We start from the raw sequence: 144,179 nt of genomic DNA on the forward strand, positions 1-144,179 counted from the left end.
GAAGACTAAGGAGTTCCAGTGGCTGCCCGCACACCAGAAGGAATGGGAGGAGCTCAAGATGAAGCTCACCACAGCCCCAGTATTGGCGTTCTTCGACACTTCTCGAGATACGAAGACCTCGACTGATGCCAGCCAGTCCGGCATTGGGGCGGTACTCCTGCAACGGGACAACACTGCATCATGGGCCCCGGTCGCCTATGCCTCGCGGGCCATGACCCCCACAGAACAGCGCTATGCGCAGATTGAGAAGGAATGCCTGGGTTGTTAACCGGCATAGATAAGTTCCACGACTACGTGTATGATCTCCCTCAGTTCACCGTGGAAACCGACCATCGCCCCCTGGTCAGCATCATACAAAAGGATTTGAATGAGATGACCTCTCGCCTCCAGCGCATTCTGCTCAAGCTCCGGAGGTACGACTTCCAACTGGTCAACACCCCGGGAAAGGACCTCATCATCGCGGATGCCCTGTCCAGAGCAGTGAGCACACTGCCCAATTCGGAGGGGTTCGTCTGTCAGGTCGAAGCGCATGTGGCCTTCACATTGGCCAATCTGCCAGCTAATGATGCAAGTCTGGCCCGTATTCGCCTGGAGACTGCGGCTGACCCCCTTCTACAACGTGTGATGCGCCACATGACGGAAGGGTGGCTCAAAGGGCAGTGCCCACAATTCTACAATGTCCAGGACGACTTGGCCATCATTGACGGTGTCCTCCTAAAGCTGGACCGGATTGTGATTCCACACATCTTTGCACAGGTTGGTCCTCGAACAATTACACAAAGCCATCTCGGGGTTGAGAAGTGCAGGCGGAGGGCCCGAGAAGCTGTGTACTGGCCGGGCATCAGTGACGACATCGCCAACATGGTGCTCAACTGCCCCACCTGCCAAAGGTTTCAGCCGGCGCAACCCCCTGAGGCGCTTCAGCCCCATGAGTTGGTAACGTCCCCCTGGGCGAAGGTGGGTGTGGACCTTTTTCATGCGCTCGGCAGGGACTACGTCATCATAACTGATTATTTTTCAAATTATCCAGAGGTCGTACGCCATAATGATTTGACATCGTCAGCTGCCATCAGGGCATGCAAGGAAACCTTCGCTCGCCATGGCATTCCACTTACCGTCATGTCGGACAATGGGCCCTGTTTTGCGAGCCAAGAATGGTCTTCTTTTGCATGGCTTCACATACGTGACGTCCAGCCCTCTGCGTCCCCAGTCAAATGGCAAGGCGGAAAAGAGCGTCCATATCGTCAAGCGGCTCCTCTGCAAGGCTGCTGATGCCGGATCGGATTTCTGTTTAGCCCTGCTGGCCTATCGCTCGGCCCCACTGTCCACTGGCCTCTCACCAGCCCAGCTGTTGATGGGTCGCGCCCTCAGGACCACTGTACCGTCCATTCATGTTCCTAAACCCGGCCATGTTCCAGTACTGCAGAGGATGCGACAGCAGCCTGCTTAGCAGAAGGTGGCACATGACACTCGGGCAACTGATCTTCCTGCCTTGGCGCCTGGAGACAACGTCCGCATCCACCTACCAGAGGGTGGCTGGTCGGCAACTGCCGAAGTTCTCCGCTGCGTGGCCCTCCGCTCCTTCCTGGTGCGCATGCCTGATGGCTCCATTCGCCGGCATAATTGCCGGGCTCTTCGGCTGCTTCCGCACTCGCTACGTGATCATGCACCGGTGCCACGCCCTCCTGTTGTCCCTGATGTCGACTTTGTGGAGCTTCCTGCCACCATGCCTATTCCTCTATCGACTGTGGCCAGGCGCATTCCTCAGCCGGTGGATCCTAACCCACCCTTGAGGCGGTCAACCCGAATTAGTCACCCTCCTACTAGGCTGGACTTATGAGCCTGTTTGCACATTGGACTCACTAAAGTGTTATGCCACAATGTTAATGTGTTTCTCTTTTTGTCGTTGCAGGAGTTCGTTTTCGATGTTTGATGATTGCACTTGTTTTGTTTACGGTACAACTTTGTTGCTATGTTGCACCTGACACCTTCCTATGTATATAGTTTAGCCTCATGTACATGTTGTAGATATTGCACACACATATTCAGCTGCACTCAGTACACACCAATATTTATTACCACATAGGCACATATCCTTGTAAAAAAGGGGGGATGTCATGATATTCAGATGAACATATCATGGTGCAAACACACAGACACACTGATGGACAGATCAACGGACCAATCAACACACACGCAACATCACAGCCAATCACCAGTGAGAGCACACGCACTATAAAACGGGGAACACCGCTCATTCCAGCAGGAGACAGCTCAGTGCATAGAGCTCACAGCATGCCACTCAGACATACACCATGTGCTGAGTGCCTCTCTAAGATAGTGTTAGGGCTAGGTCCACAGGTTAACGGGTAAATTACAAACCACAGTCATACGTTTACAGATGTTGTTATCAAGAGTAATAAAACAGAGTTGTACCATCTACAACTGTGTTGGTTCGTCTGTATAGCGGAACACCCAACACGGCAGCAATCGACAAACTTTTGATTTCAATCGCAATTAAATCTAATTGCCCTTAAAAGTTACTTATACCACTTCTCTACAGGCTTTGAATAGTAGCTTGAAATCACCAGTCAGGTCAGTACATATAAGCTTCCAAATCCAGACTACCCATGAGGCTATGATATATCACCCAATATACATAAAATCAACAACTTAAGTCACAGCCATGCTGCAGCTGTTAAAATAATGTTGATCGTGGCTAATGTTAATGTTTAATGTAGTAACAGTTAAGTTACAGCAAAGATACTTATTTCAAACACAGGCCAACTATTCTCCCTGCTTACTTTTTCTGCCAAAATATATATTTCTCTTCCTGTCTGTTGCCATTTCAAAGTAAGCGCAGGATATCACAAATCTTACAGGAAGTGATAACAGAGCTGGTATAGATGTGAGCCTCTCATATACTGGCAGTGATAACTGGATTAACAGGGATAAATGTCCCTTCTGTGATAACAACGGTTGTCATTTGAGAAGACATTGAAGCTCGACATCAGGGGCGAAATTCTCCGGTATAGGCGCGATGTCAGCCGACCGGCACCCAAAACGGCGCTGAAAGACTGCCCTGCATGGCCGACGCAGTTCCGCGCATGGATGCGCCGGCCGTCTCCGGTACATTTGAATTAACAGATGAACTGGGGTCAGACAAGCACATGGTAACAAAAACAGATTCCATTGATTTCTCAACAAGTCATCCAGACATTAATCCCACTGTGAGTGAACAAATCTTACTGAAACTTTCTCACAGAAGTTCCCAGTCTGCATCTCTGAAGGTTTCTTGTGGAATTCTCTCCAAAGGGTGCTCCTAATCGGACAGTGATAACAGTGGCCCACCTCACAGGGTTTCAATCTTGCCCTCCAAGATCTCTTCTCCCTGGATTCCTGAGCTTACATTTCAGCCTCCACTGACTTGCTTAATTTTTGTTCTTTACGAAACAGCTGGCTTCACTAAGCTGGCACATCCCTGAGTTTCTTTTAACTCTTATCTCACGAAAGTGTCCAGCTCTATATAACTCTTCTAGGGCATCTTGCGAGCTCTGTGTGATTATCAGGACTTTGCTGAGTCCTCTGCTCTGTTCCTCAGAGCAAACAGCAGCACTTTGGCTACATAAAAATTGTCCTAACTCTTCCCAAACTGATTGATTGCAAGCTGCTGTTCACTGATCCTTGACCTGTCAAAACACAAGAAGGGCAAACCATTGTTACTAGGCGGATCCAATGTATCAACTATTGGAACATCTCTTACCTGGGGCGTCATTCTCCGACCTCCCGCCGGGTCGGAGAATGGCTGTTGGCCGCCGTGAATCCCGCCCCCGCCCCCGCCGAAGTCTCCGAAGGGAGAAAAGTCGGCGGGGCGTTAATGGCGCCGCTGCCGCGGAGAATGTCACGGGTTTGCGCAAGGCAGCCGATTTTCGGCCTGCCGATATTCTCCCTTCCGGATGGGCAGAAGTCCCATCGACGTGATGACCGTTCACGTCGACGTGAATTAAACCTCCTTTTCATCGGCGTGACCCGGTGCTCCAGGCTCACGCCGACCAGCGAGGAGGTGAGTGACGGCCTGGGGGGTTGGCTCTGGGCAGGAAATGGCGTTGCCGCAGACTGATTGCGTGAGGAGAGGTGTGTCTCGGCTTGTGTGTGTGTGTGTGCGGCGGGGGGGGGGGGTGGTTAGAGTAGGCTGGGCTCCGGGGGAGTGCCGGGAGGGGGTCCGTGCTGGGGTGGAGGTTGGGGGGGGGGTCCGTGCTGGGGTGGAGGTTGGGGGGAGGTCCGTGCTGGGGTGGAGGTTGGGGGTTGGGGGGGGTCCGTGCCGGGGTGGAGGTTGGGGGTGGGGTCCGTGCCGGGGTGGAGGTTGGGGGGGGGTCCGTGCTGGGGTGGAGGTTGGGGGGGGGGTCCGTGCTGGGGTGGAGGTTGGGGGTTGGGGGGGGTCCGTGCTGGGGTGGAGGTTGGGGGTTGGGGAGGGGGTCCGTGCCGGGGTGGAGGTTGGGGGGTGGAGGTTGGGGGGTGGGGTCCGTGCCGGGGTGGAGGTTGGGGGGGGGTCCGTGCTGGGGTGGAGGTTGGGGGGGGGTCCGTGCTGGGGTGGAGGTTGGGGGTTGGGGGGGGGTCCGTGCTGGGGTGGAGGTTGGGGGTTGGGGAGGGGGTCCGTGCCGGGGTGGAGGTTGGGGGGTGGAGGTTGGGGGGGGTCCGTGCTGGGGTGGAGGTTGGGGGGGGTCCGTGCTGGGGTGGAGGTTGGGGGGGGTCCGTGCTGGGGTGGAGGTTGGGGGGGGGTCCGTGCTGGGGTGGAGGTTGGGGGGGGTCCGTGCTGGGGTGGAGGTTGGGGGTTGGGGGGGGGTCCGTGCTGGGGTGGAGGTTGGGGGTTGGGGAGGGGGTCCGTGCCGGGGTGGAGGTTGGGGGGTGGAGGTTGGGGGGGGTCCGTGCTGGGGTGGAGGTTGGGGGGGGTCCGTGCTGGGGTGGAGGTTGGGGGGGGGTCCGTGCTGGGGTGGAGGTTGGGGGGGGGTCCGTGCTGGGGTGGAGGTTGGGGGTGGGGTCCGTGCCGGGGTGGAGGTTGGGGGGGGGGTCCGTGCTGGGGTGGAGGTTGGGGGGGGGGGTCCGTGCTGGGGTGGAGGTTGGGGGTTGGGGGGGGTCCGTGCTGGGGTGGAGGTTGGGGGTTGGGGAGGGGGTCCGTGCTGGGGTGGAGGTTGGGGGGGGGTCCGTGCCGGGGTGGAGGTTGGGGGGGGAGTCCGTGCCGGGGTGGGTGATGGGAGGGCAAATGAGTTGGTCCACCTGGCCAGGTGCCAGCCTCCAACAGTTGGACCCATGCGGTCCATGCCACCTGGCTGGGGGGAGGAGGGGATATGGGCAATGATGACATGTCGTCGTTCCCCTCCCCCCCCCCCCCACCAGGCCGTCATGTTTTCAGACCATCCAGCGATGTTGGCTGCCATGGTTCCAGCCGCTCATGTCTATGTTGCCCTGGATGAGGAGGAGGAGGAGCGTGCCAGAGAGGCGGCGCAGGCTGCCGCAGAGGGGCAGGCGGCAGCCGCCCAGGCTGGAGGGACACCTGACCGACAGGACGAGGAGGGGGAGGAGGACGTCGCGGCCCCACGGCAACGGAGGCACCCGAGGGCGCCCCGTGTGTACCGGCCCGTGCAGTCATACCAGGACCTCACGGACCGGGAATGCAGGAGGAGGCTCCGGATGAGCCGGGAAACCGTGGCACACATCTGCCACCTGCTGGCACATCTGTCACCGCGTGGCCCTGGCGGGGGACGCCCTCTCCCCGTGTCCGTCAAGGTTACGGTGGCCCTGAACATTTATGCAACGGGGTCATTCCAGGCACCGAGTGGGGACCTGTCCGGCATATCGCAGACATCGGTGCATCGGTGCATCCGGGCAGTGACAGATGCCCTTTATGCCATGGCGCACCGCTACATCCGCTTCCCCGTGGACCGGGCCAGCCAAGATGCCCGGGCCGTGGGCTTCTCTGCCGTTGCCGGGTTCCCCATGGTCCAGGGCGCGATCGATGGGATGCACGTCGCGGTGCGGCCACCTGCAGAGAACAGGGCCGTGTTCACTAATAGGAAGGGGACCTATTCGATGAACGTACAGGTGGTCTGCGACCACCGCATGATGATCCTGCACGTCTGCGCCCGTCACCCAGGCAGTGTACACGACTCATTTGTGTTGTCGCGGTCATCCATCCCCGGCATGTACGAGGGACGCCATCCCCGGCTGAGGGGCTGGTTGCTGGGCGACAGGGGCTACCCATTGCGATCGTGGCTGATGACGCCTATACGGAGGCCTCGCAATGAGGCGGAGAACCGCTACAATGATGCCCATGTAGCGACAAGGGGAGTGATCGAGAGGTGCTTTGGCGTGCTGAAGATGCGTTTCAGGTGCCTGGACCTCTCTGGGGGCGCCCTCCAGTATCGGTCAGATAGGGTCGGCCGCATCATTGTGGTGTGCTGCGTCCTGCACAACATAGCCCAGCAGAGGGGCGATGTGCCGCAGGCAGAGGAGGGCGGAGTGGAGGAGCAGCAGGAAGAGGCGCAGTCCTCCCCAGATGAGGGGATTGTGGCAATGGTCAGGGCAGACGGGGTAGACACAGGTGGGTGGCTGTCCACCGTTACCGGCTGGCCCAGCGGGCACGGGACAGACTGACGCCCGCTTCACTGACTAGATGGGCGTGGGAATCGGGTAGTATGGCCACAGACCGCACACCATGGCAACAGCCGACCACCCACACCCCCCACCCATCCACCCACCCAGCACCCTCACCCCCCTCCCCAACCCCACACACCCCACCCGCATGCACACCACCCCCCCCCCCCAATTGCCGATCCACCGGCGGCACAACGGGCCGGGCTCACCCAGTTGCGGGTGGACGCGTGTCTATCGCAGGCCATGGAGGATGATGACAACCCGCCTCCGCTGAGCTCCTGGCTCTACATCGTTGGACTATGTCTGACCCATGGCCACAGTACCACCATCCACCCGGACCATCCCTGCATGCGGCTGTGACACTGCAGCGCACGGTCCCGTCCTCTGCCCGGGGGATGTTGATGGCGGCCCAGGGGGAAGGGGGCAGACTCACCTGGGGCTGAGGTAAGACCACCCGTCACACACACACTTGCGCTCAACGTACATGACACGCCCGCACACTTTGGACAGAGCACAAAGGCAGCTTCGGTAGGTGTAACATTGACTTTAATAACCAAAGGAGTTCATGCACGTGCCCTAGCCCCTAAAACTCATCTGTGCCCTGCACCCGTGCCAACTTACTCAGTGTCTAATTGTTTGGCCTTACGGGCCCTTTGACTACGTCTACGTGGTTCCCCAGACGGTACAGCAGAACTGGAGGTGGACTCCTGTGATTCCTGCCCTCTGACACTGGATCCCATTGGCGGCCGTTTCCTGGGGCGTCCTGGCCTAGATGGGCCAGGCTGCGGCCCGGGCGACTTGGATGGCGAGCTGCCAGCCTGTCCTGCCCGTTGCCCACCCGATGCACCTGGGACGGAAGGGGGGGAGTCCGAGGTGTCGCGGTGTACCGGGACCTCCCCTACAGAGGGAGCCGAGACGGACCACACCACCTCCTCCTCCCTCGGGGTGCCCGATGGCCCCCAGGCCTCTCCATGGGTGGGGGATGCGAACGGACTGGCCATCCGACGCGCCCCCGACATCTGGCGCTGCCAGTCCTGGAGGCCCGTGCTGGTATCGACAGGGGTCTGCAGGTTTGCAGCCATGGAGCCCAGGGGGTTGTCAAACCCTGTCTGTGACAGTGCGACGCCGGCTCGCACATGGCCACTGGCGCCGATGCCCTCAGCGATGGCCTGCTGAGACTGGGCCATGGCCTGCAGAGACTGGGCCATGGCCTGCTGAGACTGGGCTATGGCCTGCTGAGACTGGGCCATGGCCTGCTGAGACTGGGCTATGGCGTTGAGCGTCTCTGCCATCTGGCGCTGGCACTGGCTCATGGCCTCCTGTGAGAGGGCAGCCATTTCCTGGGCCACAGACGCCGCCTGCACGGAAGGCCCCAGGCCTCGCAAACCGTTCCCCATGTCTGACACCGTCGCACCCATTGCCTCCACCGCGGACGCCACCCATGCGGTGTCAGCCTGGGTGGCACGCATGACCGGGACCACTCCCAGCTCCTGGACGCGGGTGGACTCCTCCACCTGCGACCGCAGCCGCCGCAAGCCACCCGTCACCCTATTCGCTCGTCTCCGTGTCGGTGGTTGCATCGGATCTATGTGTGGGTGTGGTAACTGCAGGAACCCGGGATCCATCTGGGCGGCAGATGTTCGCTTGGCCTGGGCTGCCCTCCGACCACCCGGTCCCTCTGCTGCTCCTACCTCCACCTGCTGTACCGGGACGGCTGTGTTGTGCTCACCAGTGAGTGTACCAGACGCCTCATCACTAAAGTGCCCAACCCTGGTGAGTGTTTCTGCGATGGTGGAGGGTGTTGGTGACAGCAGTGGCGTTGTGTCGTGCTCTTCGTCCCACTCTGACTCCATGGCACTTTGGGGTGGGGGTTCGTCTCCACCCATCCACTCTGAGTCACTGTCCGGTATTTCGTCTTCCCGGGTAGGGGTGTCCTGGGTAGTGGTGTCCCGGGTAGGGGTGTCCTGGATAGTGGTGTCCTGGGTAGTGGTGTCCTGGCTCGGATGTGACGGGGGCCTGTGGCTGCCCCCCTCATCGCTGGGTGGTCGCTCCCGCACGTGACGGGGGTGTCGTCTCCCTGTTGCTCCAGGTCTCTCCGTCTCCCGTGGTGTGCGAGGGGCATCCTGCGGGCGTCGCATGCTGGAGGGTGCGGGTCTCTCTGTCTCCTGTGGTCTCTGAGGGGCATCCTGCGGGCGTCGCATGCTGGAGGGTCCGGGTCTCTCCGTCTCCCGTGGTGTGCGAGGGGCATCCTGCGGGCGTCGCATGCTGGAGGGTGCGGGTCTCTCCGTCTCCTGTGGTCTCCGAGGGGCATCCTGCGGGCGTCACATGCTGGAGGGTCCGGGTCTCTCCGTCTCCCGTTGTGTGCGAGGGGCATCCTGCGGGCGTCGCATGCTGGAGGGTCCGGGTCTCTCCGTCTCCCGTGGTGTGCGAGGGGCATCCTGCGGGCGTCGCATGCTGGAGGGTGCGGGTCTCTCCGTCTCCTGTGGTCTCCGATGGGCATCCTGCGGGCGGTGTGCATTTGCGGGGATGGGTGCCTGGACGTTTGGTCCTGCGATACACAATGAAGATGCATGGTTAGACATCAGGCAGTGATCAGGTGATACGGGGGAGGGGGATATAGGGGAGGGGGGATATGGGGACGGGCTGTTGATGGCTCACTTGCTCGTGGGCCCCCGACCTCTGCATCAGCAACCTCCCGGTCCTCAGGTCCGCCAGCCAGTTCCAGGGCCCTTTCCTCGTGTACGGTCAGTGGCCTCTCATCAGCAGGCCCTCCTCCAGTCCTCACATGCTCCCTATTGTTGTGTGCGCGCTTCTCCTGTGGGGGGGGGGGGTGGTGGCAGGGGTAAAAGGCAACAGTGTTAGGCAGGTATATGAATGCACGCCATTGGTTGCGCGTGCATTGCAGAGGTTAAGGTTAGGGCTGGATTCACTTGGGGATATGGGGGATATGGGGGAGGGGGGGATATGGGGGAGGGGGGATATGGGGGAGGGGGGATATGGGGGGCGATATGGAGGGATATGGGGGAGGGGGGATATGGGGGAGGGGGGATATGGGGGAGGGGGGATATGGGGGAGGGGGGATATGGGGGAGGGGGGATATGGGGGAGGGAATATATGGTGGAGGGGGATATGGGGAGGGGGGATATGGGGGAGGGGGGATATGGGGGAGGGGGGATATGGGGAGGGGGGTATGGGGAGGGGGATATGGGGGAGGGGGATATGGGGGAGGGGGGATATGGGGGATATGGGGAGGGGGGATATGGGGGAGGGGGAATATGGGGGAGGGGCATATGGGGGAGGGGGATATGGGGAGGGGTGGGATATGGGGGAGGGGCGGGATATGGGGGAGGGGGGATATGGGGGAGGGGGGATATGGGGAGGGGGGATATGGGGGAGGGGGGATATGGGGGAGGGGGGATATGGGGGGATATGGGGGAGGGGGGATATGGGGGAGGGGGGATATGGGGGAGGGGGGGATATGGGGGAGGGGGGATATGGGGGGATATGGGGGAGGGGGGATATGGGGGGATATGGGGGGGATATGGAGGGGGGATATGGGGGAGGGGGGATATGGGGGAGGGGGGGATATGGGGGAGGGGGGATATGGGGGAGGGGGATATGGGGGAGGGGGGATATGGGGGAGGGGGGATATGGGGGAGGGGGGATATGGGGGAGGGGGGGATATGGGGGAGGGGGGGATATGGGGGAGGGGGGATATGGGGGAGGGGGGATATGGGGGAGGGGGGGATATGGGGGAGGGGGGGATATGGGGGAGGGGGGATATGGGGAGGGGGGATATGAGGTCGTTCACCTTCTTGTGGCACTGGGTGCCTGTCCGTGGTGTCAGGGCCACAGCGGTGACGGCCTCTGCCACTTCCCTCCACAGACGCCGGCTGTGGCGTGGGGCAACTCTGCGGCCGTGCCCGGGATACATGGCATCCCTCCTCTGCTCCACCGCGTCCAGGAGCGCCTCCACATCGCGTGACTCGAACCTCGGGGCTGAGCGACGGCCAGCCATCAAGTCGGGTGTTGCGGTCGGCTGTTCCGGTCGGGTGGGGGGGAGCTGCGCGGCCTTATGAGCCGTCACACTGTGCAGCGCGTATGACGCTGCACGGCGTGAACCACTGCGCAAGCGCGGATCCCGTTACGTCACTGCTAGCCCATTTCGGGCCGCAGACTATCGGCCCATTTTTATGACATGACGCAAGTTGGATTTGCGCCGTTTTTTGCGCCGATCGGCGGACTTTCCGCCGATAATGGAGAATTTCGCCCCTTTAATCTAACAATCTGTGCAGCTGGTTGATTTTTCACACTGAGACACAGTGTGACAGTGTCCCTCTTCTCGGAATGTGCAAATGACTGATGAATACAACTGTGAAGAGCACATGCAAAATCCTCCAAAGAACCCAACACATTTGGCTCTACATGTTTCAATTACAGCCATTGCATTAGTGCAAGGCTGAGCTTCAGTCTACTCCAAAGGAAGCAGCTGACAGTGTCCTGACTGAGGCTGATAACACCTGGTTGTACATCCAGATCCAAAACACTTTGTGAATGTGCTTTATTTGGTGTTGGGTTGGGGGGACTCAGTTTCTAGTGATCCTGAAGGATATGCCACAGCTGCAAGGGAGGATCTGAGGATGTAGTGTAGCTCCGGGGCTTTACAATGATTCAGTAGCTTGGCAATGGAAGGTGATCATTGCAGTGTAGTATTCACTCATATGCCTGGTCGATCTTTCCTCCGACAGGGGAGGAATGTAGAATGTAGGATGCAGGTAAAGCTGCCTTTTTAATGGATTTTATGCAACTGAGGAGGAGAAGGGTCCATCACCATCAGGCAGGGAAAAGGGAAGAGCCTCGACCTGAAATACATGGGACAGCATGGTTGCACAAAGGCCTAGAAGCTGAGGAGGAGAGACCACTTCCATGGAGGTGTTTGACATGATCCAGGGTGCACCAAAGATGCCTCTCATATTCGCAGATGAGCGAGAGGCATTTGCTGAAGGTGCCTTCGCTTGTCAAGACATGTGGTGGCTCACATCTGCCCATTCTTTAGGAGAATCTGAATCCGCAGGGCCCAGGAGCCCATCTACTGCCAGTGGCTCTAAAGGTGACCACAGCATTCACCTTTAATGCTCGTTCCAGTGCTCAATTGCAGACCCCTGCAGAATATCACAATCCCGCGCTCATTAAGGCACCTGGGAAGACACCAATTACACAAAATTAGATAAGAAAGTAAGTTGTGAAGAGGATATAAGGAGGCTACAAAAGTATCTAGATAGGTTAAGTGACTGGGCAAAGATCATTCTTTTTCTCATTAATTTACAGGCTGTGGGCTTCGCTGGCTAAGCCAGCATTTATTGTCCATCCCTAATTGCCCTTTAGAAGATGGTGGTGAGCTGCCCTTTTGAATCGCTGCAATCCGTGTGGTGTAGGTATACCCACACTGCTGTTCGAGAAGGAGTTCCAAGATTTTGTCTCAGCGACAGTAACAGAATGACAACATACTTCCAAGTCAGGAAGGTGAGTGGTTAGGAGTGGAAGGTCCGGGTGATGGTGTCCCATGTGTCTGCTGTCCTTCTAGATGTTAGTGGTCGTAATATGCATGATGTTGGAAAAATTAGGTTGTCCATTTTGGCAAGACAAATAAAAAAGGAGCATTTCATCTAAACAGTGAGAGCTTTCAGAGCTCTATGATGTGGAGGGATCTGGGTGTCCTCGTGAATGAATCAGGTGCAGCAAGTAATTAGTAAAGCAAACATAATGTTATATTGCATTGTGAGGGGAGTTGAATACATGACTAATGGAGGTAATGCTTCAGTTATACAGGGCTTTGGTAAGACCTGTTAGGATACTGGACCAGACCCCAATTTTTGTTAGGACACTGGACTAGAAACCCCAAGCAATTTGCAATTTGTAAAACTGTGAGGAAAGGATATTTCACCCCAGGAGTGATGATTCTAACCAATATGTATCTTTTATGTGAAAACCAACTTTAATTTAAACACATTTTTATTTAAACACATTAACATCAAATAAATAGGGTGGCACGGTGGTGCAATGGTTAGCTTTGCTGCCTACGGCGCTGAGGACCTGGGTTCTATCCTGTCTCTGGGTCACTGGCCGTGTGGAGTTTGCACATTCTCCCTGTGTCTGCGTGGGTTTCACCCCCACAACCCAAAGGTGTGCAGGTTAGGAGGATTGGCCAAGCTAAATTGCCCCTTAATTGGAAAAAAATAATTGGGTACTCTAAATTTTTAAAATAAAAAACTAACATCAAATAAAGAGTGTTATATTCTGCCCAGACCTTATTGGCTGGGGACAATTGGTAATCCAAAGGCTCTTAGGGAATAAGAACTCCCCCATTGAGTGGAGTGAGACATTTGTTAACTTTGCAACTGGAGTTGACGACTGTGCTACACAGCTAGAGAGAGAACCAGGGTTTTAACTTTCATTACTGCAACAAAAATAAAATATAATAGCATAGCAATTTCTTGCATTCATCATAGACCACATTTGGAGTACGGTATATACTAATGTTCTCTTTATTTGAGGACAGATGTAAATGCATTGAAGGAATTTTGTAGAAGTTATACCAGATTTGGTGAATTGTCTAATGAGGAAAACTGGGTGGGCAGGCTAGATTTGTTGTGGGAGAATCTAGAACTCAGGCTCACTGTTTCTTTGCCATGTTGTCTGTGATGATCTTGGCGGGTATTCTCTGAAGGCCTGGGGCCTGGAAGGCCTCAGCCTGCTTTGGGTCTCCTGCTTTGGACAGAGGCACCCTCCTCAGACTGAGCAGCTGGAGTTGCTGGGGTTACAGGCAGAGGGGACCTGGTGTAGCTGGATGGTCCTCGTTGGATTGTCCCGGGGTGATGCTCGTCCTGCCTGGGGGTGCCCGAGGGCCCCTCCGTAATTCCTTGAGAATAAGGGTCTGCTGGAGTGAGATCAAGACGCCATGAATACACTTGCATAATCACTGATGGACCACCCTCATGGTTATAGTGAGAGTGTGCACGTCCAAACGTGTATTTGGCAAAAACTACTGGACCAGGACCTCTACAGGTCTTACCAAAGCCCTGTATACCACCCTTCCAAAGGTGACCTCAATGACTACATGTTGATACCCACTACATTAAATAGAACATGGACAAAGTCCTCCATCCTCCGTTCGAATCAGGGCTGACAGGCTGACTGACCTCTCTTGCTGGTGAATTTAATAGAGAGGAGGTAAATAGTGATTGGCTGGAGATTCACCTATTAAATAGCACTCATTTCCAGTGGGTTGACAAAGACCACTGGATGTAGCCTCACCTGTTTGTTGGCAGAAACCAATCTCACCTTCTGCACAGGAATGGTCTATGTACTTGCCATGAAACCCTACTGCCTGCTCCTCAAAGGTGGTGAGTGGCCCCACTCCTGTCTGAGATCTCTCCCTTGTTGAGGGCAATCTTGCCCTGCATAAAGACAGATTGACAGACTTTGAGCAGGACGGATGCCAAAGTAGATGATAAATATGCCTATCTGCCATGAGTGTTGAGTGGACCTGTGTAAGGACTGAAGACATGACTTGTGCAGGATGTGACAAGAGATGAAGATGCAATTGTGCGCAAGAGAGATTCAGTGGTGATGTTCCTTTTACAAGTAGTGTGCAAGATCCTTGTGTACTGCAACCTTGTAAATGCCTGATCGTTTTATGAAAGAGTAAATTGAGAATGAGGAGAAGGCTGACTTAAACTGGCAGAGCAGGTGAGAGCATTCCTTCCCTTCCTTCATTAGCTGACTGTCCTGTTCGGTGGATTGCAGGCGCTGACCACCCTGGTGACTTCCTATCAGACTATGCTGGATCACTGGCTCCCAACACAGGAATAGAGGAGTTCCGTCGATCCTCCATCATTTGTCACTGGACCTCGGAGCACAGCGTTTGTCCCTTCTCAAGGTCATAATTTGCCACAATAATTCCTGGGCTACAGGGAGTGAATGTGTGTGTGTGGGTGCTGTAAATATGGCGTCTGGAACTGCGACCTGATGAGGTAACAGCGGGGTAGATGAATCCAGCCTTCCCCACCATGAGGTATGATATGCTGCTCATTCATGCACACACACTGAGGTGCAAAGCAGACAATCTGGTACGTCACTCACCCTGCTGACCAACGGGAGCTGCACCAAGATTTCCACCCAGCTACTGAACTGTATATTTCTGTGTTTCACAATTATAATAATAATACACTTTGTCAGCATCACGAGTAGACAAGTGCATGAATCTCTCATGCACACAATTGCAATGGAGTTACTGTGAAACCCGGAGGAAACCCGCGCAGAAACGGGGAGAACGTGGAGACTCCGCACAGACGATGACCCAAGCCAGGGATCGAACCCAGGACCCTGGCGTTATGAAGCAACAGAGCTAACCACTGTGCTACTGTTAGAGGCTCAGCCATTGAAATACTAATTGAAATACATCACTCTACAATGATTTTCAGTTCAATAATAAACTATGTGACAGATGAACCAGTGGTTGTTTTAAATGCTACAAACCCAGAAAATGACACTTCTGTTTCAATCAACTGAACACCACTTTAGATTTTTGGAGAGTCCAAAAAGAGAAGCTGGGCGGGTTTTCCATTGGCTGACGCCGAAATCGCGATTGGGCGGAGGATAGGTTCGAGGATAGGTTCCGACGCTAAAATTGCGGCTGGCATCGATTTGACACCAAATCGATGGGTTCCCTCCGGGTGCTCCGGTTTCCTCCCACAAGTCCAGAATGGCGTGCTGTTAGGTAATTTGGACATTCTGAATTCTCCCTCTGTGTACCCAAACAGGGTGTGGCGACTAGGGGATTTTCACAGTAACTTCATTGCAGTGTGGATATAGGCCTACTTGTGACAATAAAGATTGTTATATTATATTCTCCATCACCTCAGCAGCGGCATCAATGTGGTCCAGAACACATGTACAGTAAACACTGTTTACAAGTCACTGGTGGGCCTGACCCGGTATTCTCCGGGACCTCCGTGATGCTCCGCCTCCGATGGGCCGCGTTCCCGACGGAGCAGTTCACTTGTGCTTTTAAAAATCATGAAACTGGCATCATGGCTGCTGAGAAAGAGAGGGGGTATGAAAACTGTACAACGTCGCCATAGGGGCTTCTGCCAGGCCCAGGGGGAGTAGCGGGGGGTGGCCAGAAGGCGGGCTGTGGGGGCGGGTGGATGGGCATAGAACACCATTTCCGCAACTGGCAAGGCAGCATTGCAGCTGCGCATGCCATTGACAGACCACTGTGAACACGGGTCGTACAGGTGTCCCCCCATAGGCCACCCCCTCAGTGCCTTCTGGCCCCAGCCAACCCATCAGCTGTATGGGTGAGCCATAGCACAACCAGTGCCATCTTATTGGCTGGGGTGAGTGTGTGGGGATTGTAATGTGTCTGTGCAGCTGCAGCTTCTCAATCTCCCGAGTGTCAACCACGGACCCGGAGAATCCCGCACTGTTTTCCATTGGAATCGATTGTGGTCCACGTGGCACTGGTGTTAGCCCCTCCACAGTTGCTGAATCGACCCATGTTCGGTGCCAGTTTTGCTGTCGTGTAAGTCCACAAATTCTGCGTCAGCGTCAACACCACTTAATCTCAGAAACGGAGAATCCTGCCCGCTGTTTTTCTGGTTGAAGTAGCTCTGTTAGAATATTGTACTTTACTGCCCACACACAGACTGGCCAGCTCAATTAATGTGAAGCAGCATTTGTTAAGTGGAACAAAAAAGCATTCAAACCCCTGAAATGGCACAGAGGTGAAAGCAGCTGTAATTACAGTAATTCTGTAAAGATAGCAATTTCCAGGCAGTTTCATTAATTAAGCTAGAGAATAATTTCTTGATTGTGTAAAGAAGGATAAGGAGAGTGTCCAGTTCTTTCCACCCACATATGCCTCAGAAGTAGAAAAGCAAAATACTGTACAGATGCTGGAAATCTGAAACAAAAACAGAAAATGTTGGAAATACTCAGAAAGTCTGGCAGAATCACTGAGAGTTAACATTTCAGGTTGATGACCTTGCACCAGCATGGTTCTGTCCTACATGGCTGACTCAAATTCATATTAAAGATGCTGTACCTGTATTCTCCTCCCAAAAACTGCTAGTCCCATCTTAAACCTGCCAGAAGTGCTTACTGTCCATGACAGCGCATCTAAACCATTCTCCTACATACCGTCCCAAAACGTACAATAAATGATTGGTGCCAGTATAAATACATCAGTAGAGGCAGCTACAGGTATCTCTGCCACATATATAACTCAGACAAAGGCATTTTGTATGTGTGGTAGTATGCATTAGGGGTCATGTGGGACTGTGAAGCCGTGATGTCATTGGCTGACAGATCCCGGGTCCTGGTTGGCTGTTGATCTCTAGCTCAGCTCTGAAGGCGGAGTATAAGAACCAGGAGTTCTCCCCCGCAGGCCAGTCTGTTGCTGAACTGCGGGGAACAAGTCACGCTTAATAAAGCCTCATCGACTTCATCTCTATTCGTCTCTCGTGAGTCTTTGAGCGCTACAGTATGTTCATATTGAAGTGAGGGGGGGAGAGGTTGTTTGCCTGCGAAGTACTGCTTAAAGTACTTTGGTAACACTGAGGTCCCAGGTTCGAGCCCGGCTCAGGGTCACTGTCCGTGTGGAGTTTGCACATTCTCCCCGTGTTTGCGTGGGTTTCGCCCCCACAACCCAAAGATGTGCAGGCTAGGTGGATTGGCCACACTAAAATGCCCCTCAATTGGAAAAAAATGAATTGGATACTCTAAATTTAAAACAAAAGAAAGTACTTTGGTAAGGCGGGTAGGGGATTCAGTCAGTTTTGATGCTACTTTTCCTCAACTATGCACAAAGTATAACTTTAGACATTGGGCGGGATTTTGCAATTGTTCCCACCTCGCCAACAACGGCCACCACTGCTGTTGGTGCCCAGCGGCAGAGGGTGCGAACAAAGGGAAATGAGATGATCCCGCCACTGGTCAATGGCGAGCTGTCTCTGTTCCCGCAAAAGGTGAGCACTTTTACTTTTGTTTTATGAACAGGAGGAGAATGAGGACTTGCTAGAGATGAGATTAGAATGGTTTATTATCAGTCTGTATTGTTGCAAATGCATATGATTGTAATGTTTTGGAATTGTATCTGTAATTTAAAGTAAAATGGAGAAATGAAGTGGGTCATGTGACCAGTTTTCAATTTTGCTCCAAAGTCTCAGGAAGGTGTTAGGAATGAAAGGTTTTGTAAATGGTTGTACATTAAACTGTCTATTTAGTTTCAAGATAGATTTAGGTTGGAGTCTAAAGGATAGCTAATTAATAATTCTACCTGGATACAAGGTTCATGTGATTCAAGTTGCCATGAAGATGGGCTTTGAGAGGGGAGTCACAGGAAGCCATTGTAGGATCAACTTACAGTGATATTCCTTAAAATATCACTGAAATGTACGTTCAGTTTCAGTCAGTTTCACCATACAAGAATGTAGGTGGGAACTCATGCTTGGATTGATGAAACTGAGATTGTGAGGATGTAAATGAAGCTGAAAGTTTCACCCAGTTTGGTTCGAGGGAGGATAACCTTAACTATGAAAGCCAGCCCTGGGATTCTAAATTATCCAGCTGGAAGAGGAAAAGAAGGGAGGCAAGCACTCAGGGGCTAAGATTCATTTTGGACTGTGTAGCCATCTGGGATGGCCACGTCCCGATTACAAAATGGTCACCCGCAAAGAATGCAGGGAAAATTGGACAATGCTAAGAAACAAGCAGGTGCAAGCTCTGTCTGTTAATTAGAAACTTAAACTCTCAGACAGGACAGAAACCACCTAACAATCTACATACTAAAGAGCCATCTCCGGGGACAAAAGGGAAACATTCAGATAAACAATGTTAAGGCAGACTCCCCGGTGCCAGAAGAAGCTAAGACGAAGCAGACTGACAGTCACCAGGACACGCCCAGCGATCAGGGAACCACCCCTCTATTGGCGGAAAATCGATACAGATGATTGGGAAAGACCCAATTAGTTGAGGCCAAGTTTAAGACCCGCCCAAAAGCACGCGAAGCCCTTTTTAGTATAAAAGAAATCCCCCAAGGGAGAACGCCCCCCTTTGGCTTTGGCTCTCACCGAAGAGAGAGACCTGCCTAGCAGCAGCATCAGACCAAGTAAGTCCCAAGTCAACGCACGCTACGAGATAGACGCTCCTAGTTGCTACCCTGTAAACAGCTCAACCCAGCAGCCTCAGAACCGAGCAACGGCCATTGTTCCTCTGACTGAGTGGGCACCCGAAGCTAAGTATAGGCTTTAGTAATAGTGGTAGTTTAGTTTGTAGAATTTATGCATGAGTAGATTTGACTGTGTGTAAATAAATTAGCATTGCTTTTGAACTTACTAACTGGTGTATCGAGTCATTGATCAGTATTCGGTTCTGAACCTTGTGGCGGTGTCGAAAGATACCTGGCGACTCTTGAGCAAACGTGATTAAACAGAACCAACCAAAAGTTAGCAACATTTACTGGCGACATCTGACGGGACTCGACTTAGAAGTGGCCTAACCACTCCGAGAGAACCCAAAATTTGAATTGAGAATCCAATTGGGAACAGAAAAACCACAAGCGTCAAAACAGTACTGATCAAGCCTCTGAGATTCGGAAGTGTGCTCATGCATGCGTACTAACAGGGATATAAGGTAAACCTGAGAGATTTTGTTGCGTAAAATTGTCGGGAGTTTTGTAGGCCGGAAATTAGCGTAAGCCATACCCGTGTTCACATCACCACTTTATCACCCCCAGTTCTAAATTCAGTAGAGATCCTAGATAGAGAGAATGGCAATGAAGGCAATGGAATGCCTTGTGAACCCCCAGGAATTCGAGGTCGCAGCGAACAGTAGAGTAGGACAGTGTCCCGTTTGGGAAGATGAGATCAGGAAATATCTCAAAGGGAAAGGATGGCCCATTTGGAGTGAATTCAGTGATAATGAGGAAACAGGACCCGGGAATATAGGATATACTTGGTGGGAGAACCTGTCAGAGATCAACAGGAAGAGCTTGGGAAAAGCTCGCAAGCCGATGGCAATCGTGTCCTGTTTGGCACAATTACGAGGCATAGAGGAGGTCGTTAGGACACTGCGTAGAGAGATAGAGGAGAGAGACAGAAGTAGTGAGGTAGACGTGAGTGAGGTAGAGAAAGAGAATTGAGATCTGAAAGAGCAGTTAGCAGCAAGGGACAGAGAGGTGGATGATGCCAAGTGGGCACATCAGTCTTGTCTCGCGCATTTGAACAGTTTTCAGACACAATATGATAAGGCCTACCAGGACATGCACCGTGCGGTCTTGGTATGGCAAGAAACAGAACAGCAAGTTGAGAAATTGCAGAAACAGTGCAATGATTTAAAAGCAGCCCTACGAGCACTCCATAATTCCATGACGCAACAAAGGCAGAGCTCAGTAGACCATGCAAAGTGCCGGAAGAAAATTGCAGAATTGCAATTACTGCTTTCCATGCAAAATGGATTTCAGAGTATATTCGGACCCCAATTAGATCAAGAAAACGGGCCCGACTGGCAGGAATTGAACGAGACTGCCCATAGATACGTACATGGGACATGTACGCAGGAAAAACCCCAGAAAAGGAAAGAGCCCCAACCCCCAACCGAACAGGCAGAACACACCCCCATGAATCCTGTGACCACACACCGCAGGGCCACAGGAGAAGGAGAAGCAGACTTCCTTTACACAAGCCCGTTAACCATGACCCAATTACAAGACGCGTGTGGAAAAATTACACCGTTCCTTCCCACTTCAGACCCCCACCAATTTTTAGCGAAGGCCAAACAGCAGGCAACCATGTACGGCCTGGATGAAAAGGAGCAAGTGAAGCTCACAGTTTTGAGCCTCGACCCTTCAGTCGTAGCAGCCCTTCCCGACCCACAGAGTGTAGGAGGAAGCACACTCCAAGAGATGCACACAGCAATCCTTGATGCGATCGGCTTTAACAGAGGAGACCCCGTAGAAGGCCGAAATAAGTGTAGGCAAAAGAAGACAGAGCACCCCACAGCGTTTGCTGGACCTTTGTGGATTCACTTTATTGCAGTTTTTGGAGAGTTAGCCCGTGCCCATTTGTCCACAGATAATATGGCCAAAAGGACCCGAATTCTAGTCTCCCACGCCACAGAAGCAGGACGAAAAGCTTGCGCAAATTATGACCCCTCAGATGAGGCTCACAATGAAAAATGGGTTTTGAAGAGATTGTCCCGCGCTTGGGAGCAATCAATTGAAGGCAAAACCGCATTTATAACGTCCGTTGAAGAGCAGGCAGAAATGAACCCAGTTAAAGCACACCAGAACCCCGCATGGATAAATGAGGGCAGGAACAGCCAACCCCAGCCAAAACCTCACGAATGTTAGAATTGGAGACAGCTAGGACACTTTGCACGAGAGTGCAACGTGCCCCAGAAGCAGCAGAGAAACCAACAGACAGGCACCCCAAACAAGAATAAGGCAAAGCCGATCCATAGCCTTAGCGCCCATTCAGAGAATGCAGACATGAATGGCACCGACTGACGGTGTCGGGCTCCCCAACTTGGGTCTGCGACACCCTTTGGGACAAGTCCGGTAGACCGGTAGTAGCAGACAAAGTTCGGGGACAACCCGTAGAATCTCTTTGGGACACAGGAGGGTCCACACCACACTCAATTCCTCCATGATGTTCCAGCGAGACACGTGGCCCACAACAGACACCATTACACTCAGCGGTTTTACAGGCCATTTACAACAGGGACACATCACGGCCCCTATAGCAATACAGATAGGGAACATCGCAACCAAGCACCGCGTAGTTTTAGTTGATCTGCCCCAGACAGCAGAACATATCCTTGGGATCGATTTCATGAGCTCCCATAATCTTTCTTTCGACCCAGTGAACAAGTGTGTATGGAAAATGGCAAAGGCAGCACGAGCCCCCGCCACGCTCACAGTAGGAGAATACGTAAATAGGATTAGCTCAGTAGGAGACTTCTGGTTCGACTCTCGAGCCATTAGTGCAGACAAACAGGTTAGGGCAGTTCTGCAGGAACATAAAGCAGCATTTGCACAGCACAAGCACGACTGTGGCAGTTTGACTGGCTTTGTGAACCTTATAGGTCCCGAACCTAAACCCCAGAAGCAGTACGGATTTCCCCAGGAAGCAGAGGGAGAAATCTCCAAAGTAATAGAGAGTTTGTTGGATTAAGGCGTACTCAGATCAGTAGCCTCCACAAACAACGCACTGAATTGGCCCATCAGGAAACCGGATGGATCATGGTGACTGAACATTGATTACCGGGAACTGAACAAAGTAACTCCAGCAGCAGCCCCCACCGTAGGCACGAGTCCCGAGACCATGCTCAAACAGGGACTCCAGTCAAATTGTTTTTCAGCTTTGGACATTAGTAATGTCTTCTGGTCCATTCCATTGGCTAAAGCGTGCCAGTACAAATTCGCCTTTACATTCCAAGGGCAACAATACACGTGGATGTGCCTTCCACAAGGCTTCCACAACTCCCCCTTCATTTTCCACCGACAGCTGGCAAATGGATTAGCAAAATTTTCCCGCCCCGATTGTTTGGTCCAGTATGTAGACGACTTGTTACTACAGACAGACACAAAGGGAGAGCACATTTTGCTTCTCGCCGAACTCCTAGCACTCCTTAAATAAATTGGTTGTAAAGTCAACCCCAAGAAGGCCCAGATTGTGAAAGAAAAAGTGATTTACTTGGGAACAGTGATCACTCATGGTAAACGTGAGATCAAGCACAAGAGAATTGACTCGATCGTCAAATTGCCCCTTCCCCACAATGTCTCAGCCCTCCGGTCATTTTTAGGACTGTTGGCTACTGCCGAAACCATAGTGACGGTTTCGCCACTAAAGCAGCGCCCCTTTCCGAACTTCTCAAGAAGCAGGCACCTTGGGAATGGCTTCCACAGCATACAGATGCCGTGGACACATTAAAAAGAGCACTTAGCACAGCTCCTGCACTACAGGTCCCAGATCCACATTCCCCGTATGCTATTGAGGTAGCAAGCACCAACCGAACCCTTTCGGAAGTGCTCCTCCAGGAACGCCAAGACCGCGTAGCATACGCCTCACGCATGTTAGATCCCGTAGAGCAAGGATGTTCCGCCTGAGAAAGGCACCTGCTCGCAGTTTTTTGGACAGTACAATACTTCGCCTACATTACAGGACTCAACCCCATCACCATCCTCACAGAACACACACCGACACAGCTATTGTTAGACGGCCGACTTAAAGATGGTACAGTCAGCCAAATCCGCGCAGCCCGTTGGACCCTTCTGTTACAGGGACGGGACATCACGGTAAAGAGAACAAAACCCACACATTCCTTGCCGATAATTTGCAATATGCTGGCACCCCTCACGAATGTGAGATCATCACCACAAAACAGAACACAGGCCCATTTATTCCCAAAACACCCCCCAGGAAAACGGGTAGTACACCCCAGAGACCCCAGCCCACAGACACGTGCGCACCCCTGAAGATTTATGTGGATGGCTCCTCCACAGTGTTAAATGGAGAGAGAATTACCGGTTGCGGTATATCTGTCGAGAATGAGCAGGGACGTGCCCGAGATGAAATTTCCTTGAAGTTGCCAGGACACTTAGGCTCGCAGGCAGCAGAGCTGGCAGCGATTGCATATATTGTAGATCACCCAGACTCTTTCCCGACCCCAGCAGACATCTATTCGGACAGCTTGCATGTCTGTAATAGTTTGACAGAATTCCTACCACACTGGGAAACAAGAGGATTTATTTCCGCGGACAGTAAACCCCTACCCTCAGCCCCATTACTCCGCCATATCTTAGAGACAGTGAAGGATAGGACATACGGAATAATTAAGGTTCGCAGTCATCACCGTTCTTCTCCCCCGGTAACGTTAAAGCAGGCGCCCTCGTGAAGGCAGGCTCCAGGCATGGTTATTTTTGGAATCCCCCCCCCCACGAAAGCACCCCAGCACACGCCGTTCAGGTCTCACAGACCAACATTCAGGATTTAGCGAAGGCCCAGAAAGAGGAAGAGAAACTCAGGGAAGTTTTAAAAGGAACCTTCCCAGCCCCGTACGACAAGTTTAAAAACGCAATCACCACACACGACGGTGTGATTTTAAAGAATGGCCTTTATATAGTTCCCAGCCAGGACAGGAACCAGATCATTTGTCAGTTCCGTGACAATCATGGACACCATGGAATTGAACCCACCCTAGCCCACCTCAGGCCGCTTTGCTGGTGGCCTGATTTAAAAATCGATGTCACACACTACGTAGAAAATTGCTTAAACTGCGCCCAGAACAATCCGGACAGATATGCGAAAAAGGCTCAACTTAGCCATACCCACCTCGTTAATGGACCCTGGACAAATCTCCAGATAGATTATAGAGGACCCATACCCCTGTGCAGAAATGGTTACAAGTATGTGTTGGTGGTCATAGATACCTTCACAAAATGAGTGGAAGCATTTCCGTCAAGAACTAATACGGCCAAGACAACGGCTAAAATATTAACACACCACATCTTTACAAGATGGGGCCTCCCACGCAGTATAGAGTCCAATCAAGGCTCACATTTCACCGGACGTGTAATGAAAAACACCCTCACGATTTTCGGCATTAGACAAAAGTTCCATATCGCATACCACCCCCAGTCAAGTGGTATTGTAGAATGAATGATTAGGACATTGAAAGCCACCCTCAGGAAAATGGTACAGCAGAATAATAGCACCTGGGATTCAATTCTCCCATTACACCCCCCACACCCGCATGACCGGACGCCCCATGAAAGGCACTCAGTATTTATTAGGACTGGATTTGGCCAGCCCCGCAGTTACAGCCCTCACGCATGAGAATGCGGTTAAACAACTACTACAGAACATAAAGGCAGCCAAACTCGCCGCAGCAGTGAGACTTGAAACCAGGAAGAAACAGAGCAAGGACTGTTTCGACAAAACAGTACACGCCACTGAGTTTACAGTAGGGCAACAAGTTATGCTTTCCCTTTACAACCCTAGTTCATTCCTTTCCCCAAAAGTTTCCGCACCGTACTCCATTTCGGACAAAGTCAGCCCCTTAGTATACAAAATAACCTACCCCAATGGTATGTCTGCGTGGTTTCATATAAACCAGCTCAAGGCTTATGGCTCACATAATAACCACACACACCACATCCTGCTCGCAGCAGCAGACGATCACATATGACGTATTCCTACCCTCCCCCAACCACTCCAGCCCGCCCTCAGGCACGACTTCAACTCCGCCCCCAGAGGCACGACTCCGCCTCTCCCTTCCCTCAACCAGTAGTGACAGCGACAGTGATAGCGATCACAATGACGATAGCCACAGCACACCACGTTACGACTATACCCCTGCACCAGGCCCCAATCCCAGTGAATCTGAGCATGATTCTACCGACCCATTTGAGATCACTTATATCAAAGCCCCTGACCCAGACTCACCGCCCGACGATTACGGATTGAAGCATAGTAGCTCCAACCTCGACACACGATTCTGGCACCGAGGCAATTCGTTCAGGCTCATCCGGAATGATGAGATGGACCCCAATTCGCCCCAAGCAGCTTTAGCACGGTTACTACAGACAAGAGTTTGGCAGCCAGGAGAAGATGATGACTTAGAGTCTGACTCCCACCAAACAAATCCCTTTGCGACCCTGTTCGCTATTGAGCAGTGAGGTGTCCAGATGATGCAGAAAAAGGAACCGATGGAGAGATACGGTGTCCTTTCTGATGGAACCTGCACCATGTTTGTTGAATGTTTCTTCGTTAATGTTATCGTTAAATGTTGTGTGTTAACTCGGAAAGTTTTTCACGGCCCCACATCACCACTCCTTTAACACCCCCCGGCTGTTAATGGAACAAGTTTGTCCCAGACAATAGTTCAGAGAAACTAGTTTGTCACCAGAACCTTGTTAAAGGTACAAGTTTGTCCCAGACAATAGTTCAGAGAAACTAGTTTGTCTACAGAACACGACTCATAGTTGCTCTCCTAATTCGAGAGGCAGCCCCCCACGACAACCACATTCTTACCCGTTCTTGCCGGTTGCTCAGGCAGTGGAGAAACGGCATTGGTCCCGCCCTGCTTGAGGACCCCCCTCTGGTCAGCTACGCTCGGGTAGAGCACATACGGCATTGATCACCGTCCTACCCGGGGATTCCACCCATTTCTTACCCGCCGCGTCCCATGCGCACCCCATTTTGGCTCATTACGTTCGAAATTCTTTTGTTTGGTTTTGGCAACCCTGAGGTTGCTTCCCTATGCTATTTACATCCTCAAACACTGGGATGGTAAATCACACAGGCTGCGAGACGGCTCGCAGTATGACAGTATTTTTCTTCGATGTCTAGTCCAAATATTCGGTTGAAAAAAAAATGAGGAAGTCACAGATGGTGACCAATTATAAAGGGAAATTGTCAATAAAGGACAGACAGACCGTCATGCAAGATCTTAAGCAGGATAATAACAGAAATTATGCTTGTGTTCACAGAACTCAGAAACCCAGGAACCCCAGAGGAAGACAAGGAAGAAGTCCGACAAAGATGAAGACAGCCTTTGTGTTCACATGGATCTTAGCGAGATCCCTTCAGTTGCGCGTGGACGCTACCCCCTGACTCCTACCACACAAACCGTAAATGACTCTCACCCCTGTAATACACGGAACCCCGAGATAACTAGCCCAGCGACAGCTCGCAATACCCCGACCTGGTGTGATAAGTTTATCACCTGGTACTCACTCTCATATGTAGTCGAAGCACTCTTAGTGCTGGCGTTACTTTGCAGTGTCGTGCAAACGTTTAGAAATGGCAAAGGAGAGCATATCGCTCTCGCACCCCGGTATACAGATTTAGGTCCCCCATTTTCGGAATTCACCAGACCCCCGAACCCATTGGGACGGATTAAAGAGCATTCATTTGTTTAATGTATTCTATGGAATAAAGAGATGTAAACCTCTGTGTCTGACTGCCAGGTTTTTAATTTTTCTGTAATGCATGTATTAATGTCATAGCGCCCCGCAGAATGTTTTGATAATGAATATATTTAAAATGGTTTAGGTAAAATTGTGTTGCATAGGATAGGACAGTGTAGAGCCTAAGTATGGGTGCCCCGGGTGGTCAGAGGATGAAGATGCATAGTAATGTGATCCTTCACGCTTCGCGTTGCTGATCACAAGGAGGGTGTGTAGCCATCTGTTATGGCCACGTCCCGATTACAAAATGGACACCCGCAAAAAATGCAGGGAAAATTGGACAATGCTAAGAAACAAGAAGGTGCAAGCTCTGTCTGTTGATTAGAACATTAAACTCTCAGACATAACAGAAACCACCAAACAATCTACATACTAATGAGCCATCTCCGGGGACAAAAGGGAAACATTTAGATACACAATGTTAAGGCCGACTCCCCGGCACCAGAAGAAGCAAAGAGAAAGCAGACTGACAGTCACCAGGACACGCCCAGCGATTAGGGAACCACCCCTCTATTGGAGGAAAATCGATACAGATGATTGGGAAAGACCCAATTAGTTGAGGCCAAGTTCAAGGCCCGCCCAAAAGCACGCAAAGCCCTTTTTAGTATAAAAGGTATCCCCCAAGGGAGGACGCTCTCCTTTGGCTTTGGCTCTCACCAAAGTGAGAGACCTGCCTAGCAGCTACATCAGACCAAGTAAGTCCCAAGTCAACGCACGCTACGAGATAGACGCTCCTAGTTGCTACCCAAAGCTAAGTATAGGCTTTAGTAATAGTGGTTGTTTAGTTTGTACAGTTTATGCATGAGTAGATTTGACTGTGTGTAAATAAATGAGCATTGCTTTTGAACTTACTAGCTGGTGTATCGAGTCATTGATCAGTATTCGGTTCTGAACCTTGTGGCAGTGTCGAAAGATACCTGGCGACTCTTGAGCACACGTGATTAAACAGAGCCAAATTAAGAGCCAACCATAAGTTAGCAACAACTGGTTCCAGGAATATAAATAAAGCCTACTTATGGGACAAAATAAAGTATAACTGTGGAGGGAGATTTTCAGTCATGTTAAACCATTAGCCTTTCTGTACTTCTATTCCTTATCACCATGTCTATTCATTGTGCCTACCATCGTAGTTTAGAATATAACCTGCCTATGAAGTAGTGTTTCCACTTTATTGCTTTTAGTTTATTTGTTACAATAAAAATCTTAAAACTTGAAATCTTGGCATGTAATTCCTTTCAGTTAACCACTGGAAATTTGAATTGCTTTTTCTAGTTTATTGGTCTGAATGGGGATAATAACATATCGAAGTTGTCTCCTCCCGAAATGTGGAAAACAACTTGCATTTCTGTAACATCTTTTACATAATATGGAAATACCGGTGTTGGACCGGGGTGGGCACAGTAAGAAGTCTTACAACACCAGGTTAAAGTGTAACAGGTTTATTTGGAATCACGAGCTTTCAGAGAGTAGCTCCTTCTTCAGTAAGTGAAGAGGTAGTTTACACAATCAAGCATATATGGACAAAGCCAATGATACAAGATGATACTTTGAATGCGAGTCTTTGCAGATAATTAAGTCTTTACAGGTCCAGATGGTGCGACTGGGGAGAGGGATAATCACAGGTTAAAGAGGTGTGAATTGTCTCAAGCCAGGACAGTTGGTAGGATTTCGCAAGCCCAGACCAGTTGGTGGGGGGTTAAATGCAGTGAGACATGAATCTAAAATCTTGGTTGAGGCCGTATTCATGTGTGCGGAACTTGGCTGTCAAGTTTATGCTTAGCGATTCTGCATTGTTGTGCGTCCTGAAGGCCGCCTTGGAGAACGCTTACCCAAAGATTAAAGGCTGAATCCCCTTGACTGCTGAAGTGTTCCCCGACTGGAAGGGAACATTCCTGCCTGGTGATTGTCGTGCAATGTCCATTCATCCGTTGTCACAGTGTCTGCATGGTCTCGCCAATGTACCATGCCTCGGGACATCCTTTCCTGCAGCTTATGAGGTAGACAATGTTGTCCGAGTCGCACGAGTATGTACCGCGTAACTGGTGGTTGGTGTTCTCACATGTAATGGTGGGATCCATGTCGATGATCTGGCACGTCTTGCAGAGGTTGCCATGGCAGGGTTGTGTGGTGTCATGGTCGCTGTTCTGCTGAAGGCTGGGTAGTTTGCAACAAACCATGATCTGTTTGAGGTTGCACAATTGTTTGAAGGCAGCTAGTGGGGGTATGGGGATGGCCTTGGCAAGATATTCGTCTTCATTGATGACGTATTTAAGGTTCCAAACAAGATGTCATAGTGTCTCCGCTCTGGGGAAGTACTGGACATCGGAGGGTACTCTGTCGGTTGTGTCCCGTGTTTGTCTTCTGAGGAGGTCAGTGCGGATTTTTGCTCTGGCACATTGGAACTGTCGATCGATGAGTCGAGCGCCATATCTTATTCTTGTGAGGGCGAGTTTAAGCATCTGTAGATGTCTGTTACATTCTTCCTCGTCTGAGCAGATTCTGTGTATACGGAGGACTTGACCATAGGGGATGGCATCTTCAATGTTTTTAGGGTGAAAGCTGGAGAAGTGGAGCATTGTGAGTTTATCCATGGGCTTGCGGTAAAGCGAAGTGCTGAGGTGACCATCCTTGATGGAGATGCATGTGTCCAAGAATGCAACCAATTCTGGAGAGTAGTCCATGGTGTGTCTGATGGTGGGATGGAACTTATTGATGTCATCATGTAGTCTTTTCAGTGATTCTTCGCTGTGGGTCCAAAGGAAAAAATGTCACCGATGTATCTGGTGTATGATGTCGGTTGAAGGTCCTGTATGGTGAAGAGTTCTGGTTTGAACTTGTGCATGAAGATGTTGGCGTATTGAGGTGCGAATTTGGTCCCCATGGCTGTTCCTTGTGTCCGGATGAAGAACTGGTCATCGAAGGTGAAGACGTGTGACCCAAGATGAAGCAGATGAGTTGTAGAATTGCCTCTGGAGATTGGAAGTTGTCGTTCTTTTACATAGTTAAACATTCCATGATACGTCATCGGATAAAATTTGACCTTCCGGAGACAATGGCGATTAACAGGCTTACAATTGTCTGCACAAATGTTTTAATCACTATTTATAGGCAAGAACACCTTGTACCTTTTTCCCCAGTAAAGCAACCTGGGTGTTCCTTTAATCTTTGAAAACCATGCCATCCATGCTTCTTGTCAGCAAAATTGTGAACGGGTCACATGACCCACATATGGAGATATTAGAACAAGTGACCAGAAACCTGCTACGTTCCCAGCTGTTATTATTATTGGACAAGTCAGATCCCAGGATGGAACCTGGATTGATAAATCCTAACTTTTATCTTTTTGTTTAGATACATGAATGAACAGAGTCACAGGGCTGCCGATAAACTTTTCACAAAAGAATAAAAATTTGTAAAGAAAAATAGATGAACTATAATACAGTACCCCTTCGTCTCAGCTATACCTTTACAGATAAATAAAAATTTGTAAGGAGAACACAAGTTGCAAAATCGATCTTATACGCTAATGTTCTCAATAAGTACACCGTCCATGTAAACCAACAGGCAAATTGTGGCCATATACCCCACACTCTGAAACCAAGTAACAGAAGTTACCCAATGCAGCTGCTGTGGATTTCTATTTAATTCCTCCCAGACGTTATCACATTGTGAGCTGACCGGTCTCACTGGAACTCTGACTTAATACAGCCTGTGGAGCTTTCTCTTGAATGTCTGCATGGCATTGAGAATTTCAACCTCTCCTTTCGATATTCCTCTGCCCTGGATCATCAAGTGCATCAAGCTTCCACGCAATGTCTCAGGTACCCAGCCACCCCAGTAGAAGACCACTCTTTCACAGGCTGTATTCAAGTGTCACCAACCTTTTGACCACTAATCTTATGATTGGATATCTGTGTTCTCGCAAGTGAACATCACCAGTTCTGCACCTTGCAGCCCGATCTTTAGCTTGGAGCCTCTCTCCCTGCTCTTGACTTTACTGAGCAGAACTGTTTTTCCCGATTCTTGTTCTTTGATCCTTTGACTTCACAGTCTTTATGGACCTTTATTCTGTCCCATTCCTTGGATGCTGGGATTGCGCCTTTAGTTTCTGAACTGTCCTTTTGTATTTCCTTGCCTGTTCTCGCACTTTCTGGGAAAGCTGCTTACTCCTGGGTAGCTTTATTTCAATTGAACCAACAGCTTCTGCTTTTCTGTATGGGCCTCTGGTTACTAAGCAACAGCCTAGTTTTGTTTTAAACCCTATGGGTCAGAATCTTACAAAAAAATGGTTAAGTGTCAGTCCCGGCGAGAAAAATGGAGTGATGCCTTTTCTTGCAGAATCTTGAGCCTGTTCAAAAGTAAATGGGCGTAATTAATGCTGTCACTCTGGCGTAGCGTGGACCCTTGGAGCCAGGAACCAGGTTCAAAAAATTTGGGGTGCCATCTTTAATGGATGCCTTGACAGCGCTGCAGCCCAATGGCACCCAGGCCACATCTCGGAGGTCTCAGGGCTCTCCAGTCATCACCGGCAGATCTACACGCGTTACCCGCACCCCCCCCCCCCCCCCTCCCCCCCCCGCCTCACCCCCCATCCCCACAACCGTCAGCTCCGGCAGATCTTCCCCCTCTCAGTGTCTGCTCTCCCCTCCTACCCCACCACACATGTACGCATTCCCTCCCATGGGACTCCCACTGGGGTTCCTGCCCTGGCATTGCCCTCGAGCACAGGTTCCCACTGCCGCCTGCCACAGCCTGAGCCAGAGGGTAGTGCCAGCAATGCCCAGGCATTGCCCTGCTACCCACCTCCAAGGGCCGTACTTACTTCTATGCCCCGGGAGGGAACCCTCCCATTGCCTCATGCCTAGCCAGATATTGGCTCAAATGATTGCTGACACCAGGTCAAGATATCGTCCGGGGGGGGGGGGGGGGGGGGGGGGGGGGAGGTCTGGAGAGAGTGCTTGCTTATGACAATCTAATGTATTAAAATGAGCTTCCTGGGCTCCTGCCGTGCAAAATCTCATTACTTATTTGGCGGATTTGTGGGGGGAAGCGCTTTGGAACATAGAACATAACAGTGCAGAAGGAGGCCATTTGGCCCATTGAGTCCTGCACCGACCCACTTAAGCCCTCACTTCCACACTATCCCCGTACCCAATAACCCCTCCCTAACGTTTTTGGTCAATTGTAAAATTGATCCATATCTCAGACCAATGTAGATAGACTCTACCCTCCCTTCTCCCCTCCCCTTCTCCCCTCTTCACTCCCCTTCTCCCCTCAACGCTCCCCTTCTCCCCTCTTCCATCCCTTCTCTCCTCTTACCGCCCTTTCTCCCCTCTTCCCACCCCCTCTCCCCTCTTCCCTCCCCTTCTCCCCTCTACCCTCCCCTTCTCCCCTCTACCCTCCCCTTCTTCCCTCTTCCCTCCCCTTCTCCCTTCTACCCTCCCCTTCTCCCCTCCCCTTCTTCCCTCCCCTTCTCCCCTCTTCCCTCCGCTTCTCCCTCTACCCTCCCCTTCTCCCCTCTTCCCCCTTTCTCCCCTCTACCCCCTTCTCCCATCTACACTCCCCTTCTCCCATCTACCCTCCCCTTCTTTGCTCTTCCCTCCCCTTCTCCCCTCAACCCTCCCCTTCTCCCCTCTTCCCACCCGTTCTCCCCTCTTCCCACCCCTTCTCCACTCTTCCCTCCCCTTCTCCCCTCAACCCTCCCCTTCTCCCCTCCCCTTCTCCTCTCTACCCTCCCCTTCTTCTCTCTTCCCTCCCCTTCTCCCCTCTTCCCTCCACTTCTCCCCTCTTCCCTCCACCCTCCCCTTCTCCCCTCTTCCCCCTTTCTCCCCTCTACCCCCTTCTCACCTCTTCCCACCCCTTCTCCCCTCAACCCTCCCCTTCTCCCCTCTTCCCTCCCCTTCTACTTCTACCCTCCCCTTCCCCCTCTTCCCTCCCCTTCTCCCCTCTTCCCACTTTCTCCCCTGTACCCCCATCTCCCATCTTCTATCCCCTTTTCCCCTCTTTCCTCCCCTTCTCCCTCTACCCTCCCCTTCTCCCCTCTACCCCCTTCTCACCTCTCCTCTCCCCTTCTCCCCTCCCCTTCTCCCCTCTTCCCTCCCCTTCTCCCCTCTTCCCTCCCCTTCTCCCTCTTCCCTCCCCTTCTCCCCTCTTCCCTCCTCTTCTCCCCTCTTCCCTCCCCTTCTCCCCTCTTCCCCCTTTCTCGCCTCTACCCCCCTTCTCCCCTCTTCTATCCCCTTTTCCCCTCTTCCCTCCCTTTCTCCCTTCTACCCCCCTTCTGCCCTTTTCTATCCCCTTTTCCCCTCTTCCCTCCTCTTCTCCCCCTCTACCCACACCTTCTCCCCTCTACGCTCCACTTCTCCCCTCTACTCTCTCCTTTTCCCATCAACCTCCCCTTCACCACTCTACCCTCCCCTTCTCCCCTTCTCCCCCCTTCCCTCCCATTCTCCCCACTTCCCTCCCCTTCCCCCCCTCTTCCCTCCCCTTCTCCCCTCTTCCCTCCCCTTCTCCCCTCTACCCACCTCTTCGCCCCTCTTCCCTCCCCTTCTCCCCTCTTCCCTCCCCTTCACCCCTCTTCCCTCCCCTTCTCCCCTCCCATTTGCCCCTCACCCCTCCCCTTCTCCCTTGTACCCTCCCCTTCTCCTCTCTTCCCTCCCCTTCTCCCCTTGTTGATCTCCAAATTTCTTTCTCTGTCAGTCTGGCCTCAATAAAAGTTGAGACGGATTCGCACGTAAACAGAAGTTATTTATTTAGCTTGCAAGCTTAATCATCTTACAGAAATGTAAGAGACATCCAGCCTCTTTCATTCCAGAAAACGACTGAACTAACAGACAAAGGGATCTCTGCAAAATCAGTTCAAATGGTATCAAGTTTCACATACTCGACGGACATAGGTCAGCCTATGTCCCTCCTGACCTGTTCGATCTATTCTGATTGGCTCACTTCCAATCCCTTTCTCTGGCCCCTATCAATGAAGCATCACCCTCATAGACACACCTCTTCCTGCTTTTTCCATGCGGTCTCAAATTCCTTTGTCCCTAACTGCAAAATTCAAAGTGGCTTATTTCTACATTACATTAACTAGTAACTCTAAAGTAACTATTTTATATCACATTCGTCATTCCCTCCTTTTATCATTCCATGATAACCGAACTATCCAATCTATAGCTACGGTTCCTCATCTAAAAAGATTCGTCGCTGCATTTCCAATTCCTGTCTTAGCCCCCCTTCATCTGCTTCACCCTCATGGATTTTAACAGTTAAATTTTTTTCTCGGTGATTGGGGCGGTGATCTGATCCAGTGCACCCAGCATTCTACCCATCACACATTTAAGGATGGCCAGGCCCACAAAGATGCAGCCGATAGCTACCACTAGATACATGGCCATATTTATCAACCAGTCCTTCCATCCTCCAAATCCCCAGTTACCCCAAGAGTCAGGATCCTGCATCCCGTCCAAGTGATCCCGTATGCGATCCATAAATTCAGTAATGTTAGCAGTCAAGTCCTGAATCCCCATAATACACTTGCCCTGTACTATGGCGCATACCCCACCCTCACGGGCCAGAAGATAGTCAAGAGCATACCGGTTGCGTAAGGACCTCCCAGTAGCCCAGTTTATCCAATTTTGAAATGCCCATTCGGGCCGCCCAGCAATGCAGAAAGCCCTATTCCCAACAGTGATATGAGAGACATTCGCCCAGCCACAAAGGAGCTGGAGGCCAGCGTTCAATGGAACGCAAGTGGTGCTATAACAAACGCATTGGCCAGACGCCTGGGTGATATGGCACCTCCTGTCCGTACAGGTGGAAAACAGACATGTTATATTTGTGTCCACCTCTACCAGCAAACAGCCATATCCTTCACTGCTGAAGCAATTCTCGTACGACCGGGAATCCCTATTGGGAGTGAAGTGGCTAGGTATGTACGCCCTCCACCGTCGCAGCCTATCGTACTGTGAATGGGAATTATCCCGAGGGAGGGGAAGGCAAATAGCCGGTGGTGCTGAATCCGGATCGTAAGGAAGAGTGACTTGCTCGGGCAATGGCTCGGAACGCTGACAATGAACCACCGTTTGGGGAGTGCCCCAAAGCGGTGAAACAGAAAATAACCTAGACACCGCTGCGGGGTTTGGGTAGCAGACAACCCGTCCCTGGCCATACAGACGGTGGTAAATCTGGTAGAAGAGATTCATACTACCCGGGTTTTCCTCAGTTTGGCCTTTAATTAACTTAAGTGCATCTCCCGGTAACCTACGTTCTAGCTGTACTTCCCTTCTCACACGCCCCGTCCTCTCTCTAGTCCCTTTCTCTTTCTCATGGTCTCTTCCTACACTCTTCTGACAGCCTGATGTTACCTTTATTGTACCACTTTTAACACATCCAAAATCAAATTTACATGTATTCCAAAAACAAGGCAATGTCCATATAATGTTCCCTTCCCATCGCCGGGGCCGGTGCAGCTGCTTCATGACTCCCGCATTCTCCTTAACTTTGATGACCTTCCATGAGTCGATACCATGTCCTCGTATATGGGGGCAGTGAAGAACATCACCTGTGCATAGGTGATGTATCCTTGTAGATTGGTTGGGGCTACACAGATACATAATATTCCCCTTTTCCATGTCCATCGCCAATAACACGCCAAGCGAAGTGAGGCCAAATATCAGACAGACGATGCGTAGCCACTCCATCATGCTCCACACCTGTAAAATAGCACTGGAGAAGGGAGGCAGGTTAGTATCCGACCTTTTACAGTAGTGGAGATGGGCTCAATTTACAGTGATGTAGGTGGACCCAAGCACTTCGCCCCTCCACTTTAACTGCTGTGGCGGTGGTAAGGAGAACTTGGAAGGGCCCGTCCCATCGCGGCTCCGACCCCTTCCTAGTCCAATTTTTGACCATTACATAACTACCGGGCTGGACTGAAAGTGAGCTAGGTACTGGGCAATGGCTCGTGAGCCGCGCGGACTTGGCCATGGAGTTCCTTGAGCACTTGCGTAAGGGCTAGAACATAGGTGGTCATTTCCTCAGTCATCTGATGAAACTGAACCCGTCTGGGAACCTGCAGGCTCCAGGGAGTTCTAAGAGGCCTGCCATAGAGAATCTCGGCGGGAGAGAGCCGGGCCGGTCCCGCAGGTGTAACCCGCAGCTGGAAGAGGGCAACGGGGAGCAACTTAAGCCATGTCAGTCCCGTGTCTGCTCTTAATTTAGCCAATTTAGTTTTGAGGGTCTGATTGTGTCTTTCAACCACCCCGGCTGCCTGTGGTCTGTAAGCACAGTGTAACTGCTGGCGTATGCCCAACTGGGAGCAAAACTCCTTGTTAATTTGTCCAATAAAATGAGGCCCATTATCAGAACTTAACTGAGCTGGTATACCGTACCGGGGAATGATTTCCCTCATCAAGACTTTAACCACAGTAGCAGCTTTACTATAGATAGTCGGATACGCCTCAACCCATCTGCTGAACACATCCACAATGACCAAAACATATTTATAACATTGACACCTTTCCAACTCAATGTAATCCATTTGGAGCGTCTCAAAGGGACCACTGGGCAACGGGGTTTGCCCCTTCCCACAAGGGATACCTTTTCCGGTGTTATATTGCTGACAAATCAAACACCGATTACTGATACTTTGGGCCAACCCCTGCATTTTAGGGTGCCACCAAGTGTCCAGCAACAAATCACTAGTCCCCCGAGCCCCACAATGAGTTGCAAAGTGTACACATTCGATGACCCATAAAGCCAGTACATCAGACATACAAGTCTGATGTGCAGGCGTGGTCCATAAAGAGGAAACAGAATCATATGTACAACCTAACCGTTTCCACATTTGTTTATCACTCTCAGGAGCGTCCTCCTGTAACCTTATGACGTCTTGGATGGTTGGCATTGGCTTGTCAGAAGCAGACACATTCATAGTAGATCGTTTAGTCTGACTTAACATTTTAGGCACCATCACTTGCTGAATTTGTGCGGCTGTGCGCGCTGCACAATCTGCTCGTTCATTACCAACGTCAACTGGGGTTGTACCATTCGTGTGGGCAGCACATTTAATAACGGAAATCTGCGCTGGCAGAAGGAGGGCCTGCAGTAGGTCATTAACTAAACCCCGGTGGGATATTTGACCACACATAATCATGTCAGGTTGTTCTGACGAAATGTCACTCAAATCGCCCCTTATTGTGGTAGTTTCCTGAATCAAGGCTAAACAGTCGTGGCCAGGTGCGTCTTCATGGACAGGGGGACCACTAAGAAAACAGGCTGGATTGATAGTGGTACAGTATTTAAATGTCAGACGTGGATTGTTCAAAAGGTATATCTCATACCTATTCTGACGAGCTGCGGTAAGATGCTGACCATTCGCCCCATATCCCTGGCATGGTACTGGTCATGGACCTGACGTGTAATATGAGGGCTTACCGAAGCTGACTGTGGCCATAAATGTGGTGATATTGTAACAAAATCGGCTGTACCTTCTTTTCCCGTGACTGTGGCTGTAACCTTGACTGGCCATTCGGTCTCAAGTAATGGCCAGTATTTGTCCTCCAACTCCCTGTTTCGTCCAGTTCTGTCATAGGCCAGGGTAACGTGATGCAGTGATAGTGGCTGTTCAATGTCTAACATCCACCACTGGGGGGTGATAGAAATATAGCACTGTTGTCTCATCCTCCTCTTCGCTGATCCACCCACCCAAAGTCACTATATTGGAGCTCCTGCTGGTAAACTACCATTTCTGCCGCTTGTTGGGATCGCAGATCATCCTTTTTCATTACATACTCAGTCTTAACCTTTGTAACTGAGCCTCCTTCTTGGCCTACACCCTCCTTCCAGTAAAATCTGACTGCCCTTGCCATCTGGGAAGGGTCGTTCTCTGTCCAATTCATGTTATTACATTTCACAGCAGTAACCACAGAAGGTGGTAGGCAATGCATTAACATAGCACAGTATTGAGGGGAATTCTGACCATTTTGATACAGCAAATCGCCTGACTGCCCCCGGTAGATTTCATTAAAACGCCCCAGACATTCCTATGGCTCATCAATCTTCCTAGGTTTTAGGTCTAAGATAACAGAAAGATTTATGGGCCTTTGAAATGTGCTATTCAACGCATTCAAGATCTGTGTCCTTCTTTTCTCTATTTGCTCTCTTTTTTTTTTAAAACTTAAAAATGTTTGAAAATTCAAATTGAATTACTGCAACTTGCAAGCTTAGCTCTGACCTCAACTCAGAACTAAATTTACAATTTGCTTAACACAAACTTGTATAACATTTACAACTTAATTATTTCTTTATCTTAACAATTTTTTCTTTTAACAAGTTTTTTTTTCTGTTACATACACATAAGTATTAGCAAAATCAACTATCATAAGTATTAGCAAAATCAATTATCATCTTCAGATTGACACTTTTTAAAATGGTGTCCATGATCTTCTTTAAGTTTCTATTAATCTCCAGATAAAATGAGATAAACCTTATTTCAAGTAAGTAAAATTTAAGATTCTGGCAATTTCAATCAATTGCTTTCGAAAATAATAACTTTTATCAAAGAGGTGGAGAAACCCACTGGTTTCCTTTAATTAATTCAAAACGTAACTTTGCTGGTGTTCACTGACTCAAAGGAAAGGTATCCGATTACACTGCAGACTGTTATCTCAAGGCCTGAGTGAGAAGCACTGTCTGTTTTCAACTCCGCCTGCTGCTGTTAACCCTTTGAGAGACTTCTGCTTCAACCTCACAATCTCAACTAGACCTCGGAACTTTACAGTCCAAGGAGACAATTTTAGCTTAATCAACTATATATTTAAAACACTCACACATAGAGTTGAACCATCTTCAGATTTAAAAACAGTTATACTGGACTGAACCCCCATCTATTGAAGTCCCATCAGCCCCTGAACCCATATAATAGACTGAACCTTTATTATTTAAAGTCCCATCAGCCTCTGAACCCTAATAATAGACTGAACCTTTATTATTTAAGTCACATCAGCCTCTGAACCCCGGTAATAGACTGAACCTTTATTATTTAAAGTCACATCAGCCTCTGAACCCCGATAATAGACTGAACCTTTATTATTTAAAGTCCCATCAGCCCAAAACCCTAACCCAAGCCGAAACAACAATATGAAATCCCATCAATTAAAGTGCTAATCCCCAGACTGACCTGTGATTTCGTCGAGGCGGTCTTTCTGTGCCAACCGCGAGTGACCAGACTAATCAGACGATAAGAAGAGGGGAACAATCAATGCTGGTCGTTTTCCATTTCTACATTGAGGGCCCTTTGTTCCCGTCCTCCTGTTCATAATCAGTCTAATTCTGATTTCGCAGTTGGAACAGGATCGCCCAGAGAAATCCCGGGTTTCGGCACCAAATGTTGATCTCCAAATTTCTTTCTCTGTCAGTCTGGCCTCAATAAAAGTTGAGACGGATTCGCACGTAAACAGAAGTTATTTATTTAGCTTGCAAGCTTAATCATCTTACAGAAATGTAAGAGACATCCAGCCTCTTTCATTCCAGAAAACGACTGAACTAACAGACAAAGGGATCTCTGCAAAATCAGTTCAAATGGTATCAGGTTTCACATACTCGACGGACATAGGTCAGCCTATGTCCCTCCTGACCTGTTCGATCTATTCTGATTGGCTCACTTCCAATCCCTTTCTCTGGCCCCTATCAATGAAGCATCACCCTCATAGACACACCTCTTCCTGCTTTTTCCATGCGGTCTCAAATTCCTTTGTCCCTAACTGCAAAATTCAAAGTGGCTTATTTCTACATTACATTAACTAGTAACTCTAAAGTAACTATTTTATATCACATTCGTCACCCTCTAGCCTCCCCTTCTCCCCTCTTCCCTCCCTTCTCTGCTCTACCCTCCCCTTCTCCCCTCTTCCCATGCCTTCTCCCCTTATCCTCCTCTTCTCTCCTCTACTCTCCCCTTCTCCCCTCTTCCCTCCCCTTCTCCGCTCTACCCTCCCCTCCCCTTCTCCCCTCTCCCGTGCCTTCTCCCCTCTACCTGCCCCTTCTCTGTTCTACCCTCCCGTTCCCCCTCTACCCCCCCCCGTTCACCCCTCTACCCTCCCCTTCGCCCCTCTTCCCTCCCCATCGCCCCTCTTCCCTCCCCTTCTCCCCTCTTCCCTCCCCTTCGCACCTCTTCCCTCCCCTTCTCCCTTCTAACCTCTCCTTCTCCGCTCTACCCTCCCCTTCTCCCCTCTTCCCTCCCCTTCTCCGCTCTATCCTCCCCTTCTCCCCTCATCCGATGCCTTATCCCCTTTAACCTCCCCTTCTCCGCTCTACCCTCCCCTTCTCCCCTCTATCCTCCCATTCTCCCCTCTTCCCAACCCTTCTCCCCTCTACCCTCCCCTTCTCTCCTCTACCCTCACCTTATCCCCCTTCCCTCCTCCCCTCTTCCAACCCTTCTCCCCTCTACCCTCCCCTTCTCCCCTCCCCTTCTTTCTTCTAACCTCCCCTTCTCCCCTCCCTTTTTCCCCTCTTCCCTCCCCTTCGCCCCTCTTCCCTCCCCTTCTCCCCTCCTCTTCTCCCCTCTACCCTCCCCTTCTCCCATCTTCCCTCCCTTTCTCCCCTACCCTCCTTATCCCCCCTTTTCCCCTCTTCCCTCCCCTTCTCCCCTCTAACCACCCCTTCTCCCCTCTACACTCCCCTCTACTCTCCCCTTTTCCCATCTACCCTCCCCTTCTCCCCTCCCCTCTTCCCTCCCCTTCTCCCCTCCCCTTCGTCTCTCTTCCCTCCCCTACTTCCCTCTTCCCTCCCCTTCTCCCCTCTTCCCTCCCCTTCTCCCCTCCCCTTCTCCCCTCTTCCCCTTCTCCCCTGAACCCTCCCCTTCTCCCCTTTTCCCTCTCCTTCTCCCCTCTTCCCTCTCCTTCTCCCCTCTTCCCTCTCCTTCTCCCCTCCACCCTCCCCTTCTCCTCATCCCTCCCCTTCTCCCCTCTTCCCTCCCGTTCTCCCCTCTACCCCCTTCTCCCCTGAACCCTCCCCTTCTCCCTTCTAACCTCCCCTTCTCCCATCTTCCCTCCCCTTCTCCCCTCTACCCTCCCCTTCTCCCCTCTACCCTCCCCTTCTTCGTTCTACCCTCCCCTTCTCCCCATTACCCTCCCGTTTTCCCCTCTTCCCACCCCTTCTCCCCTCCCCTTCTCTCCTCTACCCTCAACTTTTCCCTTCCCTTCTCCCCTCTTCCAACTCTTCTCCCCTCTACCCTCCCCTTCTCCCCCCCTTCTCCCTTCTAAGCTCCCCTTCTCCCCTCTTCCCTCCCTTGTTCCCCTCTTCCCTCCCCTTCTCCGCTCTACCCTCCCCTTCTCCGCTCTACCTTCCCCTGAACCCCTCTACCCTCCCCTTCTCCCTTTCCTCGCCTTCTCCCCTCTACCCTCCCCTTCTCCCCTCTCCTTCTCCCCTCTGGCCTCCCCTTTTCCCTCCCCTTCCCTCCCCTCCCCCTCCCCTCCCTCCTCTTCCTTCCCCTCCCCTTCCCCCTGTTCTCCTTTACAAATAGACAGAACTGATGTGTTTATGTTGAAAAATAATATTTTATTGACTACTATAATGTTTATGTTGAAAAGCATATTTTATTGTTTAAGTGAGAAATATATTTATTGTAAGAAAATTGTACAAGTTTAGGTTTTTCCACAAAATGTCACTGTTCGACTGATAAAGTTAAGTTAAATGTTAACTGGTTTCAAAGTTTGGTATTTATAAAATTATTTTTGTCAACAAATGTTTTCCATTAAACATTACAAGCTTCTACAAATGTCGAACTGAAACATCAAAACACAACATATAATTATGAGATAATTATAAATGAATAAGAGAGGGCGGCAAGGTGGCTCGCACTCACGGCGCCGACAACCCGGATCACTGTCCCTATGTGTGCATCACCATGGTCAATCTGCTTATCCGCCTTGCTGTCCTTCTCCTAATATGCACAGCTGGCAAGCACTTCAAACCTGTTTGACATAGTCAGGGTCTGAAGCTCCTCTATTACCGCATGCTGGTTTCCCTTATCTGCCTGACTCACAGGCACATCAGAGACACCAAGCACAACCTCAGCATCTATTACCAGTTCTTTGGCCCACTGGTGGTGGGGACAAACTCACCTGAGCTAATGGATGGCGGGGAACCAGATTGAGTAGTGCCAGTTAATTCCTGGAAGCTCTGATGCTGTCAACCGAATCTTGCAAGGATGCTTTAGAAATTATCATACCCACTACTTCAAAAAATACAAATGTACTCAGAATCTCCTCACATTTTGTGGCTGCAGAAATCATCTGTTTTGCCATATTTTCCCAGCAAGCTATCTGCAAATTGTTTTATAAGTGCCTAAACTGCAGAAAGACTGTTTCAATCTAAGATGGTGACCAAGGAAGGGGATTAAATTGGTAGCAAGGCTACATAGTAGGTGTAGATCTGCTGAAGACAATGTTAAACTGGAAGAAATTATGGCTCTTTCAAGACTGGATGCCCGTGAGCAACAGAGTAGAGTGTTGGGCAGGGGGCATGGGCAGCTGAAGGGATGATCTCAATGCTACAGTCTTGAGCTTCAATAATATCATGGCTGATCTGATTGTAAACTCAATCCCACGTTCCTGCCCACCCCGAATAATCTTTCATCCCCTTGTTAATCAAGAATCTATCTAGCCTCACTTAAAATATGCACAGTCTCAACATCCACTACCTTTTGAGGAAAAGAATTCCAGAGAATCAAGACTCTCAGAGAGTAAACATTTCTTCTCATCTCTGTCTTAAATGAGCCACCCTTTATTTTTTAAAAATGACCCCTAGTTCTAAATTCTCTGAGAAGAGAAAACATCCTCCTCACTTCCAGCCTATCAGTACCCCTCAGAATCTAAAATGTTTCGATCAACCCTTACTCTTCTAAAGTTTAATCTCTCCAACCTTTCCTGATAAGACAACCCACCCATTCCTGTTATTAGTTTGGTAAACCTTCTCTGAACTGCTTCTAATGCATCTTTCCTTAAATAAGGAAACCAATACTCCAGATGTAGGAAAACAGAAGTATAACCTCGCTACTTTTCCAATCAATTCCCTTCATAATAAATGATACCTCATAATAAACAATAACATTCAATTTTCTTTCCTAATTACTTGCTGTACCTGCAGACTAGCTTGTTGTGATTCATGCACTAGGACACCCAGATCCCTCTTCACCTAAGAGTTTCGCAATCTTACCCCTCTGCACCTCGGAGTTTTGCAATCTATACAGTTAGTAAAGAATACGAAGAACTGACTTGGAGGTAGCCCTGTCAGTGACCAAGACCATGGGAGTCGTGGGCCATGGGAGATGTTAAGGTCGAAGGGTTGGTTGTGAATTTGGATAACAGAGTTAATCGCAGCAAGAGTCATAGAGTCATACAGCACAGAAAAGGCCCTTCGGCCAATCTCGTCTGCGTGGATCAAAAACAACCATCTAACTATTCCAATCCTATTTTCCAGAACTTGGCCAATAGCCTTGTATGCCCTGGGATCGCAAGTGCTCATCTAAATAGTTCTTTAATGTTTTGAGGGTCTCTGTCTCCACCACCCTTTCACGCAGCAAATTGCCATCTCCCACCACCCTCTTGGTAAAAATGATTGACTCACATTCCCTCTATACCTCCTGCCCTTTACCTTAAATCATAGAAATTACAGTGCGGAAGGAGGCCATTTGGCCCATCGAGTCTACACTGGACCTTGGAAAGAGCACCCCACTTAAGCCCATTACTCCACCCTATCCCCGTAATCCAGTAACTCCACCTAACCTTTTTGGACATGTAGGGCAATTTATCATGGCCGATCCACCTAAACTGCACATCTTTGGACTGTGGGAGGAAACCGGAGCACCTGGAAGAATAGCACGCAGACCCAGAGAGAACGTGCAGACTCCGCACAGACAGTGACCCAAGCCGGGAATCAAACTGGGAATCGACCCTGTGACTCTGGAGCTGTGAAGCAACTGTGCTAACCACTGGCCTACGTGCTGCCCCCTGGTCATTTACCCCTCCACCAAGGGGAAAAATTTGCTCATGTCTACTCTATCTATGCCCCGAATAATGTTACACATCTCAATCATGTCCCCCCCTCAGTCTCCTCTGCTCCAATGTAAACAATCCAAGTCTATCCAATCTCTCTTCATAACTAACACTCTCAAGACCAGGCAAAATCCTGGTAAATCTCCTCTGCACCCTTTCCAGTGCTATCTCATCTCTCCTGTAATGTAGATTCCAGAACTGCACACAATAATCTACCAGTGGCCTAACCAAAGTTTTGTGCAGTTCCACGATAACCTCCCTGCCCTTAAACTCTATGCCTCAGCGAATACAATATGCCTTCTTAACCACGATATAGACCAGGCAAAATCCTGGTACACCTCCTCTGAATCCTCTCCAAAGCCTCCACATGCTTCTGGTAGTGTGGCGACCAGAATTGTGCGCAATATTCCAAGTGCGGTCTTACCAAGGTTCGATACAACTGTAGCATGACATGCCAGTTTTTATACTCGTGCCCCGTCCAATGAAGGCAAGCATTCCGTATGCTTTCTTGACTAGCTTGTCCACTTATGTTGCCACTTTCAAAGATCTGTGGACCTGCACGCCCAGATCTCTCTGACTTTCTATATTCCTAAGAGTTCTGCCATTTATGGTATATTTCCATACCAAAATGCATTACCTCACATTTGACTGGGTTAAACTCCATTTGCCATTTCTCTGCCCAAGTCTCCAACCTATTTATGTTCTTACGGACCACACAGTCTTCCAAAAGCTACACACAAAAAGGAGACTGCAGGGCAGGTTGTTTAAAAACAGTTGTTCAAAATTCAGTTACCTGAGTAGCCATAAGGTAGAAATGAGCAAGCCCGAGATTGTGAAGCATAAAGTATGCAAGATGAGTGACAGCTTCAGGAATGGAATGAACGCAGCTAAAAAGAAAGATGGCCATTAAACCGAGTGAAGACTGAGACCAACAGAATAACTGAGATGGAACAAAATCAGGTCAGGGAAAAGAAAAAAATAGACAAGAATAAAACTAATAGAAAGAAGATGTCATGATAAAACAATAAGAGATAAATAATGGACTCGACTCTCCCAGTGCAGAATTTCACACAAGCACATATTAGGATTCCATGTGGACTTTAGATACACTGACCTCTATGCTCACATTCTAGACAAGCACTTCCTTCATGTGCAATTCTGAAACCTACATTTAAGAGGCAAGAATCATTAAAATCAACATCCTGGGGGTTACCATTGATCAGAAACTGAACTGGACTAACCACATTAATACTGTGGCTACCAGGGCAGGTCAAAGGCTAGGAATCCTACGGTGAGTAACTCACCTCCTGACCCCCCAAATCCTGTCCACCAGCTACAAGGCACAAGTCAGGAGTGTAATAGAATACCATCCTCTTGCCTGGATGAGTGCAACTCCAACAACACTCAAGAAACTCGACACCATCCAGAAGAAAACAGCCTGCTTGATTGTTCCCCCTTCCACAAACATTCAAACCCTCCACCACCGACCGACAGTGGCAGCCTTGTGTACCATCTACAAGATGTACTGCAGTGACACACCAAGGTTCCTCAGGCAGCATCTTCCAAACCCCTGACCACTACCATCCATAAGGACAAGAGCAGCAGGTACCTGGGAACCCCACCACCTGGAGGTTCCCCTCCATGTCACACCACCCTGACTTGGAAATATATCGCCGTTCCTTCACTGTCACTGGGGCAACATCCTGGAACTCCCTCCCTAACAACACAGTGGGTGCATCTACACCTCAAGGACTGCAGCGGTTCGAGGAGGCAACTCACCACCACCTTCTAAAGGGCAACTAGAGATGGCAATAAATGCTGACCTAACCAACGACGCCCAGATCCTGTAAATGAATTTTAAAGAAAGAACTAAAGCAGCAAGAGATAATAAAAGTAGTAAATTTTCGGAGTGAGCACTTCTGACACACAAGCATGTTCAACATGAGAGCAGAGCAGACAAACATGTGCTCAAGTAGCCATTTTTTATCACTAGAATTAGAATTGTGAAAACAAGGGCAAGAAAACAAGAATGGAGAGCAAGAGTAGGCCATTCAGCCCCTTAAGTCTGCTCCGCCATTCGATAAGATCATGGCTGATCTGAATGTGGCCTCAACTCCACATTCCTGTCTGTCCCCATGACCCTTGATTCCCTTGTCCATCAAAAATATACCTACCTCAATCTTAAATATATTCAATGACCGAGCCTTCACTGCTGTCTGTGAAGAGAAGGACACAGACTAATGGCCCACTGAAAGAAAAAAATTCTCCTTATCCCAATCTTAATGGGAGGCCACTATTTTTAAACTACACCCTCTCAATCCAGACTCTCCCACAAGAATAAACGTCCTATCAGCATCCATCCTGTCAAGTGTCCCCAGGATCCTATATGTTTCAATATGATCACCACTCATTCTTCTAAAATCTAATGAGTATCGACCCAGCCTGCTGATCCTTTCACATAAGATAACCCAATCATCTCAGGAATCAGTCAAGTGAACCTTCTCTGAACTGTTTCTAATGCAATCATATCTTTTCTTAAGTAAGGAGACCAAAACTGTCCATTGTACCCCAGATGCAGTCTAGCTAAGGCCCAGTAAAACTGTATCACAGAATTATAGAAAATACAGTGCAGAAGAGGCCCTTCGGCCCATCAAGCCTACACCGACACATGAAAAACACCTGACCTACTTACCTAATCCCATTTGCCTGCAGATGGCCCATCAATGTTATGACATTCCAAGTACATTTTAAAGGAAATGAGGCAACCCGCCTCTACCACCCTCCCCCCAGGCAGTGCATGCTAGACCGTAACCACCCTCTGGGTAAAAAGGTTCTTTCTCACGTCCCCCTTAAATATCCTACCCCTCACCTTGCATTTGTGTCCCCTCGTGACTGACCCTTCAACTAAGGGGAAGAGCTGCTCACTATCCACCCTGTCCCTGCCCCTCATAATTTTGTACACCTCGATCAGGTTGCCCCTCAGTCTTCTCTGCTCCAACGAAAACAATGCAAGCCTATCCAACCTCTCTTCACAACTTAAATGTTCCATCCCAGGCCAGTGCAATCACATTCTTCTTATAATGTGGTGACCAGAATTGCACAGTACTCCAGTTGTGGTCTCACCAAAGTTTTATACAACTCCAACATGACTTCCCTGCTTTTGGAATCTATGCCTCGATTGATAAAGGAAAGTGTCCTATATGCATTTCGACCACTTTATTAACCTGTCCTCCCACCTTCAGAGATCTATGGACAAACATGCCAAGGTCCCTTTGTTCCTCGGAACTTCCGAGTGTCATGCCGTTCAGTGAATACTTCTTGTCAAATTTTGTTTTTCAAAGTTTATCACCTCACACTTTTCAGGGTTGAATTCCATCTGCCACTTATCTGCCCATTTGATCATCCCGTCTTTATCTTCCTGTAACACAAAACACTCAACCTCACTATTAACCGCCCGGCCAGTCTCTGTGTCATCCACAAACCTACTGATCCTACCCCCCACATAGTCATCTGTGTCATTTATATAAATGATGAATAATAGGGGACCTAACATAGATCCCTGTGATACTCCAGTGTACAGTGGCTTCCAGCGACTAAAGCAGCTGCCTGTCATCACCTTCTGTCTCCTACAACTAAGCTAATTTTGAATACACCTTATCAAAGTGCCTTGTATCCCATGTGCATTTGCCTTGTTTATAAGTCTCCCGTGTGGGACCTTGTCAAAGACTTTGCTGAAATCCATATAAACTACATCAACTGCACTACCTTCTTTTACACATCTGGTCACTTCCAAAATAATTCAATCAAATTTGTTAGGCATGACCTCCCTCTGACAAAGCCATGCTGACTATCCCTGATCAAACCTTGCCTCTCCAAGTAGAGATAGATTCTCTCCTTCAGAATTTTCTCCAATAGTTTTTCTACCACTGATGTGAGACTTACTGGTCAGTAGTTCCCTGGCTGATCTCTACCCTTCTGAAATAGTGGAACCACATTAGCTATTCTCCAGTTCTCTGGCACTTCCCCATGGCCAGAGGGAAATTAAAAATTTGTGTCAGGGCTCTTGAAATCTCCTCGCTCGCCTTCCATAGTAGCCTTATGCAGCATAACTTTCCTACTTTTGTATTCATTCCCTTGCAATAAATGGCAACATTCAATTTGGCTTGTTTTATCTGCATACCAATTTTTGTGATTGATGTACCAAGTCAACCAGATCCCTCTGTAGTGTCATGTTGTGCAATATCTCTCCATTCAAATAATGTCTTGCTTGTCTATTCTTCCTGCCCAAGTGAACAGGTTCACATTTTTCCACATTGTACTCCCATCTGCCAAAGTTTTGCCCACTTACCTAACCTATCTAAACCGTCTGTAGACTTACGGCCTCTTGACAATTTACTTTCCGACCTACCTTTGTGTTATCATCAAATTTAGCTACCATACCTTTGGTCCCTTCGTCCAAGTCATTGATATAGATTGCAAATAGTTGAGTACACAACACTCTGTGGCACTCCACCAGTAGTAACAGCTTGTCAGCTTATGTCTTCATAGAATGCAGTTCACCAGAGAAGCATTATGGAACTGTGCTGCATTTTGGAACCTGACGCTCAATCAAACATTGTCACAGGCACCTCACTGACAGTAATTTCGCCAATAACATTTTGCACTTTCGATTCACTCCAAGGAGCGTTAGGACATCAATCAACAGGTCACTAAAGGAGGAATGGAATTTTTGCCATTTCTCAAAGATAAATGGCAACAACACAGGAAGACCCTGTGCATTTTTAAAAGAGCAGAATTTCTTGAATGTTTAATTAGTTACTGGTGCAACCATATGACCCCCAAGAGCTTCTGTAACTTGCAGCTGCAGATCCATGAATTGCAGGAGCTATTATTCCATAATATACTGCTCAGCTGTAACCATCAATGTATGATCATTCAGGTCAACAACAACTTGCCAAGCAGAAATAATGATGCATTTATTTTAAAATACTTTGGCCACGATTCTCCCAATCCGCGACTAAGTGCTCCTATCAGCGAGAAAACTAGAGTGATTCCCCCTGGTGTTAGGAGCGACCCCTGATGCCTTCCAATGATGGCACTTTGAAAGTTTCTACTCCTCATTCAGATTTTCAGTGCTGTGATGCACTGGTTTCTTGCTGGAACAGAGCGAGATGGGCCCTAATCTCTGACAGGTCCCATGCATTTTTGAAGGACACCCCGATCTCAAACCCCTGCTGCATCCTTTCCCTGGATCACTGGCAGAGTATCCCCACTCAATTCCATTGCCCTTTAAAGTACAGAAGCTTGCATATATACTTAGGTGAGCAGCTTTGAACTGCATTGTTTGCATTAATTGGAGCATCGCAAGGTGAGGTACCAATTAATACCAATTGAGAACAATCTCCATCTCATTAGCAAGATGGACACCTTTTCTAATGGCCTCCTGAGATCTAAACGGCTCCCCAGCGGGAGGTCACACAGGCATCCGTTAGTACACCTAATTAAAAACAGGAACCTAGTGCAATGGCTGCTCAGAGGCACTGGAGTTACTGCCCCAGTGCTTGGGGGATGGGGGTAGCCATGGGGGGAGGCTGAGCCTGGTCGGGGGGCTAGGTGCCATTAGTGGGGGTTCGCCCCTGGGCCGGATGGGTGCGGGGCCCATTGCCCTCGGGTTCTACAGATCATCCCGCAGATTGAGTGTACCCATACAGGGGCAACTACAGCTGCTGCCCGTGACCCACCAAACACTTCCAGGGAAGAGCCCTGTACATGGTAATGTGATGAAGGTCACTTTAACTCCTTCTGACTGTGAGCAGCCTCTGGCTGCACTGCTGAAGGCTATTGTTAATAAGGAATTGACAAGGTTAGTTATGTGAGCACTTCACAGCTCTCAAATGGTGCTGCAGGGTGTTTTTGTTGATTGCACCTGCTTGTGGTTCCAAGTGAATGAAGGCTGTGTGTTTGTTTGATGCTGCCTCTTCTGCTTCTGTGGCATGAAGTAAGGAAAAGTGAGGGTGTCAGATGACCTACTAGCAGTGCTGGAGAAGAGATGGGGCGCTGTTGCACTCTTCTGCTGTGCTCTATGTTGGTGTGACTTTCCGGTGTGATTATTCTCAACTTTGAGAGTCTACTGCTGCGATCTGCAGGAAGGGGAGAGAAAGGCAGATTGATCCGAATGCAGCTGGTGCTGCCTGGAGGCTGTGTGTCTGTTTGCCGGTGTCTCGTTTGCTTCTGTGGCCTGGAGCAAGGGAAGGGAGAGAGTAAGATGACCTACTGCCAGTGTTGGAGAAGGGGAAGGGGTGGCGGACCAATTGGCTGTTGAAGGTATTGAAGAACTACTTTTGCAGATTGCTGGTGACTTTATTGTACTGTTGACTATTCAATGTTTAATGTCTGGAAGCGTGTGTTTGCTTGCTGCCGCCTCTTTTGCTTATGTGACCTGGAGCAAAGAAAGGAAGGAAGATGACCTACTGCTCGTGCTGGAGAGGGGGAAGGGACGCTTTTTCACTCTTCTGGTGTGCTCTGATCATTGTGACTTTATGGTGTGATTCCACTAATGTGAGTCTAGTGCTGGGAGCTATTGGAGGAGGAGAGAATGGGGGGTTGATTCAGACGCTGGTGAACTCATTGTTAACTGTTTCATGTTTCAAGGATGGTTGGTTTTCTTTATAGAAATGCACTGTTCTGGTTTTGTGTTTGTACCAATTTTTTGGTCGTGAAAAGGTGTGTGTGTGAGGCACGATACTTTTTCCTTGTCGATCTGAATTTTGTATAAAGGTATTGTTGACCGTTTATAAACAAAATATTCTCAAGTGATGCTGCAGGTTGTGTTTGGTGCTTGCTCCTGCTAGTAGCTGCAACTAACTAGAGGCTATGTTTATTTGCTTCCCCCTCGTTTGCTTGGAGAAAGGAAAGGATGTATGATGACCTGCTAGCAGCACCAGAGAAGGGGAAGGGGTGCTCTTTCTCTCTTCTGGCATACTCTGCGTCGGTGTGACTTTCTTTGTGACTTTCCACTGTTGAGAGTCTACCGCTGGCAGCTGCAGGAGAGGGACAGGAAGGTGGATTGATCCAAAGGAGCAAATTGATGAAGGTGTTGAAGAAATGCATTTACAAATTTCTGATGAGTTTATTGTACTGTTGACTGTTTCATGTTTAATGTCTGGAGGCCGTACATTTGTTTTCTGCCTCCTCTTTTGTTTCTATGGCCTGGAGCAAGTAAAGGGAGCATATATGATGACCTGCTGCCAGCGCCGGAAAAGGGGTGATCTTTCTCTCTTCTGGCCTGTTCTGCATCGGTGTGACTTTCTAGTGTGACTTTCCACCATTGAGAGTCTACTGCTGGGAACTGCGGGAGGGAGAGAAGTGGACTGATCCAAATGAGCAACTTAAAAAAAAAAAATTTAGTGTACTCAATTAATTTTTTCCAATTAAGGGGCAATTTAGCATGGCTAATCCACCTACCCTGCACATCTTTGGGTTGTGGAGGTGAAACCCACGCAAACACGGGGAGAATGTGCAAACTCCACACGGACAGTGACCCAGAGCCGGGATCGAGCCTCAGACCTCGGCACCGTGAGGCTGCAGTGCTAACCCACTGTGCCAACATGCTGCCCTACCAAATGAGCAACTTGATCAAGGTGTTGGAAGAAATACTTTTGCAGATTGCTTGTGATTTAATTGTACTATATTTGCAATATAAATTTAGAGTGCCCAATTATTTTTTTCTCGTCTAGCATGGCCAATCCACCTAGCCTGCATATCTTTGAGTTGTGGGGGTAAGACCAACACAGATATGGGGAGAATGTGCAAACTCCACATGGACAGTGAACCAGGCCAGGATCAAACCTGGGTCCACAGCATCGTGAGGCAGCAGTGCTAACCACTGAGCCACCGTGCCACCCATACTTCATTTACTGTTAACTATTTGCATGGAGGCTGTGTGTTTGTTTGCTGTCGCCTCCTTTGCTTCTGTGGCCTGGAGTGAGGAAAGGGAGGATGTATGATGACCTGCTGTCAGTGCCGGAGAAGGGGAAGGGGTGCTCTTTCTCTCTTCTGGCGTGTTCTGCATGAGTGTGACTTTCCAGTGTAATTTTCCATTGTTGTGAGCAGGAGGGGGCGAGAGGGAGAAGCAGCTTGATCTGAATGAGCAACTTGATGAAGGTGTTGAAGAAATGATTTTTCAGATTGCTGGTGACTTTATTGTATTGCTGATTGTTTATTTGGTTTTATTTATTTGGATTTGTTTGTATAAATGAACTGTTGTAGTTTTTTGTTTGTATCGATATTTTGTGACAAAACGTTGGTTTGCATGCGTATGGCATGGTGCCTTTTCCTTGTTGGTTAATGGCTAGTGTGATATATTGACTGAAGTAGTTTATTGCCACCTTTTTATATAAAGGTATTGTTGACCGTTTAATAAACAAATATAGGGGGCAGCGTGGTGGCGCAGCACTGCTGCCTCATGGCGCTGAGGACCCGGATTCGATCCTGGGACCAGGTCGGTTTGTCTGGTGTTTGCGTGGGTCTTACCTCCACAACCTAAAAAGATGTGCAGGGTAGGTGAATTGGCCACGCTAAATTGTCCCCCAATTGGAAAAAAATAATAATTGGGTACTCTAGATTTAAAAAAACCAAAAAATATAAATGAATATTCTCAAGTGCATTCTCGTAAGTACATGTGCAATATCGCAGACGAGTGTTATTGCCCAGAATTCCAATTAAACTGAGGCCTGGACACTGTCTGTACCCTGGATGTGTCACCACTCAAAGGCAGCAGCCAACAATCAAGCACTGTGGAGCTGGGCACTGGGGATAGCCCCGCAACCAGAGGTTGAGTGTGTGGACCAGGGAGGGTACCTGAGCTCAATCCCCCTAATGCTTTTGGCAGCGGTCTGGGGTTAAGGGGCTTCTAAAGTGTCTGGAGGTGGGGTCCCCTAGCACCACTGGCTTTTTGGATGGCACTCTGAGATAAGGCGGGACACATAAGGGTGGAGGAGGTTCAGGGGCTGTGAGGGACCCGGTGGTGGAAGGCATATCTGATTGTCACTTTCTAACCATCTCCAATTCCTTACAGATATCACAATATAGATGGTATTAAAGACCCCACAGTGGCAGCCCTTGTTGTGCTGGTGGCAGTCCAGGCGGCATTGACGCAGGCTTGAGGGGGCAGCCCATGTTCAGGGGGCCACCGCACAACCTGCAGACCCGGCCGTCCATCAGGCCGGGGAGCGACCGAGAGGGCAAGGTCAGCGACAGCCCAAGGTGTGCAGGCGTCGTTGGTCATTTGAGATGTTGGACAGTATGTGCCACAGGACACTCAACAAGAGTATGGTGTGGCACCTGTGCCATGTTCTTGTGAACTTGACAACCCATGGAGGAGGAGGATACCTGCTCACGATGGCTGTGACGATCACACAGCCCTAATTTTCTCTGCTGCAAGTTCATTCCACGGCTTGTGCGGGGATTTGTGTGGCATATCACAACCTACAGCCCACATGTGCATCCATGTTGTCACGGATACCCTGTATGCCCGGACAGCTGACTATATAAACTTCACGCTGGACCAAGCCCATCAGGATGCCCAGATTGCAGGATTCTTTGCCATCGCCGGGATGTCCCAGGTCCAGGGGGTAAGAGATGTCATGCATGTCGCCTTGCGCACACTGGGGTATCAAGGAATGCCCTTCATTAACAGGAAGGGGTTCCATTTCCTGAATGATCAACTCTTGTGGGGCCACCAATCCAGATCATGTGCGTTCGTACACACTTCCCAGGTGTGCACGATAGCTGCATCCTGGGGCACTCAGAGTTCCCCAGCCTCTTCAAGGACCATCCCAGGATGACAGACTGGCTCTTGGGGGATAAGGGGATAATGTACTGGGATAATGTACCTGCTAAGGTCCTGGCTGATGACTCCAGTATGGGTTCCAGAGAACGATATGGAGACCAGCTATAATGAAGCCCATGTTGTCACCTGTGCTGTCATTAACGGTACATTAGATTGCTGAAAATGCAGTTCCGATGCTTCGACCACTCTAGTGGTGCACTGCAATACAACCCCCAGAGGATCTCCTGCTTTGTGGTGGTCGGCTGTGCCCTCCACAACCTGGCACAGTAGCGAGGTGACATGTTGTAAGTGGAGGGACATGCGGCCTCGTCTGAGGAGGGGTTGGACCAGGAGGGGCTGGCAGATGAGCCCGGGGAGGTCCTGCGGGAGGAGCATGAAGAGGGAGGAGAGGCGGCGGCGAGGGTCCGGCATGCCTGGAAGGCCAGGGAGGCCCTCATCCCTATTCTGCCCGCTGACCTCAAGATGTACTGAGGTAAGGAAGGGAGCGCTTGGGAGAGCTGGAGACCGTCATCGTCTTGCTGGTGGGAGGCTCCAGGTTGGCCTCTAGCGCTCCCTCTCCTGGAAAAAGCCTGTGGGGCTCTGCATGGGAAGGAGGGCAACTGGAATGGGTTCCAAAGGCCTCTGCATCAACCGGCCCTGTCGGTCCTGGCGCCTCCCCATTCTTTGCAACATGGTGCCGACACCGTCAGCGATGCTCCTCAGTGACTGGGACATGCTATGCAGTGTCACGACAATGCACTCGCTGGAGTGTCGCTGACACCCACTCCTGAAACTCACTGTTGCAACCTAGCGTCTGCATCAGGTCCGGGACATCCTTGTCCAGAGATTTGGCATCTGACCGGAATCCAGTTGAGTCCTGGGACCCAGTAGTCGTCCCCGACTGCTGACTCTCTCGGATGTTCCTGCCTTCCTGTCTCCACCCGATGTGCATCGGCAAATCTGGTACTCACCAGATTGTGCCCCATAAGCCTGTCCACTTGTGTGTGTCTCTACGCTGGTGGAAGGTAGGGATGACAGCCAAGACACATCGATGGTGGCATCATCGGAGCTCTCCTCCGAGGTGTTCTCTTGGATAGGGAAGTGGGGGGCGGGGGGGGGGGGGAAGGGGGGTCACCATCTGATGGAGATCCAGCGATAGAAAGGACATGTGGTCAGTGGTCATTTTGTCTGACATGCACAACTCACTGGAGACAGGTCATCTGGGTAAAGGGACAGTAGATCCTCACCTCTGCGGTGCAGGCCAACCTCGTTGTCAGTGACTCTATCCTCGGTCAAACCCGCAATCTCCAGGGCCCATTCTTCATTGGGGGTCTGTGGTAGTATGCATTAGGGGTCATGTGGGACTGTGAAGCCGTGATGCTATTGGCTGACAGATCCCGGGTCCTGGTTGGCTGTTGATCCCTAGCTCCGCCCTGAAGGCGGAGTATAAGAACCTGGGCTTCTCCCCGCAGCTCCAGTCTGTTGCTGAACTGCGGGGAACAAGTCACGCTTAATAAAGCCTCATCGACTTCATCTCTATTCGTCTCTCTCGTAAGTCATTGTGCGCTACAATTTATTAAGCGTGCTTAAAGGACTAAGGAGCTCAGGATCGCCCCGGAATGCCTGCGGATCAGCCCCCATGCAGTGAACGCGGCAGCAGTTTTTAAACACTGGCAGATTTGTTTCGAAGGCTACCTCCGAACGGTCCCCGGCCGGATCACAGAAGACCAGAAACTACAGGTCCTGCACTCAAGGGTAAGCCCGGAAATTTACCCTCTCATAGAAGACGCAGAGGATTTCCCGACGGCGCTCGCAGCACTAAAGAGCGTCTACGTTCGCCCAGTGAACCAGGTCTACGCACGCTACCAACTCGCAACGAGACGGCAAAGTCCCGGAGAATCGCTAGAGGAGTTCTACGCCGCGCTGCTTATTTTGGGACGGGGCTGCGGCTGCCCGCCGGTAAACGCGACTGAACACATGGACATGTTAATTCGCGATGCGTTTGTGGCAGGTATGAACTCTCCCCAAATCCGCCAAAGACTTTTAGAAAAAGAGTCGCTAGGACTCTCAGAGGCACGGGCCATCGCAGCCTCCCTAGATGTGGCCTCGCAAAACGCCCGTGCCTACGGCCCCGACCGCGCGGCAGCCCCTTGGGCTCCGTGGACCCCCGTCGCGACAAACCCCCCCCCCTCCCTCACAGGCTTACGCGGTTAAGACGCCAGATCATCCCGGGGGGGCCCGCTGCTATTTCTGCGGGCAGGCGAAACACCCCCGGCAGCGATGCCCGGCCCGCGCAGCGACTTGCAAGAGCTGCGGGAAAAAGGGCCATTTTGCGGCTATGTGCCGGTCCCGGGGGGTCGCCGCTGTCCCCGGAGAAGAAAGAGTCCAGCGTATCCCAAACGCTCCCCAACCCCCCCCAGCGCCCCATGTGCGACCCGCGGGCGTCGCCATTTTGGGTCCCGGCCACCACGAGGGGAGGATGGGCGCCGCCATCTTGTGACCCCCCAGCCATGTGCGATGCATGGGGGCGGCCATTTTGTCCACCCCCGACCACGTGCGATCCGTGGGGGTGGCCATTTTGTCCACCCCCGGCCGCGTGCGATTCATGGATGCCGCCATCTTGGATGACAACAAAGGACCCCAGCATCGACGGCTCCACGGGGTCTGAAGAAGACGCTGAGACACTACGACCACATCTGGCCTCAGTGACGCTGGATCAAGCACGGCCCCGGACGCTCCAGACGACGACAACAACGGTGCTGATCAACGGACACGAGACACCATGCCTGATCGACTCCGGGAGCACCGAAAACTTCATCCACCCCGACACGGTAAGATTTCCCTAGCTGCAGGATCCCACTCCGTAGAGATCAAAGGGTTCTGCATAGTGACCCTAACGGTGCAAGGAAGGGAGTTTAAAAACTACAGGCTCTACGTCCTTCTCCAACTCTGTGCGCCCACATTACTGGGATTAGATTTCCAGTGCAACCTGCAGAGCCGAACGTTTCAATTCGGCGGCCCTATACCCCCACTCACTATCTGCGGCCTCGCAACCCTCAACGTTGAACCGCCATCCTTGTTTGCAAACCTCACCCTGGATTGCAAACCCGCCGCCACTAGGAGCAGACGGTACAGCGCCCAGGACCGGACATTTATCCAGTCCGAAGTCCAGCGGTTGCTGAAGGAAGGCATAATCCAGCCCAGCAATAGTCCCTGGAGAGCACAGGTGGTAGTAGTAAAGACCGGGGAGAAGCAAAGGATGGTCATAGACTATAGCCAGACCATCAACAGGTACACACAGCTAGATGCGTACCCTCTCCCCCGCATATCCGACATGGTAAATTGGATTGCCCAATATAAGGTCTTCTCCACCGTGGACCTCAAGTCCGCCTATCACCAGCTCCCCATCCGCCCAAGTGAACGCAAGTACACAGCCTTCGAGGCAGATGGGCGACTATACCACTTCCTAAGGGTCCCATTTGGTGTCACAAACGGGGTCTCGGTCTTCCAACGGGAGATGGACCGAATGGTTGATCAACATGGGTTACAGGCCACGTTCCCGTATCTCGACAACGTAACCATCTGCGGCCACGATCAGCAGGACCACGACGCCAACCTCCAAAAATTCCTCCAGACCGCAAACGCCTTGAACCTCACATACAACGAGGACAAGTGCGTGTTTAGCACAAACCGGCTGGCCATCCTGGGATACGTAGTGCGCAATGGGATAATAGGCCCCGACCCCGAACGCATGCGCCCCCTTATGGAATTTCCCCTTCCCCACTGCTCCAAAGCCCTGAAACGATGCCTGGGGTTTTTTTCATATTACGCCCAGTGGGTCCCCCAGTATGCAGACAAGGCCCGCCCACTAATACAGACTACTACCTTCCCCCTGTCGACAGAGGCTCGCCAGGCCTTCAGCCGCATCAAAGCGGATATCGCAAAGGCCACGATGCGCGCCATCGACGAGTCCCTCCCCTTCCAGGTCGAGAGCGACGCCTCCGATGTAGCTCTAGCGGCCACCCTTAACCAAGCGGGCAGACCCATGGCCTTCTTCTCCCGAACCCTCCACGCCTCAGAAATCCGCCACTCCTCAGTGGAAAAGGAAGCCCAAGCCATAGTGGAAGCTGTGCGACATTGGAGGCATTACCTGGCCGGCAGGAGATTCACTCTCCTCACTGATCAACGGTCGGTAGCTTTCATGTTCGATAATGCACAGCGGGGCAAAATTAAAAATGACAAGATCTTAAGGTGGAGGATCGAGCTCTCCACCTTCAACTACGAGATCTTGTACCGTCCCGGAAAGCTGAACGAGCCGTCCGATGCCCTATCCCTCGGCACATGTGCCAACGCACAAATAGACCGTCTCCAAACCCTCCACGAGGACCTCTGCCACCCGGGGTTCACTCGGTTCTACCATTTTATAAAGTCCCGCAACCGCCCCTACTCCGTGGAGGAGGTCCGTACTGTCACCAGGAACTGCCACATCTGCGCAGAGTGCAAACCGCACTTTTTCAGGCCAGATAGAGCGCACATGATCAAGGCTTCCCGCCCCTTTGAACGCCTCAGTCTGGATTTCAAAGGGCCCCTCCCTTCCACCGACCGAAACACATACTTCCTGAACGTGGTGGACGAGTACTCCCGTTTCCCTTTCACCATCCCCTGCCCCGACATGACAGCGGCCACAGTTATTAAAGCCCTTAGCACCATATTCACACTGTTCGGTTGCCCCGCATATATCCATAGCGACAGGGGGTCCTCCTTCATGAGTGACGAGCTGCGCCAGTTCCTGCTCAGCAAGGGCATAGCCTCGAGCAGGACGACCAGCTACAACCCCCGGGGGAACGGGCAAGTAGAGAGGGAGAACGGCACGGTCTGGAAGACCGTCCTACTGGCCCTACGGTCCAGGGATCTCCCAGTTTCATGGTGGCAGGGGGTCCTCCCGGACGCTCTCCACTCCATCCGGTCGCTGCTGTGTACCACCACTAACCAAATGCCTCATGAGTGCCTCCTGGTCTTCCCCAGGAAGTACTCCTCCGGAACGTCGCTGCCGACCTGGCTGGCGGCCCCAGGACCCATCTTGCTCCGGAAACATGTGCGGGCGCACAAGTCGGACCCGTTGGTCGAGAGGGTTCATCTCCTCCACGCGAACCCGCAGTATGCCTACGTGGCGTACCCCGATGGCCGACAGGACACGGTCTCCCTGCGAGACCTGGCGATCGCCGGCAACACGCGCACACACCCCCGACACCGGTCACTCCCTCCCTGCCACCGGCGTACCCCGCGACCGCCCCCTTCCCGGGAGGATCGGTCCTCCTCCCATGTCCGACCAGGAGTGAAACAGAAGCAGACACCGAAAAGCTCCCGGAGACGACAACGCGGGAACAAGCACCTGCACCACCACCGGGGCCGAGGCGATCGACAAGGAAGACCAGACCGCCCGCTCGACTCGTGGCATCGGTGTAACACAAGAATGTTGTGGACTTTAACGAGAATGTTCTTTTTCCTCTTACGAATATTGCAAATAGTTCACAAACCCTGTACATAGCCCAATGTAGGGCAAAGTGTAGAACATTGAAAGGACATGCCAAAAAAAAATTTCTCCTCCCAGGACCAGCCTTGTAAACCCCTACCACCATGCGAAGCACCACCCCGCCGGGTTCATTTTTAACAAGGGGTGAATGTGGTAGTATGCATTAGGGGTCATGTGGGACTGTGACGCCATGATGCTATTGGCTGACAGATCCCGGGTCCTGGTTGGCTGTTGATCCCTAGCTCCGCCCTGAAGGCGGAGTATAAGAACCTGGGCTTCTCCCCGCAGCTCCAGTCTGTTGCTGAACTGCGGGGAACAAGTCACGCTTAATAAAGCCTCATCGACTTCATCTCTATTTGTCTCTCTCGTAAGTCATTGTGCGCTACAGGGTCCAACACCCTGCCGCCCATCTGAGCCCTTTCCCACCTATTATGTGCCAACTTCTTCTGTAGGGACAATGAGTGCATTGAGAGCCTCATGCCTTTGCATCTGGGGGGGGGGGGGGGGGGCAGGGGTGGTCAATGGCAGGCGACATGGCTGCTGGGCATGGGTATGTGCCAGTGGGTGGCTTAAGGTGCCAGCCGTCAACCCGTGGGGAAGCGGCGGGAGTTCAGGGGGGTGGCAGGCGGGACCGATGCCTGGAGCCCGATGTTAATTCTTCCATGAGGCCCGGTGGAGGTCGTTGGCCTTTCTGTACTGGACTGAGGTCCTCCTAGTCACGCTGCTCGAACTGATGGCCGCTGCCTCTGCCTCCCAAGCAGCACTGTGGCCGGTCCTGTGACCCCCCCTCAGGGAGGGGGGGGGGGGGGGGTGGGTGATCCAGCACATGCCCAGGTCGGCATCCCCGAAGTATGGAACAGGTCTCCGTGGTGGCATGGCTGTGTGCTGACTGGAGTGTGTTTATGTGATGGGTCCCCCTTGTTAGCAGGGAGCTGCTGTGTGCGGTCCAGGTGAATCAGCTAGTGGGATGGCCATTTGCACCATGAAGCCAGTGGGATCATTTCCAGCCCTATTTGACGTTCGACACCGGCTGCAGTCTGGCCGGGTCAGCTGTCGGTATGCCGACTATCAAACTTGGTGTTTCACTCATTAGATCACACCCATGATCTCTAGGGTGTGCCTAATTCTGATTTTGATTGGAGAATGGGCCTCATCCCCTTTCTTGGCTTGAAGTCAGCCATTCTCCTTGCTCTGATTTCAAATTGATTGGCATCCTTATGTTGTATGATGTGGCATTGTACAATACATTGGGTAATATCCTTATACATTTCTGTGCTGCTGGTCAGAGTAGTACTAATGTCTGCACTTGCAGTCTGTGACTCACCTTAATTGAGCCACAAGAAATCAATTGATCAGCTGGATTCTGTCAGGTAGGTGTCAGATCCAAAATGAATACTTTGCTAATATTCTAGTTTCCCTTAGGAAGTTCAAATGTTGTCATGCAATCCTCAACTGTAAAGCTTTCAAAACAAATTGTGTCTACCTCTGGAGTGGGGGGATTTAGACATGGAGAATGTACATGGCACAAATGCATCCGAAAATAGTTGGGAGCAGGTGGAAGTCAAGGCAAGTGATGCGATTGGGGTTTGGGGACTTCATTTATATTCCCGTATCCTTCGGTAGTTTGGTAGTTCGCTGGCATGGCAGAACAGTGACCAAAACATGACATTCTGGGGCAGCACTGAACCCCACGCTGAACAGACCTCCGTCTGCTCCATCTCCTCCAGCGCAAGAAAAGCTGGCGTCCCAAATCACAGCGGGCAGCCGCACCACAATGGACCCAGTCAGTCAGAACAATTATTTTGCAACCTACTTAATTGCATTCGAAAAAACAGAAAGAGTTGTTTCCTTTGTCTGAATGTTACACTGACTGAATCGCATCGCTTTTTCGCCCCAGCTCGCATTTCTTCAGGGGTGGCAGGCTTTGAGCGCACACCAACCCCTCATTCCAAGCCTGGCTAAATGCAAACGCAGTCAACCCAAGCAAATGGGAAACGACGACAACAACACTGGGCAGCACATCTGTTTCTGTCCTCTCTTTCCCGCCTGTGGTCCGTCCATCAATCCATGCAGCCTCCAGCCCGGGCTGCCAAATGTGCGCGGCGCCCACCTGCGATGGCGCCGCGCGCGCGAGGAGACTGGGCGGCGGCGCGCGGTGCGCGCGCGGTGATGAGATAGAACGCGTGCCGCGACGCACGCGCAGTGGGGTGCGGGTGTGGAGCGCGCGCGCGCCGCAGGGGCCGCGCAGGAGCCGGCGGCGGGTCCTCCTCGCTTGACCGCAACCGAGCTGATGGGCACCGGGGGCTGTCGGGTGAGTGTCTGTCAGCCAGCGGCCGGCCATAATCCGGGGAGGGAGTCGGTTCCTGGTCATTAATTAGTATTATTGTTGTTTTGAAACTGTCGCTTTGACCAATTGTTTCGCGGAAAAGTTTTTTTTTCTTTGCGGTTGAAAATGTCAGATCGCCTCCCCGGCGGCTGCTGATGGAGACAGCAAAGTGGGCAAAGTGTGCAGGCGGGACAGGAGAGGGAGATTTAACCCTGGCCGTTAAAACACAGCCGGGAGAGGCGAAACGGGGCTTTCCTGTCGGATCACACTGTGCCTCCTCACCCGGGGGCTTGGGGGGGTTGCCCAGCAACCATGCAACTGCAACCCTGCCTTTCCTCGGGAAGCGAAAGTAACGGGTGGGTTTGGATCACCCTCCGACACAAAGTGACGGTCTTGTCAGCAGCAGTGGGAATCTGCAGTGCTGCCACTCACTTCACTTGTTGTGCTTGCAACAAACTTTCGCATCTCCTTTGCGGCAACCGCTATGCACATGTGTCTGTGTGTGCAATAAAGCGCACAAAATGTGCGTATTTACACAAAACACGCGGCTAGTGTTTCAAGGAAACGTGAAAATGGTGTGGTGACACATCAGATGCATTAACGGGCTGTGTGCTCGGGCAACCTGTGCAAACATTGCTGAATGTAGTGAACGGCACTGCTTTTGAAAGTTGCCAATATGCATTTCCCCTTTCCACAATTACATTCCCCATCACATCCCTTGAGGGCATTCAGCCCCTGACATTCGGGTAAGTGTTCTCCGAGGTGGCCTTCAGGACGCGCGACAATGCAGAATCGCCGAACAGAAACTGATAGCCAAGTTCCGCACACATGAGTTCGGCCTCAACCGGGACCTTGGATTCATGTTGCATTACATTCACCCCCACCATCTGGCCTGGGCTTGCAAAGTCCCACCAACTGTCCTGGCTTGAGACAATTCACACCTCTTTAACATGCTCCATCTGAACCTGTAAAGACTTTATTACCTGCAAAGACTCACATTCAAAGTATCTTCTTGCATTTTTTTGACTTTGTCTGTATATATGTACCCTACCTCGGCCCACTCCCCATCCTGTCCTCGTAACCCCACCTAAGCTGCACATCTTTTTGGACACCGAGGGGCCATTTAGCATGGCCATTCCACCTAACCTGCGCATCTTTAGACTGTGGTAGGAAACTTGAGCACCCAAAAGAAACCCATGCAGAAACGTTGGGGTGGGTGGGGGGGAGAGGAGGAGTGCAAACTCCACACAGTCACCCACGGTCGGATTTGAACCCAGGTCCCTGGAGCTGTGAGGCAGCAGTGCAAGCCACTGTGCCGCCTTTTCTAATTTAAAAACAAGTTTTGGAATGAAGTTTAGAAAGTTTTGCAAACATTTACAATTAGTTTTGACAGCAATAATTTCAATAAAGTCAATATATTACATTGCATTGAGTTTTTCATTGATATTAATCTTGGACGAGGTGTGGCGCAGCAGTTCCTGTCCATACCTCTGATCTAGAAGCTCCAGGATTGAGTCCCATTTTAGTACTTGATGGCCACAGAGTGTGTGTTCATAATGCAGCGAGTATTAACCCAAAAATCATTCCAAAAGGTCTGTGGCAGGCAGTAAAAATGGGAGTGTCCCCAGGTCAGCCATGCGTGATGCCCCTCAGGTTGTATATTTAGCCACTGCCTTCAGCCTAGCCATCTCTTCCAGGAAAGACGAGCTAGGGAAACAGGTAAGCTTGTGCTTTGTCTGCCTCATGTGTTACTAGATGTGGGAATGTTATATATATGCTAAAGGAAATTATAATTTAAATGAATTGCACTGGAATACTGTGATTAATTTTAATTCAGTAAAACATTGATGATTCTCTGCCTTAGAAGGTCAGAAACAAATAAATTGCAGTATCTTTGGCAACATGTGACTTGTAATGTGCAGAAATTGTAATGCAATGCATGTTAAAATGCTTGAATTGTTACGTTTGTTAAATAAAATCTTAGATGCTGACAGGCTTGCTACAGGCAGCACGGTAGCACGGTGGTTATCACTGTGGCTTCACAACGCCAGGGTCCCAGGTTCGATTCCCGGCTTGGGTCACTGTCTGTGGCGGAGTCTGCACATTCTCCCCGTGACTGCATGGGTTTCCTCCGGTTGCTCTAATTTCCTCCCACAAGTCCCGAATGTAATTTGGACATTCTGAATTCTCCCTCCATGTACCCGAACAGGCGTCGGAATGTGGTGATCAGGGGCTTTTCACAGTATCTTCATTGAAGTGTTAATGTAAGCCTACTTGTGACAATAAAGATTATTACAAGTCAATAGGTCTTACTGAAGATTTTACATTTTTGGGCTCCACATTGTGCTAAATTTGACGGCTTCCACCAGAATAATGGGTCTGTAATTAACTTCAGTATCCTGATGTAATGTTGGGAAAAAGCAGCCACAATTCCTGAACTTAATTACATATGACATTTTGCTCGGAATAGTGGATGAGGACCTCAATTCTCTGGAAAGTATCTGTCATCAAATAGCCAGCCAATTTGTTACAGTTCGGGGGATAGTTAGGAGATTCGGTGGGAACGAGAGAGACTCGTGGTTGGTGTGTTGCCTCCCAGGTGCCAGGGACCGTGATGTCTCGGATCGTGTTTTCGGGATCCTTAAGGGGGAGGGGGGAGTAGCGCCAAGTCGTGGTCCACATAGGTACCAATGACATAGGTAGGGATAGGGATGTAAGGCAGGAATTAAGGGAGCTAGGATGGAAACTTGGAGCTAGAACAAACAGAGTTATTATCTCTGGGTTGTTACCCGTGGCACATGCTAGTGAGATGAGGAATAGGGAGAGAGAGAAGTTGAACATGGCTGTAGGGATGGTGCAGGAGGGAGGGTTTCAGATACCTGGATAATTGGGGCTCATTCTGGGGTAGGTGGGACCTCTACAAATGGGATGGTCTACACCTGGACCAGAGGGGTACCAATATTCTGGGTGGGAGGGAAATGTGCTAATGCTCTTCGGGAGGGTTTAAACTAATTCAGCAGGGGGTTGGGAACCTGAATTGTAGCTCCAGTATACAGGAGGTTGAGAGTAGTGAGATCATGAGTATGGTTTCAAGGTTGCAGGAGTGTACCGGCATGAAGGAAGGTGGTTTAAAGTGTGTCTACTTCAATGCCAGGAGCATCCGGAATAAGGTGGGTGAACTTGCGGCATGGGTTGGTACCTGGGACTTCGATGTTGCGGCCATTTCGGAGACATAGCCAGAGCAGGGACAGGAATGGTTGTTGCAGGTTCCAGGGTTTAGTTATTTCAGTAAGCTCAGGAAAGGTGGTAAAAGAGGGGGAAGGGTGGCATTGTTAGTCAAGGACAGTATTACGGTGGCAGAAAGGACGTTTGATGAGGACTCGTCTGCTGAGGTAGTATGGGCTGAGGTTAGAAACAGGAAAGGAGAGGTCACCTTGTTGGGAGTTTTCTATAGGCCTCTGAAAAGTTCCAGAGATGTAGAGGAAAGGATTGCAAAGATAATTCTGGATAGGAGCGAACGTAACAGGGTAGTTGTTATGGGGGGACTTTAACTTTCCAAATATTGACAGGAAAGGCTATAGATGGGTCCGTTTTTGTCCAATATGTGCAGGAGGGTTTCCTGACAGTATATAGATAGGCCAACAAGAGGCAAGGCCAAATTGGATTTGGGACAGAGTAATGAACCAGGATAGGTGCTAGCATTGTGGATAGCACAATTGCTTCACAGCTCCAGGCTCCCAGGTTCGATTCCAGCTTGGGTCACTGTCTGTGTCTGCACATCCTCCCCGTGTGTGCGTGAGTTTCCTCCGGGAGCTCCGGTTTCCTCCCACAGTCCAAAGATGTGCAGGTTAGATGGATTGGCCATGATAAATTGCCCTTAGTGTCCAAAATTGCCCTTAGTGTTGGGTGGGGTTACTGGGTTATGGGGATAGGGTGGAGGTGTTGACCTTGGGTAGGGTGCTCTTTCCAAGAGCCGGTGCAGACTTGATGGGCTGAATGGCCTCCTTCTGCACTGTAAATTCTATGATAATCTATGATAGATTTGGAGGTAGGTGAGCACTTTGGTGATAGTGACCACAATTCAGTTACATTTACTTTAGCGATGGAAAGGGATAGGTATATACCGCAGGGCAAGAGTTATAGCTGGGGGAAAGGCAATTATGATGCGATGAGGCAAGACTTAAGATGCATCGGATGGAGAGGAAAACTGCAGGGGATGGACACAATTGAAATGTGGAGCTCGTTCAAGGAACAGCTACTGTGTGTCCTTGATAAGTATGTACCTGTCAGGCAGGGAGGAAGTGGTCTAGCGTGGTTTACTAAAATAGTTGAATCACTTGTCAAGAGGAAGAAGGAGGCTTATGTAAAGATGAAATGTGAAGGTTCAGTTAGGGCGCTCGAGATTTAGCTAGGAATGTTTTAAAGAGAAAGCTAAGAAGAGCCAGGATGGGACATGAGAAGTCTTTGGCAGGTAGGATTAAGATAACCCTAAAGCTTTCTATAGGTATGTCAGGAATAAAAGAATGACGAGGGTAAGAGTAGGGCCAGTCAAGGACAGTAATGGGAAGTTGTGCGTGGCGTCTGAGGAGATAGGAGAGGTGCGAAATGAATATTTTTCTTCAATATTCACGCAGGAAAAAGACAATGTTGTCGAGGAGAATACTGAGTAACAGGCTACTAGACTAGAAGGGCTTGAGGTTCATGAGGAGGAGGTCTTAGCAATTCTGGAAATTGTGAAAATAGATAAGTCCCCTGTGCCAGATAGGATTTATCCTAGGATTCTCTGGGAAGCTAGGGAGGAGATTGCTGAGCCTTTGGTTTTGATCTTTATGTTGTCATTGTCTACAGGAATAGTGCCAGAAGACTGGAGGATAACAGATGTTGTCCCCTTGTTCAAGAAGTGGAGTAGAGACGATCCTGGTAACTATAGACCAGTGAGCCTTACTTCTGTTGTGGGCAAAGTCTTGGAAAGGTTTATAAGAGATAGGATTTATAATCATCTAGAAAGGAATAATTTGATTAGGGATAGTCAACACGGTTTTGTGAAGGGTAGGTCGTGCCTCACAAATCTTATTGAGTTCTTTGAGAAGGTGACCGAACAGGTGGACGAGGCTAAAGCAGTTGATGTGTATATGGATTCCAGTAAAGTATTTGATAAGAGTCCCCATGGTAGGCTATTGCAGAAAATACGGAGGCATGGGATTCTGGGTGATTTAGCAGTTTGGATCAGAAATTGGCTCGCTATAAGAAGACAGAGGGTGGTGGTTGATGGGAAATGTTCAGCCTGGAGTTCAGTTACTAGGGGTGTACCGCAAGGATCTGTTTTGGTGCCACTGCTGTTTGTCATTTTCATAGAAGGATGGGTGAGTAAATTTGCAGATGACACTAAAGTCGGTGGAGTTGTGGACAGTGCGGAAGGATGTTGCAGGTTACAAAGGGACATAGATAAGCTGCAGAGCTGCGCTAAGAGGTGGCAAATGGAGTTTAATGCAGAAAAGTGTGAGGTGACTCATTTTGGAAGGAGTAACAGGAAGACCGAGTACTGGGCTAATGGTAAGATTCTTGGTAGTGTGGCTGAGCAGAGAGATCTCGGTGTCCATGTACATAGATCCCTGAAAGTTGCCACCCAGGTTGATAGGGTTGTTAAGAAGGCATACGGTGTGTTAGCTTTTATTGGCAAAGGGATTGGTGTGGCCGCATTTGGAGTATTGCATGCAGTTCTGGTCGCCGCATTATAGGAAGGATGTGGAATCATTGGTAAGGGTGCAGAGGAGATTTACCAGGATGTTGCCTGGTATGGAGGGAAGATCTTATGAGGAAAGGCTGAGGGACTTAAGGCTGTTTTCGTTAGAGAGAAGAAGGTTAAGAGGTGACTTAATTGAGGCATACAAAATGATCAGAGGATTAGATCGGGTGGACAGTGAGAGCCTTTTTCCTTGGATGGTGATGTCTATCACGAGGGGACATAGCTTTAAATTGAGGGGAGATAGATATAGGACAGATGTCAGAAGTAGGTTCTTTACTCAGAGAGTAGTAAGGGTGTGGAATGCCCTGCCTGCAACCGTAGTGGACTCGCCAACATTAAGGGCATTTAAATGGTCATTGGATAAACATATGGATGATAAGGGAATAGTGTAGATGGGCTTTCGAGTGGTTTCACAGGTCGGCGCAACATCAAGGGCCGAAGGGCCTGTCCTGCGCTGTTATGTTCTATGTTCTAATACACAATGCCTATGCTCGCACATGAAGACTGGTTACTTGAGTGAGACATTGGAGGGAAATCACTGGTGGTGTCTTATATGATAAACAATGATGTAACTGACAGTTTGTATTTTGTATGGTTTGTTGGCAAGCACAGTGCTCTATACAGTGGAAAGTAGTGTTACAGTTATGGCTAGTTCAAAAGGTTGATTGCAATTATCTATAAATATGCTTGTTTTGTAAAGTTTTTAATCTTGTTGGTAATTGATATAATGTAGATTGATTGACTCATAGAATGTTACTCTACTCTACTAGTCCGAAACTGTCTTCAGGTTCAGTTGGCCGTTAGGAAGGCAAATGCAATGTTAGCATTCGTGTCAAGAGGGCTAGAATATGAGGTGGAGATGCTGGCGTTGAGAGCAGGGATGTACTGTTGAGGCTGTATAAGGCTCTGGTCAGAACAGTTTTGGGCCCCATATTTAAGGAAGGATGTGCTGTCCTTGGAATGGGTTCAGAGGAGGTTCACAAGAATGATCTCCGGAATGAAGGACTTGTCCATGTGAGGAGCGGCTGAGGACTCTGGGTCTGTACTCGATGGAGTTTAGAAGGATGAGGGGTGATCTCATTGAAACTTAACAGAATACTGAGAGGCCTAGATAGATGGAACATGGAGAGGATGTTTGCACTAGTAGGAGAAACTAGAACTTGAGGGCACAGCTCAGACTGAAGGGACAATCCTTTAAAACAGAGATGAGGAGCAATTTCTTCAGCCAAAGGGTGATGAGTCTGTGGAACTCATTGCTGCAGAAGGCTGTGGAGGCCAAGTCACTTCAGTGTCTTTAAGACAGAGAGAGATAGGTTCTTGATTAAGAACGGGATCAGGGGTTATGGGGAGTGTAGAAGGGCAAATGCAGGGTGTGCATGTGGCAGCAGAGAAAAGAAGATATGGAAAGGGTTAAAAAGACAGTGTCCACAATCAACAGGGGACAGACACAACCAATTACCGTATCTCAGATAGCAAACCCAGTCACACCCCAGGTGAGATCTTTCCAAGGCCCTGGCAACAATAAAGAATTGATAATGTTTAGCCAGGCTCCACAATGTCTAAAGGAGCCATTGTACCTCAAAAAATGAATCAGATATCAGAGAGATGAGACAGTTACCACACCATCAAAATCTGCTTGTCGAACACATTGTTTTTGTATTGTAAAATAGGTTAACAAGAGATGCCCGGAAAACGATTAAAGTAAAGCAAACAGGACAATTGATCCGCATAATGTAATCAGGACATAACTATAACTAATTCAAACTATCAGTATTGATGTCCTAATGTAATGTAACACACCGTACCACAAAAAAGGTAAACGAATTGTGTAAAACTTTGTTTTAGCAGAGCAGTTCGGAAGCAGGCTGGAGTTTACAGCTCCAAGCTCAGCTCTCCTCATGCATGCTGAATAAATCCATTTTGTTGAATTTCGATGTGGTCTCAAGGACTCAGTTTGTTTATTCCCTCCTACAAGGAGAAGGCAGGAGAATGGGGATGACAAACATAACAGCCATGAATGAATAGCGGAGTAGACTCGATGGGCCAAATGACCTAATTCTGCTCCTATGCCTTATGGTCTTATACAGGTCTTTTAGCTTAATAAGTCTGCTCCAATATTTTTTCCACATGTTATCCAGGGGCACTGCTAAACTTTGCTATCAGAGTATATTGAATTCTGTCAGGCGACTTGATTACTGTCCAAGGATGTTTAGGTGAGGTGGATTCACCATGATCAATGCACGGGGATGCAGGGATAGGGCAGGGGAGTGGGCCTGGGTAAAGTGCTCTTTCGGAGGGTCGGTGCAGTCTTGATGGGCCAAATGGCCTCCTGCACATGTGGGATTCTATGGATTCTGAAGAGGATTAATTTTAAATAGAATGTGGGACATATGTGTAGAGCAGAATTCCAAATCTAAAGTATATTAATGTTTATTGACAACAAAACAAAAAGCACACCAAAATGCTGATTTTATTTTTAACTGGCAAATTTAAAGTTCTATATTGACATGAACATGGTTTAAGGTTTGTGATTAGAATACTACACAAAACAAATGTTTTGGTTGTTCTCTATCCTAAATCTCTTACTCGTGTTTGATTTTATTTCTATGCACTATTGTTCTGGAACCATTAACCACTTGAAACATTCTGTTACTATGGATCCTGTCTCTGACATAATTTTTAAAATATCCATCAAATAATGTTGATGTTACAATCCAGAAAGCCAGGTTGTGAAGGTTAGAACTCCAGTTAATATTTACACAATTTCATAAGCATTTATTCAGTGACATGAAACTCGATCTTTGCATCCCTGGATGCTAAATTGGAAGTCTGTAGAGATTGTAACATTGAAGCTACAGGATGTTCCAATACTTATTACATTGCTTCCTGCGTAGCAACAAGGGTGGGACCTTCTGAGAATGTTTTGACAGGTCACCAGATCAGTTCACAGGTCAGTGAACATCAATTCCTGAGACTGTCAATTTGAAGTAATCTGCCATCCAACAAATACCATAAAGACAAAATAGACATGGAGGTTCCAGTTAAGTTAAAGAAAGCATGCAGACTAAGTAAAAAAGTTAGTTGAGAAAAAAATACTTTTTTCAAGCAGTGCTCCTCTGTTTTGCATGACCATAGATCTGAAAGTGCGCTTGTAAGCTAATGTTTGAGTGCACTTGAGAGTTTAGGGAGATGGAATGATGGAAGGTGAGATTAAACCCTCTGAGGTGGGCCAATGTTAAAGTCACCCAAGTGGGAGCGACTTTTAGAAAGAATTCCAAGGCGAGATTTTCGAAGGTGAAGCTGGGAATCCCTCATAAAAGAGTTTCAACGAGATCATTTGACTTGGTGTTTACTGACATCTGGGTGGGTTCATGAGAAATCCATGGATTCTGTCTTGGTTGCTTCTGTCATTTACTCTGTCGTGTGGTGTGCTCGACCACAGTTAGTCTGTTAATTCACATGTACATCATATTTGCTCTGAATGTCAGAGTATAAGATACATATTGTAAATTATTTTGTCTTTTTGAACTTGTATTTGTTTGTTCAAAACCCATGGAATCTTGTGGCTTTATTCCAAAAGCAGGTGTTTTGAATCTCGACCTTTATCGACTTTAAACAAATATATCCCTAACTGGATCTCCCTCCATGTCTTTGGGTCTGGCTCGTAATGAGACAAATGTGTACCTCTCAACCCAACAGCCACAGTTTCAGTCAGTTCCTTTTTATAGGGATGCAAGTGAATCCCCAGTTATTGGCTACCATCTGTACACATCTGCACCCGTAGAGAAGTTGTTTCAATACAGCGTCAAAATTGGCATCTACCCAGCAATGTGGAAAATTGCCCAGGTATGTGTTGGCCACAAAAAGCTAGATGAATATAGCCAGTTATCACCCTATTAGTCGATTATCAATCATCAGCAAACCTCGACCATCAGCAAAGTACTAGAAAGTATCATCCACAATGGCACTCAAATAGCAATACCCTGCTTACGGCCATTCAGTTTGGGTTCCGCCAGGGCCATTCAGCTCCTGCGCTCATTACAGCATTGGTCCAAATATGGACAAAATAGCTGAACTCAAGGCATGAGGTGAGAATTTGCTCTGGACATCAAGGTAGCATATGACTGCGTGTGGCATCAAGGTGGAGTCAATGGGGGGGGGGGGGGGGGCACTCTCCATTGGTTGGTGAGATACTTAGCACAAAAGAAGATGGCTTTAGTTGTTGGAGGTCAGTCATCTCAGTCCTAGGACATCGCTGCAAGAGTTCCTCAGGAGTGTTGGAGGCCTAACCATCTTCAGTTGCTTCAAAAATGACCTCTCCATCATAAGGTCAGAAGTGGAGCTGTTCGTTGATGATTACACAATTGCAAAAATCAGATGAGAAGCAGTCTGTGTCCACCTGCAGCATGGCCTCAACATTTGGATTTGGGTAAATAAGTGGCAAGTAACATTCATGCCAGACAATGACCATCCCCAAGAAGAGAGAATCTAACCATATGCCCTTGTCATTCAATGGCATTACTATCGCTGAATGTCCCACTATCAACATCCAGTGGGTGGCATGGTAGCACAGTGGTTAGCACAGTTGGTTCACAGCTCCAGGGCCCCAGGCTCGATTTCCGCCTTGGATCACTGTCTGTGTGGAGTCTGCACGTTCTCCCCGTGTCTCCATGGGTTTCCTTCGGGTGCTCCGGTTTCCTCCCACAGTCCAAAGATGTGCAGGTTAGGTGGATTGGACATGATAAATTGCCCTTGGTGTCCAATAAGGTTAGGTGGGGTTACTGTTTATGGAGATAGAGTGAAGGTATGGGCTTGGGTATGGGCTTTGGTAGGATGCTCTTTCCAAGGGCTGGTGCAGACGAGTTGGGCTGAATGGCCTCCTTCTGCAAGGTAAATTCTATGATCTATTATCTTGGGGGTGAACATTGATCAGAAACCTAACAGGCAGCTATATAAATACTGTGGCAGCAGGGCACATGAGGCTAGGAATTATGCCGTGAGTAACTCCGTGCCTGGCTGCCAAAGCCTGTCGACCAACTGTAAGGCACAAGTCAGGGGTGTGGTGAAATACTCTCTACTTGCCTGGATGAGTTCAACTCCCAACAAGTCTGAAGAACCTTGACACCATTCAGGACAAATCAATCCACTTGATTGACATTCCAATAAACTCCACCTTAAACTTCCATTCCCTCCACCACCAATAAACAGTGGTGACAGTGTATACCATCTACAAGATGCACTGCTGCAAGTCACCATGGCTCCTTCAATGGCATCTTCCAAACCTGTGATGTATTTCTAAGTCAGGATGGTGTGTGGTTTGGAGGAGAATTGCAGGTGGTGATGTTCCCATGTGATCACTGCCCTTTCCTTTATTGGTGATGGAGGTCATGCATTTGTAAGGTGCTGGACTCACAATAGTTGTAATCCTTTCTTGCCTTCTCTAGGCAACATGCACTGAATAAGTTCAAATGGTAGTCGTTCTTCTATATTGCCTGGAGCCTATGTTAAACTAATCGTTGGAACAATGGGAAAAAGGGGAAAACAGTAAGAAACAACAGCTGCTCTCTAGAATTTTAAAATACTCACCACTTAGCATTGACAAAATCGCTGTTCCATCAGATAGATTTGTAGTGTTATTGAGTTTAGTTTATGGGCTTTATCTCTTTACTGCTGAAGTTGATAAAGCGATAAGAGATGTGACTACTGTTCTTACGTTGACTATAATTTATAAATGTGCAAAGTAGCATCCAAGAGTTTTCAGAAATTCCTTCAGTAGAAAGGTTTAATTACATCACTTAATAACATTTTCAAATCTAGCTCATCAAAATTAGGATGTTTGAAAGTAATACTTTATAATAATAATCTTTTATTGGCACTACTAGGCTTACATTAACACTGTAATGAAGTTACTGTGTAACGCTCCTAGTTGCCACATTCCGGCACCTGTTCGGGTACACCGAGGGAGAATTCAGAATATCCAAATTACCTAACAAGCACGTGTTTCGGGGCTTGTGGAAGGAAACCGGAGCATCCGGAAGAAACCCACACAGACACGGGGAGAACGTGCAGACTCAGCACAGACAGTGACCCAAGCCGGAAATCGAACCCCGGACCCTGGCACTGTGAAGCCATAGTGCTAACCCACTATGCTACCGTGCTGCCCAGGCAGCACAGATTCTAGCTGCATTCACCGCTGTAGTGAAATCCACTTGTGTATAGAGATGACTTGAAAAATATTCTCATTACATGCAATTTCTATTGCAACAATTTTTCTATTCTGTTTATATGTAGCAGCGATGCTGTACTAATGATGTAAGCTGGGGAGCTCAATAGTGCTGTAATTGTGTACTGGCTTGATAATCTTTTGTGTTTACCCAGATTGAGATGCAAATGCCTTCCATCTCTTTAAAATTAAGAAAACAAAACATACATTCACAACTTAATCTTTTCCTCACATAACAGTAATCAATTTATTTCTTTGCAATAGGTGAAGTGGAATTGAGAATTCTGATATTTGTATGTTGTACCTTTTGCATTTACAACACTCCATAAGTATTTTCTCTTCAGCTCATTGCATTTGGATACTTCCCAGCCAACTAGAAATCCATTTCAGTTATAAGGGCCCTTCCAGTTAATTCCCAGTTTATTCCCTTACTTCCCCTTTCTTTAATTTTTGCCATTACATTTTTGATTCATGGCTAATTTTTTTTAAAATTTAGAGTACCCAAATCATTTTTTCCAATTAAGGGACAATTTAGCATGGCCAATCCACCTACCCTGCACTTAGGTTGTGAGGGCAAAACCCACGGGGAGAATGTGCAAACTCCACACGGACAGTGACTCAGAGCCGGGATCGAACCTGGGACCTCGACGCTGTGAGACAGCAGGGCTAACCCACTGCGTCACCGTGCTGCCCTGATTCATGGATAATTAATGGACACGTGCCTTTAAGGCAGGTGGCCTGTGTTTAATTGAAGTAGAGTATTTCAGCAGCAGGAGAGATGACTGTGCTGGTTCAAACTGGTGCTGTAGATTGACCGGCACCAATGACAGAGATTGGCTGGGACTGGGTTTGATTGATTTGGATGGTGGCAAATGATATCGCCCAAAAGGCTGTGTTCTGCCAGGTAACAGATGGTTATTGGATCTGATCCCACTGATATGGTTTAGAGACCTTGGGAGCTTTCAGTTTTGATTATGACAGACAAATGAAGAGATCCAACTAAAACCTCCAAAAAGAGCCAGCAAAACTCTTTCCAAAAAGCCTGCTGTGAGGGCTGTAGTTGTCTCCAGAAGGAACCAGCTAACTCTCTCCAATAAGCCTGTGAGTGTTGGATTCCTGAAAATACAGGGCCTGACAGTCGGCTACAAACTGAAAGTAAGGTTTGATGAAACAGGGATTCTGTATCTCTAGGTAAATTGTGTGTGCAGGATACCAAATAACGACTAAAAACGTACTTGTGATGAAAGCATGCAGGGAACCATCACTTGAAGCAAAGGCTCTTTTCTCTTTCACTTATGCTTTTTCCCCTTTTCCACTCCTTTGTGTTTGTCTGCCTTGTGTATGTAGAAGATGGGGAGACAAGTTAAAATAGGAGTTGGCTACTTAGTGGCCAACTGTATTTGCTGTGTGTTTCATTGTAGTTCTCGCAAATAAACAGTAATTGTTTGTAAACTTATAAACCTGGTGATTGTAATTATTAGGCAACCAAAGGCCAAAAACTTAGGAATTTTGAATAAGAATTACTGGTTAATTCACTTGTGTTGTGACTCTGGGACATGTGGGGCTGGACTGCCGAGGGTGTCGTATCAAAGTGGAAAAAGTGTTAGAAATTGCCTCTGTTTTTCTGAGGAAAATTCATTCAAGCCCTGTTTCTTCCAATCGGCATTTTAAGAATGATGTTGAATCAAACAGGGGCAGCCCAACGAATGCAGTATAAATTCTATTCTTCCCAGCATGTCTTTTGAAAGCTGAGTAGTTTTCATAAACCCCATACCATTGTGAGTATGCAACAATGAATAAAAACATTTTTTAATGTCTTTTCTCAGAGCCAAATTCAACTAGTCTTAAAACTGAGCTAAAATACTAAGTATACGAGTATGTTCGTTCTTATGTATTTCATATTTTAGCATTGCATATTTGCTTCAATCTGTCTAATGAATATAGTGCTATATATAGAGCGCCGACTTACTGTATTCTACAGTAGCAAATTAATTTCTATTATAATACATTGGAACCGCCTTGCAGTAAACCTATCCTGAAGATCTAATGCAGAAAAGGATAAATTGTTGCATGTGATGCAGCTGGCAACAAAATTACGCCTTAATGATGGCAAAAAAGGCAAAGGAACACATAAATGACCTATAACATTAATCTGTTTAACAGCCGTCTGTTGAATAGCAGCTTCTGAGGCACACAATTTGTTTTCAGATGCTAGAACAGCATGAGACCATCATTAGTGTAATTTCTGTTGGCTCCAAGCTTCAAATGACTTTTGGGCCTGTATTTCACAAGATGTTTGGACATCACAGCTTCTAAAATGTATGATGTGGAGATGCCGGCGTTGGACTGGGGTGAGCACAGTGCGAAGTCTTACAACACCAGGTTAAAGTCCAACAGGTTTGTTTCGATGTCACTAGCTTTCGGAGCGCTGCTCCTTCCTCACGTACCTCTTCATTCACCTGAGGAAGGAGCAGCGCTCCGAAAGCTAGTGACATCGAAACAAACCTGTTGGACTTTAACCTGGTGTTGTAAGACGTCGTACTCTAAAATGTATGATGAATAGCTGCCATCCACTGTAATTTTTTCACTTTTTCACTTGGCTAATCCAGTTTTGCCATGAAACCAAATTCAAGCTTATAATCTTTTGAAGTGTGGAGTCAATGCCCAGATCTCCTTTGGATTAATGTAAAGTGTCATTTTTGGAATCCATATTAAGACTGCAACAGCTTCAGGTTGAATAGACACTGTTGTAACGACACATCGTGATTTCTCTTCATCATGTTCTCAGTGGTAATACTTAACTCCTGATTGGAGGATAGCTTCATGGTAGTGGTCATCTTAAATGTTTCAAAAAAATAAAACAAAACCTTTAAAGCAATTCCACTGTATTATGCTGGCGTTCTGGTTACAGTCAATTCTAAAATGTTGGATAAAATATAATTTTACTAAATGTACAGTTCTGACATATCCCATTTAAGCACATTGCAAATCACTAATTTGACCAAATATAATGTTAGTAGATCTTTTCGTTTACACTTTGGAGTTCTTGTAAGCCTTTTTTATAAGCCTGTTAAATATAAGGAGGAACCTTAATTAGCTAAAATCAACCTACTTATACCTGATTATCCATCTGTACTTGATTCCATCTACACAAAGTACTTAAGGCATTGTAAATATTGTTTGTGAGGCGCTGTGTCATCTTTCAGGAACTCATCAATTGTCGGGAGGTTCTTGGGCTTCCAGTTTTAAGATTTGAGAATTGTAGGACTAAAGTGCTGAGAATTAAGTCTACAGTAAGTAATTAACTTAGGGGTTTTTTAGGGTAATTCAGCAAGAATAATCTTTAGAATAATGAATGATATTTTGTTATTCTAAAAGCTTGATTTCCAAACTGTCTTTAGGTTCTGCATGGAAGATTAGAAAAGGCCAGATGAGATGTGTAATAGTTTAAACTCTCATGAACAAAGAGTTACCAATATGAAAATGGACCTGAATAGGGCCTAGTCATGAGTAGAGCTTCATACTATGTTGGGATCATTCATCATTTTTGTTAATGATTTGGCGCATTAAAGGAACCATCAATAAATTCACAGATGGCACAGAATTAATAACTCTAAAGCTGATTTCCATAAATTAAATAAGTGGGCCTGAGAGTGGCAGATGTTCTTCAAAGTGGGTAAGTACAGTGTAATAAATATAGGGTTGGGAAACATGTTTGGATGTTTATAATCTGCAGGGATATGTGATAAAGAAAGAGACCAAAGAGTAGTAGGAGAAAAGGCCATTGAAGTACATAAGTATTACTAGATATCTGGATCGAGAAGAGGAATAACATTAGGCTGTATTGCTTGGATCATCTAGGTATAACATTTTTAAAATACAATATTTAGGCTGTGTAATTAAGACTTCGAATGTCTGCACGTGCCTGTATGGTTTCTCTGCATGGTGAAGAATATTTTGTTTCTGGAGAAAGTCCAGAACAGGCTGGTGCAGAATTATACCTCAAATACTAGTATGAGCTTTGGGCTCGTAGTTATCAAGATAAACTCCAAGAAAGTCTCAATATTTTCGGGGTGGGTTCAGGGAAACACAATGGCATGACAAAATGTCAGGTATGTGAAGACCATATGATTTTTAACAGCTGAATCTCATATGAATAATCCTACAGATATCTATTTGACAGCTAGCCAAATTGACAGTCTGCCTGACGAACAAGAGGACAAATATGTTTCATGAGACGGCAACAGACAACCTGTGGGGGTGGGGTGGAGGGGCGGGGCAGGAGAGACTGGGGTGAATTGTTATGTCTTCTGTTTATAATAAGTTACAAATAATCACACTTTAGGTTCTGTTTCATTGAGTGTATTTCTTTCAGCTTCCCATGTGGCTGGTGGACTGCACATGACTGGAGTTCAATGTTGAATGTGGCACCCTGGGATATATATTCACAGAATGAGTTCTTAGCTCTTTGCGACTAATATAACAATCTAACATCCTTCTTTCTTGAAAATTATATAATGCCTTTATATCAAGATAACTTTTCCAATCATTAACTCTTTTCTAAATTGAAGAAATCAGCAATGGCTTTTAGAAAAAAAACTGAAAACTTTTAGAAAAGTATTTTCTGGCTGTTTTCTTTCCTCAGACAAATACTTTATTGGTGGTATTGCTTTGGTGGTAGAATGTTGTGCCTCCATCTTGAGAATTTGGCATTTATGGCATTCAGTAGTGTGTTGGCACAATGTACAGGCGATGTTGTGGCTCTTGCTCCTGGTGTTGTAGACATCTTACTTGATATTGATAATGTTGTGTCATTTACTGGTAACATTATTGATATTATGCTGCTTGTTAGTAATGCAGTTGATGTTACCTCACTAATTAGTGATGTTGCTGGTGTTGTTGGTGTTTTCTGCTTCTCCAGCTCAGGTGGAGGTCAAATCCTTCTTATTTGCTTACTGGTTTCTATCTCACTTATGTATGACCTTGGAGTCTCAATTTTACCAACAATGCTTGCTAGATTCAAGCTTTTCATGAGTAAATCCTGTGCAAATACAATTTGTCTTTTTACAACTCAGACAGCGGTCTAGCATAAAATCAAAATACTACAACAGATGCTGGAGATCTGAAATAAAAACAAAACATGCTGGAAAACTTCAGCTGGTCTGGCAGCATCTATGGGAAGAGAAATGGAGTCAGTGTTTCGAATCCATTATCACTCTCATAAGTAAAGAGTCATATTGGACTCAAAGGCTTAGCTCTGTTTCTCTCTCTAGATGCTGCCTAATCTGCTGAGTTTTCCCAAGGATTTAGCATGCTTGTTGAAGTGTTGACCACCTCCCACCTGTTGTTGCCTGATTTCCTCCTGGTCAATGGAGGGAGCGTTTTGCTAGGCCAGGTTGTCTTATATTTTGCTGATGTTAGAGCTTTGCATGTGAATGTTATTGGTTTCTCTCTTGTACTAGAGATACTCCCAGTCCTTTTCCCGAACCAGCCTCCCAGAACAGGCGCCAGAATGTGGCGACTAGGGGCTTTTCACAGTAACTTCATTTGAAGCCTACTTGTGACAATAAGCGATTTTCATTTCATTTCATTTCATTTTCAGAAGCATCTATTTTCAGAGCAACAGGTATTTTTTCTGTTGTAATGGGACAGATTTGTCTCCTTGCATATTACTACTTTTAGTTTACTGAAGCTCCTTTCATATGACTTAGACCACTGGTACTCAACGTTTTTCTTTTCATGGAGCTCTCTTTCTAGTTTTATTTTTAGTTCTGCTACTACTTTACATGAGGGATGAATCATTGGTTTCTTTGGTGGGCCAACAGTGATGTGATACTCAAAACCTTCAAAACATTCAACCCTCTGGGTACATTTGTACCAGATCTTTCTTGCTTTTCATAGTGTGTATCACCTACAACCTTCAGTATCACCTCCTTCATCTGATGGTTTGTTGGGATGAGTTATCTCCACAATTGCTCAATCCCAGATTAGCAGGGCTATCTGTTTCAGTGCTTTAAACATACAGTGAACATATTTTCCTTCAAGTGTCCCTCTGTTTTGGATTGTTCCTTTTAATTGAGTCTCAGTTGCCCCTCAAGCTGTGACCATGAAAGATCATCAGCAGGGCGATGTTATGCGATGTTACTTATTACTCCGGTATCAAGCTTCAGATTTATGGTTGTAGGTTTATTAATCACCTTCTTCCTGATTTGACTGATAGTATGAATTTCTTTCCTCGGTAAACTGTCGCTTCCAGCCATTTCATGGAGTTGTATGGTTCCTACGTCTATTGCATTCTCAAATTAATCATCATCTTCCAGGTTATGGATGTTTTGGTTGTTTTTACTTTTCATTTGTCCTGTTGTTCAATCTCTGATAACATGTTCACCACCACTTTTGTTCTACATTTCTTAGTGATTGGACATTCCACAAGGTCTGCAATTTGATCTGTGTGTGGGACATTTTCTTCTGTCTGTGAACTCATATTGTCTTCAAACGCTCTTGCAAACTTTCTCTCTGTCTGATGCTCACTCAATTATGTTGCCATTTCACTACAATAACCCTGCTAACTTCCTCTTGATTGAAATGAAATTTTGGGTAGTCAGCATTTTCATCTGTCTGCTCATGGCCTCATGTACTTTGGCAGTGTCTACAGCTTGCAATATTGTAAGCGTGTCCTTTCCAATCAATTATTTTTCAACTTCAGTATATGCAGAGCCCCAAATGACCTTATCCAGCAGCATTTAATCTGTTACCTTGAATTTACATTTTCTGGTTGCATTTTAAATCTTGTTTTGAAATTGTCAGCAGGCTCATCTGATTCCTGCCTCAGATGTTGAAGTTCATATCAGCAGATCTGATATTTTGACTTTGGCTGGGATTCTGTTGTTAGCTTTACTCAGCTCCCAGCTCCTGAACAAATGTAACTCTGTCTCTCTTGCCCACAAAAGGATGTAGTTGAACATTTTCTCTTTCCTAGTGCCTTTTAGAAAGCTCCTAAGCGTTTCACTGCACTTTTGTTTAAATGACTCAAATGACTCTTCAACATCATCAGTCTACCGGAACATCATGGGCTAGAAATGTATCTATTGCTGCTGCAGTGATTTTATTTTCATACAATTCACTCTCTGTCACATATTCAGGTTGATTTTTCAATAAAATTCATCATTAAATTTGTTCAAAATATTTGGGTTTCTCCCATAGACAACTGACGCCATCATGTTATATCTTTTGATTCCCATAAGTTAGTAATAATAACACTGTAGACTCATTATGCTGGAACATCATTGAGTGTATTTCGTGTGATTGGTGAACTGATAAGCGACATATTGTTACTTGGCACATGACTGCAATATGACAGTGCATATGGCACCCCAGGATATACATTCATGTAACAATTAGTTCCTAGCTCCTTATAAATAATATCACAATATACATGGAAGGGCTGAGTGGCACTGAAGGCTTTCCTGTGAAACCTGAGATTTGGAGCTGATCTCCTGCACTTGGCAAGTCAGCATCTCCCACCTCCAATTTGCTGTTGAAAATTCCACAGATTAGGCCTCTGCTTCACTTATTGTTAAATTTAAATTGCAGAGATTATGATGTCACCTGGGCACAACATTTAAAATATGTGAAAATATACCTCCTACCTTTTAAAGCTGTTTGATGACATGATTTGTTTGTATTAAATTTTAAATGAGTAGAAAGGGTTTGGGTTTAATTGCTTGATATTGATAACTTAATCTCGATCATTTGCTACATTGTTTTGTGGGGGCTAGGAGGCATTTAAAATTGAGTTCCACAAGTTTTGTATAATTAGAAAAATACAAGCTTTGTGGAAAATGATTGAGCTTTTTTAAAATGGTCAGAGTATTGGATAGGTTGTGAGAGATGGAAAAGGATGATTTATCTGTACAAGGGGCTGAGGTAAACAGTTAGTCATTTTGGACGGAATCATTGCCCTCTGGGACAGACTACCTGTGGTGATCCACTGTAATTGGAGATGTAAGGTAGGACCTGCACTACAGGTTCGCCGGTAGCTCCTGCCGGCTGGCTCCGCCCAGGGAGAACTGTATAAAAATGCTTCACCTCCAGTGCCCTGCCATTTCACCAGCTGCAGCAGGAGGCCTCGCATCTGACTGCGATAAAGCCACAGTTGTACCCAACTTTAGTCTTTGTGCAATTGATCGTGCATCAATTTATTACAGTCAGATTTTCCACAGAATGGATATCCGAATTAAGCCCGATCGCCTGCAGCTGGATCCTCACTCTCCCGACGCCAGGAAAGACTTTACTCACTGGCGAGCATGTTTCGAGGCCTACATCAATGCGGCGGACCCCGCACCAACAGAGGCTCAGAAGATAAACGTCCTGTACTCCAGACTGAGCTCCAGCGTGTTCCCGTTGATCCAAGATGCCACTACTTACACAAAAGCGATGGAACTCCTCAAAGAACACTACACACAGAAGGCGAACACGCTCTTTGCAAGGCATGTACTTGCCACCCGCTCGCAACTACCTGGTGAGTCCATTAAAGACTTCTGGCGGGCCATAATTCCACTCGTCCGGGTCTGTGACTTCAGGCCGTCACGGCCGCCGAACACGAGAACCTCCTCATGCGCGATGCCTTCGTGACGGGGATTGCGTCAGACCGCATCCGAGAATGATTGCTGGAAGGGGCCACGCTCGAACTGGTGGAGACAAAAACCTTGCCGCTCTCCATGACTGTTGCATCCAGTAACGTACAATCGTACCTCTCCCGCCGCGCTGCCCGCCCTTCTGCCCCTTCCTACCCCTCCTGGACCCCGCCGATGACCTCCTCAGCCGGGGCCCTGCCTTCGCAATAGGCCTGCGCCGCACGCCGATCTGCGCACCCCGGGGGCCCCTGCTGCTACTTCTATGGTCAGCAGAAGCACCCCCGCCAACACTGCCCGGCCCACACTGCAGTTTGTAAAGCCTGCAGTAAAAAGGGCCACTTAACGGCTGTGTGCCAGGCCCACGCAGTCGCTGCGATCGCGCCCGCTATCGCCCCCTCCTCGAAGCCAGACGCACAATGGGAGCCTCCATCTTCTTCTCCCGGGTCCATGTGCGACCAATGGGTGCCGCCATCTTGTCCTGACCCCACAATGTGCGCACCATGGCGCCGCCATCTTGTCCTGACCCCGCAATGTGCGCACCACGGGCGCCGCCATCTTGTTCCCCACTGGGTCCCCGGACATCTCGACATCGAAACCGCACCCGCTCGCCACCCGAAGCATCCGATGGCTACCCGTAGCTCGCTTCAATGACGGTGGACCAATGTCACCCACACAACCTGGCCACCGCGTCGACGATGGTTAAAATCAATGGCCACGTGACCTCGTGCCTGCTGGACTCCGGGAGCACCGAAAGCTTCGTTCACCCAGATACGGTAAGGCGCTGCTCCCTCGCGGTCCACCCTGCCAATCAAAGGATCTCCCTAGTCTCCGGATCCCAGTCCATCCTGATCCGAGGCTTTTGTACAGTCACCCTCACGGTCCAGGGCGTAGAATTTAGTAACTTCCGCCTCTATGTCCTTCCTAATCTCTGCGCTGCACTCCTGTTGGGCCTAGACTTCCAGAGCCTCACCCTCAAATTCGGCGGGCCCTTACCCCCCCATTTGCAGCCTCGCGACCCTCGAGGTCGATCCCCCCTCCCTTTTTGCAAACCTAACTGCGGATTGCAAGCCCGTTGCCACTAGGAGCAGACGGTACAGCACCCAGGAACAAAACCTTCATCAGGTCCGAAGTTCAACAGCTGCTTAAGGAGGGTATTATCGAGGCCAGCAACTGCCCCCGGAGAGCCCAAGTGGTAGTGGTTAAAACTGGGGAGAAACACAGGATGGTCGTGGACTACAGCCAGACCATCAGTCGGTACACGCAGCTCGACGCGTACCCCCTCCCACGCATATCTAATATGGTCAATCAGATTGTGCAGTACCGGGTCTTCTCAACATTTGACCTGAAATCCGCCTACCACCAGCTTCCCATCCGGAAGTCGGACCGTCCATACACGGCCTTCGAGGCGGACGGTCGCCTCTACCACTTCCTTAGGGTGCCTTTCGGTGTACAAATGGGGTCTCGGTCTTCCAAAGAGAGATGGACCGAATGGTCGACCAGTACAGTTTGCGGGCCACCTTTCCGTTCTTAGATAATGTCACCATCTGTGGCCATGACCAGCAGGACCACGATGCCAACCTCGGTAAATTCCTCCGAACTGCCACCCTTCTCAACCTGACCTACAACAAAGAGAAGTGTGTGTTCAGCATGACCCGGTTAGCCATTCTCGGCTATGTAGTCCAAAATGGCCTTCTCGGGCCCGACCCCGACCGCATGCGCCCCCTCATGGAACTTCCCCTCCCGTCTGCATGGTCTCGCCAATGTACCACGCTTCGGGACATCCTTTCTTGCAGCGTATGAGGTAGACAACATTGGCCGAGTCGCACGAGTATGTACCGCGTACCTGGTGGGTGGTGTTCTCACGTGTAATAGTGGTATCCATGTCAATGATCTGGCACGTCTTGCAGAGATTGCCACATTGGCGAGACCATGCAGACGCTGCGACAACGAATGAACGGGCATCGCGCAACAATCACCAGGCAGGAATGTTCCCTTCCAGTCGGGGAACACTTCAACAGTCAAGGGCATTCAGCCTCTGATCTCCAGGTAAGCGTTCTCCAAGGCGGCCTTCAGGACGCGCGATAACGCAGAATCGCCGAGCAGAAACTTATAGCCAAGTTCCGCACACATGAGTGCGGCCTCAACCGGGACCTGGGATTCATGTCGCATTACATCCATCCCCCACCATCTGGCCTGCGAAATCCTACCAACTGTCCTGGCTTGATACAATTCACACCTCTTTAACCTGGGGTTACCCCATCTCTGGATCTGTAAAGATTTAATCACCTGCTAATGGTCGCATTCCAAGCATTGTTTGGCATCTTTGAATTTGTCTATATATGTGTTTCTGGAACATACCTCTTCATTCACCTGAGGAAGGAGCAGCGCTCCGAAAGCTAGTGACATCGAAACAAATCTGTTGGACTTTAACCTGGTGTTGTAAGACTTTGTACTGTACATCCACAGTGACAGGGGATCCTCATTCATGAGTGATGAGCTGCGTCAGTTCCTGCTCAGCAGGGTTATAGCCTCCAGCAGGATGACCAGCTACAACCCCTGGGGAAACGGGCAAGTAGAACGGGAGAATGCGACGGTTTGGAGGGCCGTTCAGCTGGCCCTACGGTCCAGGAACCTCCCAGCCTCTTGCTGGCAGGAGGTCCTCCCTGATGCTCTGCACTCCATCCGGTCACTATTGTGCACCGCCACTAATAACGCACCCCATGAACGTGATTTTACCTTCCCCAGGAAGTCCACATCCGGTGTGTCGCTCCCGACTTGGCTCGCTGCTCCAGGACCGGTCCTTCTCCGTCGGCACATCCAACTCCACAAGGCGGACAGAGTTCACCTGCTCCACGCCAACCCTCAATATGCATACGTTGCGTTCCCCGACGGCCGCCAAGATACTGTCTCACTCAGGGACCTGGCACCGTCGGGTTCCACCCCAACACCCCCCCCCCCCACCACCAATGCGCCCACCTCCCACCGCGCCGCCAATATTGACCCCACCAGACCACCCCCCCTCCCCTTTTCCGCACAAGAGGACGAAGAGGACTTCTGCACGCTCCCAGATTTCCCCGATGACTGGCCAGCATCAGAACAGCCACCACCGCCATCGGGGCCACCTCCACCACCGCCAACACTGACTTCGCCGCTACCTTTACGCCGATCCCAACAAAGCACCAAAGCACCGGACCGGCTGAACCTTTGACAGACTCCGGACCGTCAACATGGACTTTTCTTTCCCTACCACTGTACATAATTCCACTAATTCGATATAGTTTCATATCACCCCCGCCGGACTTATTTTTAACGGGATGAATGTGGTGATCCACTGTAATTGGAGATGTATGGTAGGACCTGCATTACAGGTTCACTGGTAGCTCCTGCCGGCTGACTCCACCCAGGGAGAACTGTATAAACATGCATGACTTCCAGTGCCCTGCCATTTCGCCAGCTGCAGCAGGAGGCTTCGCATCTGACTGTAATAAAGCCACAGTTGTACCCAACTTTAGTCTTTGTGCAATTGATCGTGCATCACTACCTCAACATGTAGGTCTACTATTTGACCAAGGCATGTTCAGGCCAAGTAGAATCCGCTAAATAGCAGGAGTCTGAATAATTTCTAGTTTTCCAAAAGAAGCTTGGCAAATAGGGACTTCCAAGTTTTTATGTTTTGTAAATTATCAACTTGTTACATTGGACTTATTCAATTTTTGCTGTGTTGCTTTTCATTTCCCAAATTGAAAGGAGGGTATAGAATCCCTACAGTGCTGATAGGCCATTCGACCCATTGAGCCTGCACGACCCTCCGAAAAAGCTCCCGACCTAGACTCAATCCCTCGCAAACCCGTAACCTCACCTAACCTTTGGACACGAACGGCCAATTTAGCACATACAGAGGAAATTCATACAGAACAAAGAAATGTACAGCACAGGAACAGGCCCTTCGGCCCTCCAAGCCCGTGCCGACCATGCTGCCCGACTAAACTACAATCTTCTACACTTCCTGGGTCCGTATCCCTCTATTCCCATCCTATTCATGTATTTGTCAAGATGCCCTTTAAATGTCACTATCGTCCCTGCTTCCACCACCTCCTCCGGTAGCGAGTTCCAGGCACCCACTACCCTCTGCGTAAAAATCTTGCCCGGGGAAAAACGTCCAAACTCCACACAATCGTCAAAGGTCGGATTTTAACCCGGGTCCCTGGCACTGTGACAGGCAGCAGCGCGAACCACTATCATGGGTATCTTTAATAATGCAAGTAGACTTGCCACTGGGAGCTGGGACTCTTCCCACTAAGCTCCAGATAATCTTGCAAATGAGTGCCTCAATGAGAGGGAAGCCCTCGTAGGGAAAGAAACAAAAAAGGTACCACTACATGTTTCTAGCCTGCTAATCTTTAGCAGTATCGTGTACACAACTGGGTCCTTAATCCTTAGTCTGTGCTGATCTATGTCTAAACACTTTGGGATTTGTTAAATGGAGCATTTCCTGTGGAGAATGAGTGCACAGAGAAAATATAAAGATCTCTAAATACCAATAACTCGATTTGGAGATTTTCAGTCCTGTTGATGTGCTGTCTGACACGAGCTAACCAAATAAATTGTTTCTATGGAAAATTGAACACATATACAATTGTAAAGAGTTACAATTCAGTGGCATTTACTGTTAATACGATCCAAACTGGTTTATGAAGTGGAAACCAAGTAACAGAGTTTTTCTTTGTTGAGAAGGTTATTGGGTTATTTCAGTCTCATAGCTCTCCTCCCACACAGTCAGTGTCCAGCAGTCCCCTATTTTAAATTTTATTCCTTTCTCAGAGTTACAAAGCAAAGTGGACAAGGCAAACCCCTAATCCATCTCCTTGCTTGCTCCAAAAACTAATTCATGGTCTCCACCAAAGAGACACAATGGATCCAAGCTGACAAGAACAGTCCCTACACCTGATCTTTAGCTTGACCCTACATTTGATCGTAGCCAAAAGGCCAAGCAGCAATTTTCAATTTTTAAAAAAAATTCTAATTTCACCATCTGCCATGGTGGGATTCAAATCCAAGTCCCTTCAGAGCATCACCCTGGGTCTCTGGATTATTAGACCAGTGACAATACCACTATGCCATCTGCCTGCCTTTGTTGCTGAAGGTACTTAATTCAGCAATACCCTTCATGTGTATCCTAACAAATATAATTACCATACCATTAACATTATTATTAGATAAAGTGTATATATCACAGTGACGGATGCTAAATGCATGCCATTGAGCCATCTCGAAACAATTAGAGATGGGTTAATAATGCAGCCGTGCCAATATACCAATGAAAAAAAATAAAAGTTATGTACTTTGTATTGGCATATTATGTTAGCAGAAAGTTTACTTATTTGCATCATCACCCTCTAAAGTTGCATTTTGTCCTGCCCCACCATTGTATTGATGGTATTGATATTCTATCTATTTCATTAAAACCACTCGAGTCCTGTATACAAATGATCAGATTTGTTGCCAAGTTGATCTGTTACCCGCTGCACAGTAGGTTCTTCTGGAAGTAAGATTTGCACATAGTGCATTATTAACATAAAGCAATAATTAAATAATTTTAAAAGTATATTTAGAGCAATAGAATTTAGATTTTGGATGCTTTTTAACAATAAGATGAATGTGACCTTTTCATTTTCACTTTTTAGGCCTGCATACAATCAATGATGAGACTCAAAAGGCAACCAAGCTTTTTAACATGCCACATAATACTGCTGTGGTTTCTTCTGACTCTAGAGCCTCTCAGCAGTTTACCAAGCGAAGAAGAGCTGGTAATCACAACTAGTCAAGGAAAAGTAAAAGGAACTTCAGTAAACGTCCTTTCGGGTTCAGTCACTACCTTCTTGGGTATACCATATGCAGAACCTCCCATTGCTGAACTTCGATTTAAGAAACCAGTACCTAAAAGACCCTGGTCTGGTCTGTTGAATGCAAACACATATCCAAATACATGTTATCAGTATGTAGACAGCTCTTCCCCTGTTGCCTCCTGGGAGGAAATGTGGAACCCTAACACACAACTTAGTGAGGATTGTCTGTATCTTAATGTGTGGGTTCCATCGCCAAGGCCAAGAAACACAGATGTTATGGTATGGATTTTTGGTGGGGGCTTTTTTTCAGGTACCGCTTCTCTAGCAGTTTATGATGGAAGATATCTAGCTCAGGTTGAAAATGTAATTGTAGTTTCTATGAATTACAGGTTAGGTGCTTTAGGTTTCTTCGCTTGGCCTGGTAGCCATGATGTTCCTGGGAATATGGGTTTATTTGACCAACGTTTAGCACTTAAGTGGGTTCAGGATAATATAGTAGCATTTGGAGGGAATCCCAGAAGTGTGACATTGTTTGGAGAGAGTGCTGGAGCAGCTTCAGTGCACCTGCATATTCTTTCAGCTGAAAGCCATGCTTTGTTTACGAGAGCCATATTGCAAAGTGGTTCTGCCAATGCTCAATGGGCTGTTTTACAATCTGCTGAGGCAAAACGTAGAGCTGCAATTTTGGCCAGCAACCTTGAATGTCCTTCCGGAAATGAAGCAGAGCTAGTGAATTGTCTTCGTGGTAAGCAGCCCCAAGAAATAGTAGAGAAGAGTCTGGGAATCTTGACGAATAATATTTTGTCTGGGTGTGTCTTTTTACCTGTAGTTGATGGGGATTTCCTCACTGCCCTGCCTGCAAAATTAATTCAAATGGGTAACTTTAAACAACTCCAAATCTTAGCAGGTGTGAACAAAGATGAAGGGAGCTACTTTTTGCTGTATGAAGCTCCTGGCTTCAGCAAAGATACAGACAGTCTCATTACTCGTGAACAATTCCTTAAGGGTGTAAATATATCTGTTCCTGAAACTGATGACATTGGCCTAGGAGCTATTGATTTTGAATATATAGATTCGACTGATGAGAACGATACAATGAAGAATCGTGATGCTTTGATTAATGTGGCTGGAGACTACAATTTTGTATGTCCACTGCTGGATTTTACTACTAAGTTTGCTGGACGTGGAAATACTGCCTACGTTTATTTGTTTAACCAGCACGCATCTAATGCAGAGTGGCCTCAGTGGATGGGAGTTATGCATGGCTATGAGATTGAATTTGTGTTTGGAATTCCTCTTAAAGAAGGGTCCAGTTACACTATGGCAGAGAAAACACTCAGCAGAAACATGATGCACTACTGGGCAAATTTTGCAAAAACAGGGTAAGTCATCAGTTTACATGAGCTGTATGCACATTGCTACATGTGTAACTACAATTTTGTTTTAATAGTTGCATCGGCTGTCTTACTTTATGCATTGTGCTTTAATTATTATTTCAGTACCAATTTGTAACGGAGAACGTAACCGTAGTGGGTGGAACTACAATCACCTTGTTCCATTCTTATCATCAATAGAGAATAACCAGCCATCAATAACCTATCTTCCCATCCCTGCACCATCACCTCTGTTTCTCATCCATGTGCTGCCTCTCAGTGACATCATCCAAAAGCACACCAATTCCCACATATACTTCTTTTTTCCCCTTATTTTCTGATGACCTTACTGCCTTTGCCAGTTGGCATTCCTGGTTAGGGCTGTGAGGAAATTCACTTTGTAGTGAAAATACCATACTTTCTGCCATAATGTAATGGATATATGTAAGTAACACTTGAAAGCACAGAATTAAAGGTCAATATTGTTGCATTGCACATGTAACCAGATCAATCGCTGACACGCAAGTGGATCATGAACAGATTGGCTGAGTTCACAAATCAACTCACTGACAACCCTACAGGGGTTAAAGCATTTGACACTAGGCTTTCTAAAATATCAGCAAAATCATTATCCTACCTCTCACTGAGGTTTAAGCACTTAACGAGTTCTAGTTAAAGAATTGTAGTTCAGAGATGCATTTTTCATATTGTGTTCCTGCCTTTTTTGTAACAGGTGGATTTAATTATCTTTTTCCTATTATTTCAAAGTGACCCAAATGAACCCGAACTTCACGGAATGCGGTGGCCTAATTACACACCATCAACACAAAAGTATATAACTTTAAACACACACACAACAGGAATTTCTATGAAACATCGTGCTCGGCAATGTGCCTTCTGGAATCAGTTTCTTCCCAAACTCCTTCTAAGGACAGGTATGAAAGACATAATCCAAAACATAAATTGATAATGTATTAAATTATTCTTTTCTTCTTGAGCTACTGCAATCACAAGTCCATTGGGTGTAGGAACACCTAAAGCACTTAAAGAGGAAGTTCCAGGATTTTGACCCGGTGACAGTGAAGACATAGCAATATCATTATAAGTCAGAATTGTGTGTGGAACGTGGAGAGGAACTTGTAGGTTATGGGGTTCTCATGAGTTTTCTTCCCTTTTCCTCCTAGATAATAGAATTTGCAAGTTTGGAAGGTACTGGGGAGCGTTGATGAATTGTTGTAGGGAACCGTGTCTACATTAAGCATTACTGCTACTGTGCATCAGTGGTGGAGGGAATGAATGTTAAAGGTGGATAGTGGAGTGTCAATCACTATTTTTGATACCCAAAATATTTTTCTTGGTGCTTATGTACAATATATAATTGCACACTAATTATTTGTTTTCCCATCAATAGGATGGGAATAGAGGGACCCCGGAAGTGTAGAAGGTTTTAGTTTAGATGGGCAGCATGGTCGGCGCAGACTTGGAGGGTCGAAGGGCCTGTTCCTGTGCCGTACTTTTCTTTGTTCTTTGTTCTAGTTCAATACCACATAACACCATAAATGTATATGCCTATTAATTTTACTCCATTGAAACACAATTAGAGATTCAATATAAAGGTTTTGGACAGTGGTTAGCATTGCTGTCTCACAGCGCCAGGGACCCAGGTTCAATTCCTGCGTCCAGTGACTGTGTGGAGTTAGTACCTTCTCCTCATGTCTGCGTGGGTTTCCTCCGGGTACTTTGGTTTCCTCCCACAGTCCAAAGGTGTACTGGTTAGGTGGATTGGCTATGCTACATTTCCCCTTAGTGTCCAGGGTTGTGCCGGTTAGGTGGGGTTGCATATATAGGGCGGGAGCCTGGTTGGGGTGTGCTTTCAGAGGGCTGGTGCAGACTCGATGGGCCAAATGGACTCCTTCTGCATTGGAGGGATTCTATGATTCTGAGAAGTAAATGCAACAAAAGCTAAATAAAGTTTGAAATATTGTGCTCAATAAGATTAGATATTTAATTCATAATTATTGTTATGATCCTTGACCAGACACGAGGACATGGGGGAGGATCCGGTTAGGGACTAATTACATATTGTTTAAAGTAAAAAAAAGTTTTGGATTCAAGACATCTGCTTTTGGAATAAGGCCATAAGATTCCACCAGTTTTGAACAAACGAAAACAAAGTTTACTATACAAGTTCAGAAAGATTAAAAAATTTACAGTATGTATCTTATACTCCACATTCAGGGTAGGTATGAGGTACATGTGAGTTAACAGACAAACTACATGTGAGTTAACAGACAATACACACTGTATTGACATATGCACCCAAGACAAAATCCATGGATTTCTCAAGATCCCACACCAGCATCATTAAACACCAAGTCAAACATTTCCGTTGAACCTCTGTCTCATGAATGATTCCCAGTTTAGTTTTGAAGATCTCGCTTCGGTATTCTCTCCAAAGGTTGCACCCACATGTATGGCTTTAACAATGGCCTACCTCACAAGATTTCAGTCTAGCCATCTAAGATTCCTTCTCCCTGTAATCCTGTGTACACTCAAACACTAGCTTACAAGCACACTTTCAGATGTATGGCTGTGGCAAGCAGAACACCACTGGTCCAAAGGGGTACCTTCGCCCAACTGCCCTCTTTATTTATAGTCTGCTTCCTGCAGCTCTTTAATTTAATTCAACTCTGACCTGTTTCAGTCCCTTTTGGGTTTGTGATACCTGTTGGCTGGCATACTGCCTCAAACTGACTGCCTCAAGATAGTTGTCCACTGACCCTTGAATAATCTGGAAACTTATCAAAATACTCGCAAAGAGTCCAACCCTTGTTACTATGTAACTAGCATTGGAGCACCTTGAACCTTAAATGTTACAATTTCTGCAGACTGAAAATTTAACACATCAGTGGATGCCATAAAATTGAACATATTGTATGAATTAAAAATGTGGACGAAGATAAACTATTTTATTTCCATTAATTGATAATGTCAGCACGATGGTGCAGTGGTTAGCACTGCTGCCTCAGGGCGTCGAGGACCGGGTTCGATTCCGGCCTCGGGTCACTGTCTGTGTGGAGTTTGCACATTCTTCCCATGTCTGCGTGGGACTCGCCTCCACAACCCAAACAAGTGAAGGGTAGGTGGATTGGCCATGCTAAATTGCCCCTTAATTGGAAAAAAAAGAATTGGGTACTCTAAATTTATCTTTTAAAAACTAATTGATAATATTTCTATACAGTTTCAAAATTATCCAAAATACTTGGGGCCGAGTGTGTATTGGATTTTGGAATTTTTCAGATTTTGGAATATACTGTGTATGTGCAGAGCGCGTTGGGAACTGCGCATGTGCGGAATGTTGGCAACTGCACATTTGCGGCGCCCGTTGGGAAAAGGCCCATGTGCGGTGAGTGTTAGGAACTGTGCTTGTGCGGAATGTTGGGAACTGCGCATGTGCGGTGCCTGTTGGGAACTGCGCGTGTGCGGTGCCTGTTGGGAACTGCGCGTGTGCGGTGCCTGTTGGGAACTGCGCATGTGCGGTGCCTGTTGGGAACTGCGCGTGTGCGGTGCGCCTGTTGGGAACTGCGCATGTGCGGTGCGCGTTGGGAACTGCGGATGTGCGGCGCCTGTTGGGAAAGGCCCATGTGCGACATGCGTTGGGAACTGCGCTTGTGCGGAATGTTGGCAACTGCACATTTGCGGCGCCCGTTGGGAAAAGGCCCATGTGCGGTGAGTGTTAGGAACTGTGCTTGTGCGGAATGTTGGGAACTGCGCATGTGCGGTGCCTGTTGGGAACTGCGCGTGTGCGGTGCCTGTTGGGAACTGCGCGTGTGCGGTGCCTGTTGGGAACTGCGCGTGTGCGGTGCCTGTTGGGAACTGCGCGTGTGCGGTGCGCCTGTTGGGAACTGCGCATGTGCGGTGCGGGTTGGGAACTGCGGATGTGCGGCGCCTATTGGGAAAGGCCCATGTGCGACATGCGTTGGGAACTGCGCATGTGCGGAATGTTGGGAACTGTGCATGTGCGGCACGTGTTGGGAACCACACATTGCCCAGGAGTCTTGCAGGATTTCCCAATCGTAACGTCACATCGACAACGGATTTCGGAATTTTTCTGAATTTCGGATAAGGGATGCTCAACCTGTATATAGGTATTTTCATGAATCAAGGACTAATTACTTAAGAAATTAATACACCACATTCAAGATTGTGAGGGCAATTAGTATTGTAGATTTTATTAAATGCATGGCAACTAATTAGGATCCATCCAAGTTATTTTTATTGTTCCTAATTATCATGAAACTTTGGAATTTAAAAAAAATTAGGCCAACTAAGATGCTAACTTCCCATTTTTCAACCAATTAGCTCCTTTACACTGTTTGGCCACCTCCACTAGTATTGCAGCTGCAGAGTGTAAAGGCTGGCAAAAAGTGGGCTTCATCTGTGAGTCTGCAGCGTGCATGTGGTGAACCATAACCCATTTTCCAGAGTCAGGATTGCAGTGGTGGCCGATGTCTCACCGCCTCAGTTCGGTTAAATCCGAAAACAATGTACTTGCTCAATTACTACAATCATATTTAATATAGTCCCCGCTTCCCTCTTTCAACCATTCCACTAAAGCTACCAGTTTTTCAAGTGCCAATTTAATATGATATTCCCACTGAATTATTCACTCTCCTGACCAGGAAATTTGTTGCGCTTTTGGGTTCTCAACAAACATGTGGTAACAGGAACTCTAGGCGACTATCAGGGGACAAGAGCAACAGAAAGTTTAAATGGAGGCAAAAACTGTTTACAGAAAGTATAAAGGAACATTACAAAACCAGCCAACGACTCCAACTCTTCTCCCAGACTGCCTCTGTTCTGCAGGTTTTAAAGACCCCCAGCCTGCCGAAACCACGAGCGCATTACCCTGATAGGCTGGGTGTCACATGACCTCCGAGGTTTTCTGAGGCATTGGTGACCCCTGATGTTTGCTGCAACATCTCCCCCCTCAGGTCCATTAGTACCTCACTCCAGTTACTGGAAATCTTGGCCTCAAAGCTCAGTCTATGTAGGGGCCTCCTTTTGCATTGGGAGCAACAAAGTATCGCTAGATAGGGTTCTCCCTCAGGAGTTGTCCTGCTTGGGCCGGGCTCTCCAATTTCCTCTGTGTATACTCGTAGCCCCTTGGCCTCCGCTCCAATGGCCATAGATTCTGGACTGACGACAGCCTGTTCGGCCACTTCGAGCCCCCAATCGGTTCTAACTATTCGATAGGTTGGATGTTTAAGAGGCTAGCGCCGCTAGTGAAGGCTCTCGTCTTTTTACATTATCCAAATCCTGCCGCAGGATCTTATCCTGGCTCCGTACCTCATATGATATGAGGCATGTCTTCGCTACTACAATCCCCGAGACCCAGCTAGGTCCACCTCCAAAGTTCTTTTTGAAAACCGGGTTATTTATTTCAAATGCTTTCTTTGCCCTTGATGAGTCATGGTTACTTTTTTGGAGATCTTGCCTGGACTCCACCCTCCCAGCTAAATTCAAGAAGAACAGGCTCAGTCGGTTCCGCAAACAACAGCCCATCAGTAGGTCCACCGGGGCAACTCCCATTGTGGAATGTGGGGTAATCCTATACGACAACAAAAAACGTGAAATCTTGGTATCCACGCCTCGGGACATCCTTTCCTGCAGCGTGTGAGGGAGACAAAGTTGGCTGAGTTGCACGAGTACGTACCATGTAGCTGGTGGGTGGCATTGTCGCATGTAATATCACCATTACATGTGAGAACAGCCCCCACAAGGTACGCGGTACACACTCATACGACTCGGCTAATGTTGTCTACCTCATGCGTTGCAGGAAAGGATGTCCCGAGTCGTGGTACATTGGCGAGACCATTGTAGCCATCTGGGATGGCCACTTACAAAGGATCCCGGGAAATATGGCCACCTGCAAAGGACCATGGGAAATATGGTCAACCCAGGACTCAGACGCTCAGAACTTATGTATATTGGCAACTTAGATAACTAGACGCTATCAAAACCCCCAGCTACTTTGCAGTCTAATGGCCTATTTCCCCAAAACAAAAGACCTGTACTCGGGTAACAGATACAAAAACAGACTTATCGGCGCCACCACCTTTGCTCAGGGAGCCCAAAAAGCCAAGATCAATGACCGCTCAGGACACGCCCCGCCATACAGGCACCCGCCCCTTTATTGGCCAAAATCTAAGGCAGAAATCGAAGCCTGCCGAATTATTGGGTCCAAAGCTAAGGACCGCACAAAAGAGCGCAAAACCCCAGAAGGATAAAGAGAGACACTGCCATGTGTTCAGTCTCTCTTGGCCCCGGCACTCGGCCTCTTGGCCCCGACCTATGCCTAAAACCAAGTGCAGCATCATGACCAGAAGACAAGTTCAAGACCAACGATTGCTACCAGATGGATGAGCCTAGTAGAAACTAAGTCACTTCTCCAGACCCAGCCACGCAAGATCCGAACAAAGGCCTTGTTCCTCTGCATTAAGCCGGGTGCCTGAAGTTAAATACAGGTTGTTGTAGCGTTAGGTGTAAATGAGCTTGTAGTGTTTTATGTTGCACGTCGAAGTAATTCTTGTGTGCAAATAAACTATCATTGAACTTGAACTAACTAACTGGTTGTTTGGTCTTTGATCGATATCCGGTAAAACCTTGTGGTGGTATCATTTGATACCTGGTGACTCTGAAAAACAATATCATCATTAATAACTGTCATATCAGTATCTAGTTAAAAAGAGCAACATTATTGGCGTTTTGTGAAATCCTACCAACTGTCCTGGCTTGAGACAATTCACACCTCTTTCACCTGTGATTATCTCTCTCTCCAGTTGCACCTGTAAAGACTTAATTAGCTGCAATGACTCACATTCAAAGTATCGTCTTGCATCACTGACTTTGACTATATGTGTGTTTCTGGAATCCACTTCTCCATTCACCTGAGGAAGCAGCTGCGTTCTGAAAGCTAGTGATTCGGAACAAACCTGTTGGACTTTAACCTGGTGCTGTAAGACTTCTTACTGTGCCCACCCCAGTCCAATGACGGCATCTCCACTTCTTGATTGGATAGGATATTTTTGTGTCCACAAACTGAGTCTTGGAGGCACTGATAATGTCTCCTGGAAGTTTAAAGTCATCATAACTTCCTCAGGGACCAGTAAGGACGTAGAGCTTAAGGGCAACAAGAGACTGCTCAAGTCATCGGCGTGACATATCTGGGATCCAGGCCAATGCTCCAAGGTATATTCATAGGCTGACAGTAGCAACGTCCAGCCTTATATTCGGGCAGAGGCAATGTGGTGAACTGCCTTATCCTCCTTGAATAATCCTAAGAAGTGCTTGTGATCCGTCACCAACCTGAAATGCCGTCCATAGACATATTGGTGGAATTTGTTAACGCTGAACACAACTGCCAATGCCTCCTTTTCAATTTGAGAGTACCCTTTCTCTGCCTCGGAGAAAGTTCGGGATATATAAGCGATGGGCCTGTCTGTTCCATTGGGTAATCAATAAGAAAGAACGGCTCCCAAGTCCATATGGAGACGTGTTGCAGGCGAGGACAAACTCTTTTCGAGGGTCAAAATGAATCAGTAAACTAGTGGACTGAAGACTCTGCTTCACTTGACTGAAGGCCTCTTCCTGGGATGCTTCCCAAAACCATTTCTGGTGTTTCTTTAACAAGCATGCAATGGCTGGATCCCATCTGGCAAATAATGATAAACTTGTTTCCCTTATAATGGTCACTGAAGCCCCAATGTCTACTTCCATCTTTAAAGGACGTCTGTTGACAAGTAGCACAATGGTTATTGGAGCCACCCAGCCTAAGTCAATGTGGTTTATGTTCCGCTAAGTTGACTGGTATTCCTCCATACTGTAAACAGCTGCCAGTTTTCCCCCCTTCCTGTGCCGTGCAGGCTCTGTTTGTCTCTGCATCTATGCCTCAAGTGACCTCTTTTACTGCATCGGAAACACTCAGCATCTTGGAACCTGCACCTGTCTGGGGCGCGGCTTCCTCCGCAACAAAAACGCTAGTTGAAATTTGGCATCCTATCAAGGTGGCAGCTACTGCCCAGTTATCTCCCTGAGTGAATCTTCCCCTATCTGCGCTGTAAGCTTTGGTCCTGGTGCTGCTACTTGTGGCCCCTTGCTCCAGCTGGTGGACCTTGCTCCCAGGTATGTTTTGCAATTCCTGGGTGCTTTTCTCGACCCCCTCCATGGAAAAAGCTGTCTCCATTGTCCTTTCCATCAACAACTTCTTTTGAATAGCCATGATATTCACCCCACATACCACCCTGTCACGTAACATATTCAAGGATGACTCGAAATCACAATAGTCCGTCAACTTCCTAAAGCCAGCCATTAAAACCGAAACAAATTCACCTGGGATTCACCCCATTGAATTGAACTTTTACCACTGAAGGATGATAGAGGGTTTCAGGTGATAATGACCTCTAACTAATTCCACAAGATCATTAAATGATTTGGAAGCAGGGGCTTCAGGGTAAGCCAAGCTTCTTATTACATTATAGGTCTGGGTGCCACAGGCCGTGAGCAAAGTCATTTTTTTGCATTTTGTCACCTTCTAAGCTGTTTGCTCTGGAAAAAGTCATGCATGCGTTCTTCATATTGCACCCAATCTTCCTCATCCATATTGAAAGGCTCAAGCTTACCAAAAAGCAGCATGATGGTGCTCCTCCTGTCATGCACTGGAAATAACTAGTAACTAGGCCTCAAAAACCTACCGTGCTTGTCCCGCAATCGAGTCCTGTTAGCTCGTCACCAGTGCGAGAACAGGAACTTCAGGCAACCATCAGCGGATAACAGACAGTTTATTTGAGGCAAAAACTGTTTACAGAAAGTAGAAACATTACAGTACCAGCCAGTGACTCCAACTCTTCTCCCAGACTGGGTCTGTTCTGCAGCTTTTAAAGGCCCCCAGCCTGCTGAAATCATGCACACTTTGCCCTAATAGGCCAGGCTTCACGTGGCCTCCGAGGTTTGCTGAGGCATTGATCAGAGAGGCCGCGTGAGACTTAGATTTAAGTTAAGACTGTTTTAATTCAGCTGATACCATACTCACCTTGAATTAGAGTGCTTCAAATTCTGCCACAGGAATTTAAACCATAAACACGATTAGCACTCCAGAAGAATACTGAAGGAGATCAATTGAGTTGTCCCGTTGGTGGGATGTTAAATTTAGATCCTATCTACCTTGTCCTCCGGAGGATGTTAAAGATCCCATGGTACGGTTTAAAAGTGACTGGAAAAACTGGGTAGTATCTTTCCCTCAAGCAGTACAACGAAAATCTAATTAACTGGTCAATAAAATAATTGTTTTTTGTAAGATCTTGCTGTCAGTTCAATGGCTTCTGTATTTCTAAATAACAGTCACTGCATGTCCCAAGTATTTAATTGCCTATGAAACATTTCTGAGATGTAAGGTGTGTTTGTGTGCTTACAAATATTTCTTTTAACAGTAAGCAGATTAGCCACTAAGACTTGAAAATAAATGGAAAACTGTTACCTTAATTCAACCGCTGCGCAATGAAATTAATATTTACAAAATATTTTAACAAAAACATTTAAGATACTTGAACAAAACATTTTTATGTCCTCCACTTGCTTGCAGGATTAGAAATATACTGGGCGGTTCAGCGCATCATGCTGATCATTGCTGATAATTACAAAGCACTGCAACTGATCCCAGTGTGCAAGGCTTAATATTCAGTTTCAATTAGAATAATTATTGTTAAAAATTCACACGTGTTAAAACATTTTGTGTGGAAAGATTCTACTGGAACTCAACTTAAACTGACCAAGCATAAGTCAACCCCAACAATAAGTTGACCATTTTAACCATTTATTTAGATAGTTAATGTTTGAGGTTCTGCTGTACCAGTAACTGTAATTGTTTTGGTATATCCTGAAAAGTTCATGCACTAATAGTTCATTCACCCCTGCTACATCTTTGTACAGCTCAGCTTATTCCTACTGTTTAATACAGCTCCATTTATCTCTCTGTTTTTGGATGTTTTGAAGTGGAGTATGAATTTAGGATAAATAGTGAAGCAAATAAAGCTAATATTTGTTTTGCTTTGTTTTTGTCTTTGTGGCTTTATTTCCATTTATAGAATAATGAGAAATGTGCGAGGAATCTTGTGCACGACTTGATGTGCAATAGTATCAGCTTCAAGCAAGAGATATTTATGCAAGCCATTTGGCCCAACCAAAAAAGGAGACATTCCCTAATCCAGTGGCATATTTCTTTGCTATTATGTTCAGAAACAAAATTAGCACATAGAGCTTTAGATGCCAACACCAGTGAAAAATGCAGTACACATAAAAATTAACACAGTACAGCTTGTGACAATAAACCTGATTTAATACCTTTTGCTGCTAAAACTTTATAATTTTGTTCAGTGTTGTAATATTTTAAACATTGATTATAAATTTCTATTCAAGATGAGTACTGTATTTTAAATTAAGTAAATTATTGTCAACTGTCATTGAAAAGGATGAATTATGAATTGCTTTTTTTCCCCCAGGCATCATCAGTGAATCAGAACTGTGGAAGAAGGAATTGGATCGATGGAACTCTTACATGTTAGACTGGAAAAGTAAATTCAATGATTATAGCAGCAAAAAAGATAATTGTACGAGTGTTTAAGCAACATGGTTTATCTCTGCAAAGTCATTTGTACAGTTTCATACTGTGTGACATACAGAAAAGGCTTTATTTGTCCAAAATGCTTGCTATCTGTTCAGTGGTTAATTAGTCTTAAATCATGAACTCCCAAGTGCAAAACATGTCATTCAGTATCTGTATGGCAACTAATATATCCACATTTATAAGTTGCATCATGTGCAAGTGCCCAGCTATCATTTCCAAGACCACTGCAAAGATTGGGGGCACGATCCTCTGGCCACACTGTGCCGGAAAAGCATCTCACCATGGCGCAAAGTGGCCGGTGAAAGCCGGGATCTACCTGGCTCACGAAATTCAACTCATTTAGGCGTTCTTGCTGGGAAGGAGGATGGAGATCAGGACGCCATTTAAAACTAACATCCCGATCTCTCGCTACAGCGGGCAGTTCCAGCGGGCAGAACTCCCCATTGTAAATAACGGGGATATGTGCGGCCTCGACTGTGCGTTTCCCGGTCAGGCCCCTTATTCAAAGCGAGTCGCGTTGAATAGCCATGTGTTTCTCGGCACTGAGTGCCAATAAACATGTGGCTAAACGCGCTCACTAGGGGACTTTGTTTCCTTTTGGGAAGATTGCACCCTGTTATATTTTGTCCAACACTTTGTTTTTTTTCTCTATCTCACTATTTTCTCAATCCATCTGTCCTCATCCTTTGCCTTCCATTCTTCCTTAACACCCTGCTTCCTGGTTTCCATTTCACTTACAATTACTTCTCAGCTAGAATCTGCAACCTCATATCTGTATTTCCAGCTGATGTAGAGCACAATACTGTATTACTGTTACACCCAAATCTGTTTTTGTTTTTAAATATTTTTATTCTCCTACTTTTTCACATTTTCTCCCAAATTTACACCCACCAACAATAAACAGTAACAAATACGTCAATCCCCATATCAATAACAACAATCCCATCCTCCCACCAAACCCCAAACATTAGCCCGCATTGTCACATAAACAAATGACAAAAAGAAATCCGGAATCGCCCATAGTCACCATTAATACACAGCCCCCCCAACCCTCCCACCCACCCACCCCAACTAATGTTCGATGTTATCCAGTTATTGAAAGTGCATAATGAATAATGCCCATGAACTGTGGAACCCCTCCATCCTTCCCCTCAGTTCAAACTTAACCTTCTCAAGAGTCAAGAATTCCAACAGGTCCCCCCCCCGCCACGCCAGGGCACTGGGTGGAGAGGTTGCTCTCCAACCTATCAGGATCCGTCTTCGGGCGATCAACGAGGCGAAGGCAACAACATCTGCCTCCGCACCCGTTTCCAACCCTGGCTGGTCCGACACTCCGAATTTGGCCTCCCGGGGGCACGTGTCCAGTTTTGTGTGCACCACTTTAGAAATTGCCCTAAAAACCTCCTTCCGGTAATCCTCTAGCTTTGGACATGACCAAAACATATGAACGTGATTAGCCCCCCCCCCCCCCCGCATCGTTCACACACATCTTCTACTCCTTCAAAGAATCGGCTCATCCTCGCCCTCGTGAGGTGTGCTCTATATAACACCTTCAGCTGTATCAGCCCCAACCTCGCGCACGAGGTGGAGGCCTTCACTCTCCGGAGCTCCTCACACCAGAACCCCTCCTCCATATCCTCTCCCAACTCTTCCTCCCACTTTGCTTTGATCCCTTCCAGTGGTGCCTTCTCCTCTTCCAAAATAGCTCCTTAAACCGCCAACGCTACCCCCTTCTCCTGTCCCCCTGTCGTCAGCACCTCCTCCAGCAATGTGGAGGCCGTGTCCACCGGGAAGCTCTGTATCTCCTCTCTGGCAGAATCTCAAACCTGCTTGTATTTAAACATTTCCCCCTGCTCCAGCCCATACTTCGCTTCCACCTCCTTCAATCCTGCAAACCGACCCGAGAAACAAATCTTTTAGTGTCTTAATCCCCTTCTCCTCCCATTTCCGAAAGTTTCCATCCCACTTCCCTGGCTCAAATCTGTGGTTCCCCTGAATCGGCATTTCCCTTGACCCTGCCCCCAACCCGAAGTGTTGGCGAAACTGCCTCCAAATTCTCAATGAAGCTATTATTATCGGACTCCCTGAGTATTTCCCCAGGGCAATCGGGAGTGGTGCTGTTGCTATTGCTTTTGGTCCCGACCCCCTGCACAAACTCTCCTCTACTCTGACCCATTGGGACTCAACCCCTCTGACCCAGCTGCGCTGTTTCACCCAAATCTGACCTGTTTTTATACCTATTCGTTTCATAAAATAATTTAATCTAAAACAGTTAGAGAAAGTAATGTAATTCAAAATTATAATTTACTGTCAAAATAATGGTGAGACAAATAGAGTTCACTATAAAATGCACAAATGGTAAGTACTTCAGGCAGCGGAAGATGAAAAATAGTTAAATGTGAATAGCTCACCGCTGGAAAGCATTGAGGGGGAGTTCACTTGCTGCAATTACATGAGATTTGCAAACTAAACTTGCTACAAAAAATTAGAGTTGCTCTAGCGTGCAAGGAGTTTTTCTTGGAGCCAGTATAATTCATTTTATCTGTATCAGCAGTCAGACACTCTTTTAGCATTTGGCTAATTGTTAATTACTGCCAATGAACTTCTCTGATGAAAAGGAGCTAATAGAAGTGTGAAGTCTCCTTCCTTCAGGTATTAACAACTGTTGGATATTGTGAAAATGTGAAATTTAAAGTGATTTATTTTACTTTTTCTTTCTGTTTCTCTTTTTCATCATCCAATCTTTCCCTCTATTTCAATTTATGTGTCTGACTTGACATTGAATTCACCCATTCTATTTTTACTTCTTACTCCGTTCTTAAGCTGTTAATTTCTCAATTTTCCCATGATGGGAAAGGAGATGATCGGTTAAGGAGATGCCAACACTATTCACTTTCAAGTTGCTGTTTAGGCCTTGTTGGTCACAGAAGGAGCACTGATTACAGGTTCAGTAGATTGATAATCAGCATGTTAATTGTTCCAGCACTGCATCACTACTCCCCAAAAGGAAAAATTGGGTTAAAATAAAAAGCAAATCAACAAACCTGGGTCCCAGATATCCTGAATCCTTTGCTGTTACTTCATCACATTGTATTTTATCAACTTATTTCACAACGTATCGTTGGGATGTCTGGCAAATCTTACTAATGGTAAGCACTATTGGATTCAATATAACAAATTAATACCGCTTTATGTTTGAAAGGAGATATCTTCCATATATAAACTAATGGAGTCTGAAGGTTATGGAGCTATAAACTTCTAAATGCAAGACTGCTAGTTTGTTTTGTGACAGTTTAAATTTCCACAGTTAACAAATTTTAAATTGCTTTGCAGTTTATTTCTTGCTGAAGGACTACTTCTCGCCACTATATTTTGCATTTATTAGAATGTTCAGCTATTGTGCTGCACTTGTCATCAACAGATATGTAAAATTCAGGAAAGCATCTTGTATTTTAAGAAAGAGAATATTAAATCTCCATTAATTGTAAGTTTTTCCATGAAATGCTGTTCATATCACAGATCTCATCAAATTTGTGAGGAATGATATATTTATGGCAGGCCTTTCAAAAGACTAAGTTGCTTTTGCATGAGCAAATTTGAGCACACACCTCCATATCAATAAAATATTCTGTAACTGTGTGCAAATAACAGCTAGACATAGGCTTAAAATTAAAAATACTAGTGGAGGATTTTTTTTAAATTTGCTGTAAGAGGCAAAAGATACAGACAGCTCCAGAAATATGGTATATAATTTCTTGAAATAACGTTCAATCCATGCCTTCCTATTCTAATATTAGGGGAAGACATTTCAGCTAAACAGGCCATGCATTGTTAGGCCAATACCCCACACGTGCAATTTCAGGACCCTGTTGCATTCACATTTAACTTGCTTCTCAAGCAACATGTATTTGTTTGGGATTTTAAAAAAAATAGTGGAAGTACTCAGCAGATGTGATAGTATCGGTGGAGAGAGAAACAGACTTTTTGTTTTGTGTTGGGCAGCATGGTAGCACAGTGGTTAACAGGTTCGGTTCCCAGCTTGTGTCATTGTCTGTGTGGAGTCTCCACGTTCTCCCCTTGCCTGCGTGGGTTTCCTCCGGGTGCTCCGGTTTCCTCCCACAAAAGTCTCAAAAGACGTGCTGTTCGGTCATTTGGGCATTCTGAATTCTCCTTCAATGTACCTGACAGTCGCCAAAATGTGGCGACTAGGGGATTTTCACTTTAACTTCATTGCAGTGTTAATGTAAGCCTACTTGTTACACTAATAAAGATTATTATTATTACCCTACATTGGAGACCTTACCTCCACCAAACACCTTGCTTCTTTTGCCGAATGGCACTCACCCTGATCATGACAGAGCTTGCACTAACCTTGACCTCAGAATCGCACACCACCTTCTTTCAGTTGCCCTTCCCTCAGTGACCCTCGACTTCACTTTAGTTGCACTTGATCTTCTCTAGTAACCCTCGACCTTTCCTCATTGGCACTCAACCTTCCCTCAGTGATCCTTGACCTTTTCTCAGTCAAAATTGAATTTCTCTCACTGACTCGGCAGCTCCCCTCACTAAGAAAAAAGCTCCCTTCTGCCTAGCTCGACCTTCCCTACAATGTTTCTCCGCCTCCTCTCCTCTCTATCAAAGAAATCTGAGTCATGACAGACAGTTCCAAATCACTCACCTTCCAAGTCGAGGACTGCCTTGGCTGCTCACCGCCAGCTTTAACCAATCATGAAAGTAAAGGCCCATGATTCCCATTCGCCGCTAACTTAATGTAGAATTTAATGCTTAAAAGTTGTAGGTTAATGAGTATTCATTGCATACAAAGCCATTAAAATTACCTTCCTGCCATTTGCCGTTGGCATTACATTCCAGTTCCTTCTCACATCTGTGATCTTTTCCGCTTCCATCCCAACATCTAAGACTTGAGACTACACTAGTCAATACTCCCTCTTTCCCTGCTCTCTAAGCCAGCATTGAATTCCATCCAATAACTCTGTTTCTCTCTCCAAATATGTTGCCAGACTTGTTGATTCCAACAGTGTGTTTTTGTATCAAATTTCTAGCATTTTCAGTATTTTGCTTTTGTATATGTGTAAAGTCCTTTAATAACACAAAATAGAGTTCTTAACCTATTTTAAATGTAACATAACCAGCCTCTTTGGTATTCAGTTATTAGATGTTTATAATTCCAAAGTGAATACAAAATTAAAATTGTGACAGTGCAATAAAGAGGTCAATCAAGAACACTGAAACAGACAATCTGGTCATTACCACATAGCTATTCGTGGGGACTTGCTACATACAAATTAGCTGCCCCATTTCCTACATCTGAACAGTGACTACACTTCAAAAAGCACTGCATTGGCTCTCAAGTACTTTGTGTTGTCCTGAGGTTTTGAAAGGCACCATCTAATGCAAGTCTTTTTTTTAGTGTGAATTACCCAATTGAGTACTCCAAGAAAGGAGTGGCACCATAGGATATACTGGTCAGGCAGTAATTGACCCCCCAAAAACTGGTTGTTTCCCTGTCTACTATTGAGAAATATTGGACATTGTAGACCTGTAATTTCCTGACCAGATTCCCTGAAGCGCTGAAACTTAGCAGGAATGTGCAAGTGAGGCGTTAGCAGTTGCATTTCCATATTATAATTATTTTAGGACATGAAGAACCAGTTTAGTTCTCATTTTTAATTTTCTGAATCTTAAGCAAAATTGATTCAATTTTAAGCTACATTTGTATCACACATTACAATAGAAGTGTCATGTACCTTGCAAGTTGGTTTCAATGTTGAGGCAATGTTAATGACCAGTTTTCCCTGGTCTTTCTGGAACTTTGAAGAGTTCCAAAATTCAGTTCAGCTACAGGCACCTGCCTTTATTTCCCTGGGGCACAACCCTGTCCTAGCCATTTCCTGTGCAGCCTATGTGGCATTCTACAAGGATAATGGCAAATGCAGGTGCTTTGCCAGGATACAGAAATTTGGCATTATCCTGTTGTTGCATAGTTCAATTATCTAATGCAATGCCTGGGCCTCAGATTGGGTTACTAATGTGCAGGCAGTGTCTGCATGTTATGTAGTCATTGAAAAAAAGAAGTTTAAATCTGCAAGATGGGCCCTTCAATAACATTATTTAAAGGGCCAGGAACAGTGATTCAGGTATGTTAAATTTTTGGAACCTTTTCTATTGCAGTGTTTGGAAATACACCTTTCTTTTTGGAGGTGTTTGGGGGATTTCCTGTATTTGCCAAAGTGTGTTGCTTCATCCTCAAAAGGGTTAAAGAGGGGAGGTGACCAGTGCCAGAAGAAGTGCTGCAACAGGTATGGCGACAGCAGTTGCAGTGCTTCTGGGTCTGCAACACAACAGCAATTGGAGAAGCCTGGGCTATTCCCTCTGCTAAGCTGGAGTTAGACTCTGTCATACTGCTTGACAGTGACTGGATGTTGTCCAGCAGGCCAGCTTATGCACCCGGCATCCCAGTCCATCTCCTCATGCTGTCCCATTGAGGTTCTCCGATAAATCCACTGTAGCAGTAGTCATCTGCCACTTTGTTCTCCAAGGCAAAAGCACAGCAGGGATTCAGGGGGGTTGTGAAATTAATTTAATGGGAAGCTTTTAAATAATGATCTGGATCAGTTGCTTCTTTTCTAAGTGAAAGACCTTTGCTCACAGGGCTGTGTATTTTCACCCCTTTGCAGCTGATTCCCAAACTTTGGAGGCTATTTCTGTTGACTTGGCCATTTTTGACATTTGATCTGCTGTTCATTACTGCACGGGACCAGCTTATGCAGCTCTATCTTGGATGTCTGATGGAGGATCAAAAGGAGCAATACTAACAGGAGTGACACTAGCAGGAGCAGTAACTGCCTTTTCTTCAGCCTCCTGCCTGTCCACAGGACAGAGGGAATGAACACAGAGTTCACATGGAGGCAATATTCCTAACAAGGTTTAGTGATAGATAATCAGATTTCCGGTCAGAACTGAGGAACAGTTCCTCAGGAGACTTTGAATTTCTCGATAGGGTCATTATTAACATCTAGTTTCCTGCAACAAGATTTCCTTCCAACTGGACAAGGTGGGCATGTATTGCCAGTGGCGGCCACCACTGTTCTGAATTTATTTACCTTCCAAGGATCTGGTTGTGGTTTTGCAATCTGTTGAGCAGAAGTGCATCTCCCAGATGGCCAATGCCATATTTTCCAGTGCTGTGATTTAAGTCCAGTTTGTCATTGATGAGGCCAGTAAGAACACTAGAGTTTCCTCCCAATACACCTGCCGGCTCATACACAGGATGCACCACGTGTTAATTCCTAGAAAGAGAAAACCAAACAGCTGTGTTTAAACCCCCTCAGATCCTTGAGCTGCAAGCTATTAATTCATTTCCCTTACTCGGCTTCCACACACACATTCATCTTTCTTCATGCTTGAGTAACTATGAAGTGCTCTAACTGCAACGTTTATAAACATCAACCACTTCAAACTGAGTTAAGTGCTTTCCAATCGCCCTCCTTCATGTTTGAGTAATTTTGAAGTGGTCAGCTGGAAATGGACAGCACTTAAACTCTGACAGCAGTTTCTTCTGGAGGGCTTCCTAACAGCGGTCTCTTTATTGAGGGGTCCCGGGGTAGGGGGGGGGGTATCCTTATTTCGGTGTCACTGGGGGGTCTCATTATTTTGGGGGTCTCTGGACTGGGTCTCTTTATTGAGGCGGTCTCTGGGAGAGGTCTCCTTAATTAAGGGGTCTCTTTATTTAGGTAGTTTTTTTTTTGGGGGGGGGGTCGGGTCACCGCCGTACTGGGGGGGAACCAGAATATCCAAGTATGGTGGGCTCAATTGCGATGCGGGATAGGTTATGGGGGTGGACATAGCTATCGGGCTGCCTGCTCAAAATGGCAGTCTGATAGTAGGATTACCTAGAGAATCCCTTGCAATCCTCATAATGAATAAATTTGCATGACGAAGGATTGTGAATCATGTGCAGTTCAGCTCTGGTGAGAAAACATAGGGAGAATTTTGCCCAATTAAAAAAGGGAAACAGTACTCCAATTGAAGGAAGATTCAAGGTGGAGCACACAGAATATAATGGAACCTAGAGATGCTGAAATAATTAAATGAAAAGCACTAGCTAGAAAAGACAAGCATTGCACCATCACGAATAAGCAATGGAAACACATTAAAGAGTCTGCCAAGAAAGACGGGACAAGCAGCCTAGGATTTTTAAGAGGAAAAGGGATAAATAAACCATGAATTATAACTGCAATGTAATGGAAGAAAGGAGACAATAGAAGAATTAACAATTTTGAAGAATGAAAGTTGAAATACCGACACTTGAATAGTGAGTAAAGGAAGAGTAACAGGAAAGACTCGAGGACAAAGGTTGAAAGAGCAGACTGATATAGTAAAATAATTGGATTGACTGGAAAGGTAGACCTTATTATGCCAAAGAGATTCGTGACACTCTGCATAAAGAATTGAAAACACAAGCGATAGGGAGGAGGGAAGGTGTTTTATTGACAAACTGATGAAATAAAAAGATGGAAGGAGCATATTGAAGTACTATATGCAAAAAATGAAAAACCTGAGATGATTGAGCTAGAACATGATTACTGTTGACATCTAATTGGACCAGAATTATGAGAGAGAGATAAGAGCAGCAATAAATTAGATAAAAACTGGTAAAGCAGCTGGGATATATTGCAAACATGGGGGAAAAAACTTAAACTGCAAATTTTTAAAAATACATTTACCGGATGTAGGCATAGCTGGCCTACATTGCCCATCCCAAACTGCCCTTGAGAGGGTATTTAAGAGTCAACCACATTTCTGTGGGGCTGCAGTCAGATGTAGATCTGACTGGATGAGAATGGCAGATTTCCTTCCCAAAGGGCATTTGTGAACCAGGTTTGTTTTTGCAACAATTGACAATGATTTCATGGTCAGCATGAGACTTTAAATTCCATTTTTCTTTTTAATTGAATTCAAATTCCACCATCTGCCATGGTGTCGAACTAAAGTCCCCAGAGCATTACCCTGAGACTCGGGATTACTGATCCAGTGACAATACCACTACACCTCCACTTCCCCAGACAATGATAATCATTATAAGAAAGAAGCCAAAGGCATGTAAATTTTCTGACTTCGTACAATTAGCCTGATTGCCTATCTATTGACAGTTGAGAAGGCACAGAACTACATTGGAGATGATCAATTTAGATTCCAGGAAGGAAGAGGGACATGAGAAGCAATAGGCAAGATAAGATTAATGAATGTAGTTTAGAGTTTGGATCAAATTTTGAAACAGCATTTGATTGGTTGATTGCATTAAGCTCTTGACAATGCGGAAAGACATTACGTAGGTTGGAAAGATAACGGAATCATGTACATGTGTAATTGGAAGAGGAGTTTGACAGGGGTTAGTTTCTCACCTGTCCTCTGCAATGACTTTTCAGGATCAGGGATCAAAAATGTTTGAAGACACAGAATCTGGCATTAAGATTGAGGATGGGGGAGGCAGGTTGTTAAATAATAGCTTATAGCAAGCACTGAAGAAGGATTACAAGAACTTACAGATGGACTAGTAACAGCAAGTATTAACTGGAATGAAAGTGAATATTGGCAAAACCAAAGTGATGCATATCTCAACATCACAAACATAAATTCATAAAAGGAAGCAAAAAGGTGCAAGAATCAGATATTTAGAAGCATAATATCTTCAGATGGAAGATGTAACAAAAAAAAGGAACAAGCATAGTAAGTTGAAAGACCATAATTTGTGAAGTGTCATGAATTTGCCAAGCAATATCAGTAAAACAAATACAACAAAACATAATAGGATGCGATCTGCCCAGCAACAGTTAGAAATCTACCTAGAGACAGCAGTAGCCAGCATTCAAAGGCCAGATGTGATATGTCTCTCTCAGTAACAAGATTAGAAGGCATTTTCAATAAGAATCAGAGGCGGGGTTCTCCGCAATCGGCGCGATGTCCGCCGACCGGCGCCAAAAACGGCGCAAATCAGTCCGGCATCGCGCCTCCCCAAAGGTGCGGAATTCTCCACATCTTGAGGGGCTGAGCCCTCACCTTGAGGGGCTAGGCCTGCACCGGACTGATTTCCACCCCGCCAGCTGGTGGGAAAAGCCTTTGGTGCCCCGCCAGATGGCGCAGAAATGACTTTGCCATGCGGCGCATGCGCGGGAGCGTCAGCGGACGCTCAGGGCATCCCCGCGCATGCGCAGTGGAGGGGGTCTCTTCCGCCTCCGTCATAGTGGAGACCATGGCAAAGGCGGAAGGAAAAGAGTGCCCCCACAGCACAGGCCCGCCCGCGGATCGGTGGGCCCCCGATTGCGGGCCAGGCCACCGTGGGGGCACCCCCCCGGAGCCAGATCGCCCCGCGCCCCCCCCCCCCCCCCCCAGGACCCCGGAGCCTGCCCGCGCCGCCTTGTCCCGCAGGTAAGAGAGGTGGTTTGATTCTCGCCGGCGGGACAGGCATTCCAGCAGTGGAACCTCGGTCCATCACGGGCCGGAGAATCGCCGGGGCGGGCCGCCAACCGGCGCGGCGTGATTCCCACCTCCGCCGAATATCTGGTGCTGGAGAATTCGGCAACCGGCGGGGGCGGGATTCACGCCAGCCCCCGGCGATTCTCCGACCCGGCGGGGGCTCGGCGAATCCCGCCCCAGATGTGAATAGACCATGAGCAGAAACAATTTACCTAGACGATTGGAAAGATCAGTTAGGCAAGCACATGATGATGTTGAGACTCAAGAAATTTGATAGGGGCAGACAGCCAAATTCACAGAAGCAAAATCAAAGTGGCCCAGTGAAAGACCTCAGAAGCAAGGCACGCCAGTTAACACCTAGCAGGTTCTGAAGTAGACAAGCCTGTTTCCAGCCACCGTACCTGAAGGCCAAGTTTTACATCTAACAGCCTCAAAGTCTTAGAGTCAAGGCAGTGCAGAAAACCTTCATAAAGGCAGTTGATATATCTTTGCTGGACCAGGACAGGATGTTTCCCAGACTTGAGTATCATCCCTGTATTTTTTAAAATTCATTTACAGGATGTGGGACATCCTAAGCCAGAATTTATTGGCCATGTCCAGTTGCCCTTCAGGAGGTGATGGTGATCTGCCTTCTTGAACCACTGCAGTTCCTGGGCTGTAGGAACCTCCACAGTGCTGTTAGGGAGTTCCAGGATTTTGCCCCACCGGCAGTGAAGGAACGGCAATATATTTCCAAGTCAGGGTGGTGAGTGACATGGAGGGGCACTTCCAGGTGATGGAGTTCCAATGTATCTGCTGCTCTTGTCCTTCTAGATGATAGCAGTCATGAGTTTCTGTGGCATGTGATACATATGAGCTGATTTTTAGATTTTGAAAATTTGGTAGTGGAATTCTCCGTTCCTGAGACTAAGTGTTGATGTCGGGGCAGGATTCGTGGACTTCTACGACAGTGAAACTGGCAACCACCTGGACCGATTCAATGACTGTTAAGGGGCTAGCATGGTGCCTCGTGGAACGCAATTAATTCCAATGAGAAACAGTGCGGGTTTCGCCGGATTCACGATTGACAATCCGGAGGCTGACAAGCTGCAGCCAGATATACACACTCCACCCACACATCAACACAGCCAACAAGATGACCGAGGAGAGTGGCATCCCGTTTTACGGAAGGCAATCTTTAGACCCTGCTGGACGCCATGGAGGAGAGGTGGGCGACCCTGTACTCCGGCCTGGGAAAGAGGCTGCCAACCACTGTGCCTGAGCGCAGGTGGCAGAGGCGCCATGATCAACACGATCCCGACCAGCCAGCAGTGCCAGAAGAAACTGCATGACCTCCTCAAGGTGGTGATGTGTTATGTACACAGACCGCAACTGGATGCAGCTTTAACCAAAAGATACTCCAGACCTTGAAGTTAGTTCAATCTGATTTATTGAACAATTAGCACAGTTCTCTATGAGTTCGACTCTTGGCTAACCTAAGTGTGGTTACTCTGTCTGACTGAACCAGACTAGCTCTTAGCCACGTGCTGGAGGTATGATACTGTACATACACCCTGACTCACTCTGTATATGTTCATCAGTGGAAAGAGGCGGCGTGTGAGTGCCTCGTGCCTTTTCTAGTGAGATAACACCCCTGAGTGTCCTGCCTGCTCATTGGTCATGTCCTGTTCTCTGTGTGCCTGTCTGTATATCAATATCTGCATGTCTGCATATCATGACAGGTGGGCAGGGTGAGTAGGCAGCACAGTGCCCCTGGCATCAACCCCCCATTCCTACACACACTACCCCCCCCCCCCACCCCCACCCCACCTGGAGAGTGGTGACCGTGGCCATTTGGGACGGCCCCCTAACAAAGGGAAACCCTGGAGTGCAGGGGCGTGTCCACCAGGTATGAATGATCCCACAAGACCGGGGGGGGGGTCGAAAAACTGCCACCAGGATTGTTACCTTGAGCATAAGGGGACTCAACGGCCCGGTGAAAAGATCCAGAGTCTTTGCCCACCGACGAAGCCTAAAAGCAGATATAATCTACCTACAAGAGACGCATCTGAGGGAGAAGGACCGACTGTTGGTAAGAAAGGGCTGGGAGGGACAGACATACCACTCATGCTACGGGACGAGGGCTAGGTGTGTAGCAATATTAATCAGCAAGAGGATGAGGTTTACGGAAACCAAGACAGTGACAGACCCAGGGGGACGGTACATCATGGTTAGTGGTGTCCTGGAAGGGGCACCGGTCATACTGGTAAATGTGTACGCTCCCAACTGGGATGACACAGAATTCATAAAGAAGACCATGGCAGAAATCCCTGACCTTGAAACACATCGACTGATCATGGGGGGCGACTTCAACTTTGTGCAGGACCCACTGACTGACCTATCAAACCCCAGAGCAGGGAAAAAGACTGGCATGACTAGGGAACTAGGAGCATTTATGGAGCAGATGGGGGCAATGGACCCATCGAGGTTCCTGCACCCGGGAGAGAAGGAATTTTCGTACTTCTCAAAATTACACAACGTATCGACTTCTTTGCAGTGGGGAAATCGGTGCTTCCAGGGATCACGGGAACGGAGTACCCCACGATCGTTGTCTCTGACCATGCTCCACATTATATGGATGTGAGGTTGGAGACAAAGCAGCGCCCCTCGTGGAGGCTGGACACGGACCTCCTGGCCGACAAGGCCTTCTGTCAAAAAACATCTCGGACCAGAGGCGATTACGGTAGTAAATAGCGCAGCTAAAGGATAGCAGAGGCAGACTGGTAACAGAACCAAAGGAGGTCAATCGGGCATTCTACCGGGGACTGTACACCTCCAAGCCCCCCAACGGGGGCGCGGGGATGAAACAGGAAACAGTTCCTAGACGGACTGGAACTACCAGTTGTGGGGGAAGTCAGACGGGGGGGGGGCGTGGGGGGGGGGGGGGGGGATGCTGGAAGCACCAATAGACCTGGGAGAAATCATGGAGAGCATCAAAGCTCCATGCAGGTGGGGAAGGCACTGGGACCCGACGGGTTCCCGGCAGACTTCGACAAAAATTTGCACCATTCCTTGCCCCACACTTAAGGGACATGTTCGCGGACTCACCTGTCCCCCACGCTAGCGCAGACCACAATTTCACTGATACCCAAAAAAGGTAAAGACCTGACGGAATGTGGATCATACCCATTTCACTGCTGAATGTGGATGTGAAAACACGTGCAATGGTCCTGGCCAAAAGGCTGGAGAGCTGTGTACCAGAGGTGGTTGCAGAGGACCAAACGGGCTTTGTCAAGGGTAGGCAGTTCACAGCGAACATCAGGCAGCTGTTAAACATAATAATGACCCCCTCCGGGGAGAGAACACCAGAGGGGATCGTCTCCCTGGACGCAGAAGAGGCCTTCAACAGAGTTGAATGGAGAAACGTCCTCGAGGTACTGGAACGGTTTGGGCTAGGAGTGGGGTTCACCGCCTGGGTGAGGCTCCTGTACAACGCTCCCAAAGCGAGCGTCTGAACTAACACCACCAGTTCTGAATACTTCCAGCTGCAGAGAGGAACAAGACAGGGCTGCCCCCTGTCCCCACTCTTGTTCGCACTAGCGATCAAATCCCTGGCGATAGCCCTGCGGGATGCGAAAAGCTGGAAGGGAATCCGGAGAGGAGACAGAGAGCAGCACAGAGTCTCACTCTATGCAGATGACCTGTTCCTCTATGTCTCAAAGCCACAGGAGGGACTTATAACACTACAAATACTGAAAGAGTTTGCAACCTGCTCGGGCTACAAACTTAACCTGGGCAAAAGCGAGGCATTCCCAGTGAACCCAAACGGGGGAGAGAGAGAGCTGGAGGGGCTCCCATTCAAAACAGCCCAGAACAGATTTCGCTATCTGGGGATCCAAATAGCCAGAGACTGGACACAGATCCACTAGTGGAACCTGACCAGCCTGGTGGAGGAAGTAAGAAGTAAGAAAAGACCTTCAAAGGTGGGGCTCACTCCCACTCTCCCTGGCGGGGAGAGTGCAGACGATCAAGATGAACGTACTGCCACAGCTCCTCTTCCTGTTGTTATGGGCCAGGGTTTAGAGAACCCCAAAGTGTATCATGGAGTTCACCTGACCCACAACTTTTAATAGATTGTGGTATGGGGAGCACACAGCCCACTCTACAGGAGTGGTACAGCAGAAATGTAAAAGTATTTTTTAAAGCAAAACAATGTTTATTCTATGAACTCAAGTTAACCTTTCTAAAACATGAGTGAACATTTTAGCAACCATTAATTCAAATACCATTAACTCCCAAAGACTGCAACACAAAGTAATCCTTTAAGCTTTCTTTTTTAACATCCATACAACTTAAAAACAAAACCTTTATCAGAAGCACTTCAGGTTTAAGTCACTACTGAAAACATTTATAATTCTGAATTCACCAAATGATCAAGAGATAGTCTTTTGATGGCAGAGAGAACAGCAGTACACCTGCTTGGTCTGGTTTCAGCTCCAACACTGAAAACGAAACTAAAACACACCCTGCAGCCTGTTCAAAAACATAAGTAAAAAGCTGACAGACAGCCCAGCTCCACCCACTCTCTGACATCACTGCAGTCATAAACACCCATTTCTTAAAGGTACTCTCACTTGTTCCAAACTACGTACCTCCTTATCTTTCATCATTACTGACTTGCTCCATATCCTTTAAGATCTTAATCTTGGAAGGGTCCTTCCTGTTTATACTCTTATTTCCCTTTTCTTTTATTTTGCTGTTCATGTTTTGATCCATGGATGATCAATGGACATGTCTCTTTAAGGCAAGCAGCCCATATGTTTAACTCAAGCAGAAGAATCTAGAAGTTACAGGAGAGATCACTTTGCTAGGCTGTGCTGGTTTGAACAGGGGACCACCAGTGAGAGAGACTGGGACTCGGTTTGATTGATTGGCTGGTGGCCAATGAATTGGCCCAAAAGACCATACTCTGCCTGGTAACAGGTGGTGATTCGATTATATCTCAGTGGAGTGCATTTCAGAGTCACATGGAGTTTCAATTTTTATCCTAGCAGCACAAATAAAGTTCTTGCTACACTCCCCTGAATCTCTCTCCAATCTAACAATAATAATCTTTATTAATGGCACAAGTAGGCTTACATTAATACTGCAATGAAGTTACTGTGCAAATCCCCCAGTCACCATATCTCTCTCTCTTTCTAGAACGCCTGTGAGTGTCATTTCTCTCCAGAAAGCGTACTGTGATGGTTGGATCCCTGAAATTACAAAGGCCTGATTACAAACCACAAACTGAAAGCAAAGTTTGAAGGGAAGTAAGGTGCCTCCCCAGAATGCTGTGAGGACTGCATTACTAAACTACAGACAAGCTGAATGAAGACAATTCTACAGAAAAGACCAGTGCAGGCTGTAAACAGAGATTTTAACCTACCAGTTTTCGGTGAAGAAAGGTGTGATAAAAAGCATCATCTGAAACAAAGATTCTTTCTTTTCATTTATGATTTTACCCATTTCCACCCCTTTGTGTTTGTCCTATGTGTGTGCAGAGGGTGGGGGCAGATTAAAGTGGGAATTGGGTATTAGTTAATAGTTAACCAATTGTATTTTCTGCATATCATTATAGTTCGTAGAAATAAACAGTAATTGTCTTTACCTTTACAAACCAGGTGACTAATTATTGGGCAGCCAAGGGCCAAAGACCTTGGGTATTTTTATAAGAATTATTGGTTAATTCACTTGTGTTGTGATTCCGGGGCACCTGGGCTGGAATTTACCCTGCACTAGCCCAGGGTGTCGTAACAATCTCCTTCCTTACTCCACATTGTACACACAAATAAACCTTACCATCACAAATAAATTCCTTAAAAACCCCTGGCACTTGCTTATTCACCAACCTCTGAACAGACTGTGCATTGTGTTGCACTTCTTCCGCTGGAATGATGGATTTTCTTCCCACTTTAATAAACCTACCTATCTTGTTTTACCAAGTCTTTCTTCCCAGTACCTTTCTTAAGCCAGCCATATTGCAACTTCATATGTCCAGATTTATTACAATGGAAACACTTAAGATTTCTTGGACGGGATTCACCGTTCCCCGACGCGGATATCGGGGGTGGCGCCGGTTGGACTCCTGTTTTCTGAACTCCGCCCCATACGAAATGGCGTCACCTCGTTGTGGCCGCATACTGTTGGAGCGCTGTTATGGGTCACCTGGAGGCCCTGACCCAATGCTCCGCCCTAATGGGCCGAGTTCCCGACCATGCGGTTGACGTGTGGTCTCATTGGTTGGGAACTCACCGTGGCAGCTGCGGGCTGTGTCTAGCACCGCCACAGCCAGCCGGGAACCATTCTGCTGGCTGTGGGACTGGTGGGGAGTGAGCAAGGGCTGGGCAGGGGGGCACGATTTGGAAGATCGGGTCGATGTACGGCCAGCACCATGTTTTACAGCGTAACCGCTGCAAGTCGTCGCCATGCGCATGCGTGGCCATGGACCCGGCTGTTCTCCTGGCATTTATATCGTGGGAGCCAGGAGTGTTATGCGGTGCAGCTGCCAGCCCCTCACTGGTTGCAGGATCGGTGAGGGTTTGGCGCCGATTTTGCAGTCGTAAAATGCCACAGTTTCCACGCCGGCGTCAGCACTTAGCCTCCCAAAGGGTGAAGCCAGCCCCTTATCTCTCTTCCACTATCATAGGTTTCTATTTTAACCTGAGGCAAGCTCTCCTTAACATTACCAACTAAACCTCCTTTGCCTTGACCACTTGTGAATTTCTCATTTCTCCAGTTTCTATCCTTCACAGATTGAAACTGATGTCGAAAACTAGACTTTAGTTTGTGAACTAATTTAGAATCATCTGCCAGTCTAGCACTGTTATCTCTTTGCTCTTCCACGTGAGTTCTCACTACGGTTGGAAGTGAATCTTTAATTTTCTCCATGATAACAATTTCCCCAAGAGCGTCATATGTTTGGTCTATTTTTAATGCCCTTATCACCTATCAAAATAATTTGTTTAATTCTTTTGAACACTATATATGTCTGACCTGGTTCTTTCCTTAGATTTCTAAACTTTAGTCTGTAGGCTTCTTGCACTAGTTCATAGGCACTTACTATGTTTATTCTCACCTCATCATAATCCCTAGATACCTCCTCTGATAATGATGCAAACATTTCATTAGTTCTAGCGACCAACTTTGTTTGAACCAACACTACCCACTACCCAATTCAATTCTTTATCCACTTGCTCAAATTAAATTTTAAAACGGCTTCCACATCTTTCTCAACAAACCTTAAACATATTAAGACATGTCTATACTAAGCTTTTGACTAGGAAGTGTTTCTCTTTCCTCTAGACCTTCCACAGCGTCTGCCTTTAACTCCAACATTTTCTGTTGATGTTCTCTTTGCTGCCCCAGTTCCTTCGCTTATGCCATTGCCTAATCTCTCTTTTATCCTTATCCCTTTCTTCCTTTGCTAACCTTTCCATTGCTACTCGAGCTTCCTCTTTTCCATTTCCTTTCCAATTGCTTAAGTTCTATTTCTTTCTGTTTATCTTTTTTCCTGCATTTATAATTGTTTCATTTATAATTGAGTTCTGGTTAATTCTAATGATTCAGGCTGTGTCTCTGGCAAATCGAAATGCTGAGCTATTGTTTGTATGATCTTTACTTTCCTCCCCCTTCAGATAAGGGTTAACTGCAGCTTTTCTGCCAAACCCAAAAGTTTTGTTTTAGTCACCCTCTGCAAACCTTCCCGAGTAAACTCTTCAACTCCCAGGAAAACATTTGCACCTGAAAGAGTCATCTCCAGTCACTCCCTATTTAAACTGAGTCTGTGGACTGGTCCATATTCAAGGCCACGGCAGCTAACCTGGAAGAGTACGCAACCACCGTCACAAACTTCATCAGTAAATGTGTCGAGGACTGTGTACCAAAGGAGACAATATGGGTGTTCCCAATCGGAAACCCTGGCTCAACCAAAGGGTTCACTCCCTGCTGAGGTTCCGAACGGAGGCGTTCAAGACTGATGACCCTGACCTATATAAGAAATCCAGGGACGACTTACGGAAAGCCATCAGGGACGTCAAAAGACAACACCGGTTCATACTAGACTTCCCAGGTCAACTACATGGCAGGGCTTACACGAGATTATGGGCTACAAAGCAAGGCCAGGTGGTATCTCTGGAGCTGGAGTACCCCTCCCCGATTTGAGCAGACAGCAAATACATCAGTACCACCTGCCCCAACAACCCTGGACACACCCATTCCCACTATTACAGCCCCAGAGGTAAGAGCTGCCTCTTGAAAGCGAACCTGCAGAAAGCGACGGGCCCCGACGGAACCCTGGGCGAGCACTCAGATCCTGCACAGACCAGCTGGCGAGTGTATTCGCAGACATCTTCAACACCTCACTTCTCCACTCAGAGGTCCCCCAGCTCCTTCAAGAAGACCACCATAATACCAGTACCAAAGAAGAACAAGGTAGCGTGCCTCAACAATTACCAACTGGTGTCCCTGACGTCTGTTGTCATGAAATGCTTCAAGCGGTTAGCCAGGAGACGGATCAATGCCAGCCTCCCAATCGGTATCCATTGCAGTTCACCTATCACCCGCACTGATCCGCAGCAGGTGCCCTGGCCCTACAATCAACACTCGAACACCTCGAACAAGGACACCTACGTCAGACTACTGTTCATAGACTACAGCTCCGCCTTCAACACCATTATCCCAACAAGATTAACAACCAAACTCTGCAATCTTGGACTTTACCCTCCTTGAGCAGCTGGATCCTTGACTTCCTTACCAATAGACCGCAATCTGTCAGGATAGGTAAAAGCATCTCCTCCACAGTAATCCTCAACACCAGGGCCCCATAAGGATGTGTGCTCAGCCCTCTACTGTACACTCTATACACACATGACTGTGTGGCACGATTTAACTCCAATTCGATCTAAACGTTTGTGGATAATACGATTGTGTGGGTCGTATCTCAAACAATGACGAATCAGACAACAGAAGGGAGATAGATCACTTGGTTGCATGGTGTACCAAAATCAACCTCACTCTAAATGTCGGAAAGACCAAGGAACTGATCATCGACTTCAAGAAGCATAGCACGACACACACTCCCCACCCCGTGTCTACATGAATGGCCGCGAGGTAGAGATGGTCAATAGCTTTAAGTTCCTGGGGGGTCACCATCCCAAACAGTCTGTTCTGGTCCACTCACATTGATGCAACAGTCAAGAAAGCCCATCAATGTCTTTACTTCCTACAGAAGCTAAAGAAATTCAGCATGTCTGCATCAACTCTCACAAACTTCGAACGATGTCCTGCGTTGTGTCTGGTCTAATGAGTACAGACCCGAAACCTGCCTGCATAAGGAAATAGTCACTTGGCAAAGGTCTGAAGGCAGGTTCTAATATAAAGCGCACTTCCCTAAATCCCTACAAACAACACCGACCTGACCATGTACCCAAATGCCTTGCTGAAGGAAGTAAAATGAAATGAAAATCGCTTATTGTCACAAGTAGGCTTCAAATGAAGTTACTGTGAAAAGCCCCTAGTCGCCACATTCCGGCGCCTGTTCAGGGAGACTGGTACGGGAATTGAACCATATGCAGCCGGATAGGAGAGCATCCTATCCGGCTGCATCACAGCTTGGTATGCCAACTGCTCGGCCCAAGATTGCAAGAAACTGCAAAGTGTGGTGAACTCAGCCCAATGCATCACAAAAGCTTTCCACCCTCTCATTTATTCTGTCTACACCTCCTGCTGCCTCAGGAAGCAGACAACATCGTCAGAGTTTAGTAGCTGTGAGACCCCTGCCACCCAGGCTTTGCCCTCTTCCAGACTCTTCCATCAGGCAGAAGATACAGAAGTCTAAAGACCCACCCATCCAGACATAGGAACAGCTTCTTCCCACAGCTACTAAACTCCTCAATGACTCTCCCTTGGACTGATCTGTTCACTGTAAGAACACTATTCACAACACCCTAAGATGCTCTTGCTCATGTATTTGCTTTGTTTGGCCCTTGTTTCGCACTGTAACCAATCACTATTTGTCGATGTACCATTTGACAATGTAGTCTGTTGATTATTCTTTTTGTCTACTATATACATTGTTATGGGAGAGGCATTTTCAGAACCCCAAAATGTATCATGGAGTTCAACCAACCTCCCCCTTTAATGCTATTGCTGCTTTTCCGAGCACACGGCTTGTTCTTCAGGTGTGATATTACAATTATGGACACGTGGGATTTTAAACACAAAACAATGTTTATTCCATGAACTCAACTTAACCTTTTAAATAAACACTGGATCTCTTAACACCCCTTACTTCAAAGATAACCTCAAAAATATTACAACACTAAATAATCCTTCAGTTATTCCTTTCAACATCCAAGAGACTTAACACCTTTAAACAGAAACACATCAGGTTAAAGGTTTTACTATTATGAGTTTAAATCACCCAAATGATCCAGAGTTAGTCTTTCATGGCAGAGATCACAGCAGATCCAGCTCACTGCAAACACAGACACACCCCAAGCTCTTTTCAAACTGAAACTAAAACTGCAAAATGGCTGATCTAAAGCCCAGCTTCACCCACACTCTGACATCACTGCATTTCTTAAAGGTACATTGCCTAAACATCCATTTCTTAAAGGCACTCACATGACACCTACCCCCAAGAAAAAATAAATAAACGATCAACTTCAAGATGGTTTCATTTTTCACTTTTGCACCATCCACTAAGAAATGCACACAGTAAAAATACTTTTTCGTTTCACAAAAAAAACCATACGCAAACAGGCATAATAATATAGTCCATTTTTCCCATTCTTCCTCAAACCAAAATCCTTCCATTCATCACATTCGTGACAAAGCATCGGCTATCATATTTTCCCGTCCTGCCACATGTACTATTTTAAAATGAAATGGCTGTAACAATAAACTCCAGCGAAACAGCCTTGCATTGTTATACCAGAATCGCTCCAAAAACGTCAAGGGATTATGATCAGTATATATAAGGTGTCAGATGGATTGCTGTTCACATAAATGTGAAAATGTTGCAAAGCTAGTATCAAACTCAAAGTCTTCTTCTCAATCGTCGAATACTTTTTCTGGTGAGAATTCAATTTCTTTGAAAAATAACCAACAGGCCGCTCTAGCCCTTCATCGTCGTCTTGTAGAAGCACCGCACCTACGCCCACATCGCTCGCATCAATAGCCACTTTGAATGGTTTGGTATAATTTGGGATGACTAACACAGGAGCAGTGGTTAACACAGCCTTCAGACCATCAAATGCCTGTTGATACTCTGCTGTCCACTGGAATCTGTTACGCTTCTTGAGCAAGTCCGTCAGTGGAGCGACCACACTGCTAAAATTTGGTACAAATTTCCAGTAAAATCCACTCATACCAAAAAAATCACATTATTTCCTGTCGTGTCGAGGGTATCAGAAACTCCCCAATAACTTTCATTTTCACATCCCGTGGGAGCATTCGACCCTGTCCGATTGTATGGCCAAGGAAAGTGACTTGGGCTTTTCCAAATTCACTTTTGGCTAGGTTTATCACCAAACCCACCTCCTGAAGTCGATTGAATAACACCCTCAGATGTTTTAAATGTTCTTTCCATGTCTGGCTGAAAACTACCAGATCGTCGATGTATACCGCACAATTGGGTAATCCTGAAACAACTGTATTAGTTAACCGTTGAAATGTTGCTGGGGCGTTTTTCATGCCAAATGGCATAACTTTGAACTGGTATATACCATCTGGAGTCACAAAAGCTGAAATTTCCTTCGCCCTTTCAGATAAAGGTACTTGCCAATAACCTTTAAGTAAATCCAATTTGGAAATAAAAGCAGATTGTCCCACTTTCTCAATGCAATCCTCCAAACGTGGGATAGGATAAGACTCCGTTCTTGTAACTGCATTCACCTTTCGATCGTCCACACACAACCATCGGGTACCATCTGGTTTAGGTACCATCACTATGGGTGAGCTCCATTGGCTGCAACCCATTTCAATAATGCCATTCTTCAGCATGCTCTCAATCGCCCTGTTAACCTGTGCCAATTTTAAAGGATTAAGTCCATATGGATGTTGTTTGATAGGAACAGCATTTCCCACATCTACATCTGTTGCTAACTTTTGGTTGGCTCTTAAATGTTCCTCGTTGTGTCTTTACTTAATTTGCTCTGTTTCTATAACCTTTGCTCTAAAGTCGCCAGGTATCTTTATGATATCACCACGAGGTTCAAGTTCACGTGCTGATCAATAACTCAATACACCAGTTAGTACGTTTCAAATCAAAACACGTTTATTATACACAGTCAATCACTACTCATGTATAAACTCTACTTACTAGACTATCTCTTACACTAAAAGGCCTATACTTAGCTTTGGAACTGGCCCACCAGGTCAGGGGAACCAATGGCCTTTCGTTCGATTCTGAGTCTGCACGATTCAAAGCTGGTATCGACTGGTAGCTAGGAGTACCTATCTTGTAGCGTGCGTTGACTGGAGACTTACTTGGTTGGTGCAGCTACTAAGCCGGTCACGTTCAAGTGTTGTTTCGAGCTGCTGAGAGACCCTGCCAAGAAGGATGAATTGAACATGGGGACTCTATTTTATAGTCCCCAGGGGCTTCGCGCCATTCGGGGCGGCCTCCGTACCCGGTTCCAAGTGATTGGACTGAGTTCTGATCACTTGGATCGATTTCTCCAATATTGGAGCTGTTCCCTGATCGCTGGCAGTTCCTAAATGTCCGTTGGCCTTCTTTTGTCTTGGCTCCTGCTGGCGCCGAGGAGTCTGGCTTGGCCTTGTTTACCTTAACTGTTTCCAATTGTTCCCGGGGATCACTCATTAATATGTAGATGGTTGTTAGTTTCAGTGCTGTCTGGGTTCCTGCAAGTTCGAATATACAGGAAACTTTGCACCTGCTTGTTTTTCCTGTGTTGGCTGAATTCCCCTGCATTCTTAGCGGATCTCCATTCTAAAGTCGGGAAGTGGCCAACCCAGGTGGCTACACACCCTCCTTGTGATCCCTAACGCGAAGCGTGAAGGATCACATAACTGCGTCGTCTTCACTCCCTGACCCAGCGAGCACTCTTCCATGGCCTCTATACTGACCATAACTATGTAAGAAAATTTTTAACTGACAATTCTAAGTGGCGCTATGTCACAACAGGGAAATGCAGTACAACATATTTTTTTAAACGGTACCTCTAACTATCTTCCATAAACTATACTCACTTAAACATCCAATCATACTAACTTCCTAACAATACAAAAATAATAGCAACATTCACATTTTTGTCTGGCTTGGCGGTCAAGCACAGAGTTGTACAATCCTTCAGTTGCAAATGAGACATACCTCTTTAGTTACAAATGACGCAAAACAAATTTTATTGTAGATCAAGGGGTTCGGGGGCCTGGTGAAAACCGAAAATAGGGGATCTCATCCTGCATACCGGGGTGCGAGAGTGGTAGGCTTTCCTTCGCCATTTTCTCATGCGGATAGTCTGCACGATGCTGCAGAATATCGCCAATGCTAAAAGGAATTCAATTACATATGAAAGGGAGTACCATGTTATAAACCTATCACACCATGATGGTGTGTTGTTACTTGTCACTGGGCTCTGGGTGCTATGGGGAAGTGAATCATTAATGGCCGGTGGGGGGGGGGTTGGGGTCAGGGGGTTCACGTTCGCGCGTAACCAAATACAAATTATAGTGACAACGGAAAACACGTATGATGTCTTCATTGTTCTCTTCTCTTCCTTTTCGTCTCTTTTCTCTTCCTGGAGCTTCTGGAATTTTGTGGATCAAGCGTAGTTTCTGTTACTATCTTGTTTAATATCTTGCACGTTAGCATGGCTGTCTTTTAGTGCCAATTTCCCTTTTTAATTGGTCACCATGTGTGACTCCCTCATTTCTTTTTAAACCGAATATTTGGACAAGACATTTAAGAAAATACTGCCGTGCTGCGAGCCATCTCTCAGCCTGTGTGATTTACCATCCCAATGTTTGAGGATGTAAATGGCATAGGGAAGCAACCATAGGTTGCCAAAACCAAATAAAATCATTTTGAACGTAACAAGCCAAAATGGGGTGCGTATGGGCCGCAGCGGGTAAGATTTGTATGGAATCCCCGGGTAGGATGGTGATCAATGCCGCATGCGCTCTACCCGGGCGTAGCTGACCAGAGGGGGTTCCTCAGGCAGGGCGGGGACCAATGCCGTTTTTCCACTGCATGAGCACCCGGCAAGACGGGTAAGAATGTGGTCATCGGGGGGAGGGGGGGGCTCTTGAATTAGGAGAGCAACTATGAGTCGGGTTCTGTCGACAGACTAGTTCCTCTAACTATTGTCTGGGACAAACTTGTACCTTTAACCATTTTCTGTCGACAGACTAGTTCCTCTGAACTATTGTCTCGGACAAACTTGTTCCATTCAAATAACACGTAACGTTAACACAAACGGACAAACATTCAACAAACATGGTGCAGGTTCCATCAGAAAGGACAGCGTTTCTCCCAAGCGGTTCCTTTAAAACATCATCTGGACACCTCAGTTATCAGTTGCGAACAGGGTCGCAAAGGGGTTCTCGTTTTGGGAGTCAGACTCAATGTCATCATCTTCTCCCGGATGCCATACTCTTGAATGGATGAGGGTTGCTAAAGCTGCATGGTGTGACTTAGGGTCCATCTCATCGTTTCGGACGAGCCTGTACGAATTGTCACGATGCCAAATAGTTGTGTCTAATTCTGTGGAGAAGGAGTCGGGGTCGTCATCGTAGGGCGGTGGTTTGTCAAGGAATGTGATCAGGAAGGGATCACTCGAATCGTGTTCAAATTCGCTGGGTGTGGGTCCTGTTGCATGGGGATAGTAGGGAGGCGTGCTGTGGCTATCGTCTGTGTCACAGTCGCTGTCGCTGCTGTCTGTGGGCATTCCAGGGCGGAGTCTAGAGTTAGGGGGTGGAGTCGAGGTCGAGTCTGTGGATGGGGTGGACGTGTTGGGGGAGGGTGGGGATATGTTGGCTGTGGGCGGGGCGTGGTCTGCTGCGTCGAGCATGACGTGGTGTGCGTGGTTAGACTGCGCGCCATATGCCTTGAGCTGGTTAATATGAAACCACGCGGTCGTCCCGTTGGGGTGCTTAATCTTATAAACGGAGGGGCTTACTTTGTCTGCAACGGAGTACGGACCCGAATACTTAGGTGACAGGAACGTGCTGGGGTTGTAAATGGAGAGCATGACCTGCTGTCCTACATCAAACTCAGTCGCGTGCACTGTCTTGTCGAAACAGGCTTTGCTCTGTTTCTTCCTGGTGCCTAATTTTACTGCGGCTGCTAGCTGAGCCGTTTTTACAGTCTCTACTAGTTGCTTGACTGTGTTCTCGTGTGTGAGGTGCGTCACTTCGGGGCTGGTCAAGTCAAGTCCTAATAAAAATTCTGTGCCTTTCATGGGGTGTCCGGTCATGAGAGTGTGTGGGGTGTATCCTGTGGATGTCGAAACAGTGTTACGCAAAAACATTAGTGCAAAAGGGAGGACTGAATCCCAAGTGGTGCTGTTTTGTTTGACCATTTTCCTGAGAGTTGCTTTTAGGGTCCGATTCATTCGCTCCACGATACCACTTGCCTGGGGGTGGTATGCAATGTGGAATTTTTGGGTAATGCCAAATATCGTGAGGACGGTCTTCATGACACGTCCCGTAAAATGGGAACCTTGGTCGGATTCAATGCTGCGGGGGAGTCCCCATCTCGTAAAGATGTGGTGGGTTAAAATCTTAGCGGTAGTCTTTGCTGTGTTTCTTCTAGATGGGAATGCTTCTACCCATTTCAAAATCGTGTCTTTGACAACTAACACGTACTTGTGACCATTCCTGTAAGGGGGCAATGGTCCTCTAAAATCAATCTGGAGGTTAGTCCAGGGGCCATTAACGGCGCGGGTGTGGCTAAGCTGAGCTTTCTTCGCATATCTGTCCGGATTGTTTTGGGCACAGATAAGGCAATTTTCAACATAGTGCGTGACGTCTTCCTTTAAATTCGGCTACCAACAGAGCTGCCTGAGGTGGGCTGTAGTGGGGTCAATTCCCTGATGCCCATGACTATCATGGAACAAACAAATAAGCTGATTCCTGTCCTGTTCAGGAACCACATAAAGGGTGTCTTTTAGGACCACACCGTCATGTGTGGTCAGTGCATTTTTAAACCTATCGTATGGGGCTGGAAATTTTCCTTTTAAAATCTCCCTTATATTACTATCTTGCTTCTGGGCCTGCACTAAATCTTCGATATTGGTCTGTGAGACCTGAACTGCATTCACTGGGGCGCTTTCGGGGGGGGTTCCAAAAATGTCCATGTCTGGAACCTGCTTTAGCCAGTGCGTTGGCTTTTACATTTCCAGGTGGAGATTTCGTACTTTAATAATTCCAAATATCCTGTCCTGTGCTTTGTCCAAAATTTGCCGGAGCAATGGGACTGAAGGGAGGGGTTTTCCGTCCGCGGAAAGAAATCCTCTTTCTTTCCACAGGGGTAGGAATTCTGTGAGGCTGTTACAGACATAGAGGCTGTCCGAGTATATGGCTGCTGGGCTGGGGAACGAATCTGGGTGATCTATAATGTATGCAATGGCTGATAGTTCTGCCGCCTGCGCGCCTAAGTGTCCTGGCAGTTTTAACGAGATTTCTTCTAGGGCGCATCCCTGCACGTCCTCAACATAGATGCCGCATCCTGTAATGAGTTCCCGTATAATATAGTGGAAGAACCATCCACATATATTCTCAAGGTTGCGCACGTGTCTGTGTGCTGGGGGCTCTGGTTGAACTACCTATCTTTTTTTTGGGGGGGCGGGGTCGCGATAAAGGGGCCTGTGTTGTGGTGCGGTGAGATGATTTCACATTCGTGGGGGGTGCCTGGGTACTGAAGGTTGTCGGCTAGGAAAGTGTGGGTCTTGGTCCTTTTAACAGTGATGCCCCGTCCCTGCAAAAGAAGGGTCCATCTGGCTGCTCTGATCTGGCTTACTGTACCGTCCTTAAGTCGTCCGTCTAGTAAAAGTTGGGTGGGGGTGTGTTCCGTGAGGATTGTGATGGGGTTTAGTCCAGTGATGTATGAAAAGTATGTGGCTTTCGTGGGGCATTGCACTCTCGTGCAAAGTGACCTAATTGTCCACAGTTGTAACACTCCTGTGGTTTCTGTGGGGGGCTGTTCATGCCTTCTTTCATCCATGCAGGGTTCTGGTGCGCTTTAACTGCTTGGATATCTGCCTCTGCCTGCTGGTCTTCGGATTTCCTAATCGCGGGTTTGTTGTGGGTAGATTGCTCCCAGGAGCAGGACAACATTTTTAAAACCCACTTTTCGTTGTGCGTTTCTTCCGAGGGGTCATAATTAGTACAAGCTTTTTGTCCTGCCTCTGTGGCATGGGAGATAAGGGTGCGGGTCCATTCTGCCATGTTGTCTGGGGACAAATGGGCGCGGTCTAAGTTTCCGAAAACGGCTGTAAAATGGATCCACAGGCGTCCAGCAAACGCTGTGGGGTGTTCTGTTTTCTTCTGCCTGCACTTTTTTAGGCCTTCTACTGGGTCACCTCTGTTATAACCGATCGCGTCTCGGATCGCCGTGTGCATCTCTGCAAGGGTGCCTCCTCCTACATTCTGTGGGTCAGGAAGGGCTGCTATAACAGAAGGGTCTAAGCTTAAAACTGTGAGCTTCACTTGCTCACGCTCACCCAGGCCGTACATGGTCGCCTGCTGCTTCACTCTAGCAAAGAAGTGGTGGGGGTCTGAGGTGGGGGTCACGGTTAAGGGGGTGGTGTAAAGGAATTCCGCGTCTCCGTCCGATGTGACTGTGCGGTGGGTAGTAACTGGATTCATGGGTGCCTGATCTATCTGCTCTGTGGGGGGTTGGGGTGCTTTTCTCCTTTGGGGCTCTCCTTGCGCACATGTTCCCTGTACATATCTATGCGCGGTTTCATTTAGTTCTTGCCAATCAGGGCCGTCTTCTTCACCTAATTGGGATCCAAAGGTGCTTTGAAACCCATTTTGCACTGAAAGCAAAGACTCCAGTTCCGCAATCTGCTTCCGGCATTTTGCATGATCCACTGAGCTTTGTCTGTGCTCTGTTGTGGCAGCATGGAGTGCTCTTAACGCTGCTTTTAGATCGTTGCACTGCCTTTGCAATGCCTCTACCTGTTTCTCTATCTCTTCTCTTACCAGGACTGCACATTGCATGTCCTGATAGGCCTTATCGTATTGGGTTTGAAAGCTGCTCAGATGCGCTAGACAAGACTGGTCTGCCCACTTGGCATCATCCACCTCTCCGTCCTTTGCTGCCAACTTCCTTCTCAAGTCTATATTATCTCTCTCGATCTAACTAACATCGACCTTGCTCATTCGATGTCTCTCTTCTATCTCTGCGGAGCATCCGAATGACCTCCTCTGTGCCTCGCAATTGTGCCAGACAGGACACGATTGCCATCGGCTTGCGAGCTTTCCCTAAGCTCTTCTTATGGATTTCGCTCAGGTTCTCCCACCAAGTATGTCCTATATTCCTGGGACCTGTTTCCTCATTTGAACAAAAGTCACTCCAAAGGGGCCATCCCTTCCCTTTAAGGGATCTTCTAATCTCAACTTCCCAAATGGCACACTGACCTACTCTGCTGCTGGTCACTGCGACCACAAATTCCTGAGGGTTCATGAAGTGTTCCATTGCCTTCATTGCCATTTTTCCTATCTGAATGCTCTCTTTTAAAATTTGGAACGAGGGGTACTAAGGCGGTGCTGTAAACACGGGTACGGCGTTCACTATTTTCCGGAATACAAACTCCCGACAGTTTTTCGCAATTAAATATATCAGTTTTACCTTATAGCCCTGTTAGTTATGCATGCATTAACATGCTTCTGAATTATGAGGATTGATCAGAACTGCTTGAACACTTGTGAATGTTCCTGTTCCCAATTGGATTCTAATTCAAATTTTGGGTTCTCCCGGAGTGGTTAGGCCACTTCTAAGTCGGGTCTCGCCAGAGTCGCCAGTAAATGTTGCTAACTTTTGGTTGGCTCTTAAATGTTGCTCGTTGTGTCTTTACTTAATTTGCTCTGTTTCTATAACCTTTGCTCTAGAGTCGCCAGGTATCTTTATGATACCACCACGTAGTTCAAGTTCAAGTGCTGATCAATAATTCAATACACCAGTTAGCATGTTTCAAATCAAAACACGTTTATTATACACAGTCAATCACTACTCATATATAAACTCTACTTACTAGACTATCTCTAACACTAAAAGGCCTATACTTAGCTTTGGAACTGGCCCACCAGGTCAGGGGAACAAATGGCCTTTTGTTCGATTCTGAGTCTGCAGGATTCAAAGCTGGTATAGACTGGTAGCTAGGAGCACCTATCTCGTAGCGTGTGTTGACTGGAGACTTACTTGGTTGTTGCAGCTACTAGGCGGGTCACGTTCAAGGGTTGTTTCGAGCTGCTGAGTGACTCTGCCAAGAAGGAAAAATTGAACTTGGGGTCTCTATTTTATAGTCCCCAGGGGCTTCGCGCCATTCGGGCGGACCCCGTACCTGATTTCAAGTGATTGGACTGAGTTCTGATCACTTGGATCGATTTCTCCAATACTGGAGCTGTTCCCTGATTGCTGGGCGGCTCCTAAATGTCCGTTGGCCTTCCTTTGTCGTGGCTTCTGCTGGAGCCGAGGAGTCTGGCTTGGCCTTGTTTACCTTAACTGATTCCAATTGTTCCCGGGGATCACTCATTAATATGTAGATGATTGCTAGTTTCAGTGCTGTCTGGGTTCCTGCAAGTTCGAATGTACAGGAAAATTTGCACCTGCTTGTTTTTCCTGTGTTGGCTGAATTTCCCTGCATTCTTAGCAGATCTCCATTTTAAAGTCAGGAAGTGGCCAACCCAGGTGGCTACACATCATGTATAGCCATTTTAGTACTTCCCAATTTATCTCTACAAACTTGCCCATGTGATATCAATAACTCTTTCAGGTCAGTTCATTTTTCCTCTGGAAGGTAAGTTAACAATTCATCCCAATTTTTAAGAACATCCTCATTTTCCAAATTAATTTGAGGTATGTCAAATTCACAGTCATCTGGATTTGGTTTGTCACTTTGAGTTAGAATCATTAAAACCTCCTTTTTCTCTCCTTCCCTTTCAAAGTACCTTTTAAGCATATTCACATGACACACTTGGTGAGTCTTCCTTCTATCTGGTGTTTTACCACATAATTCACCTCACTTAATTTCCTTTCAATCTGATACAGTCCACAAAACCTAGCTTTTAAAGGCTCACCTACCACTGGTAACAACACTAAAACTTTATCCCCACTGGCAAAAATACGAACTTTGGATTTCTTGTCCGCTACCCGTTTCATCACATTTTGTGCAACTTTCAAATGTTGTCTAGCCAATTCACCTGCTCTGTTTAATCGTTCCCTACAATTTGACATGTAATCCAATAGTGTAATTTCCGATTTCTCACCCACCAATTTTTCCTTAATCAATTTAAGTGGCCCTCTTAACTCATGACCAATAATTAGTTCAAAAGGACTAAATTTGGTAGACTCATTAGGTGCATCCCTAATTGCAAACAATACGAATGGGATTCCTTTATCCCAATCCTCTGGATAATCTTGACAATATGCCCTCAACATTGTCTTTAATGTCTGATGCCACCTTTCTAAGGCTCAATGCGATTCTGGATGGTACGCAATTGATATAAATTGTTTTATTCCTAAGCTATCCATAACTTATTTGAATAACTTTGAAGTAAAATTCGATCCTTGATCCAATTGAATTTCTGTGCGTAGTCCATATCTAGTAAAGAATTAAAGTAACTCCTCCACAATCCTTTTAGCTGTAATATTATTTACTGGAATGGCCTCTGGAAACCTAGTAGACACATCCATTATAGTCAAAAGTTATTGATTCCCATTTTTTGTTTTAGGAAGCGGTCCTACACAATCAATTATGACCCTCGTAAAAGGTTTCTCAAATGCTTGAATGGGTATTAAGGGCACTGATTTTATCACTGCTTGAAGTTTTCCTATCACTTGACATGTGTAACATGATTGACAAAATTTAACTACATCTTAATGTAGTCCACGCCAATAAAAATGTTTCTGGATTTTGGCTTGAGTTTTCCTTGTTCCCAAATGACCTCCCACTGGTACCTCATGTGCAACTCGCAACACCTCCTTTCTATACCCTACCGGTAATACTACTTGATGAACTTCTGCTCACTTTTCATCCGCCTGCATATGTACAGGTCTCCATTTTCTCATCAAGACATCACTTTTACGGCAATAGCACTCTGGTGTACTCTCAGATTTCTCTTCCGTATATGGGGCGAGATTCTCCGACCCACCGCCGGGTCAGAGAATCACCGGGGGCTGGTGTGAATCCCGCCCCCGCCGGTTGCCGAATTCTCCACCACCAGAGATTCGGCGGGGGCGGGAATAGCGCCGTGCCGGTTGGCGGGCCCCCCCCCCCTGTGATTCTCCAGCTCAGATGGGCCGAAGTCCCGCCGCTAAAATGCCTGTCCCGCAGGCGGATATTAGGCGGGTCACATTCAAGGGTTGTTTCGAGCTGCTGAGTTACCCTGCCAATGGCGCGAAGCCCCTGGGGAATATAAAATAGAGCCCCCAAGTTCAATTTGTCCTTCTTGGCAGGGTCACTCAGCAGCTCGAAACAACCCTTGAACGTGACCCACCTAAACTACCTTACCGGCGGGACAAGGCGGCACGGGCGGGCTCTGGGGTCTTGGGGGGGGCGCGGGGCGATCTGGCCCCGGGGGGTGCCCCCACGGTGGCCTGGCCCGCGATCGGGGCCCACCGATCCGCGGGCGGGCCTGTGCCATGGGGGCACTCTTTCCCTTCCGCCTTCGCCACGATCTCCACCATGGCGGAGGCGAAGAGACTCCCTCCACTGCGCATGCGTGGGAAACTGTCAGCGGCCGCTGACGGTCCCGCGCATTCGCCGCCCGGAGATGTCATTTCCCGCCAGCTGGCAGGGCACCAAAGGCCTTTTCCGCAAGTTGGCGGGGCGGAAATTCGTCCGGCGCGGGCCTAGCCCCTTAAGGTTGGGGCTCAACCGCCAAAGATGCGGAGCATTCCGCACCTTTGGGGCGGCGTGATGACCGACTGATTTGCGCCGTTTTGGGCGCCAGTCGGCGGACATCGCGCCGTTTCCGGAGAATTTCGCCCATGCTTTCTGATATATCCGTTTTATTTCTACATCTTTCTGTTGTAACTCCGCCAATTTTCTTGAGCTAAAAATATCCGCCTCATCCTCCACCTGTTCTTGTTCTTTTTCAACCATCTGATCAAAAATCGTTTCTGATAATTGCACTTCAACTTCATCTTCACTCTTTGATTTCTCCTCTTGTCTTAACCTATGACATTGCGACCTTGTTACTACACAATCCGGAAAAATCCCAGGATATTCGTCCTTCAACACTTCAGTTGTCTGATTTTCCACTGGCTTATCAACCACAGTAGGCGTCACTCCCACCTGCGATCCAGTTATATCATTACCCAAGATAAACTGTATTCCTGGACAAGATAGTTTATCTTTTACTCCGACTACCACTTCACCACTCTTCACTGGACTTTCCAACCTTACCTTATATAATGGAACGCTACTCCACTCACCCTGAATTTCACATATCACCACATTTTCTGGTAACATTCTTCCCAAACTACATAATTCCTCATCTCTTACCATTAAAGATTGACTAGCCCCTGTATCTCTTAAAATTGTGACTTCTTTACCTGCTCCTGATACACATGAGTAAACTTTTCCCACACAAGTAAATTCTTTAGACATCTGGCACCTTCTTAACAATGACCTCTTGCACAGGCTGTACAATCGTTTGCACCTCCTTCGCTTCCCTTGGGCTTTCCTTTACCACTCTAACAAATCCTGTTTTACCACATCAGCCATCCCAGTGCTTTTCTTCAACCACCAACACTGTGACTTTACATGGCCTAGTTTATTACAATGAAAACATTTGAAACTTTTCATCTCTTTTCCATCCTCCTGGATTTCTTTTTTAATCTGAGGTGCACTCTCTTTATTGTCTCCCATCAGATCACCTTTACCTTTACCACTTGAGTATTTCTCATGTATCCAGTTTCTGTCCCTCACCGGCTGAAACTGATGTCGGAAACCTATCTTTCATTTATGAACTAATTCATAATCATCTGCCATTTCTGCTGCTAATCCCACAGTTTTAACCCTCCGTTCTCTTCCACATGAGTTCTCATTACATCAGGAATTGAATTTTTTAACTCCTCCAAAAGTATAATTTCTCTGAGAGCTTATTACATTTGGTCTATTTTCAAAGCCCTTAGCCACCTATCAAAATTACTCTGAGCCTTTCAAACTCCATGTATGTTTGACCAAATTTTTCCTTAAATTTCGAAACCTTTGTCTGTAAGCTTCAGGCATTAGCTCATATGCACTTAATATGGATTTCTTCACCTCCTCATACGTTCCAGATACCTCCTCCGGTAGTGATACAAACACTTCACTAGCTCTACCTACCAGCTTTGTTTGAATTAGTAATACCCACATGTCCTGTGGCCATTTCATTTGTTGAGCTACCTTCTCAAATGAAATGAAAAGGGCTTCCGCTTCCTTCTCATCAAACCTTGGCAATGCTTGGACATATTTAAATAGATTCCCACCAAGCCTTCGACTATGACGCTCTTTCTCACTATCATAGAACATAGAACATAGAACAATACAGCGCAGTACAGGCCCTTCGGCCCACGATGTTGCACCGAAACAAAAGCCATCTAACCTACACTATGCCATTATCATCCATATGTTTATCCAATAAATTTTAAATGTCCTCAATGTTGGCGAGTTCACTACTGTAGCAGGTAGGGCATTCCACGGCCTCACTACTCTTTGCGTAAAGAACCTACCTCTGACCTCTGTCCTATATCTATTACCCCTCAGTTTAAAGTTATGTCCCCTCGTGCCAGCCATATCCATCCACGGGAGAAGGCTCTCACTGTCCACCCTATCCAACCCCCTGATCATTTTGTATGCCTCTATTAAGTCTCCTCTTAACCTTCTTCTCTCCAACGAAAACAACCTCAAGTCCATCAGCCTTTCCTCATAAGATTTTCCCTCCATACCAGGCAACATCCTGGTAAATCTCCTCTGCACCCGCTCCAAAGCCTCCACGTCCTTCCTATAATGCGGTGACCAGAACTGTACGCAATACTCCAAATGCGGCCGTACCAGAGTTCTGTACAGCTGCAACATGACCTCCCGACTCCGTAACTCAATCCCTCTACCAATAAAGGCCAACACTCCATAGGCCTTCTTCACAACCCTATCAACCTGGGTGGCAACTTTCAGGGATCTATGTACATGGACACCTAGATCTCTCTGCTCATCCACACTTTCAAGAACTTTACCATTAGCCAAATATTCCGCATTCCTGTTATTCCTTCCAAAGTGAATCACCTCACACTTCTCTACATTAAACTCCATTTGCCACCTCTCAGCCCAGCTCTGCAGCTTATCTATATCCCTCTGTAACCTGCTACATCCTTCCACACTATCGACAACACCACCGACTTTAGTATCGGCTGCAAATTTACTCACCCACCCTTCTGCGCCTTCCTCTAGGTCATTGATAAAAATGACAAACAGCAACGGCCCCAGAACAGATCCTTGTGGTACTCCACTTGTGACTGTACTCCATTCTGAACATTTCCCATCAACCACCACCCTCTGTCTTCTTTCAGCTAGCCAATTTCTGATCCACATCTCTAAATCACCCTCAATCCCCAGCCTCCGTATTTTTTGCAATAGCCTACCGTGGGGAACCTTATCAAACGCTTTGCTGAAATCCATATACACCACATCAACTGCTCTACCCTCGTCTACCTGTTCAGTCACCTTCTCAAAGAACTCAATAAGGTTTGTGAGGCATGACCTACCCTTCACAAAGCCATGCTGACCATCCCTGATCATATTATTCCTATCTAGATGATTATAAATCTTGTCTCTTATAATCCCCTCCAAGACTTTACCCACTACAGACGTGAGGCTCACCGGTCTATAGTTGCCGGGGTTGTCTCTGCTCCCCTTTTTGAACAAAGGGACCACATTTGCTGTCCTCCAGTCCTCTGGCACTATTCCTGTAGCCACTGATGACATAAAAATCAAAGCCAAAGGTCCAGCAATCTCTTCCCTGGCCTCCCAGAGAATCCTAGGATAAATCCCATCAGGTCCCGGGGACTTATCTATTTTCAGCCTGTCCAGAATTGCCAACACCTCTTCCCTACGTACCTCAATGCCATCTATTCTATTAGCCTGGAGCTCAGCATTCTCCTCCACAACATTATCTTTTTCCTGAGTGAATACTGACGAAAAATATTCATTTAGTATCTCGCCTATCTCTTCAGATTCCACACACAATTTCCCATCCCTGTCCTTGACTGGTCCTACTCTTTCCCTAGTCATTCGCTTATTCCTGACATACCTATAGAAAGCTTTTGGGTTTTCCTTGATCCTTCCTGCCAAATACTTCTCATGTCCCCTCCTTGCTCGTCTTAGCTCTCTCTTTAGATCCTTCCTCACTACCTTGTAACTATCCATCGCCCCAACCGAAACTTCACACTTCATCTTCACATAGGCCTCCTTCTTCCTCTTAACAAGAGATTCCACTTCCTTGGTAAACCACGGTTCCCTCGCTCGACGCCTTCCTCCCTGTCTGACCGGTACATACTTATCAAGAACACGCAGTAGCTGATCCTTGAACAAGCCCCACTTATCCAGTGTGCCCAACACTTGCAGCCTACTTCTCCACCTTATCCCCCCCAAGTCACGTCTAATGGCATCATAATTGCCCTTCCCCCAGCTATAACTCTTGCCCTGCGGTGTATACTTATCCCTTTCCATCATTAACGTAAACGTCACCGAATTGTGGTCACTGTCCCCAAAGTGCTCTCCTACCTCCAAATCCAACACCTGGCCTGGTTCATTACCCAAAACCAAATCCAACGTGGCCTCGCCTCTTGTTGGCCTGTCAACATATTGTTTCAGGAAACCCTCCTGCACACACTGTACAAAAAATGACCCATCTATTGTACTCAAACTATATCTTTTCCAGTCAATATTTGGAAAGTTAAAGCCTCCCATAATAACTACCCTGTTACTTTCGCTCATATCCAGAATCATCTTCGCCATCCTTTCCTCTACATCCCTAGAACTATTAGGAGGCCTATAAAAAACTCCCAACAGGGTGACCTCTCCTTTCCTGTTTCTAACTTCAGCCCATACTACCTCGGAAGAAGAGTCCCCACCTAGCATCCTCTCCGCCACCGTAATACTGCTCTTGACTAGCAGCGCCACACCTCCCCCTCTTTTGCCTCCTTCTCTGAGCTTACTAAAACACCTAAACCCCGGAACCTGCAACATCCATTCCTGTCCCTGCTCTATCCATGTCTCCGAAATGGCCACAACATCGAAGTCCCAGGTACCAACCCATGCTGCCAGTTCCCCTACCTTGTTTCGTATACTCCTGGCATTGAAGTAGACACACTTCAAACCACCTACCTGAACACTGGCATTGAAGTAGACACACTTCAAACCACCTACCTGAACACTGGCCCCCTCCTGCGACGTCAAATCTGTGCTCCTGACCTCTATACTCTCATTCTCCCTTACCCTAAAACTACAATCCAGGTTCCCATGCCCCTGCTGCATTAGTTTAAACCCCCCCAAACAATATCCTCATCACTATCCTCCAACTGTACGTTTCCCTTTACGTCTGCCAATTTTAACTGACTTTCATGTTTCATGGCCATTTTCTGAAGTTCAAATTCCCTCTCTTTATCTTTTTCCCTGTATCTCCCTTTCTTTTTCTTTTTGTTCTGCTAGGACTATTCTTTCTTTTCTCCTTTCTTCTCTCTCCTTTTCTTTTTCCTCTCTTTCACTTTCTCTCTCTTTTTCCTCTCTCTCACTCTCGTATTCAAGCCATAAAGTTCTTTCTCATGTTCCATTTGTTTAATTTGTAACTGAATTTTTGCGATTTCCAATGAGTCAACCTCTATCTCAGGCAAATTTAAATGCTTAACGACTGCCATAATTACCTCATCTTTTCGCATTTTGTCAGGTAATGTTAACTGCAATGTTTTTGCTAGACCCAACAGTCTGCGTTTAGTCTCTGTCCGTAAGGTACTGCATGTGACAGTCTCCACCCCCAAAACGTCTGAGTCGCTGAAAGAGCCATTGTCCACAACACACCGGAAAAGCCACAATCCTTCACTGTCTTTAAGTTCACAAAAGCCAATCCAATAGATAGACTTTTATCCCCCTTGAGCCCCCAATTGTTATGGGAGAGGCGTTTTCAGAACCCCAAAATGTATCATGGAGTTCAACCAACCTCCCCCTTTAATGCTATTGCTGCTTTTCCGAGCACACGGCTTGTTCTCCAGGTGTGACATTACAATTATGGACACGTGGGTTTTTAAACACAAAACAATGTTTATTCCATGAACTCAACTTAACCTTTTAAATAAACATTGGATCGCTGAACACCCCTTACTTCAAAGATAACCCTGAAAATATTACAGCACTAAATAATCCTTCAGTTATTCCTTTCAACATCCAAGAGACTTAACAGCTTTAAACAGAAACACATCAGGTTAAAGACTTTACTATTATGAGTTTAAATCGCCCAAATGATCCAGAGATCACAGCAGATCCAGCTCACTGCAAACACAGGCACACCCCAAGCTCTTTTCAAACTGAAACTAAAAACTGCAAAATGGCTGATCTAAAGCCCAGCTCCATCCACACTCTGACATCACTGCATTGCTTAAACATCCATTTCTTAAAGGCACTATCACATGACAGCATACTATGTACATTCCCTTGGCCACAGAAAAATACTTTCCACTGTACTTCAGCACATGTGACAAGAAATCAATTAAACTTCAAAACCTGAAAGAAAGCAACCGTTCCACACACACTCATTGTCTTTAAGTTTAATAATCCCAAACCAAACAAGGAATTATACTTTAAAATCCCAGCAACAAACCCCCAATTTTATTAGGCTCTCAGACCAGACCCCAAGTGATTAGAATACTGGACTGAAAACCCAATAGTTTGGTTTTGTAAGACTACGAGGAAAGGATATTTAAATAATCTTCATTTCTAATACAGTATTAAAATCTTTAACATCACAAAATATCTTACAATTACCCTTTAAACAATACAATTCGATACAGTGAATATAATATCCTTAATTGCTGTCTTTATTCCTCTTGAAACTGCTTTACAGAAAATATCCGACTCTGGTCAAATCCATGCAGAAACCCTGGCTGTATGTCTTAAAAATCTGTTTCAACTGGCTTGTTTCATCTCCCCCTTGTCCTCAGACAAATCTGCACTACTTTAAATACTGTTAATCTCTTTTAACTAACTTACAGTGACAGCAAAACTGTTTCACTGTGCACACAGCTTTAGGCAGATCAGAACTGAATTGAAAATCTTTTTTTGCAATGGCATAATCTCAGCAAACTGAAAAAGAATTAACTCCCTCGGGAATATCCTTGATCAAAATAAAATTGCATTCGCCCAATCTTTTTACACTGGTTAAGTGCACCTCTGGCTCCAAAAAGCTTTGTTGTCTTTAAACTTAAGTATCTTTCAAAACATGATTGCAGTAATCAAACACACTCTAACCTAGGCTTTTAACCTTTCACCAAATACCTATAAAGAATATATCTGAAGTTCCTACATTCACTGCATTCATGACCTCCCTAATGCACGTTTGTGCCAAGGCTTCTTAAATGCGACAAAGGTCACCAGTGCTGTCCTGAAAGCCACTGGCATAGCAATTTAATGTGATTGTGATGGCAAGCAGTAGGTGGTCTCTGGGTCCATGTGGTGCCAACTCTTGGAGAACCAGGTCCTGATGAACTTCATCCTCCGGTCCTGAAATATTTGGTTAGCGAGATAGTTCATGCATTGGATTTAATTTTCCAAAACTCCTTAGTTTTGGGAAATGTCCCACTAGATTGGAAGATAGTAAATGTAACTTCATTATTCCAAAAATATCAGACAGCTGGAAACTACAAGCCAGCGAGCTTAACACCTGCCGAAAATGTTAGAAGCTATTATTAAATAAGCTATAGTAGGGCACTTGGAAAAATTCAAGACAGTCAGGCAGAGCCAACATGGTTTTGTGAAAGGAAAATCATGTTTAACCAACTTATTTGGGGAAGCAACATGTGCTGTGGATAAAGGGGAACCGGTGAATGTACTGTACTTAGATTTCCAGAAGGCATTTGATAAAAGTGCCACATCACAGATTATTGCGGAAAATTAAAGTTGATGTTATGAAGGTATCACATCAGAATGGACAGAAGAGTGGCTGACTGACTGGAAGCAGAGAATAGGAATAAATGAATATTTTTCAGATTGGCAAGATGCAACAGTGGTGTGCCACAGAGTTTAGTTTTGGGATCTCAACTGTTTACAATTTGTATAAATAACTTGAATGAATGGATGTGCAATGGTTGCCAGATAACTTAATGATGGGTCGGAAAGTACATTTTGAAGAGGCAAAGATCTGGCAAATGGACTATAAATGTGTGAAAATGTAAAATTGTCCATTTTGGCAGAAAGAATAAAAAAGAAGCATATTATCTAATTGGGAGAGATTGCACAGCTTTGAGATGCAGAGGGATATGGGTGTCTTTGTGTATGAACCACAAAAGGCTAGTATCTTAGGCAGTCCCTCGGAGTCGAGGATGACTTGCTTCATGATTAAGATTTAGTTTTCCGTTGATTGGTCAATGCGCAACCAACAGTCTCTGTCATGGATGGGGCAGATGGTGTTTGAGGAGCGGGTGGATGGGGTGCCCAGGTTGCTATGTGCTCCTTTGCCTGCCAATGCTTGCCTTCAGCTTGCTCTTGCAAGGTGGTCAGCTTCATCCCAGATGCATTTTCTCCAATTCAGGCAGTCTTGGACCAGGTATTCCCAGGCGTTGTTCGTTGCACTTTTTCAAGCAGGTTTGAAGGTGCCCTTGGAGCACTTCCTCTGCCCTCCTGGGGCTTACTTGCTGTGTTGAAGCTCCGAGTAGAGTACAGTTTGGGAATCTTGTGTCAAGCATGTAGATTATGTGACCTACCCAGTGGAGCTGATCGAACATAGTTAATGCTTCGTTATTGGGGATATTGGCCTGGGTGAGATTATTGATGTTGGTGCACCTATTCTGCCAATGGATTTGCAGGGTCTTGCAGAGGCAGCACTGTTGATACTTCCCCAGGGTTTTGAGATGCTAGCTATATATAGTCCACGTCACTGAGCCATATAGGATGGCGGTTGCCACTACTGCTTGTAGACCATGGGCTAGGTGCCAGTTCTGAGATCCTGGTCTTCAAACTCTCTCTTCCTCAGGCCTCATAACAAGACTCTCTAAGCACAAGCACATGTTCAGTCATTGACTGAACGAGGACATGCGTATCACCCGTGCCACGACAGGAGCCGACGACTGTTGGACGAACCACTGTCAAATCCAATCTATGATCAACATCAATGTAGCCCCAAAGCTCCAAAAGGCTACCTTGCAGGTACAGCAAGTAATTCGGAAAGCTAATGGAATGTTATCATTTATTGCGAAGGGAATTGAATATAAATGGAGAAAGGTTATTTTTCAGTTACACAACACTGGTGAGACTACATCTGCAGTACTGTGTACAGTATCGGTCATCTTATTTAAGGAAGGATGCAAATACTTTGGAAGCAGTTAAGGGAAGGTTTACCAGAGTAATACCTGGAATGGGTGGATTGCCTTTTGGGGAAATGTTGGACAGGCTCAGCTTTTAATGTTTAAATTTAGACGAGTAAGAGGTGGCTTGATTTAACCATATAAGATCCTGAGGGGTTTGACAGGGTCGATGTGAAGATGATCTTTCATCTTTTGGGATTAAGGGTCACTGTTTAGAATAAGAGGTCTTCCATTTAAACAGGAGGGGCTGGTTTAGCACATTGGGCTAAATCGCTGGCTTTTAAAGCAGGCCAGCAGCCCGGTTCAATTTCCGTACCAGCCTCCCCGAACAGGCGCCGGAATGTGGCGACTAGGGGCTTTTCACAGTAACTTCATTGAAGCCTACTTGTGACAATAAGCGATTTTCATTTCATTTCATATGAGTACACTCACTTGCCTTTTGTGGCCTCATCAGCATGCGCCACATTCCAAAGGTTCATGGAGATGAATCCTTCCTGGGATTAGTAAATTATTATGGGAAATCTATCCCAAATTTGAATCCTCACTGATCCCCTTGCATATCCTACTTCAGAAGTACCAAAGATGGTCTTGGGAGGCGCCACAGGTGGAGGCTTTCAATAAAGTTAAACGACAACTTATTGGCCCATTTTTACCCTAAGAAAGAACTCGTTTTGACATGTGCTGCTTCCCCCTCAGTGTTGGAGCGATACTTTCATACTGCTGTAAAAACTGAACAGAAAAGTCTATTGCGCACGCATCCAGGACCCTTTTAGATACCAAGTTGAGGTATTCTCAAATTGAGAAAGAGGGCTTGATGGTTGTGTTTGGTGTAAAAGGATTTCACCAATATGTCAACGGCATGTTGTTCATAATAGTAACTGACTGCAAGCCCTTATTGGGACTTTTTAAAGAGGATAAGGCAATTCCCCTCTTACCTCTGCCCGGATACAGCATTGGGCCCTGTTGCTTACAGCTTACGAATACCTTTTACCTGGAACCGAGATAGCCAAAGCCGATACGTTGAGTCACCTCCCACTGCCTACAAGTCTGGCTCCTTTACCAGCAGTGCAAGAGGCCACGATGACCCTAAATTTTTTGGAGACTTTGCAAGTGTCCGCCAGGCAAATTTAGGCCTGGATGCAAAAATATCCAAATCTCTCTCTATGATCCTGAATGGTGAAATGAAACCTACACCAGTAACTCTTCGGCACCCCCTCCGGAAACAAAGGTCCCCAATTCAGTTCACTCCACCAGTTCCGGTCCAACGCTCGGCTGATCTCAGAATGACCGCCAGGTGACTGAAGGGACTTTTCTGCAGCGAGGGTATATAGGAGAAATGGTTCTAAGTGGGTGGGGGGGGGGGGGTCATGTTGGCCACAAAGGACATGGGGCATCATCAATAGATCTCCCCATGGATTTTGTGGAATATGAACATCCTTATTGAGTTGGCAGAAGCTCATCCAATAGGAAACAAGTAGTGGGAGTTTAAAATCTGCTGCTTCAATCCGGGTCAGTATTGTGTCGGTCCTCAGGTTTGGACTTGTGTGCTGTAAGCCATGGCTGTGACCTTTACCATTATGTAACTAAAAGGGTATGCTGTCAGAAGACTGGCCTTGACAAGATTATTACAACTTGGAATGCTTTTTGTTTGCAGCGTATCTCAGTGTTGACTTGTGATGACTGCAAAGTGATGTGCAAGTGGTCACTGACATCCTGCCCTGCACCATGGGAAAACCTACAATCCTCATGAAGATGGATGCTTGATTTACCTGCCTCTCTCTGGTGAAAGGGAACAAAATGTACTCTCTTGTCATGAAAGACAAAGCCTCATTGGCCTGCCTTACCAAATAGTGACCACAAAATTAGAGATGTTACAAATATCATTTGCTTCAGCTTCGAAGGAGACAGACACAATAATGTTCATGGCCACATTGACCTTCAACAACTTACAATCTGCTCCGTGGCTTCAGGTGACTTATTTTACTGAGGGTGTTCAGAGTGAATCAAAAATGCCTGACCCACTGTTCCTCACTGAGGGTCAGGTACAGAAATAGTTCCCTGAACACTCTGGATGAATATGGCCTCCTGATGCAAGTCCCACTCCCCTACCTCTTCCTGTTTTGACATTCTCATTGTCGTGGAGGGGATCCATACTATGCCCATGAGTGGGAGCAGGTAGTTTATGCAGGCTCTTTGAAGTCAGGATAATATCCTACTGCATGTCATAGAGTTATACATGCTTACAGCATGGAAACAGGCCCTTCGCCCAGCTTGTCCATGCCGCCCAGTTTCTGTCACTAAGCTAGTCCTGCTTGCCCACATTTGGCCCATATCCACCTATACCCACCCTGCCCATGTAACTGTCTAACTGCTTTTTAAAGGACAAAATTGTACCTGCCTCTACCATTGCCTCTGACAGCTGGTTCCAGATGCTCACCACCCTCTGTGTGAAGAAATGTCCCCTCTGGTCTCTTTTGTATCTCTCAACTTAAACCTATGCCCTCTAGTTCTAGACTCCTCTACCTTTGGGAAAAGATGTTGCCTATTTACCTTATCAATGCTCCTCATTATTTTATAGACCTTTATAAGATCACCCCTAAGCCTCCTACGCTCCAGGGAAAAATGTCCCAGCCTCTCCTTATAACTCAGTCCATCAAGTCCTGGGAGCATCCTTGTAAATCTCTTCTGCCCTCTTTCTAGTTTAACAATATCCTTCCTATAATAGGAGACCAGAATTGAACACAGTATTCCATGTGTCATCTTACCAATGTCTTGTACAACTTCAACAAGATGTCCTAACTCCTGTATTCAATATTCTGACCAATAAAACCTAACATGCTGAATGCCTTCTTCGCCACCCTGTCCACCTGTGACTCCACCTTCACAGAGCTATGAACCTGTACCCTTATATCTCTTTGTTCTATAATCTTCCCCAAATCTACCATTAACTGATTAGGTCCTGCCCTGATTTGATCTACCAAAATGCATCACCTCACAT

General features: G+C 47.1%; 2 protein-coding genes across 5 annotated transcripts; one reads left to right on the forward strand and one right to left on the reverse strand.

Moving 5' to 3' along the window:
* Window positions 1–33,561: 33,561 nt before the first annotated feature.
* LOC140389862 (uncharacterized) lies at window positions 33,562–62,950 on the reverse strand. Its single transcript, XM_072474448.1, has 2 exons — window positions 62,908–62,950; window positions 33,562–35,404 (listed from the first exon to the last, which is right to left on the reverse strand). Exon 2 carries the CDS (start codon window positions 35,380–35,382, stop codon window positions 33,946–33,948), a length of 1,437 nt encoding a protein of 478 aa, XP_072330549.1. The 5' UTR covers window positions 35,383–35,404; window positions 62,908–62,950; the 3' UTR covers window positions 33,562–33,945.
* On the forward strand, window positions 61,325–116,059 carry LOC140389861 (cholinesterase-like). Of its 4 annotated transcripts, XM_072474445.1 has the most exons (5): window positions 63,017–63,138; window positions 87,709–89,252; window positions 90,012–90,178; window positions 99,800–99,871; window positions 115,603–116,059. In XM_072474445.1, the coding sequence occupies exons 1-5, from the start codon at window positions 63,055–63,057 to the stop codon at window positions 115,611–115,613; spliced, it is 1,878 nt and encodes a 625-aa protein (XP_072330546.1). In that variant the 5' UTR covers window positions 63,017–63,054; the 3' UTR covers window positions 115,614–116,059. The 4 variants fall into 4 exon arrangements, with proteins under 4 accessions (XP_072330548.1, XP_072330546.1, XP_072330544.1 ...); XM_072474447.1 differs by lacking the exons at window positions 63,017–63,138; window positions 115,603–116,059 and adding an exon at window positions 61,325–61,404 and having other exon boundaries at window positions 99,800–105,168; XM_072474443.1 differs by lacking the exon at window positions 115,603–116,059 and having other exon boundaries at window positions 99,800–105,168.
* Window positions 116,060–144,179: the final 28,120 nt, after the last annotated feature.

The sequence above is a fragment of the Scyliorhinus torazame genome, chromosome 14, assembly GCF_047496885.1.
Source record: "Scyliorhinus torazame isolate Kashiwa2021f chromosome 14, sScyTor2.1, whole genome shotgun sequence".
Taxonomy (NCBI): Eukaryota; Metazoa; Chordata; class Chondrichthyes; order Carcharhiniformes; family Scyliorhinidae; genus Scyliorhinus; species Scyliorhinus torazame.

Bases quoted from the DNA above. Each gene is read 5' to 3' on its own strand.
- LOC140389861 (XM_072474443.1), top strand. From the start codon at position 63,055: ATGCGTGATGCCCCTCAGGTTGTATATTTAGCCACTGCCTTCAGCCTA. The intron at 63,139-87,708 runs GTAAGCTTGTGC...TTCACTTTTTAG, and splicing joins AAGACGAGCTAGGGAAACAG to GCCTGCATACAATCAATGAT. The intron at 89,253-90,011 runs GTAAGTCATCAG...ATTATTTCAAAG, and splicing joins GCAAATTTTGCAAAAACAGG to TGACCCAAATGAACCCGAAC.
- LOC140389862 (XM_072474448.1), bottom strand. From the start codon at position 35,382: ATGATGGAGTGGCTACGCATCGTCTGTCTGATATTTGGCCTCACTTCG.